This window comes from Gopherus evgoodei, chromosome 10, assembly GCF_007399415.2.
Source record: "Gopherus evgoodei ecotype Sinaloan lineage chromosome 10, rGopEvg1_v1.p, whole genome shotgun sequence".
Taxonomy (NCBI): domain Eukaryota; kingdom Metazoa; phylum Chordata; order Testudines; family Testudinidae; genus Gopherus; species Gopherus evgoodei.
In genome coordinates this window covers 15,099,751-15,241,823 of record NC_044331.1, presented here as the reverse complement: position 1 = coordinate 15,241,823, position 142,073 = coordinate 15,099,751, and the positions used below count along the sequence as shown (strand labels likewise).

Genomic DNA, 142,073 nt, shown 5'->3' with positions numbered 1-142,073 from the left:
AGAAGCTGTAGAGGAAAGAGAGGAAGGCAGCTGGGAGGTCAGCATGGGAAGAAACTGGAGAAGAACCAGTGCAGCCGGAAGGGGGAGAACCAGCCCCCATGTGAAGACAGTGAGGAGCCCATCAACACTAGGAACTGACACAGGATATCCCAGCTTAGAAAGATGGGGAAACACTTGCACCTTCACAGTGTGATTCCCTTCCTGGCTTTCCCTGCTGCCTTAGGCTCCTTCGGTTCCCCAGCATAAAATCTGATTTACTTTAAACCTTGAATAAATGCAAAGAATTGGAAGAGAACAGGTTGGTGGTTTTAACTGGGTAGCAATCAAGTTTCACGCTCTGTGTTGGGACACCCCTTTTGCTCTGGCTTCTGGGAAAGCCAATGTAAAAACTAAACTATGTCCCTCAGGAATAAACCAGAATGCGCTGCTAGTTTGCATAGTGGGATGGCTAAGTCTGTACCTCAAAGCCAACCTCCCTCCCCAACCATTGCTCCTGCATTTGTGCTTTGTGCCTCCCTTTGCAAATTATCCCCTGGGAATGAACAGTCCCTTGCCAGGTGAGTATTTGTCCCCCTCCTGGTTGCATCTCATGCTAAGCTAGGCATAATATTGCTGCTTCAGCATCTTCCAGCTGCAATCACAGCACTGTTATTACTTCCGCTTTAGTATTATCATTGTTTTTAAACAAAGTGCTTGTGGCCAACATGGACGGAGTAGTTTGATGAGCCCAGTTGTAGGCACAAAAAGCATGGGGTTTTTAGCCGGGCTGGGGTGTGGCTTGGTGGGTGGGTCATGCACCCAAATTGCACTGGGCCCAGTTGAATGGTGCCAGCCTTGGACTAGGCTAAGAATGACCAAGTCTCATTTTCTTTGTGACCCAAGTCATGTGCAAATCTGGGTCTTTATAAAAGTGAAAGGCTGGTACCTTAACCCACTTCCCCACCCCACCCCTCGGTGAGCCACTGCAGCTCACTTAGTTTCTCTCTCTGCTCAGACACATTTGAACCATCCTAAAACGTTCCCCGGCAAACTCTAAATGGCTGCCTGCCAGAGGTGCATATGATATACCCATCTGTTAGCTGGTAGGTATGATGTAGACAAAAATAAGCAGCCTAAGGGCACCACCTAGTGAACAACTCTACAAACATGACCCTAAATCCCTAAACTGGTAGAAATAAAACAGAAGGCTGGGTATTCAGCAATGCAAGTGGTGTAATCCTCACCTATTGCTCCTGCTTTTATCCATCATTATTAGTTATTTGTATTGCTGCAATGTTTAGAGGCCCCACCAGAAATCAAAGGTGCCTGGTGCTAGGCACCATACAACCAGATGCTAAGAGACAGTCCCTGTCCCCATGAATTTACAATCTAAATATAGAAAAGACAGACAAAAGGTGGGAGTAAGAAAGTAGTAATTTATGGGTCAGACCCTCCCCTGGTGAAACTGTCATAGTTCCACGGACTACAATGGAATTATGATCATTTGCACCTTTGGAGGATCTGTCCCTATCCATATGAACGATATACCAGGCAGAATCTATCAGTCTGGATTCTTATACTGGGCCTATCAGCATTGTGTCTGCACTCCCCTGCATCAATAAGGTCAAGAGGAGGACCAGTCAAAGGAGCAGAGAGGTTAATATTTTGATTGTCACAGCATCTTTTATTTTTATTCAAAACATTGTGTTGCAATGCAAGGACCACGAGCTTCATTTATAACAATAATCAGACTTCTATAGCACTTTGTGTCCAGAGACCCGAAAGCACTTCACGAAGCTGGGCAAGCGGCACGATCACTCCCTACCTCCCCTTTTCCAGATGGAGAAGCTTACGCAGGTATTATTTGGGCCAACGTGGAACAGTGTTTCGGTGGCAGAGCTGGGGATGAGAACTCAGTCATCTGACTCCCAGCCTCAGTCCACAGCTGCCCGGTTCTCACGAGACATGTTTCTACTTCTTTCAAAACACGCGCAAGCCTCTTTAGCACTACATACTAATCCCTATACCAGCCACTAAGGATCTCTAGCTTTTATGGAGCCTAAGCTATGCATAGAGCCATATCAGCAGCTCTAGGGACCCATGGGATGGTTGCCTCAAGATTAATGCGATGGGTTTATTATCCATACTGGGCTTGTATTTCTAAACATATATCCAAGATGAGAGGCCACAACAGGTCACCGGGGGGGGGGGTGATCAAAACCCCTCTGATTCTTGAGCATTATTGTAGTTTTATATTGCAGAAAAAGGGTCATATCCCCGCAAAAGGGCAGCCCTCCCACTGTCGCCCCTATTCCCAGCTGACCCAAACCAGGCTTTCATAGCCTCTGCTATGGGCCTGGAGGCAGTGCTGCCAATTGTGCAATGGTTTCTAATTTTTTAAAATCATTTAGTAAATTAAATGCTGGTCCTTTTTATTAGTGCCACGCAGCCTATTTTAAAGTGACCCCATGTGCAGAGTGACCATATGTTCTGTACTGGCCAGGACAATCTTTTTTAAGCCATCCTGACTTTTTGGTTAAAGTGGGCATATCTCCCATTTGCTCTTGCCAATTTGATCAGTTGGGGAGGGGAGCAGGCAGGGCTCAAGTGAGCAGTGACAGCCTCATGTGACAGGCAGGACTCTAATGAGTAGCAGGCAGACAGAGCTCCAATGAGCAGCAACCCCAGCCTTGAAGGTGGGGGACAGGGGCTCAGGCGATCACCTAGGGCCAGCCCCGTAGGGGAGGGAGGCATTCGGACCAGCCCCTCATGGTGTCCCCTTGGGAAATATGGTCACCCTACCCACGTGGGACATTCGCTCGGCCCATAACAAGATCATCACTGGACACATTACTAGGAGCCCATCCCATAACCTTCAGTGCGGCTGCACATGTGAACTGATGAGACAGAGAGAAGCAAGAAGTCCCTTAAATAGATCCATGCCCTTTTGACCTGGCAAACTTGAAGAGCTCCATGGCCGACCTGGCGTCTTCCACAGAGGAGTGGCCCTCTCTGCCCGTCTGTAAAACAAAAGAAGGGACCCCAAGAGTGACGTAGTGCAAGCAAAACCAGCCTGGAAAGATCAAGGTCTCCAGACGGACATTCCAGGCTTTACTGAAACAATGTTGTTGACAATGAGGTGCCCCTCAGCTGTGTATGTCATCTCTGGTTGAGGGATCACTATGGCATCCAGTAACATACACAACCAAAGGGCAGTATTATATGGAGTGGGAGGGGTCCTCCTAGCCTCTCTTCCCTTTGCACCAGGTACCTGCCCCCTGAATGGGAATTACACACATGTATCAAGGGGAGAGTAGAACTCATGGTGTCAAGTCGTTCCCCAAAGAGTGGAAAAATCCTGATACTCAGGACTGGGAGGGCGCTCGTTCTGATCACGAGATGGGATAAAGGAGAGGAGCCTTAGGTGCTGCAACACTCCCTGCAGGAACCCTGCACCCCCCTGAAACACCAACAGACCAGAGTGATTTTACTAAAGGAAAATACGAGGCGGGTGGAGGTGATAGCCAGAAAGTCTCCCAGTAAGAGTCTGTGTGCCCTTTAGTATGCAGAGTGTGGTCTTCTCGCCTGCTGGTCCCAGAGCCTCCCATCTGCTCGCCTTGGAGCCATCAGCTCCACACTTCTATTTTCCATGCTGGTTTCCAGGGAGGTTAATGCTGAGTGCACTGTATCATTTCTATAATGATACAATTCCAGGCAGAACCGTTTCCAGGTAGAGATGCCTGAAGAGAAGGTGCCCAGGCAGGGATTGCAAAATGGGACTGGCTCTCAGCAAGCTCACGCCGGAGCTCAGCACTCCAGCGTCTCCACCACAATCTGTAGCGAGCACAGAAATGAGCTCCGTGATTAGCACGGCAGCCCCATAATAATTCCTCTGCGGTCCCTAGAATGCATCACTCATTTGACAGCCAGGCCGAGTGACACTGTGATTATTTTATTACTGTGTTTATAAAGGTGCCAGTCAGTGCCGAGTTGCTGTTGTTTCTGCCAAGAGCAGACATCCCGATGAGGCAGGGCAGGATTCCCTCCAGCTGTCCCCACACAAGCTTGATGCCACCCATGGCACAGCAGACACTTGTCTAGGGCATTGTGACTCCTGGGCCTAGTTCCAGGGTCCAGCCTGACGGTTCTCCTAGATGTCTATAAACTCCATTGAGCTCCTCCCCAATATTTAATGCTCTTCTTCAGAGCGGTGGTGCCAAAACATGAACAGGGGGTTCTTTCCATAGCATTCCTCCGCCCTCAGTGAGATGTGAGCAAAACATTCCCCTCCTTCCCAGCACCATCAGTCCCTGCACTACGTTCTCCAGCCCTGCACCTCTTCCACTGCCATGCTTACCCTCCCTGCTACATCTAGGTGCTGCCATACTCAACATCCGTTTTCACAGTGACAGCAGCGGCGGGTGCATTGTCCTGCAGTCTCTGGCAGCGGGGCAGCTGGTGGGGAGTCAGGGGACTGAGTCTCCCCACTCTGTACAGCAGCAGCTTGGCCCCTCTCCTCTCCTACTCCTGAGTTGCATCCATGGTGCAGGGACTACATGGGTCTCTCAGGACACGGGAGGGGAGTTCCCCTTGAAGCACTCAGGGGGCTGAACATTGTAATGAACAGAGCTGGCTGAGGCATTTTGAGGCGGGTCAGAAACAATTTGTGGTTGGCTGCCTCCAAACAGAACCAGTTTCTGCCTGTGACAATCACTGGCCGGTGCCCAGAGGTTGGCTGAGGATTGGGGGAGTGTTTTGCAAGCAAAGGGATTGTTAGATCCTTCTTCTCTAGCTTAATGCTGCAGCGTGGAGCCTGCCTATCTATTCCTTTCATTTGTAGTCATTGGTTTGCATCAGTTTAACATCAGTTGCATTTTCAAACCCCTGCACAAGGAAAAGGACTAGAAATTGTCTGTTTTAAGTTAAAACAGAGATTCTCCTGCACAGGGCCCAAAGGCAGCTCTATTAGCGCAAGGATCGCCTGCCCCAGGTCATCCGTGCTATTACTTCTCACGAAGAGTGTCCCATAAGATCACTTCCAGGGCTTGGGACAGGAATGCCAAGCAATGATTTGCTTATCCAAAAGGTGGCCATGACCTCCAGTGCAACCCTCAGACTGTTGCTGGGTGTTCTAATATTTGGTCCAATTCCCACTTACCCCCAGCTTGTCTTGGACATGCCCTGAGCTCTTACAGGCCTGTGGGACTCTCTCTTTCTCTGGGCATTTTCTGCCAGCACAGCGGCATCTGGGCCTGGGCCTCATCCACCAAGCTGCACGTGTTCTGATTGAGAGTGGGCCTTTGGCTCAGAGAGATGCGCTTCTCCCACAGTGCCGTGCAAGCTTCAGCGTTGTACCAAGACAGCTGCCAACCAGCTTTCACTTCTTTTCTGCACTACCAACACTCAGCTCTGGGTACACGGAGGCTGAAAGGTGCAACTGGAGTGACCATGCAGGATGCACCCATGGTTCTGTCTCCATTATCCCGCATCTGTGAAGTCCCAAGTGCTCCCAGCTCTCATCGACTTCAGTTCCTGACATCCAAGGGAGCGGAGGGAACTCACTGCCTCCCAGGACTGGGCACTTTCTGAGAGGATCTTGCCATTTTCTCTTATCTGCAGACAGTCACGATGTTTAAGTGGCTTGTTTTCATTAGGGAAAGGCTGTTGCTAGGCCACACCAATCCCTCTCATTGGTGAAAATGGTTCCTTGCAACCAATCAGTGGGTCTTTGCTGGAGTTCACACACACTGAAGCGCTAAGCGACTGGCAGATGTGCCTATTCATTTTTAGCTCACACCTATTGCTCCTGCTGGCCAAGCAGGTTATTAAGGCTCCTGTGATTTTAATTTTTAAACTGACTGTAGGTTTTCTGCCTTCAATTTATAATCCCAAGAGAAACAAGAAGGCAGCCATTCATGTGGCAAAGGCACAAGGATGAGATGCAGGATGCCTGGGTTCTAGCTCCGACTCTGCCACAGACTCCCTTTGTGGCCTTGGCCAAGCCACTTAATCTGTGCCCCTGTTCCCCATCTAGAAAGTGGGATTACAATCCTTTCTTCCTCGGTCTTGTCTAAATAGACAGTAACCTCTTCAGGGAAGGAGCTGTCCTTCCCTATGTGTTTGTACCTAACAATGGAACTCTTGAGCAGGGGTGGGCAAACCACAGCCCCCAGGCTGGATCCGGCCCACACAACCTCGAGCTCCTGCTGGGTGAGGTCTGGGGCTCTGACCGGGGAGCAGAGTTGGGGGACTCTTCACGTGGCTCCCAAAAGCAGTGGCATGGCCCTACTCCGTCTCCTATATATAGGGGCAGCCAGACGGCTCTGCTTTGCTTGCTGCCTCTGCCCCAAGCACCACCTCCACAGCTCCCATTGGCCAGGCCGCAGCTCTGTGTAGGAGCTGGAGTGGGGACATGGCTGCTGCTTCCAGGAGCTGCTTGAAGTAAGCGCTGCCTGGAGCCTACAACCCTGAGCCTCTCCCTGTGGCCCAACCTCCTGCCCCAGCCCTGATACCCTCCTGCCCTCTGAACCCCTTGATCCCAGGCCACCCTTCTGCACCCCAAACCCCTCGATCCCAGCCCAGAGCACCTTCCTGCACCCCAAACCCCTCATCCCCAGCCCCACCCTAGAGCCCACACCCCCAACCAGAGCCCTCACCCCCTCCTGCACTCCAGCCATACAATTTCTATTTCCAGATGTGGCCCCCAGGCCAAAAAGTTTGCCAATCCCTGCTTTAGGAGACTACTGTAATACAAATATCTCCCATTTTAGTCTTGGGAATCTGGGGTTACCACAAGGAAAGGTTTTCTTTGTCCAGCCTTTTAAAGCTAGAACTGTGATAAAAAGAAAATCACACTGAGCATTGTGAAATACTCCAGATCCTCTCCTCACCATCCCCTACTGAAGGCCCCATACAAATAAAACTTAAACAGCTCCACAAGAGCTAGAGTTTACTGGGGTACATCAGAAAATCCATAGCCCAGAACTTCCATCAGAGGACCAGGAGAGCCGGGGAATCAGAGGCAACAGGTCAGTAGTGACAAATCCTGTGAGATGAGTTTCCCAGCTCAGAGTCAGCACTTGTCTCCCTCAGCTGCTGCTGTTTCAGGCCCCCCACCCCACTCAAATGATCTAGACACCTCGCAAAACAAGCAGAGACCTTATCCCTGCCCCAGAGAGGGTACAGTTAGACATGCACAATGAGCAAAGGATGCAAACAGACAGAGGCGGTACAAGGGAAAGGAAGCACAGGGAACAATAAAATCATCCAGTTACTCAGCAAGGCTCTGATCCTGTAGCAAGCTCTTCACAGACAGACCCTTGCACCAACTTGCAGCCCCACTGACTAACAATGGGCAAGTCCATAGACAAGTGTGCAGGTGTAATAATGGGGCACCGCATAGAAGCGGAGCGCATTGCAGGACGGGGACAGAGGCACATGCATATCTTGATGGTTCCATTAACTTCCCCCACATCCAAGTGCCTGTGGGAGAGGAAAGGCTGCCAGGAATGTACATAAGGTCAGGGAGACGATCCATTATAGGATTCAAATTGCAGGGTGCCCCTCTACGAAAAAAGGCTTTTAACAAAATTAAAGGGAAAAAAGCTTAATAAGAAAGATGTGAAAGCAGAGCTCAGCTGGAATTGTCACATGTTGCTCCAGGAATGGCTGTTGCTAGACAGAAGTAAATGTCTTTGTGTCACCTCACTTTCTCTCATTGGTTAAAATTCACTCCAATGACAGGCTCGTCAGTTACCTGCTATTGCAGCTGACTGAAAAGCTAATTTGACAAAAAAAATTTATAAGAGCCTTGAGTTCACATTGCTAGGATTCCTGGGCTTCCATTAGTCATTATTCAGGAGTATTTGGATGAAAGCCACTTATTTGCAAACCTTAAAAGTGACACGAAATTTAGTATAATGGGTATTCGTCCAGACATTCACTACCTGTCACCCTCTTGCTTAAAAGTGTTCAGTCATCCAATCGGGGAGCAGAAACACCATCATGTGACTTAGGTGCTAGAACAATGCAGATAATAGCTATTTGACGCAAACAGTGATTCACTGAAACTTAGGTGAATATTCACGAACATTCTGAGAAACGCCACGCTAGCTCTTGAATGATTTGCTAAGCAGCAAAAGGGCTACATTTGTAATGCTGTTCATAGCAAATACTCCAGCCTGCCATTCTCCTCCATCAGCCAGACTGGGTTCTCGGGAAACCACACCCCTTTCAGCAGCTACAGCAGGGTCATCAGTAACAGCCCTCTCGACCCACTAGTCCTGGCGTGATTTTCCTCCTTACCTGGATGCTTTTCTTGAGCAGCTTTTCACAAAGGACCTTAAGGGACACCCGCCTGGAGTTTCCCAGCCCGCTTTCCTTTCTTAGCAGCCAGTCATTGCACGTGTCATAGACTCGGTAGCGCCACATGTTTTCTTTCAGTGCTTCAAAGTCATGACGTAAATCGTGGCCAACCACCAGCTTGTGTCTCAGGATCTGTAAAATCTGGAAAAGGTGGCAGAGAAGCACCACTCACACCATGAAAAAGCCCCAAAGGCCAAGCGAAGCATTGAAGCAGAGCCTTAGCTCTGTCATTATAGTCAAAACTTTCCCAAAGGCCAGGGGACTGTTCAGAACTGGGGCTTTGGGCTTGTTAGAGACGAGGATAGGTGCAGCATGCACCTGTCTCAAAGACTCATGCTTGCCATTGCTTCTAACATTTTCTGTTTGCCTCATACAGAAACACATACATTTAAGTGATATTTTCAGAAGCACTCATCACCCACAGTTGGGCCCAGATTACCAAAAAGGGCTCAGCACTCAACAGCACTGAATGAGGGAAAACCCGGGCCCAATTGTGGGTGCTGGGCCCTTTTGAAAATCTGTCCCTTTTAGTAGATCTGATACTCAAGACAAATCACAATTGTAAATCTGAACATCACCTACACCGAGGCATTTTAATGTGCAGCACTTTAGAAATGTTCTTTCAATTCCATTTCTTTAGCGTGTGGTATTTTATCATTATTTCTGCATTACTTATTTTGCTTAATGTTTTCCCTTTCTTGTCGGTATCTTATTTAAATGCAGCATCAGTCACAGGGCCTGTAAGTGCTTATATCCATAAGACTCTGTTTGTAGCTTCCTCTGTTCTCAACTTTGGCCTCCACACTACTGGGTGAAAACAATTTTCATGACCAGTGTGGGTCTAGAGCAGTGTTTTTCAACATGGGATCTGCAGAGTATGTTTAAGATTTTCAAAGGGCTTTGCAACTCCATTCAAAAAATTTTTAGAGATCCACAATGAAAAAAGGTTGACAATCACTGGTCTAGAGTTTTACTTCAAATGTCAACCAGCATTAGGAATGGTCTTTTTGTTCTCTGTTTGTACAGAGCCTAGCACACTGGGGTCTTCATCTATGACTAGGGCTCCTAGGTACTACTAGAATACAAATTTATAATCATCATCAACACATAGGATAATCAATCGGATCACAGGTTTGCTCTGTGAGGGAGGATCTCTACTGCTGATAAAAATACCTTGTATGCATTAAACACTGAAAATCAAAATCTTTCCATGAAAAATATCAATGCCTTAGTGATGGAAAGTCATTACCGGCTGATGGCAGTCTGGTAACCCATATGCAATGAGTCTGCTGGTGTATGACTTGCGGTCTCTGTTCCAGGGTGAGCCAAGACTGGAATGTAGGGAGAGGATTGGCAATTGAGGAAGGATTCTTGCCTAGCCTGGAGTTCTACAGAGTGTTATCAGTCCTTCACCCGCAAAGACAGCACATTCACAGACCTTCATTTACTGGGAGCATTTTCTTTCACGTGCTCCCTGTTCCTTTGCTCCATTTATCTATTTTTAATCTCTTTTGGATCAGGATCCCATTTTAACTGAACTAATGGAAACACGAGTCACCTTGCTGGCAGCTTCAGTAGTGACCCTAGGCAAGTAAATAACCCACAAGTCACTGCCACCAGGATTATTCTCTCATTAGCTTTTCTACAGCAGCGACAAGAGAGTATGTGGCAGCCAGCACCAAATCCTGTTGACTTAGTCACTGTATGAACTGGATAAACATGTCCTCACACTGGTTGGTCAGCCTCACCACCCTACTAGCTGGGCCCAACCTTTTATAGGTTTCAGTTAGAAAACTCTCTCTAGGGGGGTGCTCAGTGACACATTGACACATGCAACGGATGATGAATCTAGAGCCGTGCCGTGGTGCCAGTTCAGGGGCAGAACTCAGAGAGGAATGCCACTCTTTGCCCAACAAAAGGCCAAGTGTTTCATTTGGACAAGGCTGGTTTGTGATTCCTCTTACCTGTTCCCGGGCAACCCTGAATGGCATGGCTCCTTCAATGTCCACTGGGCGAACTCCACTCACAGAGGTCCTGAAAGCTGTTATAACACCCTCTGGTCGGATGAACTGATCATAGACCACGTTGCCATAGTAATCTACAATGCTGCAACGGGCCAATCCATTTTCAGTTCCGAATGGTCCCATGCCCACCATCTCACAGTCCAGGGCCACGATGTCAGAAGTCTCCACCATCTTCAGCCTGGTTTAAAGATTACACAAAAAGGCACATGCAATAAATGTAAGCAGACTGGGTGTGGATGTGTGTGTGTTACAGTAAGCGTGAGAAAGTGTGAATGTGCTTCAATCCCTTAGACAACACACAAGGCATTGCAGGACCTCTTTGTAAAACCAGAGTGATGGTTTCACACCTCTCTAGAATCACATGCAGCAAAAATCATCATTTCATTCTGCCAGAAAGATCCCGTCTCTCCCCCAGGTCGGAAACACCGGCAGTTTTCAGACAAGACACCCCCCCACTATATAACCCTTTTTCAGCAGCAAGGTAACTGTCTGAGGGAGAATCTTTTTCTATTGCGTCACCCCAAATGAACACTGTCCCCACCACTCACACCGTTGCAGCACATTCCTGGAACCCCATGCAGCCCACAGCCACAGCTCCCCTCTGCCCAAATCCCACCTCCGACCCCTGCTTTGCTCCCAGCCCTGCCTTCATTCCCTCTCAAAGCAGAGCTGGCCTGAGCATGTAGTCCCAGTTCCTCCCCCATCCCCAGTTCAGCCCCTCTCTCACCACCAGCAGTTGGTCTAATAACAGACATTACCTCACCCATCTCGTCTCTACGTCCTGGGACCGACACAGCTACACCACCACTGCCAAAGCACTAATACCAGTGTAACCCTGCATCAGCCCATCCCAGCCTGTGGAGGGTGCCGCAGCTTTCCAGGGGAGCAGAGGAGGGTGGAGGTTGAGTGAGGGAAAGAATGGCACGCCAGAGGCAGCCTGCTGCCATCAGGAGTGAGGGGATTTGGCACAATGAGAATGCTGCGGGATTTCAGAGGCAGGCCTTGTACCCCTAACAGGTTGCTCACACTGCCCACTCCCCCACTATAACGCACTGTGATATCCCTCCACCGCTTTCTCTTATGGACAGACCTTATGCAGCCTCCTTCCCTCCTAAATTAGTTGTATTATAGTAGCACCAAGAAGCCCTAGTCATGAGGGCCCCATTGCACTAGGCTCTGTACACAGAACAAAAAGACAGTCCCTAATGCTGGTTGCCCTTGAAATCCCATCCACATGAAAAAAAAGCCCTGCTGTCCTGGAGTTGAGCAGTTTCCCATGGCCTCTCGGAGCAGCTGGGAGTCTGGGCACAGCTTAGTTCTAACCAATGCATGTTTAGTATTTTTACAGTAAGCAAAGTTTCTGCTCAAAAAGAGTTAAATATATGCAATCTGAATAGGAACAAATGCGAAACAGCCCCCACCTGTGAGAGTCAATGCAGCCAGTCTCCCAGGAAACAAAGGTTTCAATCAGCTAAATTGTCAGACATACTTGTTTCTGGTTTACTCCTTCCCACTCCACTACTCTGCTGCACTGCAGACACTGTCTGCTTGGGGATTTTTACAAGAGCAAAGATCGTACAGGTTAGAAATGGGAACACCCTGTTAGCTGATCTTATCTATACCCAAGCAGGGGTCAGGGCAGAATTATTTGCCACAGGCAGTTCCCCAGTGTGTTGTTCAGTTCAGACAACAACCTTGTGAGTAAAACATTCAGGAGACCAGCAGATTGTTTATTGACCCTTGTACAAACAGAAGGAGACACACTGCCTGCCCCAAGGAGTTTATAACCTAGCATAAGGCCAGCCTTATCTATGCTACTTTAAGCATTGTTGACAGCTCTCTCAATTATTGATACTTAAAGTTCCAGCTCCTGGAAGCAAGTGAGTATGTGAAAATCTCAGCTTTCACTACAAAAAGTTACTAGCCTTCTTGTCATGGAGAAGGGTCTCATTTTTAAGCCTGAGCACTCCCTGAAGGCTCAAAACCACAAGGCAAACAAAAATACCCCCAATTTTTACAAAAAATTGTAACAATTTTTAAACCAATTCCATGATCTGGGGGTCCTGATTCCTGGTTTTTGAATTTTGGAGGCTGGCAGTGCCACCGATGAGTTAATACGCTCTAGCTCCGGCCAACACAGAGGCTCGTTATTTCAAAGTGAAGCACATCACGCTGGCACCTTTTATCTGTGTGCTGGGCCTCTTTATTGAAAGAGGGAAGCACAGCTGCAAGCCTCACTGTGGAGCTCCATGGGGTGCTGGCCATGACTCTTAAATCTCCCCCAATTGAAACTCTGCTACCTGCTGCCAGATGAATTAGAAACCCTGTAGTTTCCCAGAGAATCTCTCTCTTCCAGCCCTGGTCTAATTATGCCCAGGTGGAGCCAAAAGCAAGTTGCTAGGGAGACCATGTGCTCACCAAGTTGTTACCTGGCTACCTGCCTGCACTCTCCCCTGCAGCAGCTATTCTCTGTCTGCAATCTCTCTCTCACGCACACAGTGACCTTGTGAGCCGCATAAGCAAACAGTTTGGGTGAGATCCTGGCCCTAGTGAAGTTCATAGCAGGACTTCACTGGTAGTCACTTTCTTCAGAAGATTGGACTTTTTTCTGCTTTACTCACAAGATAACACAATTTCCAATCAGTCTATATTCCCCACTGCATCTGTTGTACCCCTGATTCTGCCTCCTCTCCAACCTCATTTATGTGCATTTGCACTTTCCATCCTTGTAGCAAATAGGTTGTAATTAGCACTGGGGAGGTGAAATCAGAACAGGTTTCAAGATAAATCCTCTCCAATGTCCCTCATGGAAAAGAGCCCAAATATAAGTGATGAGAAAATCACTGAGTTTCAAACTAGCTGCATCTCTCCTGCATGCACCTGGGTGATAACGTGACCCCTTTTAGTGCATCAGCAGGACAGCCTGTTGGTTGAGGCTCCTAACACCCTTGAAGTCCTGTGGTTAATGATCATTGATTTAACTGACACACTAAACTTCCACATCAAACCAAAGCCAGACACCTACTCAGCGTATTAACGTTGGCAACAGTGGTTACCTTAGCATGCCAAAAACACTGAAACTGAAGTTTGAGTTAACAGTTTTCCTTTAAAAACTGTAATGACGCATAAAATATTTTCCATCCCCATGATACAATGTAAAACATAGTTAAATCACTAGGATGTCTTTAAAACATGCTAGCTGCTTATTAAAAAGCAAAATAATGGAGATAGCAGCACCAGCTCAAGGCTGGTGACCTGTACTGAGAAAGGAGCACAAGAACCACAGCCAGAGCTAGAAAGGACTGCAGATCTTCACAGCTCTTTAGACAAATTCTGTAACATTTTCAAGGGTTTTCTGAGTCTCCAGGCTCCCTCTGAATCTTCTGTAGCCAGAGAAGAAAAGGTGGAGGTCAGGGCAGGGTGCATGGCACTGCAGCTCAGATCTTTCTGTTTTGAGAGATCTGTGTTGTAGGAATTTTTAAGGCATCTAACACCACATGCCAGACAAAGTACTCCAAAAAAATGTCTGAAAGTAGCCTTCTTTTTCATGATACTGAGTTGTCTGCAAACAGTTTGGTAAAAGTATTCATTCTAGTCTGTCCTGTTACAGATGATTTCAGTTTGTGAATAACTTGCTGTAGGCTATTTCTTTCAACTCTCTCTGATTAGTCACAATTAGTGATGGGTAACTGGTCACCTTAATGATATAGCAGTGTTTGCACTCCCTGATTGGAGCAAGCACTTCTGGCTTGAAGAGTGAATTCTTGTATTGACACACACACCCCTTTGTTGATGTGCAAATACCTGTGTTTGCACAAAGAGGAGCCTTGTTTCCATGAACAAATCTATTTGCACAAGTGTTTGTGGCAAAGTGAACAAGACCCCCATAACCTGTCACTCCACACCACTGTTCAGAAAGTCACAAACCCTGTTTTGCAACATTACTGCCCCCCCTCTCATTATTGTTTTTCATTGTGGAATTATCATTTTGATAGCATCCCCCAGGACTCATAATGGTTCCCAATTCATATAAATAGAGACCTTGAAATATTTGCAGGTATTTATAGCTGAAGCACTGAGCCTGCCTGGTTCACCTTCCATATTCTGATTTAAGTTCAGTTTTCTGCACTAATCTAATGCTGTCATCAAAATGACTTCAGTTTTCCTTTAAGCAAAGCATTTTTCTGGTAGATGGGAAGGGCAGGCAAAGATGCAGCTTCGTTCAGAACACCATAGTGTATTTTAAATAAAATTATCCTACCAAATATGTATGACTCACATAATGATTAGCTTTGGGAAAATAAGGCTGAGCAAGCCTCCTTCCCCTTGCAAAACTCACCTCATTCTTACAACATGTGATCAAGGCAGTTTGGTTTGTTTTATGAGCATCAGTGGCTGTGATTCTGGCAAGATGCTCCTTTTCTTTAAAGCACAGGTGTGATTTCTGAAAGCCAGCTTCAGTCGGCAAGGTGAAGGCAGCCAGGCTAGGGTTTGAGAAGCACTTCCTTCCAGAATAGGTGTGGAGTCTCTTTAAACATCTTTTATTGGTTTGTCCTGTCCTTGAGGTAGAACAGCTGAAAATACTTAGCACTCCTTGGGCCCTTCTCATCTTCAGAATATGCAATAGCTCGGAAACAGGAGACCACCAGACATCACAAAGGTTGGGATATTTCTACTACAGATGCTTCCCGGGTTACGCACACCCCACTTAAAGGAAAACTGCACTTACAGAAAAAGGGTTTGGGGTTTTTTTTTCCCCGTCAGTTGTCAGAGATACGTTCCCAACTTTTGCAAAATTCAACTCACGCAAGGTGTTCTGGAATGGAACGCTTGCATAAGTCAGGGAGCGTCTGTTAGTCTATAAGGTGCCACAGGATTCTTTGCTGCTTTTACAGATCCAGACTAACACGGCTACCCCTCTGATACTGTATACACTCACACTCCTGTAGCTCGGGGGTGAAGCTGTCACACCGCACCAGGGAGTGGAAAGCCATAGTAAACAGAGGAAAGTGCAATTGTAAAACCAGGTACTGGCAGGTGTAGGATCTGAACCTAAATTGATTCATTTGTTCTGACCAGACTCAATTTCAGGGTGCCAGTGTTCCTTTAACAATCAGAAGCACCAAGTTTTAGACAATCACCATCTTTAACTAAGAGGAGTCACTACTGCTGCTTCTCAGTAATTGAGAAGTACCAGATATAGGTCAACCTTCCCTATTGTGGCCCAGTCAGAAGATCCTTCAATGGCTGATACTACTGCTCATGGTCTCTCTCTCCCTCCTCCTTATAATGTCTGAGTCAGAGGAACATACCAGGAACTAATTGTGTTGCATCTTTTATGGCTGTGGCCAAGAAACTGATGGGCAATGGGATCCTCTCCCAAGAAAGCTTTAGAAAATATATTTATTTAGTGTATTCTTACCTTCTAAAGGGGGAGATCCATTGTAAAGTTGTCTTGAGGATAGGATGAGGTCCGAGGTGTTTGGAATGGGGCATACACCAAGCAGCGCTCAGAGGCAGGGAACTCCCTCCCCAGAGGCCCACCTTTGAATAGCATTTTAAATTAAGGTTTCTATTACTTTGGTCCCTACATAGAAAGTGACTTGTTTTAACAGAACTGTTTGCAGTCAGTTTTTACATCTATGCACATCAGGCAGTGCCTGGATTGGTGACTGTCAAATGCTCTGAAATCCCACTCCTTACCCCAGCCTGGCCCAATCAAGACAAACACAGGTTTTCACCAGTAAGTTTCAGTTTGACAAATATATTACATAAATATTTCATTTTAAACCTCTAGCAAACTACTTTACACTCTTTCTAGAGAGAGATACAGAGCTGAGACTCTGGGTTTTGTTTGTTCACCACAACCCTGGTGCCTGGGACAGGGAGCTCCTCCCTTAAGAGGCTATGGAGTTGATTCTGAATTTCCCACTGTTTTATTGTTTCAGTGGGACCACTTCAAACCATCAGGGTGTGAACTGAATAAGGGAAAACTCACACTGTCTCTCAGCCTGAGAGACTGCACATCAGGAAGACCATATTGCAGCACTTTCATTGGGAGCATTCTCAAAACCAAGGCTAGAATCTTTTTTTCCTACGGGTCAGCGTAGACTGTGGGGACAAGCATTAAACTGGCAGGAAGACCTCACAGCTAGACCATCTGCCTTCTCCTTGGCCTGTTACTACAGAACATATATACAGGCACGCTTCTCTTCAAAAACACAGCATCGCTGAGCAGAAAGGAGCGTGATCCGAGGCAAGGTGGCTGGCTCCCATCCTATATATTCACACTGCCCCAGGAGACAAAATCAGTGACAGAAGAACAAAGGAAGCCATCAGCCACAGAGCAATATACCAGAGCTGAATGGTTAAAAGGTACATAAGACCTTTGGTCATCCTGGTACCCCTTCCTCCTCCCACAAATTCTATCTCCCCCAAAACAATAAAACATTTGGGGGGAGGAGAACAAAAGTCAAGTTCTCTTAGCATAGAGCAGTCTCAACACCATGGTTGTCACCGGCTCCCACAAGCTATGGTATGAACCGGCCTTAGGACATTGCATATAGACAAGAGCTTTCTGACTGGCAATGCCTCAATAAAAGCCAGTTAAATACACAACTCTGGCTTATTTCTATGGGCGAGTGTCATTTGTAACAGCGATCAGGCATCAGGCAGAGCAGTTCCACAATCATTGCACTTGGAGATAGTTAACATTACTCAGCCTTGCGCATAACACAACCACCTGAGGCAGGTTAGAATGGAGGTAAATGCACTACCTGGGATTTCCTAATTCAGAGTCCCCACCAGGGAGACTAGCCCACCAGGGAGACTAGTTCTAGCTCTGCCAGAGAAACATTTAGCCTTTTAAACTGTACCACTGATTGCGGTCACAGAAAATCAGATTTGAAGCATTTCCCACTTCTTTGATCCTTTCACTCAACCCATGAAGAGGCAGCAATGCAGGCTCAAAGCTCAGTGGTATGCATACAAAGGTCATATAAAACTTAAAAACATAGGCACATGAAGGCAGGTTGGGGCAGAGGGGAGTGCATGTCACATTTCTATACAGCAGCATGGCGTTAACCTTTGTTAGAACCTGCTGGGTGGATATTCCACTACATCATTTCAAAGTGCAGTTGCCCATTAACTAAGAACCAAAATTGATTAGCAAGCAGCGTCAGCCCTGCCCTGCATGGTCCCAGCTCTGCATGATGTACATATACTGCAAGGAGTGGAACATTTCCCCCTGGAAAGGGGAGTCTGCAGCTTCCCCCATCAGTGGGAGGACATAAGGAAAGCTTCCCCTCTCCCAGCTCCAAATCTATGAGATGCCCACTAGCCAAGGAAGATCCCAAATACAGACCCCAGGGGCAGCACACACAGACTGTGGTGGAGCCCCATAATCTCTCTGAATTTAAAGTTCCAGAGTTTCAAACAGAGCAGAAGGATGATCTGAGCACACCAGGTGGGATAAGACAACATTGCAATCACACATCCATCCTGTTAAAGTGCAGTGGGACATAAGGCGCAGCCTAGAAAAATAACCCTTGTATCTGCCCGGGTGGTTTACATCTGATATAACCAGCACAGGAGCATGGGTGGCGAGTACTGAAAGGAGCCAGGCATGTCACAGATTTTAATCCAGGAGCCACAAGCTGTGCAAAGAGGGGGCTAAGGCTGCTTTCCGTCAAGTCAAACCCACTGCAGAGCTGCCTAAAAGGCAGGACATTGTATTTCACCCTGACCTGGATCTCAGGGCCCCATTAGTTGTTGCTTTACAGCCCCAGGTAAGCGACAGCAGCCCTGTGCGCTAATGGGGAGTCAGGCACCCCATGCCACTGCTGGCCCCGGAGTCCGGGGAGCACAAAAAATGGTTCAGTGCCACCTTCATCTCCTTCCAGTCTGGCACTTGGGACTGAAATGGAACAACTGAGAATTAGGGCCTAAGGGCCCCATGGGCCTGAGCCCAAACATCTGCACAGCCGTTTTCTAGCCCCCTGGGCCTGAGCAGGCTGACATGGGCCAGCCACTCGGTTTTAATTGCAAAGTCGAAACAGTGTGTGTCATCTCTGGTCGCAGAACTGGGAGCTCCCACAGCTCAGCAACATCAGCCACGTTTTGACCCTGACATTGAGAAACAAGTGTAATCACATTTCCTTTGCCTTAGGTCTAAGGGCCTTTTGGAAGGGCTCTGAAGAGATAAACAGCTGCCTGCAACCTAGCAGGCAAACTAATCTCTGGTGGGAATTAGGGAGCAAAGTCCCAGAACTTCTCTTTAGTCAACAGCACTCCATGCCATTGGAGGGTCTGCACCTGCTGCCCTCCTACCCCTCCCTCTTGCTGTATCTATTACCTAACCAGATTCCCCATGTTATGCTTTGCAGTGGAATTGATGGCCGCCAGGGCACCAATGCGGGCTCCATAGCAGCCAAAGAAAGGCAAAGGTGTGCTTCACATTTCATCTTAGTTCTCTCTAGGGTTCAAACAGAGGAAGGGCATTATAGGGCACTGGCAGGTGAGAAGGGGGGAGGGGTTAGTTTCCCTCTCTTACTACACTCAAGTTAATGAAACTGAAAGTCTTATTTTCTCATCCTACATTTGCTTTGTGTCCAGCTTGGGCCACGCAATTGGATTGATCAGTGTTGTTTTCAGGCTCTCATGTATCACCACCAAGCTGCAATGTTGGGGGAGCAAACCTTGAGGGGGAAAAAGATTAAACAGGAGTGAACAGCTGTTCTCAGTTTTAAAGCTAAAGGCGTGAAAATGTCTCTATTGGGAGGAGAAACCCTCAAGGAGAAGATGGAGACCGAGCCTTTCATTTGCAGTCTATATTCAGGTCCTTAGGCCAGTACTGGTCCTCCATGTAGTGGTCACTGTCTGTGCAGCTGTCCGTAGGAGTGTGAGGGGGACTGGAGGGGTAGCTGCTGGCAAGCTCCTGCTCCCACGGCATCTCCACCAGTCTGTAAAGCTCCATGGAAGTCCGAGCATCCTCCACCGACGAGTGTCCCTTCTGGCCAACCTGAGGGCAAAGAGAAAAGACCATGGTAGAGCGGACGGCTAGTTAAGGCTCCACAGCCAAACTCCCAACAAAACTTGCTGTTGCTCCAGGGGATAAAAGGTGTTTGAGTCAGTTTCTATTGGGCTTCGAACACACCAAGGCCTCCATCTTGAAATCAGATCTGCACATCAGTCTGTTGAAAGTAATTTCTTCCCCCCCTCCCCATCACCGCAGTATCTGTGGCCCAGAGGTATTGAAGTCAAGGGCAGCTAGATGCCTAAATACCTCAGAGCATTTGGGCCTGAACACCTCAAAATCTTTAATGGATTTACCCTCCCACCTCACTGCAAGGCAGTGCTATCAGCCCCTTTGTACAGATGGGAAACAGGTTCACAAAGACCAAATTACTTGCCCAGGGTTACATAAGAAGTCTGTGATGAAGCAGTGACTTGAACCCAAGTCTCTCACATCCCAGCTTGTACCCTAACCACTAGACCATCCTGCCTCTCACATGCAGACTCTTATGCCCACATGGTCTCCCAGTGGGTCTGCCCACACAGATCCAATTGCAGCCTTAGCCATCTCAGCAGTGAAGGGGTTAAGAACTTCCCAGATCCTGCTTTCCATTCCCAGAAGGCCCCTTACCTGAATCTTTTTGTGGAGCAGCTGCCTTGCCAGGCTCTTGAGAGAGGCACTAACTTTCACAGGGAGTCCTGCCTTCCGGTTCAGCAAAGGGATTCGACTGGTGTCTCGAGTCCGGCTTCTGGGGTGAAAATATTTCAGGGCTCGGAAGTCATTGTGGATGGCGTGTCCCACCACAATCTTGTCTTTCAAGATCTTCAGGATCTGGAAGTGTTAGAGGTGGTTAGCTGGGCATCACAGCGGGAGTAAGAGGGATTTAGAAGTCCTTCCTTGCACTGATTTTGGTTTCTTCCGCTCTATCTAACCCCACAACTAGTCATATCTTTCTCTGATGTCACAGAACACAACTGCCCAGTGATAGCTATCCAATCACAATCAAGGAAGAAGCAGGGCTACATTTCCCAGAGAAGATGAGTTCCAAAGCATCCTCCGGTTTCAAGGCAGGCTGGAAATTTGGGGAAGGGGGAGAAAAGTTGGGGGAAAAGACACACAGAGATACAGAATCTCTCACCTCAAAGCTGACACATAGCAAGCCAGCTTCAGAGCAAGTATCAGAAACTAGGAGTTTCTGGCTCCTAGTCCGACATTCATGTCTCTAGACCAGGTGTTGGCAACTTTGGCACGTGGCTCGCCAGGGTAAGCACCCTGGCAGGCCGGGCCAGTTCGTTTACATGCCACCTCCGCAGGTTTGGCCAATTGCAGCTCCCATTGGCCGTGGTTCACCACTCCAGGCCAATGGGGGCATTGGGAAGCAGTGCGGGCCAAGGGATGTGCTGGCCACCGCTTCCTGCAGCCCCCATTGGCCTGGGATGGTGAACTGCGGCCAGTGGGAGCCACGATCGGCAGAACCTGCAGATGCGGCAGGTAAACAAACCAGCCTGGCCCGCCAGGGTGCTTACCCTGGTGAGCCATGTGCCAAAGGTTGCCAACCCCTGCTCTTAGATCATGCTGCTTTTCTAATAACTCCTGGGATAGCCTGGAAGGAGAGGTGGGGCAGGGGACAGACTCTGGCTGTTTTAAGGCCCGCTGGCTGTTCTAAAAGCCACAGCAAAGTAGTGCATAGACAGCTGCCCAAAGAGAGGATAAATTCTAGCCCTTGTTCAGACTGTACAATTACGCACACCACACCTCTTGTTTACCTCTCTCTGTGCAGCACTGAACGGGGTAGCCTTCTGCATGTGTTGCTTGGTGATCCCACTCCAGCGAGTCCTGTAGTCCACGATGGGAAGCTCTGGCCGGATATATTTGTCATAAATTACATCTCCATTGTAGTTCACCACCGTGCATCGCGCTAGCTCACTCAGCTTCCCGCCAGGGCCTGTGCCCACCATCTCACAGTCAATGGCCACGCACTTCCTAGGTCTCTTCAGCGAGTGGGACAAGGAAGCTCGGCCTGAGTTGGAACTGCCAGGCAAAGGTAACCTACTCTCTGAGTCCTGGGAAAGTGAAAGGGAGCATTGCCCAGCTGTGTCCTTCGGAGGGACTGGAAGAGACTGCAACAGAGCCCGCTTGAGCTTTGGGAGCTTTACATGGACTTTCCCCACAGACTGATTATTCACGAGAGATACATCCTCACTGGCTAGCTGGCCACATCTGCTGGCTTCTCTGTTTAACAAGCCCTCTTTGGATGGTGTGAATGCCATTGGCTCAGTCTGGTGTCCCAATTTGGGTCTCAACAGCCCCCTCTGCTCCAGCAGAGTCCTGCGCTCCATAAACCGCTGGTGCTTCCGGCTTTTCTTTTTATTCTGGCTCTGCAGCAAGCCACGATCTTCCACATCTGCTCTGCGAGCCAGGTGGGCTTTGGGGCGAGGACAGCACTGATCCCATCTGGAGTTGGAGCACCCGAGAAACTGGCCATTGGCCCCCTTCTGCCTCACCTCACAGGCCTTCACTGTGCTCACAACACCTGGCGTTAAACCCTGGCCAGAAGACATCCTGCCAAAGATACCCACAATGCAGAGTTAGTCAGTGCCTGGGAAGTAGAGATGTTCCTCGCCTGGATTTGAGAGGGATTATCCCATTTCCACAGGTGAGTGGAGATAGCACATGACATGCCCGCCTGGGGTTTATCACATGCAGTCCTGTTGTAGCCATGTCAGTCCCAGGATATTAGCAAGACAAGGTAGGTGAGGTAATATCTTTTAATGGACCAACTTCTGCGAGTGACAGAGATAAGCTTACAGCTACGCAGAGCTCTCCTCCAGGTCACAGAGTTTACCAGAGCTGGTCACTCAGTCAGGCCTTGTTAGGACAGGACAGGGCGGGGCGGGGCCCGTGGTTCAGAGCGCAGACAGGGTCTGCAGCAGCCATAACGCGGGCTAGGGGGGCGCCGGCATCACCCCAGGCATAGTGGAGCGATACGGCCACAAGCGAGGTGCGGGGGGTGGGGGAGAAGTTAGCACGACCATGGCTGGCGCTTATCCCAATCCTACTAGTTTGGCTCTGCGGTGCCAGTTCTACCCTGGGCAGGGGTCTGGGACGGAAGGACTAAAATAGGGATAGCAGGAGAGATCATGTGCTTACAAGCCCCTCTGCCCCCGACCTGGGTCCCCCGCCTTCTGCCTAGCCCTCTCGCCTGGGAGCCCCCCGCTGGACCCCTGCATCTCTTACCCAGCGAGCCGGCTCCCCACACGTGGCTTTCCCGGAAGCGGCTGCTGTAATGGCTCCCACATGCCCGGGCAAGTCCTGCCGCCACGCTCCGCCCCCCCTCCGCCTATTAGCTCAGCGGGCAGGGGCGGGATGCGATTTGCATGAAGGGGCGGGGCCGTCCTATTTGCTCCTGCTTAAGTTGTTTCCCCGCGCGTGGGGCGGGTTCCCCGAGTGTCTTTCCCCGGTGCGTCCGGGCGTCTGTCTCGGGGAAGGGCTCCAGTTGGATCGGAGCGATCGGGGCCAGGCAGGGGCGCAGCCCCTTGGGCCTGGGGTCTCTGCCCACCAGCGGGAAAGGTCCTGGCCGGGAAAGGCGTGGGTGGCCGGGTTATATTGCCCCACACACTCTGCTGCACCTCTACAGGGAATATGAGAGACCCCGATTCCCCGGGGATCTGATGCGAATTCTCCCACGCGCAGCAGCCTGGGCCCGTTGCCCCTTGGGGAGCACTGATTTGGGGGCTCTCATTTATCCTTGTGGCACAGTGAAGCTGTGGGGAGAGCAGAAAGCGGATGTTTTATCCCAGCAGAGGCATGATGCTCAAGGTGAATTATATTACTGTACTATTTCCAAGTGTTGCAGTAACACCCAGAAACGTGGCTGTTATATTCTAGGTAGGGTGCTGCACCACCTCTGAGGTACCAAAAACTGGGCTCCTTGGGGTTAATCGTGAGCCCATAAAACTAGACAATTGGCAGCACGTACTGAGCACCCTCACAGAATTCCCAGGACAGCCACCTCAAAAAATGGATGATCCCAGGAAAACCTGGGCAGGTGGTAATCCTAGTGCTTGCTGCACAAACACAGAATAAAATGTGGGACGAGCTTGCACTTTTGTCTACATGAGATAAGATTAATGTGGATTTAAACTGATACTGTTCTACTGGGGTAACACACACACATGCAAACTCTTAGTCCAGTAGTCCAGCACATTTTTCAATCTGGTTTATGTCACTTGGGCAGGAGTTTAAGTTGAACTAAAAAAGCCACTCATACTGAAATAAGAGTATAACATATAAGGATATAATCATAATAGGTACGTTATATTGGTATAACTATATTGTTTTAACTATACCAGTATAATTATACCAATGTAACTGGTCAAACTCCCTTGTGTAGACAAGCCCATTCTGCTCTATTTTGTTTTTATTCTGTGCCCATCACAGTGGGATTTTGGTTCCTGGTGGCATCTCCTTCAGAAAGAGACCTGGAGATCACCTAAAATGAATGCAGACCTTAGTCTCCCCTGTGTGGACTGGACCAAACCTTGTTCTAGCAGCTGCCCCAAGGTAGTCACATTCCTAGAGTATATGAGGCCTTAGTCCTTTCATCCTGCCCTGCATACTGAGCGTTGCTCAGGACTATCGGATGTTCACTGTCCACGTGGTACACTGGGGCCAGTTCCTTTGAAGCAAGCAGGTTTCGTGTTTCAGGAGAATGCTGGCCTGCTCCGAAAGCTCTGTGCTCCAAACAACCTGGGATCACATTACAAGCCGGGCTCAACTTTGCTCAGGTCTGCTTTGGACTAATCCAGGGGTCGTCAAGCTTTGGCATGCGGCTCACCAGGTTAAGCCCCTGGCAAGCCAGGCCAGTTTGTTTACCTGCCACGTCTGCAGGTTCAGCCAATCGCGGCTCCCACTGGCCACAGTTCGCCACTCCAGACCAAAGGGGGCAGCGGGAAATGGTATGGGCCATGGGATGTGCTGGCCACTGCTTCCTGATGCCCCCATTGGCCTGGGACTGCAAACCACAGCCAGTAGGAGCGGTGATCGGCGGAACCTGCGGATGTGGCAGGTAAACAAACCTACCCGGCCCACCAGGATGCTTACCCTGGTGAGCCGCTTGCCAGAGGTTGCCGACCCCTGGATTAGTCCAAAGCAGACCTAGGCGAAGTTGAGTCCGGCTCATAGTCTGATCCCAGGTTGTTTGGAGCACAGAACTTTTGGAGCAGGCCAGCATTCTCCTGAAATAGGAAACCTGCTTGCTCCAAAGGAACAGGCCCCAGTGTACCACGTGGACAGTGAACGTCACTCTCATATTTGTCAATAGGGCTGGTATCTGTTCTAACACGTGGGCCAGTGGGAGTCACAGGCAGGTCCAAGCCAGTAGCTTGCATCATTTATTTTGTAATACAATTCAAGACAATGACCTTTTACTGGTAGGACAAGCTATAACAAGTGTCACCAACTGTTTACAGGGACAGAAACTTCTATGGGTCACTGAGACTGTGAGTGCCTTCTCCACCTTGTCACCATGTGGGTGGATTTCATGGGTACCCTAGGTTTCATTCTCATCCAGCTTTTCTGATTGTTGTATCATTTCTCCCCTCGTTCATTTGGCCTTTTATGTACTTATGCAGTGATCTTTCATGCCCAGGAGAGGGCGCTTCATCAAACACCTCTCCATCGGTTTTTTCCTCCGCTGTCTCATTTCTGTCCCCAGGAAAGGTCGGCTCAGAGTCACAAGCAGGTTCTTGTCTTTGCAGGGATTCTGCTTTTCTACTCCCACTTTATGGTGGCTGAGCTGAATGAGATGAATTTACCCCAGTGGTAACAAAGAATGAACTTTCACCACAGGGAAGGACTTTAGGCATCAAAGAACTATAATGAAACCACCCACCAAGCACAGAGAATGGGTCACGTTAATCGCATTAGCCTTTGGCTGCTAGCCATGAGGGTGGGGAGGTCAGATGCTCATTGGTATGCACCTCAACAGGCCACCCAAATCCCACTGTTGCATTAAACATGGTACCCAGGTAATTTAGAACTCCTTCAACTAGGCATAAATGTTTTCTCCTGCACTCACCTAACTGACTGTCTCAGGCCATGTGAGGGGATTCGACAGGCTGTTGAATTGGGCCCACAATATTGCTGCATTGGTTTGTCAGGACTGAAATAGTGGGGAAACTGTGGGTTGGGGTTGAGGGGTGGTGGTGGAGGAGAGAGTCCGTGTATGTGTGGTGGTGATGGGAGTAGCAGGGGGTGCTGGAGGTCAGGACTGGGCTGCATCAGCAGAGCTGTGTGGCATCTTTCCCTGTGGACTGGCAGTGATTCAGGTAAGAAATAATAAAATCCCTCACAGCCCCAAAGGCCTTTAGCCAACACTTCTTTAGACATAGTCAGACCTTTGCCATCTGCTTGTTCTTTGCTACCTGATGGCTTGAAAGCAGAGCCATCTTAGTCAATTAACAGACCGCCACAGTGCTGAATGCAGGCTCACTTGATGTAAATCAGAGGCCAGCCCTGGGGATAGCATCTGAAGATAGCAGGTCTACCAGCTGAAAAAGAACCCTGGGTAGGAGCTGTCACAGCCACAAGTCCTCTTTGCAGCACCCCAAAATCTTAGCCACGCCCAAAAGGGCAGGAGTGACCCTTTAACAGGAAGTGTGTGGATTTAGAAAAGGACTCAGTGCTTCACTCAGACCTCAAAGACCAAGGTCTGGGCCAGTTGTACTCTCAACATGCTGTCAGGCCACCAGGAGGATTTTCATTAACAGCTCTGCCTGTTCCTGATTAATTGGAAATTGGCTTGTATTGTGTGTAAATCCCCTTCCTCACTCCCTGTCGTCCATTCACAAGGCAGAGGGCAGCTCTGTGCCCTGGCCATGTATGGTGAGTTCACATTAGTGTCTACACACTTCTTGTGTAGCAAGTGTGAGGGAGATGAAGAGAGACAGCATAGGTGCTTGCAAAGGTCAGATAGGAAATCCTGAGTGGGAATTGCTGGTAACCCTTCAACTGAAGAACCCTGAACAGCTCCTCCACACACTTTCAGCTAACCACCCTGAACCCACTGAGGCTGCGTCTTTCTCTGCTGCAGTATCTGTTTCTTCTAGCCGCACTGCAGTATCTGTCCATCTACAGTATCTGTCAAACAGCAGCATCTCCCACTCGATCGCTGCCTTATGAATCTAGACAAAAGGGAGAGAGCCCAGCATCATGCGACAGCCTGTTGCATTGCTTATCTTGTTCTTGCACTGTTGGGGCTCTCAGACGCTGCTTTGGAGAGCTCTAAAGGCCACAGTTCCTGCCTTAGCTACATCAGACAGTTACTGTATTCCGTTACTTGCCACCCAGGGCTCCCTACCTCCCTGCCCGCTCACCCCTTATTAACAATGGCAGCTTCTGCTCTCAGCCTCTCCCCGCATTGCAATCCATGTCTAAGAGAGAGACCGTAATTTGCACTCTCCTCCGGTGCAAATAAGATTTCTAATAGGGACAGATGCCTGCTGGGGGCTCTCAGAAAGGAACAGCTATTGAAATGGAATTGTTTGCTGTGGGATGCCAGGTCTTGGTGTGAGGCAGACAGGCCCAGGGCCCGGAGGGGGGTGGGTGGGAAGGTCTGTGTACACATACTGGTGAATTTGGGGCTATTTTTGGTGGGGGTTGGGGTTGCCAGTTATTCAACTATAGAATCTGGAGGAGCCGGCAGGGCTGGTAGAACAAGGACTCCAAATAGCCACCTCTTCCCACCAGGGTAAGGAACAAGGGTGACAGCCAGGAAAGCAGGCAAGGAAAGGGACCTGAATTCAGTGCAGCTGGTTGGAAATCGCTCCGTTCTTGCCGTGAAACATTCTGAACCAAACGAGAAAACAGGGTGTTTTGTTCTGAAATACTTTGTGGACTTTTTCTGACTAAATGAAAACAAAACTCAACCAGACCCCGCCACACGCCTGTTTCTTTTCTTTTTCCCCCCCGCTGGAGAAGGTGTGGCGGAAGGGACGAAAAATAATTGGGGGTTTTCATTGAAAAACCAAAACATTTTGACTACAAAAAGTTTTCCGTGAAAATGTCCATTGCAGGCAAACAAACACCACGGCCATTCTTTGGTTGAGAAAAAGGTTTAGCCAGAAGACGCCAATCAGCTCCGCCATGGACACCAGAGTGTTTGTGTGTTTCTTTGATCCCACCAGGCCTCCTGCCACTTCTTTATTCCCTATACTCCTTCCATCCCCTGTCTGGTCTCTCCCTCCCAGCTAACGCTCCCTTTATGTCTCCTCTCCATTCTTCTCTGGAAAGCAACATCTCTTTTCCTCTCCTTCCTCCGTGCCTCCTCGTCTGTCCATTCCCTTCCACCCCCGCTGGCCTAGCTCTGGTTTCCTTGCTCCCCTCTGTTTTCACTGCTCTCTGTTAACTCTCCCCCAACTCCTCCCATATTCTCCCTCTCACCTTGGTCTTTCCCTCCATTTTTCCCAAAGAAACAAAAGGACAGTCCCATCCTATTACAGTAAAAGGCAGCATTTTGCCTGTGATTCAGACTGTTGGGGCAAGGATCATGCTTCTGTATTGAGATAGTGTAGGGTACATTGGGGGTGCGACCAGTAATAACCAGAGTAGCAATACCCTCACGCGCGCACGCACGCACGCACGCACACACACACTGTGATCAGCTCAGCACTGAGCTGTGGCCGGGGAAGCATCTGTTTCATGTTTAGCCTAACAAAACAAAAGCTGCGGCGGGATATGGATTGTTCTCTATAAATACACCAGAGGGATAAATACCAGGGAGTGAGCAGAATGAAGGCCAATGTTGGCATAAGAACAAATGGCTATCAACTGGCCATAATAAGTTTAGACCTGAAATTAGGTGAAGGTTTCTAACCGTCAGAGGAGTGAGGTTCTGGAACAACCTTCCTGGGACAGTAGCGGGAGCCAAAAACCTAACCTGTTCAGAGGTGCTGGATGGAGGCTTCATGTGGTTTCCATTCTATACAGGGTTTACAGTTTGGTTCAGTGGCTGTCAGCACCCCTAGTATAAAAAGTAATCCAGCACCCCTGAACCTGTTTTAAGATCGAGCGTGATACTTTTATGTAGGAGATGGTACAATGAGATTGCTGACAATGGCATATGGCCTATCCATGACTGCTATTAGAAAAATTCTCCAACCGCTGGAGACAGGACAGTAGATGGGGAGGGCTCTGAGTTACTACAGAGAATTCTTTCCCAAGCGTCTGCCCGGTGGGTCTTACCCACATGCTCAGGGTCTAATTCAGGGGTTCTCAAACTGGGGGTCAGGACCCCTCAGGGGGTCACGAGGTTATTATATGGGGGGTTGTGCACTATCAGCCACCACCCCGAACCCCGATTCACCTCCAGCATTTAGAATGATGTTAATATATTAAAAAGTGTCTTTAATTTATAAGGGGGTCACACTCAGAGGCTTGCTATGTGAAAGGGGTCACCAGTACAAAAGTCTGAGAACCATTGGTCTAACTGATTTGCCATATTTGGATTCAGGAAGGAATTTTTATCCCAGTCAGATTGGCAGAGACCCTGGGTGATTTTCACCTTCCTGTTTGAACAAGAGTAAATGGTGGAACCCTGTAACTTGAAGTCTTCGGATCAAGATTCGAGGACTTCAGTAACTCAGCCAGAGGTTACGGGCCTATTACAGGAGTTGGTGGGTGAGGTTCTGTAGCCTGCAATGTGCCGGAGGTCAGACTAGATGCTCATGATTGTCCCTTCTGGTCTTAGAGTCTACATGACAAAATTAGGTCGATTTAATATGTCAATTTTTTAGAAATTGATTTGATAGTTGATTGTGTGTCCCCACTTAAGACCATTAAGACAATTAAGTCGGTGGAGTACAGAGGCTAGCGTCGACTTTCAGAGCATTGCACTGTGAGTATCTATGCCACAGTTCCTGCAGCCTCTGCCGCCCATTGGAATTCTGGGTTGAGCTCCCAATGCCTGATGGGGCAAAAACATTGTCACGGGTGGTTCTGGATACATGTTGTCAGGACCTCCCTCCTCCCATGAAAGCAATGGCAAAAAAATCATTTCTCACCTTTTTTCCTGGGTTACCTGTGCAAATCACATACCACGGCAAGCATGGAGCCGGCTCAGCTCACTGTCACTGTACGTCTCCTGGGTGCTGCTGGCAGACGCGGTACTGCAGTGCTACACAGCAGCAGCTCCTTGCCTTTGCAAGTTAGCAAAGACAGCAGCCGTATTGTACCGTCTGCTGCTGTCTCCTGGTTCCTCCTGGTCAGCCTTGGTGAGGTTGGTCAGGGGTGCCTGGGCAGACATGGGTGCCCCTGGCCAGCCTTGGTGTGGTCGGTCGGGGGCGCCTGGACATAAATGGGGGTGACTCCAGGTCATTCCCTTCTTTAAGTTTCATCTAATGGAGATTCAGTCCTGCCTGGAACATTAGGCAAACCTACCAAAGAACCAGAGAGGCAAACAGTCACTCGGGGTCAGAGCCCCAGACATCCCGCTTCTATGATGAGCTGCATGCCATTCTAGGGGGTGCCCTACAACTACCCCACCCTCGTGATTCCCTCCTCCCCCACCCCTCCCGGGCTACTTTGGCAGTTATCCCTCCATTTGTGTGATGAATTAATAAAGAATGCATGAATTTGAAACAACAATGACTTTATTGCCTCTGCAAGCGGAGATCAAAGGGGGGGAGGGGGAGGGTGGTTGGCTTACAGGGAAGTAGAGTGAACCCAGGGGTCAGGTTTCCATCAAGGAGAAACAAACAGAACTTTCATACTATAGCCGCCTGGCCAGTCATGAAACTGATTTTCAAAGCTTCTCTGATGCGCAGCGCGCCCTGCCCCTGTTGTGCTCTTCTAACCGCCTTGGCATCTGGCTGCACATAATCATTTTGTCTTTTAGAATGGAGTTCTAATAGCTCAGATTTGTCTCCCCATACAGTGTGAGATCCAGTACCTCTTGTACGGTCCGTGCTGGAGCTCTTTTGCGATTCTGGGACTCCATGGTCATCTGGGCTGATGCGCTCTGCATGGTCACCTGTGCTGATCAGCTCGCAACGGTGGCCAAATCGGAAATGAAATTCAAAAGTTTCAGAGGCTTTTCCTGTCTACCTGGCCAGTGCATCTGAGTTGAGAGTACTGTCCAGAGCAGTCACAATGGAGCACTCTGGGATAGCTCCCGGAGGCCAATACCGTCGAATTGCATCCACATTACCCCAAATTTGACTCAGCCGTGTCAATTTCAGCACTAATTCCCTTGTCGGGGAGGAGTACAGAAATTGATTTTAAGAGCCCTTTAAGTCGCTTCATCGTATGGATGGGTGCAGGGTTAAATTGATTTAACGCTGCTAAATTCGACCTAAACTTGCAGTGTAGACCAGGGCTAAGAGTCTATGTTCATACACAGAAGTGATGCAATTCAGTGAGCTGGGTCAGAAGCCACCTGGCCACACAGATCTTTCAGCAGTGCCAATTTGCCATTGGTTTGCATGTTGGCAGAAGAACCTGTCTGCCTCTCTTGTCCTGGGAGCAGAGTGGTGGAGGGAGTGGGGGCCCTTTCTTACCCCTATTTCCAAGTCATAAAGGCTTTGTCTCATCTAGAGGAGGATGGTAGATTCTCCATTGCGTAAAGTCGTTAAAGACTGGATGTCTCTCAAAAAGCTCAGCCAGAAGTGATGGGCTTGATGCTGGTGAGGAGTTATGGCCTGTATGGTGCAGGAGATCAGACCAGATGATCTAAAGGGCCATGGTGGCTTTAAAATCTACTAAAACAACCCTCTCTGTAGGCACGTGGATCACTGTAGCCAGTTCCAAGGTAGTGGTGCCTATTCAGGAGGCAGTGGCATGCTTATGTCCTGGGCAATACCTGACCCCGGGGCCCTGACACATGCCTTTGAAAATGGAAAAAGAGACAAAAAATGGACGTTTAAAATGAAAACAATGTACAAGGGTGTAGAACCAGGCACCTGGAAAGCCAAGAGACGCTGAGTCCTCCAATAGCTAGTGAGCAGAGGGTATCAACTCAGCACATACCTGCTTTACGGACCAGTGACAGAGCACTGACAAACTTGGGTTGCTTTTCTGCTTCCTTCTGCATGTCATTGCAGCCGTGGTTATTCACGCCATTACTGCAATGTCTGTGATTCAACTACCCTGCCTACCTATAGCAAATGTACATGATCCATTTATGTCACCATACAGTACCTTGTATCTCTGATGCACATGGAAGTCCAGAAGCATTTGTGTGTGTGTGTGTGTGTGTGTGTGTGTGAGAGAGAGAGAGAGAGAGAGAGAGAGCTGCCCTTAAAATGACTGCCAAGGAGTATTTTATTGCTGTGATTCCACAAACTATGGTAACTGCAAAACTGCAGGTTCTGCCTTTGATAAAAGTAGGAGCGAAGTGAATAGTGTGTATGGCTCATTAGAGGCTCTGTGTGGGGTTGGAGAAGTGGATTGGTTACGTTCATTTTCTTCTCGGTGGAGACACTTGAAGTGTATCACAGGGGATTCTGAAGCCACTCGAACATTGTGAGTCTGAGCGTTGATAGAAGAACTCCACTAAACTTTTTCATGGTTTGAGGTCTGAAGCAGAACAGCTTCTTTAAGGCTTGCTGCAGGGCGAAAGTGTGAATGGCATTTCCTTCAACCCCCTGCACTTAACCAATCAAATCACATGGGGGAATAAAGCAGAAGGTGAATGAAAAGCAGAGTGTCAGTGAAAGGCAGGAGTGGAGTGAGAGTAGGAGGGGGACCAGCAGACAGGACAGCAGGTGAGTGAGCACGTGCACGGAGCTCCACATGCAAACCTGGGGAGATGCAGACAGACTGTGCAGATACACAGAGCTGGAGATGTGCACAATCCCGGGAAGCAGCCTGATCTCTCTCTGACACACAATGCTGGGAAGCTCTCTCTCACACATACACGCGCAAAGCCTCAAGAACGCACATACACAGACCCCACTATGAGACACTGTCTGAAGGTTTGCTCAGAATCACTGAAGCCCAACGTGCCAGGTTTTCTCCCTCTGGTCTGTGCTGATGCCCAGGTACTAACTAAACTTTATCAGACTCCTGGAAGGAGTACAGGTTCCCTGGGATGACTGTGCTGGGTTGCTGGATGCAGCTTGCTCTGGCAGATGTAAATATGGCTTTCAGACCCACCCTCTCATTGCTTTCCCTTGAGATGCTCACAAAAGCAACAACCGAGGTGATCAGAAATGGAGAGGTGGCATCTGACTGCCCCAGGGTGTCCATGAATCGCACCCGTAATGCACTCTATTTACCTTGCCGTACCCCAGAGAGGGCACAACAGTGGGGAGCTGGAGGGAACGCAGGCAGTGTTCAACAGCTTCAGCAAGTGCGGGACACGGTGTCGATGAGGAGGCCATGCACCATAAGGCAGACTGTGACTTGTTGTCGTGAGATGAGCTACAGAACAACAAAATCACTAGTCTTCCATAAGGGCCAGGGCCAGTGAGCACAGCAGCCAATCCACGCCTCGCCCACTCAATGTCCATCCCCTAGGGGCTGGGCGAGTGAGCCCAGGCAGGCCCAGAGCACCCATTCCACATCTCGCCCACCCATAACAGTCCCTGAGGGGCTGGGGAGTGCCCCCTTTGCAAACTGCAACAGAGACGGCAATTTTCTGTAAAGTCCTGGACAAACCTTATTGAATTAAATGTATGTAGCATTGTGAGCCAGGGATTGTATGTTATTCCATGGGGTAATCACGGCTCCTCCAGCTACTAAAACCAGTGGGGGTTATTAGGCAAATTCACTGTTAGGGCCTTGCGACCACAGAAGAACCCCTCTGTGGGACTTGCAGAAGTGTTCACCAGCCAGAGCCTGGCTGGAGTTGGGGTGATCTCTGGTAAACTTATTAGCACATGTGAGGGTTCTTTTGTTGCTTTAATCTGTTTTCTTTGTACGGCTTTCACCTTGAGAATAAACGTGCTTGCTTAGAAAGAGCTGTGCAGCAGCTTAATTGTGGCAATCACACTCAGTGCCGTCTTTGAGGTGTTGTGGGGATATCTTAGGATAGCTGGGGAACTGTGCAGCCTGGAAATACCCCGGTGAGGAGGGAGAGGGCAGCACGTCTCCACCCAAGAGAGGTGTTGGCTGAGGAGCCTGAAGCCTAGAGTGGATGCCCTTGCTGGTCCATGAGAAGGAAATACAGGTGCAGTTGCCCTGACCTGTGACATGTCATGTACAGTGAAGTCTGTCCCTCATGCCCACCTCCAGTGGATGAAGTGTGTATCTGGTATGCCTATTGCATGTGATGGAGGCCCGGCAATCAGCAGGCAGGCTCTCATGCCCAGGTTGTCAAGAGGGCCAGAGAGATCACTGGAGTTAGGACTCCTTTGATCCATTTCTGTCTCCGGGTGGGAGCATGCTGGTCAGACTCCTGGGTTCTCTGGCCAGCTGCACCATCAATTGACCACATGATCTTGGATAAGTCACTCCCCACTCTGTGCTTGAGTTTCCCCATCTGCCCTCTGGGACTGGTGCCCTTTCTCTGCCCAACTAGGAGGCTGTGAGAGTGACTGAGTCAATGCAGTAAAGCTCTCTGAAGATGGGAGCAGATGTGAGTGTCTAATGTTGTTATTGAATATGACATTCCAGTGGGCTTATATTGATAACAGCCCAGCCATAAACTGGGAAAGTTATTGCCTGTGGCAGTGCTCAGAGCAGTTACTGTCCATGGAGATCCCAGCTGAGACCTTTGTCATAGCAGTAAAATTATCCATAGATCATGGTGCCTTCAAGTGCATGTCCCCTGATCGTCTCTAGTGCTGGCTGGGCACTGTCAGACATCCTGCTCATTTCAGCTTTAGTTCTCTGTAGAGAGTGAACCTGGAAAGCTGACCCAGGCCCAAGGAGAACCAGCTCTGTTGTGAGACAATTCACCTCCTCTGACTGGCCATCGTGGCCTTGCATGCACTCACTTACCATGGGAAACTCAAAAGCCTTCTTATTAACCCATCCCCCCTCCTAGCAGAGAGGGAACAGAAACCAGTAAAGCATATGAGCTGGAATTCCACTCCCCTCGCTCCTTCATAATTCAGTGTCCTGTACCCCCAGTGTGGAAGCTGGGAGCAGAAATCCAGACCTTTCTCCTTTCTTTGTTTAAAGGTGGCTTGCATTGTCTGGGCCTGATTCTCCTCTCTCTTACCCCAGGGGCATGCCACTGACGTCAGTGGCGAGACTCCAGAGGTACCCCAGCGTCACAGGGGGAGAATGAGAACCAATATCTTTTGAGAGATGATGCTGTGGCTCAGTAGCACGTCGCCCTTTGCAGTCTCATTGCTACAGCCATTTGTTTCCCCCTCTTTGCCGTAAGCTTGTCAGCTGAGCAATTCTAAGTCTCGTTGCTTTCCCCCTTTCACCACCCGAGGGCTTGTTCTGTCTTTTCAGAAATTAAAAGGTTTAAATTGACTTCAAACTGTAATTTAATTTTTATGTTCCTCTCCCCTTATGTATTTCTCCTAGTTATTAAACCTCTTCCCTAAATCTGCAGCCGTTTATTTTAAACATTCCCCCCAATCCCTGCTGCTAAGCTAATTAATTCCCCTCTAATGACAGTCACACAATAACTTCCATGGGGGCCCTGGAAGGTCATTTGGTTTTGTAGCCATTTCTAATCTTGTTTATTATATTCTGTGAGACCATGGGATACTGCTGTAGGTAATTCTTACTTTTCTTTTCTTTGGGAATCGCTGGCCCTGCTTTATCCTGCCAAGTAATTGTTAGCGGGGAGCGATCAGACCATACCACGATGCCTGTATCCGCTGAAACAAAAGTAAACTTGCACACAGAGAAACAAAAAACATAATCAGTGCAGGTATACACACGCCAAGAGCTTGAGTAGGAGTTGTTAGCACAGGCTAATGGAGACAGCCTTCTCCGTGCGTCACAGAGGATTAGTTCTGTAAGGTTTTTTTTTTTATTGCCTGAACTGCAGTTGCTATTTTGCTTAGCTTCACTAGCTTTTTCCATAGTCAATTGTGAAATTAAAATCCCCTCTTGTTATTTCCTTTCCTACTGAAAAAGTCCTCAGAACCTAAAACACGCTGGGGAGCTGGCTGCGGACCCCACTATGGTGGTATTTAGATAATCTGGGATAAGTGAGACTCTCTACTTGTTTTTCAGTGGAGTTACTCATGGTTTGCACAATTGTAAATCAGAGCAGAATTCTGTCCTTGATTTTCAAATCAAGCTCCCCTTGTGGTCACTTTCCGGTCACTTTCAATGACCATGACCATTAATGCAGCTGACTTCATGGAAAGCATGCACAGACCTTTGCAGAAACTGATTTCTTAATTTACCACTTGTGGAATTGAAAAGGAAGTGCTTTCCGGCTCACCAAATCAGAGAAGAAACACAAGCCCAAGATCATGTGACTTACCCGGCCAATCATAGCTAGCCCTCACCACCTGAATAGTGCATACTGAACCCTCACAGGGGACTGTTCCCCAATCTGTATGGGGAAATACATTTGAAAACAGTCAATTTATTTAGAATAATGACTACGCTTGGGAACCCTCATCAGGGCACGGATGTTATGTGAGCAGAAGAACAGACCACATTTATTCCATAAATAATTTTGGTGGAAATACAGGCTCAGCTTAGTTTTTCCATGGCAGAGCTATATACGGGGCTGAGATCGTGTGAGAGCTATTGCTCTGTGTGTCTCTCTCCACCACCTCCTTTTGTTCCAGCTCAAAAGCAGCCAGGAGGTTGGTAGCATTTTGTGACCTTTACATAATGCTGCCATGTCTTCTTCAGTGACCTGGAAAGTGCAGTTAATGTACCTGAGAGGATTCTTTCCGCAGGAGACAACAGTCTCGTCCTTCAACACTCCGCCTGCAGAAATACCAGGTGTACCAAGACAGTTGAGAAAAATTGCACGGAGTTACCAGCAGCTGCCATTGGTTCCCGGACACAGCTGGGAGGTTTGTAAATGGGAGGTGCAGAGCGATATACATATCCTGGCTTCTCCAGCCAGCAAAGCTGTGCAAACTCTTGGAAATGTTCAAGGCTAGACAGCCAGCTTACCTGCACCATAATCACACCTTAATTTGTGGTGTAGACATCCCTTAATTTAATGATCCCCTGAATCCGTCCATGATAGGTAACCGCTGGTAACTTGGTGCAAACTCTTGTTAAGATCAAGTTGATGTTAATGAGCACATTGGCATTCTCTGTGCACATTCAGTGTTGCCTGACTAAATCAGTAGTTCACACAGGGTGAAATCCTGGCCCTAGTGAAGTCAATGGTAAACCCATAGACTCTGAGACTCCCCCTTTCTATGGGGTGGCCAACCTGAGCCTGAGAAGGAGCCAGAATCTACCAGTGTACATTGCCAAAGAGTCACAATAATACATCAGCAGCCCCTCATCAGCTCCCCACTCCTCCCCTAGCGTCTCCCACCCACCGGCAGCCCCACTGATCAGCACCTCCTCCTCCTTCCCCATACCTCCTGATCAGCTGTTTCATGGCATGCAGGAGGCTCTGGGGGGGACGGTGAAGGAGCGAGGGCACGGCAGGCTCAGGGGAGGGTCCAGGAAGGGGTGGAGGGGGGGAAGGGCCTTGTCAGAGCCAGGGGTTGAGCTGTGAGCATCCCCGAGCACACTGGAAAATTGGCACCTGTAGCTCCAGCCTCGAAGTTGGTGCCTATACAAGGAGCCACATATTAACTTCTGAAGAGCTGCATGTGGCTCCAGAGCCACAGGATGGCCACCCCTGCTCTAGTGAGTGTCTCTCTCCTCTGTAAGAGGTCGCCTCTTCATTCAGGGGAAGGAGCGAGGGCCGAGGGATATGCTGGCCACCCCTTCCCGTAGTCCCCATTGGCTTGGTATGGTGAACCGCGGCCAGTGGGAGCTGCAATCAGCCGAACCTGCAAATGCGGCAAGTAAACAAACCGGCTCAGCCCATCAGTGACTCTCCCTGGCAGGCCACAGGCCAAAGGTTGCCGATCCCTGGTTTAGAGGCTGCTATAATCTTTGACTGAGTTGAGGACAGTGTAGAACTAACCCCAGGATAAGGCAGCCATAACCAACTTTCTCAGCTGCATCCAGTTGTAGAGGTTTTCCTAAAATGTAACCCAAAGTTTCCCTACTGCAGTTTAAGTCCATCACTGTTGTTCTGTTCTGATCGACTAACAAGACTAATGGATTCTTCTCCTCTAACACATCCCTTTCTGGATTTATAAGATCTTATCAATCAGCGTTTGCAGGACCAAACACATCCATTTCTCTTAATCTTAGCTCAGAGGTCTTATTTTGCAAACCCTATATATTAAAAGGGCATGCAATTTTCCCAAGTTCATGCGAAGTTATAACACTTCCTTTTAATTGCAAAGAACCCCATGCACAAGCAGTTGTGAAAACAGCCTTTTGCAGTTTTACAAGCCTGTTATCTATTGCTTAGATTGCGAGGGAACACTGAGGTCATAGGCCCCCAAAAAAGCTGCATCCCAGCTGTCCACTTGCTCACAGGTGTGGAACCAGAAAAGTCAAAATTGCTTTCCATTCGAAAACAGTGGATTCAGCTTATTTGACTAACCACAATTTTTATTCTGCATTTCCTGTATTATGTCATTATTAACAAGAGCTCAGAGCTAATTTGAAGCTGCTGTCGCTCACTGAACAGATCTTACCTGGTTTTATGTTTCAGAAAGGATACAGGAAAGCAGTTGCACAGCTGTCACTTTGCATCCAACAGCAAGACTAGAGCTGGGTGAACTATGAAAAAATCATTGGTTCAGATTATGGCCCTGATCCCGCAATTAGACCAATGCATGTGGCCCCCAATGCCTATTGATTTCATTGTCCTCGGTGTGAGCGCAGCAGTCTACCTGCACTTATCTGACTGCACGTTAACTTTGACATTTGTGTCCCCCATTTTGTTTTCAGCACGCGTTCAGACCAGTGAGCTTCCTTTGTTCCCAAGCATGTTTGTGGAAAGTGAAAGTTCATGATTCCTCATGTCACTGTGAAAGTTGCTGTCGGATAGATACGTTCACCTCACCCTCTTGAAATTTTTCATTTCTCTTCCTCTTGTCTGGGGAAGTTTCTGTGGTCCAATCAGAAATCAAAGCCCAAGCCATGTGAATTACATGAGCAATCAGCTAGCACAAAGAAGCAAAGGTGAATCGTTTACATAGAACCCAGAGGCCGAGATATATTTGCCTAAAGCATTTGAACGATCTTGAATAATGAACAAAACTGGAAAACTAAGCAGATCGTGGATAGAATAAAAAGCTAAATTTGTAGAATGAATAATTCACTACAAAGAATTGGCCTGGCTCAGAGTGCGAAACAAGCAAGTGTGATCTTAGAAGGCTAGATGAGCTTGGCTGTTGATTGCTAGCCATTTCCCGTCCAGCAATATTTTAATTGTTACACAATAACCCTTGCTGTTTAGACAGAAGCTATTCACACCGTGCACGTTACTCACCACAGCTGGATCCTATAGAATATTGGTCTGTGAAGCTCTTGGGCTTGAGGCAAAGGAAAGTTCATCAGTGGTTATTAGACCAATATTCTCGACATGCTCTGTCACTGGGCCAAATTCAGGCCTGGTGTAAGCAGGTGCAACTCAGCTGAAGTCAATGGAGATGCACTGGCTTATACCAGGTCACAGTTTAGTCCATTGTCATTGTCTGTTTCTGCTGTCCCTGCATTTCTCTCTCTCTGTCTCACTATCTCTAGCCTCCTCCTGTCCCCTTTAATCAAAGTGGGCTGTGGAATAAAGACATCTTGACATTTGGATTGGGAAAGGAAATGAGTACATGCAATGTCCCAGCACAGGGAGGAGGCAGCGACGGGCGAGAGCGGCTGCTGTGGCAGACAATTAGCATGATCATGTTTATGAATGTGGATCAGTAATTCCAGGTAACGTCCCTGAGAGTGCTAATGCCAGATAACAATGCCTCCTCTCTGCCCAGGGAGCCATGCAACGGGCAGAGGGTCCAACAACAGCAGCACGTTCCTGCTGTGACTCCAAAATGCTTCATTTCTCAGTCCCAGTCTGGACGAGTCTCATTTTGTCTCCTAAAGAAACTATTATCGAGAAGCTGGAGTGCTGCCTATGGAGTCCAAGCAGAGCTGCAGCAGATTGTTCTATTACATATTCATCTCTCACTGGCCTTCTCTGTGTTAAGCAGTCACAGATTCGTGTATATGCATGACCTGGCTTTGCCATTTCCAGGAATCCACCATCCCAGGGGTCATTCTGGAGGGGTCTGCAGTGCCAGGAGTGCAGGGGGAAGTGTACTTCATGGGGACAGACAGGTGTTCTTAAAGTGAAATGCCAATAACAATGTTTTGTCCTTTTTGACCAACATTCACGGAAGGATCTCAGCTATTTTACAAGCATTGGCTAATCAATTTTCACGCAACCCCCCCCCTCCTTTGGGGCTGCGTTCACTGGGAAAAGAGGTGATTTTTTTAACCAAATCTTAGCTAACAGGTGATAACATTCCAGTGTGTAGTTTTAACACATTAGCAGGTTGACCGGGAGCATGGTGTAGCTCTGCCTGTTTCCCAGCTTGCAAAGGCAAGGCCAGGCAATCGGGACTAGCCAGCAGGGAGGGAAGGTGGTTAGGATGAGGGTGAGAAAGCTTAGCAAAGATGCCCTGGTCCCTGCTTCCTGTTAGCTTATTGTCTGAGAAAAAAAAGGGGCCCAGTTCACAGCTTGGAGGTGAAGGCAGCACAAAGGAGGGGGAAGTCCTGGGCCTTGGTGAAGGCCCTGTGCTCCAGACCTACACAAATTTCTTGGACCTACTGGACGAGGGCTTCTGTAGGGACCCAGAATGTCCCTGGGGTCTGTAGGGCACCAAGACATCTTCCAGTCACCTGTGGCTCAGCAAAGTTACAGACCCCAAGAGCGGGGCCCGTGCAGTTACCCATCACATTGGCAGGCAGGTATAGTTAAGGAGACCATTCTGTGTCCCACAGGGGCTACAAATGAAAACAGAGGGAGAGAGAGGATGTGGAGGAGTTTCAGTGATTTGAAGGGGGCAGTATGGAGCAGGGGGACAGTAGCAGAGGAACATAAGGGAAAGTTGAGATGAAGCTGAGTAATGAGCCTGGAGGCAGGTGTGAGCAGCAGGAGGACTCCATCAGAGCGAGTTTTTTTCAGAAAGGCCAGTCCAGACAAATAAAAGCCCCAAGAAGTGATACAAGGATTCCTAGTTTAGAGGTAACAGACTGTTAAGCATTAAGTGGCAACTACAAAGGGTGGTGAGTCCTGCCCTCCTGCTACCCCTAGCGTCTCTGCCACTCGCTGACTACTTGACTCTTTTCAAACACCACCTGTCCTCTCCCACCCAGGCCCACACCACCAGCTCTTTCCTAATTAAATGCTCCAGTCTCATTCCCTGAGCCTCCATCTTCCCTACACTGACTCTCCTTCAACGCAGCTGTCACCTGCCCTCCTTGTGCCCTGCCATATCTGCTGGGTGCACTCAGGGCCGGCTTTAGGAACTGCGGGGCCTGATTTGAATATCTGGTGGTGGTCCAGGTCTTCAGCAGCACTTCAGGGGCAGGGGTGAGTGAAGGACCCCCCACCGCCGAAGACCCGGACCGCTGCCGCGTATGTAAAAAAAAATAATTTAAAATTAAAAAGGCACCTAAGGCACAGGGCCCTCTTAGGCACAGGCGCAGGGCCCGATTCCAGGGAATGGGGGAAATTGTCCTAAAGCCGGCCCTGGGTGCACTGAATACACACTGATTGCCCTGGGATGTAGAGCTAACCAGCTGGGACACACCTCTGTGGGAGGGAGGCAAGATTATTGAGCAAGCAGTGATCCAAAGAACAGGGCTGGGCAATTTAAAGAGATAAGCATTCCCCTTTCAGCCTCCCACTGTGATAAATGGACTAGCTGGCGCTCAGGGAGCTGCCTTGGAAGCTGGGTCATCAGTCAGTTGCTCATGGGTGAAAAGAAGAGTTCCCCACTTGTACCCCATCATTGTTATTACTACCATCACTGTCAGCGCTGGATTGACAGCAATACCAATCACAGATGGACGAAGATGGGATGTCTTTCTAGAAGATCTGCTCTAGCTCAACCATACATTGTGGGCTCGATGTGGCAATTACTGTGGGGGCTCCATTGCCTGTGTTATGCAGGAGGCCAGACTAACAGTCCTTTCTGCTCCTAAAAACCTAAGAATCTATGATCAGCGCTGGAGACTGAATTCTCCTGTTATTCCATAGGAGAGGTTCAGCACAGGAGGTGATACTGGGAGCTCTCCTCCCTACATTGCCCCTCGGCCATCTGCCTCCATCCCTGATCTGGAGGAGCCACTTCTGCAGATGGCGGGAGAGTTCAGTCTCCATAGCCCCTCTGCTGAGATGGCCAGCAAAGGTGCCAGTGGTGTGTGGTGAGGTGGATGCATGCCTGCGAGGAGCTGGACTCAGGCTGACAGCTTGTCTCACATTGTCAGTCAATCACAAGCTCAAGAGCAGGAAGGCAAGAAGTACGGCCAAGAGGTCACTGCTGTATATGGACAGCTAATGGCAGGTGCAGGAAGAAGCCATAAATATTAACTGAATAGAGACATCAACCATGGAAGTCAACAGTTTATGCCTAGTAAGCCTCTCTAGCTGATGATGACCTCAGCAAGGAGCAGGGGTATGCTGATGGGTCAGTAGTTGCCAGGGCCTAGAACTCTTCCCACCTCTTTTTCCCATCTCCGAGCAACTGCCTCACATCTTTGATAATCCCCTGCGGCTGCAGCCTGAATCTTTTCACTGAAGTTGCCACGTGCAGAGGAAGAGCCAAGTGCAAGGGAGATTGCGTTCCTCCTGATGGAGGCAGAGGAAACCCTATTGGGCAGCACATGAAGATGGCTGATGCTGGTCAGCTGCAGATTCTTTGCACAGGGCAATGCCTTACAGAGAGAGATCCTGCTGCTTCCTTTCACTCACCTACAGCAATAACCACCTCTCTCTCCGTGGCACCATCCCTCCTTGCCCTTAGATATCCAGACACTGAGTGCAGCCTTCCTGGTGTGCTGAATGCAGCGGAGGAGGCCACATAGCCAGGAGCAAGCACAGGCCACCTCCTCTGACCAGGTCTGAGGGAGGAGATGACACCTTGCAGGGTGCTTGACATTGCAATGCTGGGCGAGAGATTGCCAAGAGATATTAGATTTCAGATGGAGCAGAGTGCTGGGCGGGGGTGGGGGGTAAGGGGGAGGGAGACAATACCACAAGCACCACAGAGAAGGAGGAGGAACAATCCTGCCTTTGCCCCCAAGGGACAGGGTGACTGGATTAACATTGTTTTAGGAATTAGGGGTGGAAGTGCCCTACTGCTGCTGGGGCAGCCCATGTGGGGCGGAAAGCAAGTGATCCTCCCAATCGCCCCACTTTGCTGGCTTAGCCCTGGGAGAACAGTGCGCAATTATGGGTCTTGCGGAAGCTTCATTAACACACTGTCTCAGCCTCGTTTGACAAGACGCTTTATTGCCAAAGTTATTAAAAGTGAAACGTGCAGCTCTGCGCTGTAATTTCCTGTCTGCAGCGATAAGCCAGGCTGCGCCTGCTGTGTAATAAACAGTTATTTTTATGTACGGCTCTGGCTGGGGTGGGTAGGGGGACAGGGCCCAGCTCTCATTAATTGCCTTTGTTAATGAGATTTATTCTGGGACTTCTGAATGAGGCCATGTGCACTGTCCCCCCTGCCCCACTGTTGTTGCTTTGCAACAGAGGTGGCTAATGGATAACTGTGTTGCTGAGCCGTAGACGATAGGAAGCAAGTAGGCGTCTGTGTGTGTGTGTTCGCATGTGTGAGTGTGTGCGCATGCAGCAGCCACAGCCAAGCTCTGCTTTGGTTAAATTAAAAACAAAAAACAAACTCATCCCCCTCCCATATTACAAACCCATGTTGACTTCACAGGAGCCTGAGGGAATTCTGGGAACCAGCCCAAAGGATCATACTGTCCAAAACTTGCAGCAATTTCCAGGGCATATTTTGCAAAGTGTAAATTGTTTGTTTCCTAGTCTCTCCAGCTCACCCCTGCCCCCAAAATCTGATCCCCATTCAAACAGTGCTTCGGCTTCCAGCTCACAAAACTCACTGGGTTCAGAAAATCCGGGGATGCAGGCCAGTTATTTCTTGCTGACTGTAGGTGGATCCCTTCATTATCCTGTCATGATTATTCTAGGGCTGCCTTCCCAGACACACCCCTGCTATCCCCCACAGTGGCAGCTTAGCTAGGGAGCGCTGATAGCTTGAGGTCCCATGAAAGACCAATCGAGTCCTGTACTCCACACAAGGGGAAGGGCACTAAAGTTCCCCCTTCAACCTCACCCTATGCAGCCTGTACCTGCCAGTCATGTCACTGCCCAGGTCCCAAGAGGCCAGCAGCTCACTCCCTTCCTGTACTGCATCCCTTGTGGAAGAGAGAGCAGCAATACAGCTCAGCAGGGCCACATGACTGAGCTGGTCTCATCTGGAATGCTGGAAGGGGGTAATCGGGGAGAGAGGGTTCGGCATGCAGAGGGAGGGAAGTGCATTGGGATAATTGCACTATTGCAGCAAAGGCCCCAGTTCAGCTGCGAATTCATTCGAGGAATGAGTCATGCATCCTAGCGGGGACGAAAATGCCAGGCTCTGATTGCGATGGGATTTTTCCATCCCCCAGTGGATGTTTGTGCCGAATTGTTCTAGACACATGCTACACGGCAGGCACCAAAAGAAGTCATTTGATCACAGACCCCATCTATCCCTACCACTTTAGATCCCAGATGGACAGACCAACAGATCACTTGAACGGCTAGGGAGGGTGTCATGGGGAGTTAGCAATAGGTGGGGAGGTTGCTGGGGGTCTGGTCTCATCTTGGAAAGGGAAGCAAGCTCAGGTCAAAGATCTAGGCAGGGATGGGAAGAGAAAACACAAGGGAACAGCCAGTTGGGTAGGGGAATCAAGCGAGGCCCTTTGTCTTGCAAGGGTGAGAGAGAGGAGGGGCAGTAACCAGCAGCTGCAGACAGAAGGTAGGTTTGGGGCACTCAGAGATCGTGGGACACATGCTTGTCAGAATGGAAGAAGCTCAGCAATCGGGAAAGTGTGCACTATAGGTTAAGTCCTTTTACCGGGTGGCACTCACCAGACCTTCCATTCCACCCCATCCCAACAGAATGCATAGTCGTGCCTCACTCTCTTCCAGGCCTCTGCATATGGCCCAAGCAGAACATCCCAAGCCACAACAGAACGGAGCCGTGATTGCTGCGGGACAAATACCTTCCAAGGCCCTTCCAGCCTCCTCCTCTCCTCCACCCTTCTCCTGCTGCCTTGATGGGGTTTCTTTGCAGAGCTGAACAGCAGCTGAATAACATGTCCTCAGAGGCAGCAACTTCTTTTATTCAGAGGACTGATCAGAGCAGAGAATCCTTTTCCTTTGTCAGATGCCAGACGCTTGCAGGCCTGATGGATGCTCTGCTAGCTGTTTGCAAATCTCATTTGCTGGAGCTCAGCTGGAGTGGAGGGTTACATATATTTTGTATTATTGTTGAATTAAATGAAATATGTCCTTAGCCTCTTAGCTAGAGGCTCAGTGAAACAGCAGCAGAAAGAGCCTGTCTGCTTAACCTGCCTTTGAAACCCTCTGAGTTTAGTTCAGTCTGGGTGCAATTCTGGTTGTGGACAGGGCCTGCAATCCACTCTCCCAAATGGGTCTCCAGCACTATGGTGCCAGAACCATGACTCAAGGCAGCTTTCCAGCGTAGCTATTGCTGGCAGGGCTGGATCATGAGTTTTCTGCCCATTGCGGACAGACAGATTGGCACTGTACACAGATAAATGCTAAATAACAACACTGCCAAAAATCAGGCAGCTGGCTTCCTCCAAGTAACCAGTCACATGGTTTCCGAATACTGCAGTCTTATTGGGCATGGACCCAAAACCTGCCATACTTCAATGGTGTGAAATCATTTTTCCAATATGGGTAAAAGCAGTATGGACGGGCTGTGTGCAATGCTCATTCCACTGTTATATCCCAGGTACTGAGACCAGGTAACGAGGTACATAGCTCTGAGCTGTATTGGATTGTCTGTTCTGTTCAAGTAACCACATGGCATGAGCAGAACTCCCAGGCTGGATTCTCCTCTCCCTTATGCTGGTATAACTACAACACCTCCAATGGAATTACTCCACAGCCACACTTACGTGGGAGAGGAATCAAAGCCCCACATGCCTGTCCCAACCTGAAATTCTGTCACAGGAAAACTTGGGATGGATTTTCTGGAGGCTGATTTTTGCTTTTACATTCTGCTGGTAAGGGCCATTAAATATTGTCCTTCCTCTCTCAGCTGAAGAGCTTCATGTTCACGTCAACCTTCTCCAGATTTTCACCAGAATCAAGATCTCAACCTAACCCCCCAGACTCCCTGACCAAGAAGATCTGACTCCTTTCCTGGAAGTACTGCCTCCAGCAGGTGGCACTTCCTTTAAAACAGTGTTTCCCAAACTTGGGATGCTGCTTATGCAGGGAAAGCCCCTGGCAGGCCGGGCTGGTTTGTTTACCTGCCCTGTCCGCAGGTTTGGCCGATCACGGCTCCCACTGGCCACGGTTTGCTGCTCCAGGCCAATGGGAGCTGCAGGAAGCGGCAGCCAGTACGTCCCTCAGCCACCACCGCTTCCTGCAGCTCCCAATAAAGAGGTCACTGAGGGTGAAAGCTACCTATTTCTTCCACAAGTAGCAGCACCCAGGCAAGAGCACCATCAGTATGGGAACACCAACTTTACAGTGTACAACTTCACAGTGTCCAGCAGGCACAGCCCTCCCTGAACATCGCAAGTGGGATTTAAAAATCATAGAATCATAGACTATAAGGTCAGAAGGGACCATTATGATTGTCCAGTCTGACCTCCTGCACAACACAGGTCACAGAACCTCACCCACCCACTCCTGTATCAAACCCCTAACCTATGTCTGAGCTACTGAAGTCCTCAAATCATGGTTTAAAGACTTCATGGTGCAGAGAATCCTCTGGCAAGTGACTTGTGCCCTATGCTGCAGAGGAAGATGAAAAAAACCCCAAGGCCTCTGCCAATCTGTCCGACCCCAAATATGGCTATCAGCTAAACCCTGAGCATGTGGGCAAGACTCACCAGCCAGACACCCAGGAAAGAATTCTCTGTAGTAACTCAGATCCCACCCCATCTAACATCCCATCACAGACCATTGGGTATATTTACCGCTAATAGTCAAAGATCAATTAATTGCCAAAATTAGGCTATCCCATCATACTGTCCCCATCCATAAACTTATCAAGCATAGTCTTGAAGCCAGATATGTCTTTTGCCCCCACTGCTCCTCTTGGAAGGCTGTTCCAGAACTTCACTCCTCTGATGGTTAGAAACCTTCCTCTAATTTCAAGTCTAAACTTCCTGATAGCCAGTTTATATCCATTTGTTCTTGTGTTCACATTGGTACTGAGCTTAAATAATTCCTCTCTCTCCCTGGTATTTATCCCTCTGATATATGTATAGAGAGCAATCATATCTCTCCTCAGCCTTCTTTTGGTTAGGCTAAACAAGCCCAGCGCTTTGAGTCTCCTTTCATATGACAGGTTTTCCATTCCTTGGATCATCCTAGAAGCCTTTCTCTGTACCTGTTCCAGTTTGAATTCATCCTTTTTAAACATGGGAGACCAGAACTGCACAGCATTCCAGATGAGGCCTCACCAGTGCCTTGTATAATGGTACTAACACCTCCTTACACCACCTTCTAACACCACTGGAAATACCTCGCCTGATGCATCCCAAGACCATTAGCTTTTTTCACAGCCATATCACATTGGCTGCTCATAGTCATCCTGTGATCAACCAATACTCCAAGGTCCTTCTCCTCCTCTGTTACTTCCAACTGATGTGTCCCCAGTTTAAAACAAAAATTATTGTTATTAGTCCCTAAATGAATGACCTTGCACTTTTCACTATTAAATTTCATCCTATTACTATTTAAAATATAAAACGTGCTTTACAAATACCTTGTAAGAAAAATGACCCCATCCTGCAGCCAAGGACAGCTGTATATTTCAGTCACTAGAGTGGTTTGGTCCATAGTTTCACTCCACCATACACAAGTCGCTAAAGACCCTTCCAGACACAAGGAATCATTCTCATATCCCACTGGCCATCAACATGTATTCTACACAAGTGCTGTATATATCCAGCGAATAGGAGAGACATAGCATTTAGCCCCATCTTATTTATTCCTCTGACTCACCCTAATATCATGGATTAGTAATTTTGGCTTTGAAAATCCAAACCCACAAATACTGTGGGGGTGGGGGGAATCACAACAATGAGGCTGAAAATGCTCTGATGAAATCCTGCTCTAAGCTCAGCCTCTAACAGAGCCCAGGTATTCTCCCTGCCTCGGCTGTGGGTCAGAGTCTGCGTCAGTTGTTGTGCAGCTCTATGCCCCTTCCCTGACTACCACAGCTTGTTGGCTGGCAGTAATCACTTGCTAGGTAAGCTCCCTTTAATGCCAGCCAGGGCCCTTTGTTAATTTGTATTGCAGCGTGTGTCGCAGACTGATGTGTAATTAGAATTCCTGAAGCCTGTCTCGTGCTATAATTGCCCTGACAGGGGCCACAGCATATCCGCTTGTTAATTAGTAAACCACAATATCCCGGGGGCTCGCGGAGAGCTGCCTTAATTGTATTTCAGATGGAACAGAGGGATAATTACCCTTCACTAGCACTACCACTTTTTAATTCCTTTAAAAAAAATATCAGCTCTTTCTCTTTGGCTTCTCTTTCTCTTCCTTTCCCCCGCTTCCCACTAGCAATGCAACAAGCTGATTTTCCTAAATTAAAAAACAAAACTACCAAAAACAAACAAAAAATCAGGCTCAGAAGCCACAGAATACATAGCTCAGGGAGTGTGGAGGGGAACTTGGCGGAGTCTAATGCAACCACGACTTTACAGGTAGAGACCCAGGGTTTGCCAAAGGAGGCAGCACAGTTCCCTCTGTGAACTAAAGGGTGTCTAGATTTCTCTTTATATATGACAGAGAGATGAGTTTGCTAACAGCCAGTTGGCTTTTAGCTCATGGTGTAGAGGCTCATGCGCTAAGCTCCAAAAGTCCCAGATTCAATCCCGCCACCGCCGTCCATTACAAGTGCTATAATTTGCTGTAGAAATGCAGCTGAAGTATGAGGTACAAGTTGTATCCAAAAAAGAGAAGATATTCTTTTGAAAATAAATGTCCCCCTGTATCTAGATGTGTATATGACTATCCAAATTATGGCTGTTTGTATACTGCTCCTTTAAATTTTTAATAAGTACATTCCTTGTGTGCAGTACCATGCAGCCATTTTGTTCCCAGAACTCAATACAGACTGTTATAGCAGAGTCTCTCTCACACACGCTGTGCTCTCACACTCTCTCTCATGAAGACTTTACTTCTTTCTTGTTTTGTTGTTCTCTTGGTCTGAAAGAAAGGTCATTCTGGCTGAAAGTATCTGTCTGGAGATACAACAGGTTCTTTTACAGCCTTGGATGACACAAGTTCAATTTCCAAAAATCCAAAAGACATTTGATAAATGCATGGTTATTATTTATTATTTGTATTATCATAGCCCCAGTCGTGGACAAGGAACCCACTGAGCTGGGGCACTGTACAAGTACAGCACAAAAAGACAGTCCCTGCCCCAAAGAGCTGACTACAATAGCAAGAAACTGTTGGGGTTGTTCCAAGATTTCTTCCACTTGGTTCCCTGAGAACTTAGTTTGACTCCAGTGTTGTCACTCAGATATTTTTTACTTGGCATACAGCAAAACTATGCAGAGTTGATCATGGGGCGGAGGAGGGGCGGTATATAATACATCCAAAGTTATTCAGCAAAAAACTTTTCATTGTATACATTTTTACACACAGCAATAAACACATGCATGCTAACCATATATTGCATTACATCAATGTTTCTCAAACTGGGGCTGCTGCTTGTGTAGGGAAAGCCATGGCATACCAAGCCGGTTTGTTTACCTGCTCTGTCTGCTGTTCCAGCTGATCACAGCTCCCACTGGCCATGGTTCACTGCTCCAGGCCAATAGGGGCTGCTGGAAGTGGCACGGGCCGAGGGACATACTGGCCGCCACTTCCAGCAGCTCCCATTGGCCTGGAGCAGCGAACCACGGCCAGTGGAAGCTGCGATCAGCCGGACCTGCGGACGGGGCAGGTAAACAAACTGGCCTGGCCCACCAGGGGCTTTCCCTACACAAGCGGAGGCCCCAATTTGAGAAACACTGCATTACATGCTTCGGGATTGGCTTGGCTACTTTGCAGGAACCAATTTCTGTGCAGCATACTCTGTCCATGCATGTCATATGCTTTAACTCATCTTACATTCCAGGATTATTTTGTCTATTGTAAATGGCAGCAGGGTATTCCCACTTATCTCAGCTAGTACAGACACTCTGTCTCTAGCCTACTGATCCATTTACTTTCCCAATCATGCCCACTGAGAAATGAGGCAAGTCACCTATGGCAATTTACTTATGCCCAGGCTTACAGAAATGTAGGAAGCAAGACTCCTGGTTTCTGTCTCAGTTCTGCCACTGGCTTGCTATGCACTTTTGAGGTAAGTCACTTCATTTCAGGTTTCCCTTTCTGCAGATCTACCTGTTGGAGGGAGGGGGCGACAGTGGTCTTGTGAGACTTCTTAATCTTAACAAAGTGCTTTGAGATCCTTGGATGCAAAAGGCTATAGAAATGCAAAGCAGGATTAGGGCAGGTGTAAGTGTGATGGCTGCCATCTTGGCATCCACCAGGGATTGAGCCTGAGCCTAAGCTAAAGAACCATTTCCTCTACCTGGAAGCTGTAGAAGACTCTCATCCTCAGATGATCAGGGCAACATGCAAAGAGCAGTGGCTTACAAATGCAGCAGCCAGCACCATGTGAATCAAGGCTATTGTTCCATCAAGAACTAGGAGGGATGAACCCACGCTCACTACCTTGAAATGATTGTGGTGCAGAACAAAACTGCCACACCTATGGCACAATGCATCATCCAAAATCATAGTCTGAGAATGTCATGCCCATGACATGTCAGGAGGCTTGTTATATCCTGTACCTACCCTAGTTTGCAGAAGGGTGGAAACATCCTACTGAAAAAAGGAGCCTGTATTAACCCTGGATTTCCCTTGAGACTCAGTGCAGTGCAGTTCACCTTGGCAACTCCTCCGCTGTGGCATTACTTGTAAAGAAGGGTCTGGGTGATGTACAACACAGGAATGGTAGGGCTACTGCAGCCAGAGAAGAAGTCTAGCTTTGCAGCTGTCACTCTGAAGTAGAAGTTGGTTGGAAAATTTTGTTGAAAACATTTCAATTAAAAACAAAATGTTTCAATTGTTGTTAGGTTTCTTTATAGCATTTCCAACCAGATCTTCTCCAGAATATCCACCAAGATTGACTGGAATGGGAAAAGGAGGTTGTTGAGATTGGGGGTTCAAGACCAACTGATTAGCCCAAAGACATCATTCCCTCTCCAGAGAGAGGAACTCAGCACTCCAGAACACAACTGACAGGGGAAGGGCCTTGTGTTACATAATTGCAGTGTTGCCAATTGGTCCAGGACCTGGAAAAGAGGTTTTAGCTGGGAACACTGTACAGGTCTCTCTTTCACATTTAAAAGTAGTCCACCCTGCACTCATTCTGCATCACTCCAATAAGACCATGCAACTATCTTCCCATCCATCAACACTGCTTACTCCTGAAGTTCAGAAGCCACTATATATGACACCTGGTTAACAAAAGAACAGTTATATTAGGTCAGACCAATGTTCCATCTAGCTCAGTATTCTGTCTTCCAACAGTGGCTGGTGCCAAATGCTTCAGAGGAAATTAACAGAACAGGACAATTTTGAGAAATACATCCCATCATCCAGTCCCAGCTTCTGGCAGTTAGCGGTTTAGGGACACCCAGATCATGGGTTGTGGCCCTAACCATCTTAGCTAATAACCTATCCTCCAGGAATGTAGGCAATTCTTTTTGAATGCAGTCATACTTTTGGCCCTCTCAACATCCCCTGGCAATGAATTCCATAGATTGACTATGTGTTGAGCGAAGAAGTGCTTCCTTTTGTTTGTTTTAAACTTGCCACCTATTAATTTCATTGACTGACCCCAGCTTCTTGTGTTATGTGAAGGGGTAAATAACACTTTCTTATTCACTTTCTCCACAATTTGTGATTTTATAGACCTATATCATATCCCCCCTTAATCATCTCTTTTCTAAGATAAACAGTTCCAGTCTTTTTAATCTCTCCTAATATGGAAGCTGTTCCATAACCTTAATGATTTTTGTTTCCCTTCTCTGTACTTTTTCCAATTCTAATATATCTTTTTCGAGGTGGGATGACCAGAACTGCATGCAGTATCCAAGGTGTGGGATTATTCTGGATTTATAGATTGGCATTATGATATTTTCTGTTTTATTATCTATCCCTTTCTTAAGGTTCCCAACATCCTGTTAGCTTTTTTTGACTACTAATTTACAGCTAAGTTAGACACCATCTTTTTTGTGTAGAGTTGGGATTATGTTTTCCAGTGTGTATTATTTTGCATTTATTGGATTTCATCTGCCATTTTGTTGCCCAGTCACCCAGTTTTGTGAGATCTCTTTAACTCTTCACAGTCAGCTTTGTATTTAACTATCTTGAGTAATTTTGTATCTTCTGCAAACTTTGCCACTGTAACTATTTGTGAATATGTTGAACAGCACTGGTCCCAGTACAGATCCTTGGGAGACCCTCCTATTTAGCTCTCTCCACTGTGAAAACGGACCATTAATTCTCATCCTTTGTTTCCTATCTTTTAAACACTTCCTGAGCCATGAGACAATCTTCTCACTTATCTTATGGCTGCTTATTTTGCTGAAGAGTCTTTGATGAGGATGTTGTCAAAGGCTTTCTGAAAGTCCAAGTACACTATATCCACTGGATCACCCTTGTCTAATTGTTTGTTGACCCCCCCCTCAAAGAATTCTAATAGATTGGTGAGGCATGATTTCCTTTTACAAAAGCCATGTTGACTCTTCACCAACATATCATGTTAATCTATGTGTCTGAAAATTCTGTTCTTTACTATAGTTTCAATCAATTTGCCTGGTACTGAAGTTAAGCTCATCAACCTGCAATTGTAAAAATCACATCTGGAGCCATATTTTTTTTAATTAGTTTTACATTAGCTATCCTCCAGTTATCTGGTAGACAAGCTGATTTAAACAATAGGTTACATGCCACAGTTAGTAATTCTATTTCATATTTGAGTTCCTTCGGAACTCTTGGGTGATTTATTGCTGTTTAAATTATCAATTTGTTCCAAAACCTCCTCTACTGACACTTCTCTCTCAGACAGTTCCTCAAATTTGCCACCTAAAAAGAATGGGTCAAGTGTGGCACTCTCCCTCACATCCTCTGCAGTGAAGACTCACGTAGAAAATGTACTTAGCTTCTCCACAACTGCTTTGTCTTCATTGACTGCTGCTTCAGCACCTTGATCATCCAGTGGTCCCACTGATTGTTTGGCAGGCTTTCTGCTTCTGACTCTCTTTTAAAAAATTGCTGTTAGTTTTTGTCTTTTGCTAGTTGCTCTTCAAATTCTTTTGTGGCCTGCCTAATTACACTTTTACACTTGACTCGTCAGAGTTGTGCTCCTTTCTAGTTTGCTCAGTAGGAGTTCACTTACAATTTTTAAAGGCTCTTGGGGGACCAATGGGTCTCATGAGGATAGTTCTTGAAAATTTTTAAATAATGAGCCTTGCTTTCAACTGGGATGGGTTATGGGATGTCACAGGGAGGCCACTCCGGGGAACAGCCTGAATGAAACAGTTCCAAGTGTGAGCAAGAGCAAAGAAATTAACAAAAAGCTTTCAACATGAAATAGGGCCCAACACCTCTGATGGAAATTTAAAAAGCTCAGAGGTGCCTCCCACTAGTTATTGCATGAATAAGCAACAAATTGACATTGCAGGTCCTGGACCATATGAGAACTGGTTTTAATCATAGAATCACAGACTTTAAGGTCAGAAGGGACCATTATGATAATCTAGCCTGACCTCCTGCACAATGCAGGCCACAGAATCTCACCCACCCACCCCTGTATCAAACCTTCATCTGAGCCACTGAAGTCCTCAAATCATGGTTTAAAGACTTCAAGGTGCAAAGAATCTTCCACCAAGTGACCTGTACCCCACATTGCAGAGGAAGGCGAAAACCCCCAGGGCTTCTGTCAGTCTGCCCTGGATGAAAACTCCTTTCCGACCCCAAATATGGTGACCAGCTAAATCATGAGCATGTGGGCAAGACTTACCAGCCAGACACCCAGGAAAGAATTCCTTGTAGTAACTCAGATCCCACCCCATCTAACATCCCATCACAGGCCCATTGGCCATATTTACCGCTAATAGTCAAAGACAAATTAATTGCCAAAATTAGGCTATTCCATTATACCATCCCCTCCATAAACTTATCAAGCTTAGTCTTGAAGCCAGATATGTCTTTTGCCCCCACTGCTCCTCTTGGAAGGCTGTTCCAGAACTTCACTCCTCCGATGGTTAGAAACCTTCATCTAATTTCAAGTCTAAACTTCATGATAGCCAGTTTATATCCATTTGTTCTTGTGTTCACATTGGTACTGAGCGTAAATAATTCCTTTCCCTCCCTGGTATTTATCCCTCTGATATATATGTATAGTGCAATCATATCCTCCCCTCTGCCTTCTTCTGGTTAGGCTAAACAAGCCCAGCACTTTGAGTTTCCTTTCATAAGACAGGTTTTCCATTCCTTGGATCATCCTAGTAGCCCTTCTCTGTACCTGTTTCATTTTGAATTCATCCTTCTTAAACATGGGAGACCAGAACTGCACACAGTATTCCAGATGAGGCCTCACCAGTGCCTTGTATAATGGTACTAACACCTCCTTATCTCTACTGGAAATACCTCGCCTGATGAATCCCAACACCAAATTAGCTTTTTTCACAGCCATATTACATTGTCGGTTTATAGTCATCCTGTGATCAGCCAATACTCCGAGGTCCTTCTCCTCCTCTGTTACTTCCAACTGATGCCTCCCCATCTTATAACAATAGTTCTTGTTATTAATCCCTAAATGCATGACCTTGCAATTTTCACTATTAAATTTCATCCTATGACTATTATTCCAGTTTACAAGGTCATCCAGATCTTCCTGTCTTTCTCTGTATTGGCAATACCTTGCAGCTTTGTGTCATCCACAAACTTTATTAGCACATTCCCACTTTTTGTGCCAAGGTCAGTAATAAAAAGATTAAATAAGATCGGTGCCAAAACCGATCCCTGAGGAACTCCACTAGTAACCTCTCTCCAGGCTGACAATTCACCTTTCAGTATGACCCATTGTAGTCTCCCCTTTAACTAGTACCTTATCCACCTTTCAATTTTCATATTGATCCCCATCTTTTCCAATTTAGCTAATAATTCCCCATGTGGAACCGTATCAAATACCTTACTGAAATTGAGGTAAATTAGATTCACTGCATTTCCTTTGTCTAAAAAATCTGTTACCTTCTCAAAAAAGGAGATCAGGTTGGTTTGGCACGATCTACCTTTTGTAAAACTATGTTGTATTTTGTCCCAATTACCATTGACCTCAATGTCTTTGACAACTTTTTCCTTCAAAATTTTTTTATGTCAGAGTAGACATGGACTCAGAGGATGTAACTATATTCCAAAGCTTGAAGCTAGCGTAGCATCTCAACAGCCATGAAAGCACCAGATGGAGGTAGTCACTGAAACCGTCCGTGTGAAATTGAGGGCACCTGGGAAGTGAGGAAAAGGTGGTTGGACACAACCAGGATGCTAACAATTAATGCCACAGTGCCACTCACTGTAATGAGAATCCAGGATGGAGTTTATAGCTGAATAACCACAACAACTTTGCACAAATTAGACATTATACTGCAGGTTAATTAGATTTGTTACTGCTGACTTGATTAGCCCAGCTCTGTGATCTGCTGTGAAAAGTGGACGGGGGCCCCTTGAAGCTAACAGGCTCTATCACTTGTAGATTTGGATTGTTAAACATCTGACTGGGAAAATGCTGCAGTGCATCTGTACGTGAGGAAAATGGCCGCATGAACATCCTGGGAAGTGCCCACACTTCGTTGCTCGGAGGTGGGCAATGCAGGCTTTCCTCTTACAGCCCAGAGTGTCAGCCTGGATTCACACTGTGGATAGTTCACGTGATCGCCTCTTAATGATGTTTTTTAAAGGGAAATGTAACATTTAATTAACCTGTGTGGAGCTGGGTGAACACAGAAGGAAAAAAAATCTGAAAATGTCTGTTCATATTTTTAAACCAATTTACTTTGACTGTGTCAGGGCCTGTTTTGTGTTTGCTAGACAATTATGCGGCTAATGAGAACATTCTCAGTTACATTAGACAGGATTAGAAAAGTTGAGATACAGACCCTCATGCTTCAAAGCATAAGCCAGGCACTATCTAATGAGGCTAGGAAGCCATGTTATTCCCATACTTGTCCATTGTGGGGTTTCTTGCATCTTCCTCTGAAGCAGCTGGGCTGGCAACTGTTAGACCAGCTGCTAGGCTAGATGGAGCCTGGGTGTGGCAGTTCCTGTGCTCATGGTAAATGAATGAGGCTACTGGCAAGAAGAGCCAATTTTAAGCTATCTTAGAGAATAGTTGCGGGAAGTGAGTTTTGAATTTGTGATCACAAACATTCTCACAGGAAACCTGGCTCCATGAATCTCATTCATCCAATCAAGGAATAGAAACAAACCATATGACCAAGCATGTCCTGTTGGAACCACGGAACACAGCTCAGATTCTGAACACTCACTATGAACAGAAGCTACAGACTTAGAACTTCACATCCCAGTTGTTCAGCAGATCATGTGAAATAACTAATATATTTGAGAAAACTAGGTTGCTCACAGACCTTTCGCAAACAAAAGAAGAGGTGGTGAAATCTGAATCAGCTACTCACAGAGAATTATCAACTAAACTCTCGTCTCATGCTACACTAGTTTATATGTAAGAAACTAAACTTGGGATGGTCTGTTCCTATGGATGGCGTTGTACTTAAGCAGCTAACCCCTCTCCCTGCTTGCGCTGGCCTGCCTATACTACGAGGACATGTACATCTACCCAAGCTGGAAATTTTGCCTCCAGCTGCAATGTAGATGTACCCAAAGACAGAGGGGTTTAGTGCAATATAAGCAAACAAGTGCTGGCCATAGCCAAAATGGATGCATTGTGCTGCAGGGAGAGCTTGTTTCCCAGGTCATCCAGGCAGAGACAGACACCAGCAGTTAAAATTGTCTTATGATATCTTCTCCCAGCCGTCTTTCCATCTGTCCATCAGGTCTCCAGTCGGCCGTTCAGCCCTGCATCAGCTCTCAAATCAGTCAGGCATCCAGTCTCTTCCTTTAGCAATGGGACTCTGTTTCCAGTGCTCTCTGCGGGTGTCATAAGTCATGTTCAATGAATTTGTACAACCTGCTTGCAAGAATCCCTCTCTCTCTGTGTGTCTTGAGAGCAGCTAGCATTCTCAGTTAGTAACTGGAGATCTTTCACATGCCCTCCTCAAACCCACTTCTTCCCTCATTTGCCCCAGCCATGATTCCCCTTCTAAGCATCTGCATTCTAAGCTAAGAACAACATAAGAGAGTTGGAACCAACATAGCATTTACTGCAGGGGTAGACAACCTGTGGCATGCATGCCTAAGGCGGCACTCAAGCTGATTTTCAGTGGCACTTACACTGCCCGGGTCCTGGCCACAGATCTGGGAAGCTCTGCATTTTAATTTAATTTTAAATAAAGCTTCTTAAACATATTAAAAACCTTATTTACTTTACATACAACAATAGTTTAGTTATATATTATAGACTTCTAGAAAGAGACCTTCTAAAAACGTTAATGTATTACTGGCTCTTGAAACCTTAAATTAGAGTGAATAAATGAAGACTCGGCACAGCACTTCTGAAAGGTTGCTGACCCCTTATCTACTGTATAGGAACAGGCAACTTCGTAACGGCGCTGGGCACATAACGGATTTTTTGGTTTGCTGGCAGTTCAGACAATTGTGATGGGGACAGAACTATTTTGGATCAAACTGAAAACAAATTGTTTTGAAATTTTCAGTGAATCCAAAAGTAAAAAAACCAAAAAACTAAATCTCACACATTTTGGGTTGAAAGAAACATTTTGTTTTGAGTTTGACCATTTAAAAACATTCTTAATTTTTTAAAAATAAGAAGGCATTTCAAACCAAACACCTTGAACGTTAAATTTCTGAAAAAAATCAAACATGTTCAGTTTTGGCATTTTTGAAAAGAGAGTTTTTTGGGGGGTGGGGAAGATTCAGCCAAAACAATTTAGCAAAATTGACATGAAATTTACAAAACATTTGGTGTCACCAAATTTGCATTTTTTTGCACCAATAACCCCAACCCCCCAAAATGTGCCCAGTTCTACTACAGAGGCTGGCTTTTCTGAGTATCCTCCTTTTCCTTTTGTCATCTCTCCCTGCATCATGTCATCTCGAACCTAGGCTGTCGGCTCCCCAGGGCAGGAGCCATCTTTGCTCTCTCCCTACAGCACCATGCACACTTATAGGGAGTGGCAGGCAGGAACAGTCCTATATCCTGGCTTCAGAAGAAACACACAGGGCTACTGCGAATTGTATTGTAAACGGTGACTACATCATGCAAGGGACAGTGAGCTGAAAGTGGCAGACATGACAACAAAGCTATTTTCAAAAGGGGCTCCTGACTTTAAGGATCTCACTTTTTGAATGCTCAATTTGAAGCAACTTGGGCCTAATTTTCAGAGATGCTCAGCACCCACTGTGCCTCTTGATATCAGTAGCTCTGAGAGTCAAGCCCCAGTGCCTCATATTGGGCACCCAAAGTCAATGGCCACATGGGAAATTTGGCTGTCAGTGACTATACGCTATACACAGGAAATCTACACACAGAGCAAGAGTGGGTTTTTTACCTGCCTAAAGAAAAGCAGCTCTAGGGCCTTTTCTGTGCAAGGCTTTTCTCCCTAAAACTTCCTTCCCTTCTTACCCCCAGTATAACTTCACTGGTGGTAGCAGTGGTGGAAATCTTATAAATATAGACAAGGTGCCACCAACCACTGCCATTTTAACCACTGTATCATCTGGAGCTGCTCTGAGCAGGCTTAGGTGACTCAGTGTTTAAAACATTAGTGGCTGGCTGGCCAAGCACTCCCTCTACAGTTACTGGCAGTGGAGCTGTATTGCAGATAGCAACAGGAAAGTGTGAAGCAAAAGTGGTTGTTCAGTGGGTTACACATCCTCTTTCCTCTGCGACGGATCCACACAGGGCAAATATATTCTGGCCCCCAACTACAGAGCCCAGCTCTTTAGCTTTAGAGACTCATGCTTTTAGCCCTGGAGGGGACAATTCCCAGTATCAGCTATGATACAGTCATAGCACAGACACAGCTCCAGTTCACACTTAGTGTCATCAGCTCCAAAACTCTCTATATAGGTTCACAGCCCCCTACTAACTAGCACATCTGCATCTAGCAGAACTGCCCCCCTGTGCAGGGTTTCTGAAGCTGGATTCTCTTCTGGCCAAGCCAGCCTGGTTCAGAGCACAGTCCGAAGTGGACTGTGAAACAAAAAAGAGAAGGGGAAGCAGAGAAAGGAGGATGCAGCTGCTAGGGAAGAGTGTGCGCCTCTGTCACACCTGCCCTCGGCTTATGAAAGGGAGGAAGGTCAAACCTTTGCCCGCCATAGCTGAGGACAGGAGGCATTTCAGGCTTGCCCCCTTTAAGAGGCAGAGGGTTTTCAGCTGGGTTTCAGGCTGAGTGTTAGTGCTAATGATACGTTTGATGAGACCTGGCATTGTCCTTGAGGAGAGATTTGATAGCTGCTTTCAATTACCTGAACTGTGGTTCCAAAGAAGGATGGATCTAGACTGTTCTCAGTGGTACCAGATGACAGAACAAGGAGTAATGGTCTCAAGTTGCAGTGGAGGAGGTCTAGGTTGGATATTAGGAAAAGCTTTTTCCCTAGGAGGGTGATGAAGCACTAGAATGGGTTCCCTAGAGAGGTGGTGGAATCTTCTTCCTTAGAAGTTTTTAAGGTCAGGCTTGACAAAGCCCTGGCTGGGATGATTTATTTGGGGATTGGTTCTACTTTGAGCAGGAGGTTGGACTAGATGACCTCCTGAGGTCCCTTCCAACCCTGATATTCTATGAGACCTTTTCCCTGAGCCACGTTGCTTTATGTATGTTTTAAGGTGAGGTGAATTGAAGGAATTTGTACCCCATTGGTCTCAGCTTCTAACACTAATGTGAGTGCAATCTAAATCAGTTCCAGTGCATCAGCTTTGGAAGGTACTCATGTGTTCTCAGACATTGCTATGCTCCTGAGTGACAAACGCTGGCTTCTTGAGAACCAAGTTAGCCACAGTGACAAAAACAGAGGGCTGATGTTAAAAAATGAAATGTGCTTCAGGCTGGACTCCTGGCAGCAAAGAGTCCTGAGTCATATATCTCACTTTTCTCTCCTGAAAGTCACTAGGGAGCAGGTGTGGAATTACAGCTCAGCGTTATTGGGGTGGGGGGAGAGATGCTAAATGATATATAACAAAAATACAATTACCAAAGAGAGACTGTGGTCCTGTAAATTAAAATTACAAATGGGTGTGACTTCCTCCAACAGGGGAGGCCTATCACATGGACAAACTCTTAGAGCCCTGGACTGGGAGGCAGGAGGTTTCTGCATTCTAGTCTAACTAGGGTGACCAGATGTCCCGATTTTATAGGGACAGTCCTGATTTTTGAGTCTTTATCTTATATAGACTCCTATTACCTCCCACTCCTGTCCCCATTTTTCACATTTGCTGTCTGGTCACCCTAAGTCTAACTCCGTGTATGAGATCCTCAGGTAAGTAGCTTCACCTTGGCCACCAGATCAGTGGAGATACTGGGTAATAACCAGAAACTCCACATAAGATGCAGCAATACCTGAGCTGAAGATTTCCCCTGGAGTGAAATAACACAGGTGGAGCATGGTACAAGAGTAGGGATCAGCAGTACCTGAAGGTTTAACTGATAGCTATACGGAACTGGAAGGATGTGCCTCTCTTAGGATTAGAACCTGCAACACTTGGATTTTAAAATAGCATCAACATTAGCTATCAACAACTGGGATCCTCCCTCTGGTTACTACTAGGCATATAAACAGCTTCTATTATTGGTGTATCAGGGTGTTTCTCATAGCCTTTAATGTATGAGGAAGCCATTTATGGAACTAAAATAACATGCATGAGATGGGGAAAACACCATACCTCATGTTACTTTGGTCCCATAAGTGGATCCCTGTGGCAAAAGTAAACCAGTAGAAAAGAGAAGTAAAGAACAACTCAGGAAGTTTGTATTTGCTCAGAATCTTGCTACTAACAGCAAGGAGGACGACAGCAGGTCACTGTCCCATCTTGGGCAGAGCTGTTGTTCTGTGAGAAGTCAGAGGTCAGTTTCCTGACATCTCTTCTAGAAACACAACCCCAAGCATGGCTCTGTCCACCCCAGGAGTGGTATTTGGATTCTGTTGTCATTGTGACTTCACGCCTCTGATCCTGACCCCAGCTCCTGTGTGGAAGAGCTGCTCGCCACCAATAGGCCCTTCTCCATAAGTCCCTGCAACAATTGGTGCTCTGCCTGAAGTACATGGCTAAGGGCGAGGAGAGGGGAAAGGGGGCTGAGCACAGGAGAAACCATATGCACTAAATAGAGATCTCCCCTCATCAGCCTGTGGCTCTGTGCTCTAGCCTTGGGCTTCAAGGTACAAAGTGAGGAGCACTGACTATTAGTTATCCTGGGTGGGGTTTGTGTGGCCTAATTTGAATGAATTCCAAATACAGTCCTAGTTTCTGTGAGAAGATGGCACTTGTGCAGAAGAACCTCTCTTGAGAGCAGGCAACCTAAGCCCATCTCCAGATGACTAATTCAGGCAGTAACTGAAGGGGAAATGAACAGCAGAATGCTCTGGAACACTGAGAAGTCAGGCTCTCCATTTTGGCTTCCTTCAGGGAAATGTCTTAATTAAGAGTCTGTCTTGCAAGGAGAGATCATTTTAATCTTAGAATTGAACATTTCTTCTTGAAATAGCAGCAAGGGAGAAGTTTTCCCCGTGCCTTCTCCTCCTCTCTGATCAATTTGGCCCATTGCAGAAAGGAAGAACAGACAGAGACTGGACAAGATTCCACCCCTCCTATCCCCACATGAGTTCTGCTAGTGCACCTGAGTCCTGGGTCCCTAAAGAACTCTGCAGTCCTGACCTGAAGCCCCCCATCATTCCAGTCCTGGGCTCCCATGCAGTTCTGCTGATGGTCCTCAAGCCTGACCCACAATGCACCCTACTGTTCCAGTCCTGTTCTTGCTCCCTGCACTTCAGTCCTGACATGTGGTACCCCCTGCAAGGACTCAGTGCATTAGTCACAGCAAATAATTTATTCAGCACATATTGCCCCTTTCTCTGTTCAGGCTTTGATTCGGATGACTGTGTTCTCCACATGTATTTGCATAATGGTTTGAGATAACTTAGGTCAGCCTGTTTGCTCTTAACTGTATCTTCCATTGGTGCCTTAGGTATTTGCAGTATGTCACTTCCCTGCTCCCTGAGTGGGGGCTGACCCACCCACAATCTTCACAAAGGCTGCACAAACGCTTCTGGTGCAAATACACAGTTGAATAAGTGTTCACTTCCCTTTCTGCAGAAGGTTTTGTCGACAAGCATTTGCTAATCAGAACTTTCCTGGAGAGTGAACATATGGAGTTGGGAATCCCAAAGCCAACTCAGTCTTTTCTACGACAGATCGTTTGTCTGTCACTTGCTATAGCCTTCACCCAGCTGTGTCCCCTGCAGTTGCAGGCCTGCACTTTCCCGAGCTGACGCTGGCCACTGTGGATGAAAGGCCAATGCCCTGCTACTTGCCACTGCCTCCATTGGCACTGTTCCTGCGGGAGCCAGAGTTGGCAGTGAGGGCTCCTTTTTGTATGGGCTGAATGCTGAGCTTCCGCACTGTTTCCAGCCAATCTCAGCACTAGGAATTAGGGGTCTAAAATCATCCCTCCTCCCTGCCCCCATGACTAGATCTGCTATGTCAGCCCCTTGCACTGTCTTGCAGTGGGCTGGTTTTCTGTTACCGGAGGCCGGTTGTTGCTGCAGAGTCAGGGCTGGCCTCTGCCTCCCACAGCTCCACTAGGCCCAAGTTGTGCTAGAGCCCACAGTGCCAGTCTGTCCCATAACAGACTCACTGCGCTAAGTGCCACAACTGTTTCTCATGCATATTCTTACGTCAGGAAGAAGAGGCTGGCATGAGGCAGTGTGCGCTGCAGAGGATGGGTACAGTGAAGGACCATTGTACCTGTTTCTTTTGTTTTGAAAGCATCTATAGCATTGAAAAACCCAGTCCCTTCCCCACGGCCTTGACACGCGCAGCTGTTCCCTTAGAAATAGCAGTTGCCATGGTTTTTCCAAAGAAAACACATTCCCCCCCACCCCACCCCACCGCCTTAACCTTGTGACAGCAGCGATGACGTGGCTTCTTTGGAAAGGCCACTTCATGTAACTATGGTAACAATTAGCTCTCTGTTTTACCTCAGGGGTTGTGTTAACCAGACAGACACTGATTTGTTCTCCCAGGGGCCAGGTGCTTCCCTTCCTGACCGTGTGTCCAGAGCATTGCTGCTGCCACATAGGGAGGAGGTCGCCTCTAGCACCCTCTAGGGCCTTGCCTGGGGGAGGGGAGAAACTTTACTTGCAGGACAGAGGTTGAGGGTGGGGGAGCAAAGTTAACCCTCAGGGCTTCCCCCAAAACAGTAATTGTTCCCCCCCCCACATGTCCGTGATGCCTCCCTTCACATCAAGTTGCAAGGAGAAGTGAGACCAAAAGGGGACTGGGCAAATGGTAGGCAAGGGGTCCACCCACACCCAAACGGCTCCTGAGCCAATCTCCCAGCCCTGGCAGTTGTCTCAAGGATAGTCTGAGATTTCTTGGGTCCTCTAGGCTGCAGGAATTAATCCCTGCTGTACTGACATGGTTTTGATGGGACTTATGGCACAATCTAGGCCATTCTCCTCTAAATCTACTGAAGCCTTAAAAATGGGACACTGGGCTAGAGAAGGGACCTGAGGGTAAAACGCAGCAATGCAAGGAATGTTGCTCTCACTCATTAATTGTCCAGCAGTGAAGGAGAAGAGCAGCTGGCTTAAAATGTGGCTCTAGTCTGAAAAGAGACTGTAAAAATGGCACCTTCTTACTCAACAAATCTGCTGCTTGGGTGTAACGGAGTCACAGCTGCTCACTGCAGTGACTAAAATAAGCAGTGAACGGCTTTTTATTCCTCTTAGCCTTGCAAAGCCCACTCATCTCCGGGAGAGGGAGCTGGATTTGGTCCGACCTCGTGCATCATTAATACAACTGTTCACTTAGTTCCAGTTCTGCTCTCAGTTACACCCTGTGCAATCCACCAGGCTCTTTATTACTGGGGAGGATGATGCAAGAGCCAGACAGAGCCCAGTTTGTCTATCAGTATCCAGGCTGGGCTTGTGCGCTGGCAGTTAGAAAAATCATTCTTTTACTTTTCAGGTGAGCCAAAGTGATGTGGGATCAGTGAGAAACCAGACATGAAAGAAGCCCACGTTGCCATTCTTACAGAGTCACTGTAATATTCAGCAGGGATCTTTTTTTTATTGCATGAGCAAGTCAGCCATGTTCTTTCAAGACTCCATTCACAACTGTCAAGGACCATCTCCAGATTTCCCTCCTCTGAGCATTAATGTTGTAAAGGATCATCAATTAACTCTAGAATGCAACTTATCACTGTAGGACTAGGAGCAGGCAGCAATGCAGGCCACTTTGAGATGGATCAGACCCCTGGGGGAGGATATCACTAACTCCCGCCAAGAGAAGGTGGGGAGCACCCTCCCTGGTTAAGCCTCAGAAAGCCCTGCTTTGTGGAGGGGGGGGGAGTGTCATGTCGCAATGGCCAAGACACCCGACCTTTGTATCCTTTTGGGTGGGGTATGGGGAAGAGAGAGAGGCCTAATTCTATGTATGAAATTTCTCATCCTTTCAGTTTGGTGCATCTACTTTCAGATGTCAGTTTACATCAATGTGAGAACCTCAGCAGGAGATCTGACTCTGGAACAGCGGAATCATTGAGATGACCAAACTAGTGATCAGTTGCAGGGCTGAGGGAAAACCTCCTCCCCAGAAGAATGGGGCATGTAAATTTTTGAGGGTGAACACAGGAGATATTCCGGTATAGGTGTGCAATGTGCATAGGGTTAATGCAAGGTGTACACTAGACATGATCATAGTTAAGGCTTCACGAGGCAGATTCTGGCCTCTGATCCCTGCCCATAGCTTCCTTGACTTCAGTGGCACTCATGTGTGTCACAACATGGACTGGTTCATGATGATTTAATATGGGAGGGCAGGCTACCCACTCCCCAGTCAAAGGTTCAATCCCCGCTCTAATGTCCTCTCCTCCTTCCTATGGAAGAGAGGATCTTCCCAATAGTAGCTGTCAAGGCACTGCAGCAAGCAAGCCTCACAGCGGGTGGGTGGAGAAGAGTGATAGAGTCTGAGAGGGCAGGCGGGGGCGTGTGCGGTGGTGTGTGCGCGCAAGCGACAGAACATGCTACAGCTGACAACATGAGTCAGCTACAGAGCCAAGAAGCAGAAAGGCCCAAGGAAGGCAGAGGCTGGAGCTAGCCTTGAGTTCTCAAGTCTGAGAGAAGGAGCCTTCGCACACTCTTGCGAAGGGGAGGGGAATCCAGGACATCAAAGACATTCTGAGCAGCTGGAGGGTCCAGCTCTGACAATCTCTTAAATGGGAAGTGGGGTGGGGGGAAACAAGCCCGATCTCATTCCCAGGCCCCACTGGCTGGTGGGATGGATGAGGAGGATGCAGATTATTTCCCAATCAAGCACAATCCCATTGGAGTTCTGAATGGAGTTGGAATGGGTAATTGTTTATATTTATGGGTGGCCTAGCAGCTGTACACAACCCAGGCTGGGATTTTTTCATTGTTTAACTAAGGCCTGATCTACCCTAGAAAGTTAGGTCAGCAAAACTACATTGATCAGGAGTGTGAAAAGTCCACACCCCTGTGCAGCATAGTTACAATGACCTAAATCCCCAAGTAGACAGCACTAGGTCGACAGAAGAATTTATCTGTTGACCTAACTACCACCTCTCAAAGAGGTAGATTACCTAGGCTGACAGGAAAACCCCTCCTGTCCATGTAGGTAGTGTCTACACGGAAGCACACACTGGCACAGCTCTGCGACTGTAGTATTTTAAGTGTAGACAAGCCCTAAGGCAAGGAATGCAGTCTTGGTGGGGAAGGGAAGAAAGGGGGTTTATGCTCAACACAGCTAAATCTTAACAGCACCCTCAGCAGGCAACAGGCAAAAAGGCCCAAGTCTTTATTGTGAGTTCAGGGACCTAGGCTCAGTTCCCTTCCAACCATGGGGAAGCAGGATTTATGCAGAGCACTGCCCCCTCTCATAGACATAGCCCCAATCACTGAGGAGGGGTTCATCCTGTGGCCTAGGAGGAGGGTGATGTTGCATTAGAGTTGGTGACTGTCTTGACTCCCGCACAATGTTTCATTCTTTGCAGAACTGCCTGCACCCTTTCTTGCAGCTCCTCTCAGAGGGAGTCTTGGACAGTCTAGCCAGAGAAGGAGGGTGATGGTGCGGTTTAGGCAACAGACTGAGACTCGGGAGAGCTGGGTTTAAGTCCTGGCTCAGCCACAAAGTTCCTATGTGACCTGGGAAATTCACAGTCTCTCTGCATCGCAGGTCCCCTGCTGTACAGTGGAGATCACAACAGTTCCCTGCCTCCCAGAGGTGTTTGAAGAGTAAATCCATTGATGTGTGTGTGAGGTGCTCAGATGCAACAGTGATGGGGGCTATAGAAACAGCAGGACAGAGTGAACTGCTCTAGCCTTCCCAGTTCTTCACTCTGCTCCCCTACTGTCTATCCAAAACAGAGCTACTGTAAGGATCAGCCACACTCAGAATGAAAAAAGGGAGAGTAAGACAGCCAGAGAGAAGAGGGTGAGCACCCCCCAGCAACAATCAGAAATCCAGCCTGGTGCGAAGAGGTAATTATGCCTGGAGCCAGTGACAGGAAGAGGGAGAGGGAGCCAAGTTCTCCATAGCAACAGGTGTTTGCCACGTAATGGAGCCCTTTCCGTTTGGCCTCAGCAGCAGTCACCCTTATTCACATGGTCATAAATAATTCAATTTTATCATTCACACACATGAATGCTGCAGGCCTGGGCTCCGTGCACATCCAGCCTCCATCTGTCTGGAGGGGGAAAGGCAAAGCACACACTGATAACAGAGGCAAACATTTGTTTAACATGTATGAGTGTGGCCAGATGGTACATTTGGAGCAGGTAGGATATGGAAAGGAGCAGTAGAGAGGGGGAAAGGAGAGGAATGAAGTGAGCTAGAGGACAACCCCCTTTAGCTCCAATTTCCAGACGGACCCTTAAAAAAATTCCATCCCATTTCATGTTTTATCCCGTATTTGTGGTCTTGGTAGTTGGTATTGGAGACATCCTTAGATTGCCGGTTTAGCAGCTCGACCGTGCTTCTTCCTGGGGAGCGAGCACAGTCAGAGGAAGCTCTAGCACCTATGACCATCTCCATCAGCTAATGCAAGAGGTCCTTGCTAATCAAAGGGATGCTGCTACATCTCCTAAAATATGCGGGACAATCCTGATTCCAGTAAACTAAGCTTACAGGACAAGGAAAGAACCCAAATAGATCAGGGGGGCTAAGACATCACACATGATCATGATCATGGAATTGGGCTATGGCACAAAGACACCAATCAACATGGATAGGTGTGGACTGGGTTTGGGGCACTCTCTGTCTGAAATTGAGTGGTACCACTCCCCTCTCCTTCCTGTCCTGTGAAGGAGGGTGGTTAGCAGATGGGCAGGCCTTCTAGTGTGTACAAAATGCCAGAGGGGATTTAGGGAGCATTAGTTTGCAGAAGGACCAAACTGGTCATCTGTTTTAGGCTTGGGAAAAGCCTCCTAACCAGATGACTGGGGGCATGTAGATTTTTGGTGTCAAACCAGGAAATCTTCAGTTCAGATCTGAGCTAAATATCCCTGCTAAAGCCTGTGCCAATATTAGTGAGGGGGAGTGAGCAGAAAGCTTTCCTCTCCAGCTGCTTCCTAGATCCAGAGGATTCCTGGTGTTTACCGCTGTATCCCACGCTGCCTGAGAAGGGAGAACAGCCCCCCTGAAACTGTTGGCTTTGTCAGAAAATAATGAAACTGACAAACAGAAAGACACATTGCAGAACGCCCATTGTTAGTGTAATTAGTGGGCTCTGTGCTGCTCTCTCTTGCGGGTGAAGGGGGGCTGATGAGAGAAAACAATAGAATTAACAGAGTTAATAGAGTGGATTTTAAAGAGACTGCATATTATTCCAGAAGAGACTGTGCACGCTGCGCACACATAGGCCGATCTGCATACTGGAGACACTAAGATGGGTCATTAGCTCCCGGTGGAATCAATTTCTAAAATCCCCTTGCAAATTCTACACAATCCAGACCAAATCACAGCAAGGGCACAAAACCTGAGATCATTTTGTCCCTATCCATTAGATCCACATTCGGACAGAATGAGGTTTTTCATTCTTATATATGAATCATGCAGACCATGTAGGGGCAGATATCAGATACTGTATGCAAGAATTATATGAAGTGTTATGATCAAGCAATCAGAAGTCTAGAATTACTCACATAACCTTAACTGTGTCCCCTTGTGCATTAGCTTTTCAATACATTATTATAATTCCATGACTGCATACTATTGTTTCCACAAGATCCCTACCTTATTCAGAAGGTGCAAAATTAAGTCCCAATTACTCTTTAGGACAGCACCTAAGTACATGCTTAATTTTGAGATTAAGTATTATCCTGAACTGAGGCCCACCGAATGAGGAAGGGGTGTTAAATTATTTTAGGTCACTTCAGTTCTATTGTTAAGAGGAAGGATGCACAATGTGCAATTGCTATCTGTCAGCCAACTTTTACAATTTTTTCCTCTCTAGAAAAGAGAATATTTATTTTAAATAAAAGAAATGTGTGGGAACAGAGTTACAGGATGCACAAGCAACCATAGCTCTGGCATTTCCTGAACTATGTATACCAACTGCAGCTGTAATGCTCTTAATGTGGGGTTTTTGTATGGAACTTCCTAGGATTTTTTTTAAAGTGATAAAAATATAAATATTTAGATATCTACTATTTAAGAAATACAAACAAAAACCCTTTGGATGATCAAGACATGGACAATCACCACTTCAGCTATCTTGCTTGTATGTTGTATCCCTCCCACTTTGTCTTTTCTGAATGTAAGCTCAAAGCCAATAACTGTGCCTTTCCATGTCAGTACAGACCTAGCACATTATGGGCATGACTGTACTAATATTTGGCCCACAACTGTAGATATCTAGTACTAACCACAGGCAGTTAATTACACTTCCCAAAAAGCTTCTACTACACTAATAGTGCCAACAAAAGAATTAGGTCAGGTTCTAGCAATCCTCCAGTCAAGTGGTTTTTGCATTCATAGATCTCCACAATCCAATCTAGCACCTGCTATAATTATCAAATAGAATCTGATGGGGGCATTATCTTGCCATGGTTTCAGAGCTCTTTTCTCTGCTGTTTTGTGCAGCAGAGATAGCAAACACAGTTAAGATCTTCCCCAGGTCACCCTGCTAATCTTCCATCAGGCGAGTTACCCAGAAAGGCACCATCTCAAGAACATCCTCAACAAGCTGGACTAACAAATCCTCTGGCAGCTGTGGATACACTCCATCTTTTACTAGTTCAGTCTGAGATCATGTAACGGCCTTTAGGGTGCACTAACAACAACATGTACACTAATAAGATGAATCAACATGTTAGCTAATAAGTTATGGTTAGTCTCACTTCCATCATTCCTTGAAGAGCAAAGCCAGCAAGAACTGCCTGCCCTGAACAAGCCCAGGAAGGAAGATCTCATAGGTGATTAGTCCAGTCCTCATCGGGACTCCACAGAGGGCTTACCATTTGACAAGCAACTGATTCAGGCTGGATGACAGTAGTAACAGGATATTATCTAGTATTCCTGAATCTTGCCATACAGGCATTTTGTTATAATTGTAGCTAACAGCAACATACAGTCACTCTCCTAGAATTTGTACTTCCTCCAAAGGGTTCAGCCCTTGAATTTCCCCAGAGAGGGTGGCCTTGGTCTTTCAGTGTGTTCCTAAACACTCCCTCCTGTCTATTGACCTATACTCCTGCACATCTTTCTGCTGCACCTGCAGGTACTGCTCAGATAGCCTCTTGGATTTCCTTTGTGCTCATCTGTCACTACTGCAAACCTCAGCTCTCCCTGAGTGGCACGACAGTTAGGCTATTGCACAGCTGATAAGTGTCTTCCAAAGTACCAGTTGGTAAGGATGGCTCAGTGGACTTCAACACTGGATTCAAAGGTTTCATCCATCACTGTATAGGCTTCCAATAGCAAGCACCCTTGATATGTTCGAGGAAAAGCTAGCAGGCTTTCGGGGGCTTCCTTATTACTGCTTGCAATGGGGATTATTTTTAGCCCCTTTGTGACCTATGCGGATGCTCAAGTATCTAATCTTTATATAGAAGAGTGTGCAGTTGTTGGTGCTTCTTGGATTGACCTCATTGCCCTTCTCAGCTCTAAATTCAAGCTGGAGTAATGCAGCTGCAGAGGCCATTTGAACCTTCTAATCAGTAAGGTGCTGCTGCATCACTGGCTGGAGTCACCCCATCACTTCTCTCCTTACCCTAACCCCCAAACAAGCAAACAAAAAATCCACCCAGGGACAAGATCCCTGGGGTTGACTGCTGGGAGATTTTAACCCAATGTGTGCCAAAGCACTTCAGCTCCCTGTGCTGCTGCGGCAAGTGGGAGAAACAGATGTGCAAACCCAGGAAAGCAGCAGCCTCAGATTCCCACCCACTGGAAGATATCCATTTTATTACGTTATTTGCTTTTCTGCTACCTTAAACAAAGGAAGGACCAGTCCAAGCTGTCAGCACCCTGGACAATCTCAGCTATCATCACCCCAACATCAGTGTAAGTAAATTCCACCAACAGACTTGTCTGCAGATGAATACTGAGGTGAGGCAGGGGAGGAAGTGGAGATGTTTACTTTCTCTGACAAGAGACACACCAGGGAGCTGAGATATTTGTTCTGTTGCTGTAGGGGAAAAAATCTGTCTACTGGGGATGGGATATTTGACAGAGTACCTAGTAGCTCATCTGTGAATAGCACCCACCCTTTGTGATATGGGTGGGAAAGGAATTCTGTTCAGAGGCAAACTGAGCTAGTCCCAGGGGCTGACCCAAGGCCCTTCATAAGCCCTGACGGACACCAAGGGCCAGATGCTCAACTTGGGTACGCCAGTGCAGCTTCTTTGAGTTGGAGGGAGCTACACTCATTTAAACCAGTCGAAGAGCTGGTTCGCTGATGTGCAAACCTGAGCACAAGGTAGCCTGGGGGAAGTGGATTGAAAGAGTTTTTAAAACAGTCACATTTATACATTCAGGAAGGCAGTTCCATATGGCGGGGAAACACACAACCCACTCTTCCTTCCTCATCTTCTCTAGCCAGTCACAAGACTCAGATCCCATCCCCCCAACCAGGCCCATACTAGTGATATTTCAATCCTTGGCAAGAAATAATGCAAGGCACTGACCTGCACTGGAGCCTGGCTGCTTCCTTTCTCCCAGAGATGGAAGAATCATGGATAGTAGGAGCACTGCAAATCCGGAGAAAGCTGCATCTGACACCTCTCCCCCTCAAACCCCTTGGCTCTGCTGCAGCCTTCTGCCCTTCCTGAGGTGATTGTCATGTTCCCTGCCACATGTACTCCAGGCATCTCATGAGTAGAGGATACCTGGAGAAGGACACACACGCACACCCCATTTCTGCCCTGCACTCAGCGCCTGGTAGCTTTGTTTCCAGCGGGCAGCAGCAGCGTCTTGCCCGTTTGCACTGAAGCTGCTAGAGACTTTCCAGGCCATCTGGCAACACGCCAGGGCCATGCCCCAGGCCCTGCTCACTGCCTAGTGCCAAGCGCAGGTGACAAGGCCAAAGCGCACGGCTGCATTGTGGGCACCTCCGAACTTGGGAACCCGAGTCTGACTCAATTTAAAAACAGTGCCTGTTCCACACGCCAGTTTATACCCACCACAGGAACGTCTACTGCCTCGACACGCACCTGAGCCTAGACCTGCCCCCAGCTTGTGCTGGGGCTGGAAAGGCAGCAGAATAAAGGATATTTTCAAAGATCGAAATAGAAATGCAAGAGAGAGCGAGGCAGAAGTGGCCCTGGAGCCCCACTCCAGAGTCCTGCAGCCTGCAAGGACAAGGACACTGTCTGAAGGCTTCAGCCAGAGAGCTCGGCAGGGAGCTGTCCGCGGTGGCGGTGCTGCTAGGACGCGGACTAGGTACGGCCTGGGGAAATGCTGTCCACATTGCTGGTGCTGAAATGGTACTGCAGCCTGCCCCTGGGGCCACGCGTCAGGTGTTACCGGATCCTCACACCCTGCCCGCCGGAGGTACTGAAACCGGGGCCATTCACTTCTCAGGGCTCTGCTGACAGCGCCCACCTGACAAATCTCTGGTTACCATTCACCGCGCCGCACAGAGGCAGCCCAATCCAGCCTTTCAGTTATTAACCCCCAGGATATTACAGGACACACGACCCGGCACATCAAAAGTTCATCAACTTGGACATCCCGCCCTGCCCCCAGCAAGAGAGGCTGAGGGAGACTGGAGGAAAACGGTGGCTAAACTGGGTCACTGAAGAGAGAAGAATTGGGAAGAACCAGAACCTCAGCCAGGGAAGTGCCTCTAACCTCCTACCCACCATCCAAACGGCAGCCAGCGCTCCACCCTGAACTGTCCCTCGCCTGTCCCCCCACCTTCCCCAATCGACCTCTTCGATGGGGGACCCTGGGGAAAAAGAGGTGCTTTTTGCTGGGTGATGTTCAGCAGAGAAGTAAAGGAGAAGGACTGGACGCACCGATAATGGAGAAGTGCAGACATCGAGCCATTGAGCACGAGTTCCCCTGGCTGCTACCGTTTAATAAACAGCCGCGGAGTAAGTGAGGGTGGCAGTGACACGCAATGAAGCCCCTTTGTTTAATCACGTCCCGCAATTGTTCTCCAATTCGATTTGCACTAAAGAGAAGTCAAAGCAAAGCGTTTTCTCCTCTTGCAAGGGCGGGGGGAGATCTAAGGGAGAGAGAGATCCTCTGAGATCTCAGATTAAAGCCCAATAACGCAATCGAGAGTTTGCTGACTTAAATTATTAGCATTCAACAAGTCCCGCAAAAGGGCGATTGCCATTTTCCAGGAGAGGATGCTAGGATGGTATTCACTGCTCCGCTCCCCGGGACCAGACGGGAAGCCGGGACTGGAAGGCGAAATGAAAGGCGGGCAGAACCGCTAGTCGCAGGGAATGGGGAGCGATTTAGGCTCCTGGTGAACCAGGGGGAAGCTGGCAGGAGCAGAGTCCCGGGGCAGTTTCACGGTGCGGGGGGGTTGTATGTGGGGGCGGAGCGGGGGAATGGAAGTGAGAGAGGGGGGGGGAACACACTAGCCAGAGGGGAAGGAGAGGCAGGCGGAGGGAGGAGAGCAGGTGAAGAAGCAGATGCAGCTAGCAGCGTCCCCGGCTGCCAAGCTCTGATCTGGGGCAGGGAAGCCCGAGGTCGGGGGGAGGGCCGCTAGGAACCCGCCAGAGGTCCCTCGCCCCTGGCGTTCCCGAGCCGGGCTTGCCCCGGGGCCCCATGGCAGCCGCGGGGACGGGCACCGCTCTCGGGAGAACTAGTGCCAGGTTCTCCCTCTCCGGTCTCCCCCTACTTCGCCGAGCACCTTCGCTCCGGCTGCGGCCAGGCGCACACGCGTGTTTGCCGCCCCCCCTAAAGCCGGGGCCGAGGCCCCGCGGGACGCGACCGGGGCAGGCTGCGAAAAGCCCCGCTGCCTCGGAGCTGGGAGGGCGGTCAGCCCTGCCGGCTGCAAGCCTGGACACGCGCACTCACTCCGCCAGCCTCCCGGGCGCTGGGGCCCCAGGGACTCCCCGGCAAACTTCCCCCAGCCCCGGGAGGAGGAGCGGGCTCAGCCTGAAACGAAGCCTCACCTCTGGCCATCTCCCCGGGGGGGCCCGGCCGGCCGGCGGCTTCTTCCCGCGCCTCGCTCTCCACCAGCGCCAGGGAGGCTTTCAGCCAACGCCGCTGCTTGTAGGAGTTGTGCTGGCTGGGGGCTGGCCAGGCTGCGCCGTGTCCTGCCACCTGGTCCACCTGCCTCCTCCGCCCTGACAGCGGCAGCCTGGGGCAGGGGCTGCTGCTGCTGCTGCGCCCCATCTTGTTATCAGGTGCAGAGACAATAGCCGGGGCTCCCGTGGCAGGACTGTCTCTTTAAACCCTTGGTCAACCCACAGGTGGCCTGTCACCACCGTGGACATCCATGACGTCACCCGAAAGGAGGTAGGGAGAAAAATCCGACTTCAAAACAAGAGTCCCCCGGCGACCATGGCAACAGATTGCAAATGTCAGTGCACACATCATCCATCCTGGTGCTGCTAAACTGCCTTCCTAGTGCCTCCCACATGGGGGTGGGGGGTGGAATCAGTGTAAATCCACAGCAACTAGCACAGGGGCCAGCCTTGCTAAGGAAGAAGCATTGCAGGGCTGCCCAAAGGTGCTACCGGATTTGCAAAATCCTCTGTGCCTCTGCACATCTCCTTCACCATAGCGTCTTCATTTATTCTCTCTCTCTCTGCTGAGAGCTAGCAGTAGCTCCTAGAATGGAAAAAGCTTAGCTGCTCCCTTGCTTAGAGCAAATCCTAAACAAGTGATGTTTTGCATCTGGCTATGAATAGGAAGAAGGTCTTTGAAGGAGAGAAGAGGCTGGGTTCCATTCAGAGTTAAGGAGTACACCAATTAGCCTTAGTTCCTAAAACAGGGATTAAAATGCAGTTGCATATCCTTTTTATAACCTTCTTACACACACCTGCTCCTATTTTTCCTCCTTGCAGGAGAATTACTTGCCCCAGCTATAGACATATTCAAATCAACTTGCTGCCCTCCTTCCCTACTCTATCCTTTGAAAGTCAGCAAATGGGCCTAGTATCCGGAAAGGTTTGCTGTTTACTTGAAAGGGTTAGAACAGATTGGGTAGGTAGAAGAGTGTGATAGGAGGAAGGGGGTGAAAGCTGTATCTCTGAAACACTTGCAGATTCCCCCCTGGCAACTCAGGGCAGAGATGTGACCCCACAGGGCTCAGTATACAAGATGTTCAGACACTACCTGGGTCTGGTATAAATACCTAACTAGATATTGATTATGATGATTTAAGCGCCCATCTCAAGCTCTGGGCCCTTTACAACAATTTCATGCAAGAGTTAAAACATTGTCATCCTCTCGGCATAGTTAATAGGTGGCCTGGAAATCATCTTAACAAACTAACCCCTTTAACGACGATGTCCCCACTTCCCCAAATGAAAGCTATGAGGGGATGCCTGCAAGATTAACCATCTGTGCTCTGGCAGACAAGGTGGGGGAACCAATTCCAAAGTCAAGAACACCTCCCAGAAAATGCTTTACTGAGAGCCCTGTATTCACAGAATATATTATTCTCTTATACACAGAAAGGGCTCCAGTTGTGGGAGCATTGTATGAGAGAGTTTGATGGCCTCTCAGTTAGGCAGCTCCCAGTCCATTTCATATTTTATAGGTCAATAGCTCTGCTATTAAGTAGCCAGTGTGGTTACCAGCGAATGGGTATAAATTGCTCTCAAAGCAATGCACTGATTAACAAGTGGGTGGCTACCTGCTGCATTAGCCTCAGTTTCCAAATGGTCTCAGTGTGCAGCCACATGTTGAGCTCACTAATGTCATCTTGATGGATGGAACATACGCTGATGGAAAGTCCTATTGCCTTGCTCCTTTGGCTTTGTCAACACGGGTCACTGCAAGAGTCAAGATCATTTTGAAAGATCTCATGCAACTTTTTTTAAAACTATCTACAGCTCTCAGTAAGCGTTTGCACAGCATCTAGCACAATAGGGCCCTGATCCCTTTGGGATGACCTTAGCCACCAGTGCAGTACAGGTAACAATACAATTTTGCCATTTTCAGCTGTGAAAAGAGCCTTGGGCACCAGTTAAAATGCGATTTTGTGCTGTTTCATTATGATGAAAAGGAAAGCATATTGCCACATTAAATGGTGCTATAAAGGTACGTAGTGTTTTACAAATCACAAATCAAAACAAGGTCCTGGCCCCAAAAGGACATAACCTGACTCAGACACACAAAGGACTACATAGAAAAAAGTGAGAATTTTAAAGCAAATGGACAACGGGCCAGTATCTGCTTTGATTATACCATTGCTACCCTGCTAAAGTCAATGGGGTTGCAGAAGTGTCATTGTGAGCAAAATGCGGCCCCTAACGTTTTGCGAATTTAGGGACAACACAAGTCATCCCAGTGGCCTACACCGAGAACATTTTCACCCACAGCTGAAGTGAAGTTCATACTTCTGAATAATACTTTATTAAAGATCATACATTTCACCTTCCACCTAAAGAGCTCAAAATACTTTACAAACATCAATTAAATCTCCCTGCAGACTTGGGAGGTAAGTAAATACTGAATTAAGGTTGTTTGGGGGATTTGTTTTTTTTGGCATGGTAAAAAATCTCAGACATTAGAGATAGTTAAGACTTTTGAAATCACCCCAAAACCTAAGTGCCTGCCCACCCCAAAACCTAGGGCTTACATTCCTTGTCCAGTTACTTAAGGAATGGAGCTTCCACTGCCTCTCCAGGCTGAAGTTCAAGGTACTTAAATGTAAGGCAGGATGCTTTGCATTAGATACACTGAGCTGGTAGATCCTTTCTAAAGAAAAAAAATGCAGGACTTAGATTTCTCATTGCAGAACTGACTAGCTACATCCTACATAGGAATCTTTAAAGGCTAGATTTTAGAGTGCTTAACCTCACTGCATTAATAGTGCCTTTTATACTTAAGTGGCATAAAATACCATTCTGAAGGAAGCTTTCATAAGGCAAGTTGTAGGTTGTATGGACAACAAATGGTTTGACAGCTGAGAATGGCAGAGTTCATTGAAGCTGCTGGATAACCCAATGACCTAGCAGCCTAAGCATTCATGAGGCTGTTGTATGCACACTGAGTTAAGAACATAAGAACACAAGAATGGCCATACTGGGTCAGACCAAAGGTCCATCTAGCCCAGTATCCTGTCTACCGACTGTGGCCAGTGCCAGGTGCCTCAGAGGGAGTGAACCTAACAGGTAATGATCAAGTGATCTCTCTCCTGCCATCCATCTCCACCCTCTGACAAACAGAGGCTAGGGATACCATTCCTTACCCATCCTGGCTAATACCCATTAATGGACTTAACCTCCATGAATTTATCTAGTTCTCTTTTAAACTGTTATAGTCCTAGCCTTTACAATCTCCTCAGGTAAAGCATTCCACAAGTTGACTGTGTGCTGTGTGAAGAACTTCCTTTTATTTGTTTTAAACCTACTGCCTATTAATTTCATTTGGTGACCCCTAGTTCTTATATTATGGGAATAAGTAAATAACTTTTCCTTATCTACTTTCTCTACATCGCTCATGATTTTATATACCTCTGTCATATCCCCCCTTAGTCTCGTCTTTTCCAAGCTGAAAAGTCCTAGCCTCTTTAATCTCTCCTCATATGGAGTTGAAATTTAATTAACAAGCCAAGCGTGTTCTGAGAATTCAGTCCTTGAGAGGGAATGGGTCTGACGATTGATAAAAAATACGATTCAAGGCTGAAGTGATCTTAACTACTTAACAGTATCTGTACTAACAATTTTCTGAGCAAATCCCCAGAAAGCTGTATTTTCTTTGACACAATGTGTAAGTCATGCTTAATGTTCAGCAACACTCTGTAGACCTTGTGGCTTTTGCTATTTCTGAAGCCTACTGCTAGCCTTGGAGGGAAGGTTAGTTTAAGGTTCAGAAACTGAAGCATTTTCTTCTCTACAAGTGTGGCCCTTACAAAGAGAGAGGCTGACATTTCTCTGTAGCAGCATGGCACTCAAGGGTGTGCCTAGTGACTTGAAATCCACAATACAGTAGGTAATCCATTGCCCCTCGCTCATAGCATCTCCATAATCTGCCACAATAGGCCACTCATTGCACACAAGAAGGCACAGAGATCTAGATCCAGCAGGCTGTTAGTAAAAGGCATAAGGAAGAATACAAAAAACGTCCTAGTCATCAGGAGAAAAGTTGCTCCTATACCAAAGAAATGAAAAGTTATACATGGGGAATAGTGCCTGCTCTCTGCACACAAGCGAGATGGTGAAACAGACCTGAAACAGAAACTTTCCAATGCAAAGCAGGTGTGGGATTGTGTTACTAGTCTGGATTTGGAAAACACTTGTCCTTTCTGTTCCATTCAGGCCTCACAAACAGCATGGCTGAGAAGTCTGGACTGGACTCTGAGGTTAGGGGTCATACCTACCTGCTTGCACAATGGAGCCCAAATCCTGCCTCTGGCCTTTAGGTGGAGCCAAAATACAAATAATAGTTAAGGGATGCCACACTGGGAGGACAAACCTGTGTCCCAGAGGAGAGGAATGGGACCAGGTTAAGTGGAGAGAGAACTTTACAAAGAAGGAACAAGGTGAAAGGTGTCACACATCAACAGATTGGTCGGTCTCAAACTAAGAGGGTTTAGGATCACTATGGGCTTTGAAGATTACTAAAAGGACTGAAGTAAAGATTCTTAGATGAGAAATCCTAGTCCTAAAAAAGACCCTGTCTGTCTCCCACATCATGATGTCCTTCACCAGAATCTTAATTCATTCCAGTCCCCAATCAGATCCCAAACTCAGACCTTGAGGACTCCTACAAAACCTGACCTTTAATCAAAACTGGAAACCATTACATATAGCACCCAAAATCACTCTGCTTTTCAAATACCTGCCACTGTTTTCATATATAAATAACAATATGAGGGAAACTCTCACCTTCAGAAGGGAGTGAAACATTCAGCCTCATTTGAGATTGAACAGGATGATTTATGTGGTGGGACCAACTGACGTTTCATGGCATGATGATTTTGCCACTAATAAAACAATATCTGTAAATACTGCATCACAGATACACACTGGCTATGGTTCAAATCCATTCCTTCCTGAAGTTTGCCTTTATTCTTCACATACAAAGCCCCAAGATAGGATTTCACTTACAAAGATAGGCTTTGACCTGCACTAACTGCTTCTAGGTTTCCCCCCCTTGCTAGATCTCCTGACCCTCCTCGAAACAGAGAGACTCTCAGCTGCTTATACTCCTGAGCTGGTGTTAATAAGCCCCATCTGAACTAATTGCCAGCATGCATTGGCAGCATAGAGCCCTGAAGTCTGACACCTGGTCACAACCTGTTAATAGCGCTATGGCATCTGAAACAACAATATGAGAGAATATTTATTAGTCCTATGCATTGGGACAAGTAGAAATCATTTCTTGCTAGTACTACACTTATGGGAGGAACACAAGGGGGGCATGCAACCTCCCAACATGACCCTCCATGTGACTCCCCCCCACCACGCCCCAGCCTGGGGCCACCACTCTCTCCCCACCCCCTCTGATGCCCCCCTTTGTATATACAAACATCAACATGCTTAACTACTCACTTTCCCTCCAAATATGGAGTATTCAGTCTGTTTATATGGAATATGGGAGTTGAGTGAGGAGCCATTTCAGCATATGTATGACTTATTAAAAGACAAATTTTAAGTAGAACTGTATCCTAAATTGCTTTATGGTACTGTATCCAAACATTGCGTTCAATGGAGGATTCAATTTCTTTTATAGGAACAGACTCCTGAAACTCTTACCAGTCCACAAAAGTGGTCTATAGTCATACAAATAGCCCCATTGTCTTCAATGGGATCGATCACATGATAAAGGGTTTATAGGATTAGGTTCCAAGTTTGTAAATTATTCTGGTTGAAGTTGACAATGCCTGAGCTGTCAGATCAGAAGGAGCTTCATTCAAATACAGGTGGGCAGATGTGTGATAAGTCTTAGCTCCACAGCTAAGATAAAGAACATATTTTCAGCAAAGTTCTTGGCAGATTCCTTAGGGAGCAGGTTTAAGGCCATCAGTGTCTGGCATTATAATCTTCACTTATACTTCTCTCACCCACAAAGCTGGAAAATGAGGCATTTGTTTTCTTTGTTTTGCTGCTCCAGATCCAGTTAACAAAATGTACGTTAGACTAGTTTAGCAGCAAAGAAGAATTCTGTGTTTACATTGGGGACGGACAGCACTGATTCCCGTCAGGCTGCAGAACTGGGCTGACATCAGAATCCAAACATCCTCTGGCCAGTGCAAGCAGAGGCATTCCTCTAATGATTTGGACACAATGTGATGCAGCATAAATGTCATGGATAATTCAGACCAATGGGTAGAAACAGAATAAAACTCTGTTTTATTTAAACACCTCTTGAGGACTCCTGACCAACATAAAACAGCACAATACATATGTTAACAAACTTAAACAAAGCCTTTGTTTAAGTTTGTTAGCATATGTGTTGTGCTGTTAAAGTCATAAAGAATGAATTACCTCCCTAGCCCTGTTCTGCTCCTTTAAGGAGGAGAGCGCAGCCCTCTCCCCTACTCGGCTCCCCGCCATGAGTTCCAATGGGGATGCTGGGCTCTGTCTTTCCAATACCCTGTACTGGCTAGAAATTTCTTGCAGGTATGGGGTACCGGAGAGTATCACCCTGCTTGTACTCCTGGTCCCATGACTTGAAGGTAGGTCTGTATTGTAGATCTCTGCATCAACTCAAAGACTTTCAGTGAAAAAATGCATTACTGGGGCTATGAATTTAAAGAGATTTCTCTGCAAACTGGAAAAGGAGCTGTTTCTTTTGCTTCTGTGCACTTCACCAGCTACTGCTGAGAACTTAAGTTGTGCTGTTCCATTAACATCCCATTACTACCAGCCTTTCTTTCCCAGTAAGTGCTTCTGAGCAGCCACCGCAGAGACCCCAGAAAGATTAGCCAGATCAAAAGATTGGAGTCTATTAATAGCTTATTTTTGTGCAAGATGATATAGGGTTCAGTGAACTGGACGTCAGGGAATGCATCAGCATCTCCCAAAAGAATTTGAGGGGACTTGGAATGCACTTCTCTCACAGTTGCTGGTCACAAGTAGCAATGGGACATTGTTTGAACACTTCTTGGAACTCCTGGGGCCTTTGGTGGAATAGTCACAGAAAGTGCTCATCAGCTTGGATGCATCTTTGTGACTCATGTAGCCTTCAGCAGAGGGGTGGATGGTTATTTCCTTAGTAACATCAAAAAAAAGGAAACAGAGAGACACAAAGATAAATGGCCTTGCAAACTGCTCATTAATTCCGTGATTGCAATCAGGAACTGTTACCTCTCCATTAGATTCAAAGGAGATAGGGTGGGCAATGAGGAGGCCTTGGTGTTGAACTGACCCTGGCAGCCAACCTGGTTATTTCCTCTGTTGGAAACAATGTAACAAGAACCCATATCCTAACAGCAGCATGTCCTGAAGGATATAAACAGCTCTGCAAACTCCACCTGACAAATATGCCAGGAAATGGACTGTGGCATCTCACTCCCCACCTGACACTTTTATGGCATTCAATTTAAATTTATGAGTTATTTGAAGAAATGGCTTGTCAGCGAGCGCAGACTGTGCAGCCCTAGCCTCTATTGCTAACTAGCATGGAAAGACAGTAAATCACCATTTCCCAGTAGATGCAGAATCCCGGATCTAATGCAGAGCTGCCCAAGCTTTCCAGGTACTGTCTGCCAGTCCCCTAGAAAAGTCTGTACAGAGCAGGTATGGGGAATTTCCTACTGAAGAAATGACAAAATATTTAGAGTAATGACCCAAGAAATGGCTAAGTTGCCACTGATGCTATTCAAATTTGTGTTTCTAGGGAGCCTCGGTATTTCAAACCTTAACAGAGATGCCATCTCCCCCAGGACACCAAAACGTCCTAGAAAGAAAGTTATTTCAAACCGCCTTGGCACAGCTGCGACAATATACCCCTTCTCCTTGCACTCTGCTACGTAGTTAGGTATTATATATTCTTCTGGGCATGTTCTATACAAAACATCAGTTAACAAACACTAAAAGCATCCTCCAGCAAAGGCTGAAATAAAGTCTGTTAGCATGCCCTGAAGGTCAAAAAACCTGATCTAAGCTCTCTCTCTCCTTCACCCCCATTTCTCTATGTGCCCCAACCTCTCCCTGCCCCCTCCTATTGGCTGCCTATCTCAGGCATATCTGCATGTTTGTTTGTCTCTTGTAATACTGCAGTTCAGAGGCTCATTCCTGTCCATATTTTCCATTAAATCCTTTTGTCTGAAGGTTTTTAAAATTCCAAGTCCAGTGGAGACAGAGCTTTGCTGCCTGGTTTGTCTCAGGCTGGCTGTGAATGCTAAAGATTCCCAAAGGCACATTTCATTTAGAATCAATAAGATTTATTGTGTATCATGTAAATCCCAGCTGATTAGTTAAAACACATAAGAGGATCGCCCCTCCTGGCACACACTAGGCTCATCACAGCCATGTTGACATTGTGATAATGATGTTATTAGCTTAGGAACCTCTAATAAACACTCTTAAATGGGTCTTTTGTTCATTTAGCTGCCTTTCTCCCTTTCTATGTCTGGCTGTTGTTTTCCTGCCAGCCACTGTGCATTTGGATGCTATTCAGTATTTAGTTTTATCCTATTAAGGTGGATCTCAATTAATTACGCAGGAGGAAGAGAGACAAAGAGGGAATTTGGGATCCACTCGTTTAAGTCCTGGCATCATGCTTTTGCAGTGTGGACGTAGCTATAAGACTGAGGATAACCAAGTCGCCCATCTAGCTCAGGGAGTTAATACACTAGCCTTTCACCTCTGAACGCTTGAATTTAGCTTCTGATTAAATCACAAATAGAATGTGTTTGATGGGCTCAATCTGATCCCCACGTCAACTGGGTAAATGAGCACCCTATGAAACCCGTCACTCATTCCCACATGACTTCACCCTGGAGTGGCTGATGGGCAGGAACAGTTAGATGCACCAGAGGTTGGAATTCAGATGCAGCAGCAGAATTGGGTGGGAAAGCCCAGTCCTGAAAGAGCAAAGGTGCTGCAGGTCAGGTTGAGGAGCACTGTCAGAGCTGCAGAAGGAAGTTGCTCAGAGCCTGCGGGCACGTCACTTGCCTCTGGCCAACCTTCTCAACCTATCAGATTCATAGACACCACCATTCACCCAAAAAGAAAAGAGAAAGAAAAGCGAGTGGTGCATTCCATCTCACTGCCAGGGGAGCAGAGAATATTGTAGTTGTGTAGTCCAATTTCCATTCAGTCCCTGTAAACATCTGCATAGCCAGCGATTCCACGCTCACTGCCTTTGGCAACAGCATGTCCAGGCACGAGGATGCAGAGAACACATTGATATGAGCCACAGCACAGGCCCCAGAACACCCATCATCCACCTCAGTTCTTTCCTGAATCCCCCCTGCATCGCAACTTTGGAGCAGAGCGGAGATGCAATGCCTGTCACACTCCAGTTCCCTTTCACCTCTCTGCCCATCAGACAGGTAGCGGCTGCTGAGTTTATTTAAAGCACCATGCCTCATTAAACCAGAACCAAAGTGAAAGAAGCCTGGCCTCTCACTCTGAAGTTCAAAGGTGGGAGTAACAGATGTCCCTATCAGCTTTACAGCACCTGAGGCAGGCCTGGCACTGTTTGTTTAACAGCACCATCAGTAACTGATTATTGGCACCAGCAGGGAACATCTGTTCAATTTACAGAAATGGCTGTGCAGCCCCTCTCTCACCTGACATCCTCCCTGGGTTTTATTGAATCTTTGGTCCTCACAATTACCTCTAATTTCATTGCCAGCCTTGTGAAGACAAGCGCTTCCCCTGCAGCTACTTCAAGACACTTTTATGTCCCCTTCCCTCTGTCTCCATATTCTCCCTTTATCGTACACGTGAGCAGCACTTAAAAACTGCATTGAAGGAATCAGAAAAGCCTGGCTGGTGTTTATCACTAGGATGGCCAGCTCAGGTGCCTTGGGCAACCTTCATTCGAATAGGAAATCTCCGATCCCGCCCGGCCTCCAGACCGATTGCGTTTGGGCTACACATGCCTAACGCGCAAAGAACACTTAATAAAATCAAGGTTAAAATAAATACATGGAAACCAAGGTAAGATGTGCAGAGCGAGATGTGGATTATTGATGGCTGCTTGTTGCAAGGTCTGTTGTGCAGAAGGCAGCCACAGGGCTTACACTCCTTGGGGTCATTTTACTGTTCTGTGTCGGAATCAAGATCTGTGCAACTCAGGGTCCGCATCTCAGCAGTGTTTTCATGCAGCTTTGTTGGTGTATATCAGGGATGGCCAAACTTACTGACCCTCTGATATGGTAACTGTCAAAAGTTCGGGAGCTGGGATGTGCCTGCTGGGGCTCGGGGCTTCAGCACCACTCTTGCTGAAGTCCCGAGTCCCGGCACATGTGCCCTGCGGGACTGAAGCCCTGAGCCCTGGCAGGTGCACTCCACAGGGCTGAAGCCCTGAGGCTCTCCTTTCTGCTGGGTAGAAGCCAGAGGCGATGCATGAAGGGGACATATGGGGTTGCATGCCTCCCTAGATTTTTGCAGGGTTTTCTGGCCTGCTCAGTAATATGGTGCACTGGGCTTCCTCCTTGCACAGTCGCCGCTGGAGCCAGCAAGGCAGGAGCTGCGCCTTGGGTAGAGGCCACGGCAAACAGCTGGGAGTTGCAGGAAGAGCTGCTGCTTTTGCTACTGTCGTCTCTCTAAAGCTGGTTACTGCTACCTCTCCACGTGGAGCTAACACCTGGGAGCTGCAGGAAGGGGCAGCTGAGGGTAAGAGAGGAGTGCATGCCTGGGGGGTGGTGATTCAAGCTGTTGTGGGGCAAACCTTTAAATTGTGCCCCCCTAGTCATCTCTGCTCCTAGCCGCACCAGCCGCTGCAGGGCAGAAGCACCAAGCTCTCTCCCCCAAGTCTGGTAGGTCGAGAATGGGGGGTGGAGCTGGAAGCTCCGTGAGCCACACTTTAACTGTAAAAGAGCCATATGTGGCTCATGAGCCATGGTTTGGCCACCCCTCGTGTATATGTTGAATGTTCTTCCAGTCTTGATTTGGTCTCGGTGCAGTAACTGGCATCTATTTCCCAAGGTCCTGGCCCACGGTGTCCTGTTCTCCACAGTCCACACAGCTCAGCTATCGCTCCTCTATCCTGACCCACCTTGCCTCATGCTGTTTCATTCCAGGTCTCCCCACACAACTCTGCCAATGAGCCTCAGTCCTGAACTGCAGTAGTTCCCAGAGCCGGAGCCCAGTTTTCCAGAGGTGAAAGGCCTTCTGCACTAACCCCTCTAGTGCCATCCGGCTCTTCAACAATTTTTAGTATCCTACACACTCAGAGGTGGGCTTTTGTAGTCCTTTCTTGGGGAGGATCAGATAATTAGGCTAGATGAAGCTCATCCTGCTGTAATAATAATAATAATAATAATAATAATAATAATAAACTATGATTATAGGTGGAGCCAGCAGTGCTGCCTATAGTTCAGGTTGCCAGACACTTTCCATCATAAAATCCTGTTTTCAGTCGCCTACAACTTTGCCAAACTTTAACTATTGGACTGAAATTTCCCATGCACAGTGTCTTTTCTCTGGCTGAATTCATTTTGGAAAATTTCAGCATCAATGGTTCAGATAATTCAGAGAATGAGAATCGGAAAAAATACATTGTTTTGCCCATGTCACAAAAAAATTCTTCCAACTGTAGAATCTCTAGCACGTCCATTCCTTGGAGCAAGGACTTGCAGTTTGGCAGGGTGTGGGCACGGGGCAGGAGGAGGAGTGTCCTGATGTCAGGGGTGTGCCTTTTTCCTGTTCCATGAAAAAATACTCAAATTGGGCCACGTTATAAGCCTTTGAAAAATCTCTGTTTCCACATGCTCAGCAGGGACTTGTTAGAGTTTGGCAGGTAAATTCTCCAAAGATTCCATCTGCACGGAACAAACTCCAATGTCTCACAGCTCTGACATGGACTGTGCACAGGCACCCGCTCTGTGGGTGCTTTGGGGCTGGAGCACCCATGGAAAAAAAATAGTGGGTGCTCAGCACCCACCAGCTACCCACTAAACAGACTGTTCAGTGGGCCCCGCTGATCAGCTCCTCCCCTCCCTCCCAGCACCTCCTGCCCACCACCAATCAGCTGTTCAGTGGTGGGCGGGAGGCACTGGGAGAGAGGGGGAAGAGCAGGGGTGAGAAGAGGTGGCATGAGGGTGGGACACACTTTGGGGAGGGGGCAGAGTGGGGCAGAAGAAGCAGTGCAGGGGCACTGGGGGAAGGGGTGGAGTGGGGTTGAGACCTCAGGGTGGAGCAGGGGTGGAGCATCTCCAAAAAAAGCTGAAAGTTGGTGCCTGTGGGACAGTGCATGCACCATCCCCACACAGTGACTGGGCATGCTCCATCCCATGGCTTCATGGCTGAACAGGACTTTCTCTGCAAGTGCTGCCCTGGGCTGTTGTCAATTGCTGTGGCTCTGGACACTGGAACTGAAAGCCGGGAGACTGTCTCTACTGTGCTCTCAATGCTCCCTCTGCTGGTGCACAAGCAGCTTGGAGGAAACTGAGGCAGGGTAATGCTTACAGGTGTTTAGTTTTTTGTCTAGCTCTGTATATTTCTTGGGCTATCTAAAGTAAAGAGTAATTGTGTTAGAAACCTTAGCAAACACACTGGGGGTTATGTGCTTCCACTATCGTATGTCCCTGGGGGGGAGATACAGTAAACCAGAGTGCCCGGGGGTTGGTGCTTTGGGAAAAGGTGCACTTAAGGAGCTGGGGAGCTGACGCAGGATCAACACAGGTCCTAGGGACCTAGGGCAGCTGGATTGTGAGGTCTCAGTTCTAAGCAAAGGTAACAGGCAAAGATCCTGTGCCCATGAAGTGTTCCAGAGAGCCCAAGGAAAAAGACAGCACTGGAGCACACTCACACTCAGGAAGCTTAAAGCACAGGGGTCCAGTGTGTGAAGATGAAACACAGCAGTGGGGTGAGGGTCTCATGACTGAGGCAGCTGAATGCTGCCCTGGAGAACTGGATTCTATCCCTGCCTCAGCCACAGCCACAGAATTCCTACATGATGCGGGCAAGTCAGTTAACCCAGGCTTTGTGCAGGTACTCACTAATTATCCGTTCCTCATTTGCTGGGTGCCCGAGACCCTGGGGCCTGATTTGCAGAAGTGCTGAGCACTTGTAGATACAACTGAAGTCAATGAGAGCTGTGCTTTGAACAGAGAAAATGCTACATAATGCTAAGTACTGTGAAAAATTAGACCACTGGCATCTCAAATTGGGCTCTCAAAATTAGTGGATACATTTGACCTAAATCCCTTTGTACTTCAATTTTCTGTCTGTAAAACAGGTATCCCCCTAGATCTTACAAAGGGGTTGTGAAGATAAATCAATTCATGTTTGTGAAGCACTCAGATGCTACAGCGATGAGTGCCAAAGAAAAGCCAATGAGGAAATTAATACTTCTGTATTCAGAGCAGAGTTTGAATAGTGTGCAGTAAGGAAGGCCTGGGGCCACACACTGAATGTGGAGGATAAAAGAAACATTGAAGAGTTACCTATTCACTGAATGTGGCTGGGATGCTGTGGGAAAATAGCATGTGATCATGTAATTAAAGACTGTATCATAGTGCATATGCACAGACAACCTAGAGTCTGGCATTGCCTAACTTTTGAGTGCTTGACTCTGCAATCTTAACATTCGTTTAACATAGTTTTTAAAATGTCATTTAAAATTTCTATTGTATCAAATCCTTTGTCGGGATCAGAGTCCCGCTGTCATAGGTGCCAAGTCCATGGGTTCTTTGAGGCTGGAGCACCCATGAGGAAGAAATGGTGGGTGGTGAGGAGTCCTCCTATCACTTCCCCCTTACCCCCCAGCCTGTCCTGCCCACCAGCAGGCACCATGAATCCCTCTCCCTCCCCATGCCTCCTGCTTGGCATGATCAGCTGTTTCGTGGCATGCAGGAGACTTGAGGCGGGGAGAAGGAGCGAGGATTCAGCACACTTGGGGAGGGAGTGGAAGAGCCGGGGCAGCGGTGGAGCAGGGGCAGGAAGAGACGGGGGGTGGGACCTTGGGGGAAGGGATGGAGTGAAGGCGAGGCCTGGGGCAGAGCCAGGAGTCCAGAACCCCCGGCACACGGGAAAGTTGGCATCTGTACCCGCTGTACTGAGCCATGTACAGATACATGGATGATATGGTGCCTAGCCCAAGGATCAACCTTGTTTTGTATTTATAGAGTAAATTCTAATACAGGATATTGCCCAGAGGAACCAGATGTTCCTCTCTGCCTCCACCAAATATAAGATTGGTGGTGAATACCCTCCCCTCGCTGCATTTTGTAAACAAAATATATATAGTAGCATTTTCAGATCATCCACTGGATGAGAAATAATAACTCTCTCTCACCTTGGTACCTGGGAGATAGGCTCTGTGCCAGCCAATACAGAGCCTTTGGGACCCTCATGCACCCCAGTCCCAGTTTTACTAGCAAGGGAGGAGGCACCAGCCTAGCTATTGGGACAGGAGGGCTTCAGGAGACACTGGAGCCAAGGACAGATATTCACAAGGCTCAGGGAGTTGAGAGAGAGTATGAGCCCTCTGAGCCTGATTCACTCACACAGCTGTGCTGCCATCCTCACAAAGGGGCTTACAGAGAGACTGCCAGAGGGAATTTCTCTCCATTTCCTCAAGATGCCCAAGCAGTGAGCTTGAGAAGAGCTGGGAATTGAGCCTGGCATTGTTATTAGTTTGAACCACTTTGGTTCTTTTGCGTAGCCTGCCCAGGGCTGCTGGGCTGGGCACTGTACTCAGGTCTCCTTAGATGAGATGGTCTCTGCAGCACATAAATGAGGCCTCCGAGCAGGACGTTATTTTGTTTACTGCAGCGAAGCCTTTGGTGGTGAGTGGATCTGTACATGGGGCCCGGTTCCAGGCTCTCTACAGACCATAGATAGGTTAGCTCCAACCTACAGCAAGCAGGGGCCCAAGTCTGCTGGCCATGTGATAAAGAATTCTAGCATTTTCGACATCACCCTGTTCACCCCCTCCCGCAATCCCATATCTCTTTTATATCTACTGCACTTATATCCCTGCTTTATGAAGTAGCTCAAAGTGCCTGCGCTGCCTGTGCCAGGAATGCTTATTAAACCACTCAGCCTCAGAGAGAGAGGACAGGCCAGCAGCCAGCAAATGGAACTCGAGGGACCCCTGACATTGTTCCTTTCAAAGAAAAAAGGAAAGGGGGGAAAAAAGGGCAAGTGTACCTCTAGTGCATCTTCCCCACTCCCGCTTCCTTGCCGCCGCTGCGTGTGTCACTAATGCAAAGGGCATGAGAGGAAGAGCTGCTAAAAGCCTTGCAGACGCAAGCCTCAGTTTGCAGCACAAAGCTGAGGAGAAACAAAAAGCTTTCAGGGCCTTTAAAAACAACCGAGTGCTGCCCCTCTTCAGCAGCCCATCGTCCACTGGTCATTACTCAGGTAAAGAAGACACCCACCAGCCAGGCTAATCGGCCAGTTATAGTCCCCACATCATGCACAGATGGGAAGAAATGAGTTGAGAAGGGGAAAAACAAGGAATGGATTTGATTGAAAACCTTTATTAATGTAGTGCGGGTGAAAGTGAGGGACTAAAAAGCTACTGGCTAAAGGTAGGTGTGGTACAGAGGGGGGATGGGCAGCCTTCCCACACTCAGGTCTGGCGATGCTCTTCACTCTTGACCAGCAGCATCCCCTGCTATTGTAGCCCTGGGCTTCTCCAGCCTCCACACTGCAATGCCATGGCAACTCAATCCTGACCTCCAGCCACCTGCTAGTCCAGAACAGGTTCCCCACACAACACTACCAATACATCCAACTAGTGACCTACAACATTCCCTGCTGTTCTGGATCTGGGTTCCCCATACGCAGCTCTGCTATTGCCCCCTAATCCTAAACCACAATATTTCCCGAGTCTAGCCCAGGGACCCCCTTGCGCACACACAGTTCTGCCAACACACCTAAATGCTGGTTTGTAATGCCCAATCCTTTTCCTGACCCAGAACTCTCTTGAGAATACACCATTATGAAAAATTGTGTGTGAGTTTATGAGCCCTAGGTGAGTTGGATGTGGTTTGAAAGAAACATGAGATGAGGAAGGTGGATTGGTACTGAGTTAAATGAAAAGATGGTTTATAGAGGAAGAGGTAAGGGACTGTGTCACTAGAGAGATCAGTGTTCAAGGCTACAGACAGGCAGAGGAGGAGTTTAGGTAGAATACATTTTGTAGCTTGTTTATTTGGATGAAAGGTTTTGCAGAAAGTCAGTGCTCTGAGAAACTACTTCAGTGAATCAGCTAGGACTGCATCTCACAGCATGTGCAACCCTGAGATCTGGGGGAAGACTGACCAGACCTCCAAAGAGTAAGGCAGTGGATAAAACTTTTTGGAGGGACTGTGGGACCAGCCCTGAAATCCTCACTCAGGCAAAGCTCCTCCTGTGTTTGGGGTGAGTGTGTTACACGTATGAAAGCACACAGTGTGCTGTAGCCATGTTGGTCCCAGGATATCAGAGAGACAAGGTGAGTGAGGTCATATCTTTTATTGGATCAGCTTCCATTGGTGACAGAGACAAGCTTTTGAGTCACACAGAGCTCTTCTTTCTGTATGGCTCAAAAGCTTGTCTCTTTAACCAGTAGAAGTTGGTCCAATAAAAGAGATTGCCTCACACATGTACCAAAGGAAAGAATTCAGCCCTTAGAATCCAGTGTCCCCTTAGAATCATGTGCATGTAAGGGCAGAAGGGGATGGAGAGAAATCAGTGATTCCTATTTAACAAACACAAGGCAATGGAGGTCAGACAGCTGCAGTTTCTGACCATGCTGCAGATCGCTTTCCAGCACCCTGCAATACCAGCAGCAACTCCTGGAATTAGAACAATCTCTCTGGAAAGATGAGGTGTTTACTGTGCAGGGCAGACGAGCCTTTGCTGTATATTAAAGTACGTCTCACAAAATTGCATTTGCCTTAGCCTGGGTAGAGAAATACCACCCACCATTAAATACCCGCAGATTTTAACTCATCACGAGCTGTGAAGCCTAGGCATGATCTGCACTGACTGGAGATCTTGAGCCCCCAGTGCAGCAGAGGCAGCCAGGGGACAGCTATTTACTTGTGCAAGAAAAAAGGCCACACACAGCTGTCCAGACTGTGGAGCAAGGTAAACAGTGTGAAGTGATACAGTTTGCAATTGACAATGCAAGCCACAGAAACACACAGAAAAAGGGCAGACAAATTCATTCCCTGGCTAGGAAATTGCTAAGCATACAGAGGTAAGGGGAGATGCAGGGGAATTCTTGGCTTATCCCCTATAAATAATCTTTGCTGGTACAGTACAGGTGAGAGGTAGAAGGGGTGGAGGTGGGATGGGACCAACCCAGAAATGTTACTGAAATATGGGAACAGCTGAGGTTCAATCAGAAACCATCTGAGAGAGAAATTATTCCCCACGGTCAGAATGGATAGAAATGTATTGTAATCTGGGTGCAGTACAACCAGGGATTTAAATACACTAGTACTGAATTTGGCTTAACATGACTCCATGGCTCATTGTTTCTTGAACCTGTTCTACCAACAAACATGATCTGCTTGGATGCTGAGCTCCCACTGAAGTCACTGACTCACAGGAGCAGGGCCAACAGAAGCAACTTTGAAACTGCAGCTAAACTGGAATGGCCTTATTTGGGCGTAACAGTCCCAAACCGTACTGGCCAGATTGTGTTGTATCAGCATGGCTCTGCCAGTGCCTTCTAATGGACAGTTACATTCAATCCTGTATGTTTAAATTACAGTCCCAGCGGCTGAAAGTTGGCTGAGGGGGCAGAGTTAGCTCTATAGTTCCCATCTTGCCTTGCAGATGTTAGTGCTGAGCACCCCTCTTGCTTGACTTGATTGGTGCGGCTGGCCCCCAATGACTACAAGAAAAGGCAGATGATTCTTTGTTGAAAGAATCCGACTCCAAATTCCTGCTTTGTTTGTTTCCCTCTCTCTGCCTCTCAGCTGTTTTGGGAGGAAGGTGTTTGCATAAGAGGCACTTTACAATAATGGTTTCATTCCTGCAGATCCATGCAGCACCAGGATATGTTTTGCAGCTCACAATGTCTTTTGTGCCGATATGTACTGAGACAGAGGCTACAGCTCAGCTCAGGGCCAGCCTTGCAGTTTATGGGTGAAGTGTTGGGAGTGGGGACATAAATGGGGCTGAGAGTTGTCTCTCCCTTTGGCCCCACTGTGGAGGTCAGTGGAGATCAGAGGGGGCCATGACCTTTTCTATTTGTTTGTCACCCGCAACACACCATACTCTGAGCTGTGAATGGCATCACTTCTTTTCTAGCTTACTGCCCTGGGGAATAATTTATTTGGAAGCTGAATCCCATAAAAATACACCATAAAATAGACTGATCACAAAATCATGTCCTCCTGCAAACAAGCTGCTCTGAAAACCTGGAGGCCATAAACACCTCATGGACCATACACTAATGGAGGCCCTGGGTCAGTTTTCAGCTCAATGCTTTCCCTATTTCTTTCTCATTTTTGGGTGTCTCTCCCTACTGGCCATCTGGACACAAAGGCCAAAGTTACCACAGTTACAACCCTGCAGTCTGCAGAATGGTGAAGACGCCACATTTCTTGTGCCGATGTAAATGTAACTGCAATTAGTCCTTGGAGAAGGCCTGCATTGGAAACAGTCCGAGCTCTAGAATGAGATGTCCCTATTTAACAACTCAGGGCTCTGTGTGTGTGAGTCATGCAGATCTCTTGTGGATGGGAGAGGATGGGGAAAAAGGAAGGGGAAATTCTGCCCTCCAACCCATTTTGCTGAATCTGACCTCAGGAAAGACCCTATCTCAATCTGCAGGCTCCTCTAATTGCTGCTTTCCTACCACAATATAATATTTATTAAGGACAAGGGGAAGGGACTGTCAGAAGTGAATGGTAACAGGAAGTAAATCCTATCCCTACACCACTCAATGACCACAGCCTACAACCACAGGGGCTGTTGTTGAATTAAATGCAAAATACACAATAGGAACATTGGTGAACCTCTCACTGAGAGGAGAGAGATATTCCAACCACCATAGGACAATAGCACAGCTAGGGGGAGAACAGGGGGAGAGGCCGCTCCCTTGAGCACTCACTTGGGGCTTCCCAGCATGTCCGGGTCTTTGGCGGCACTCACTTTGGGCTCCGCTGCGTGCATCTTGTGACGGCGGCTCCTGCGGCCAGTGCTTCTCCTGCTCCCCCCGCCCTCGCTTTGTGGCGGCCTGGTGATGTTGCTCCCTGTGCCCGCTGAGGAGTGCCTGCTACTTTGCTTGGCTGAGGACTAATCCAGCGTGAATTCCCACAGGCAGCTCCGGGTTGGCGGCAATTCAGCGGTGGGTGCTTCAGTCGCTCTGGGTCTTCGACAGCAATTCGGTAGGGGGTAATTCGGTGTGGTGGGTTCTTCAGTCTTCGGCGGCAAGACTTGGTTGTTTTTTTTTTTCTTTGCTGCTTCACAGCGAGTGGTGTCTTTTTTTATATGTTCGCTCTCCATGCTCTTAGAACCTGGGTATGACACTGCCATAGGAAGGGGTCAAACAGGAATAAGGTTTTCAAATCTGTGATGATTTTCACCTCCTCACTGAAGGACCAAGTGGCAATGCGACAGCACACACTTGAGTCTCTTCTCTGGAGGTGACCAGGTTTCCCAGTTTGCTTGGATCACAAATGTGATGAATTTGCTGGTCACAAGGGGCATTAGAAAGGGACATTTTGAGTCAGCAAAACTGTTGCTCTCATTGACTGCTAATCTATTCCCAAGTGGCAAATAGGAATGTGATAACTTTACTGGGAGTGAGCAAAGCCAGCGATCCTCGGGGAGGAGGATGGGGTGGGACTCTTCTCTGAGAACTGATGTGAAGAGAGCATTAGAGTCTTGGAGGAGCATGATTCTCTTTGACTAAAAGGGCAGTGAAATGGGGCATAGTGTGCTCTCCCCACATTGCGTATCAGCCTTTTCTGCATTCAGGCTGTACAAAACTCTTCTGGGGCGATGGTGCTTTCCCAGGAGGGGAGGAAATACTGGAAAGTGAAGGGTCAGGAAGGCTCTATGGCGGATGGCCAATGAGAGCTGGACTGAAGAAAGCAGGCAATGGGGCAGTACAGGAGGGGGATGGTGCATCAGTCCCAGTCCTGAGGGGGGAACGCCCACAACACATTTTGGAAAGACATGTTTGTGACAAAGTGTAATGGAATGCACTCGTGTAGTCACCTTATGAAATATTTGAAAACTAATATCTCACTGGTCAATAATATCATGGTGGAATGTATGTAGCAACATGGTGTGTAAAGTTATGAAATTCCCCCCTGTATAATGTTAAAGGCCCATGTTTAAAGTCACATAGCCATCAGGTAAAGCTGATCAAGCAGGTCTTAAACAAAGGGAGGTGTTTTTACCTCAATTTGCATATGAGCTGTAAACAGAGTCCTCAGACAGAGGGGAGAGAAGGAACAGCATGAAATCTCTCTCCCCCACCGCCAACATGTCTCCTTGCCCTCCACTGGAAAGAACTTTAAGGGTCATTCTCTGGAAAATGCATTTCAAAGGGTGATTGAACTACACAAGTAAGAGGCAAAACCACTCCAAGTTTTCGCTCCCTATCCATCTCTCTTGAACAGTGGTTCTCAAACTGGGGCCGCCGCTTGTGTAAGGAAAGCCCCAGGCGGGCCGGGCCAGTTTGTTTACCTGCTGGGTCCATAGGTTTGGCTGATCAGGCTCCCAGTGGCTGCGGTTCATTGCTCCAGGACAATGGGGGCTGCGGGAAGCAGCAGTCAGTATGTCCATTGGCCCACACTGCTTCCAGCAGCTCCCATTGGCCTGAAGCAGCGAACTGTGGCCACTGGGAGCCGCGATTGGCTGGACCTGCGGATGCGGCAGGTAAACAAACTGGCCCGACCCGCCAGGGACTTTCCCTACACAAGCGGTGTCCCAGGTTTGGGAAACACTGCTTTACAGGGACAACGGACCTTTGTTATCTGATCTATCCAGGAGAGGGTAGTACATTTTTTGGGGGGAAATCCAGGACTGGGAGTGTGTTGGGGTTACTCTGCATGTGGTAATCAAAGTTGCTGGAAGCCAGAGTGTGGCTGGTGTTTGCTGACAGGCTGCTGGGGTCAGAATTGCTGGCCCAGGACTGTGGCTACACGCAGACACTCAGGGTGTGAGCTGCATGCTGTTTGGCAGGAGCCCAGGTTAGGAGCCACAACAGCAAAGCATTGTGTGGCACCCACGGTTGAAGGGCAGGGGTGACACAGCCCCTCGCTGCTCTGGGTTGCACCCCAAAATGTCATACAAGGGAAGTAGGGTAGTGCCCAGCTATTACTGCAGAAACCCCGGCCCCAGTAGGCAACCCAGAGAGGCCGACTAAATGCCCCCACCGATGGGCAGTGGGAGTGTGCCCCTGGGAGAGAGTTCCCAGATCGCACGGGGTTTACCCTACACCCGCCATGCCCCTCAGAGCCAGGCTCTCCCGGAGTCTGCCAGCAATGGCTGTAAGGCGAGGGAGCAGGGTGGGCACTGCACCCTGCCTGGCATGCCTGAGGGGGCACAGCTGGCTCTGGAGGGGTGCAGTGAGTACAGCTCCCTACTGGGGGATGCCTGGCCGGTGCCCTGGGGGGGGGAGGTCAGGGGTGCCCCGCACTGCTGGGGATGTGGGACCCGTCTCCCATGATGCCCGGCTGCCGCGGTTGCCATGGTCCCTGGCGGTTCTGAAGGACCCTTGGTTCCCCCAGCCCCCCGGTGACTCCTCCGGCCGCCAGGGGTCACTGTCTGCCGGCTGCGGCTGACACGCGGCGCCTGCCTGAGGCCCCGCCCCGTGGCCTCCGGAAGCACTTCCGGGCTGGCTCTCGTCACCAAGGCCGAGGAGGAGTCGTTAACAGCGGCGCCTTGGCGGAAAGATGGCGGCGGCCATAGAGTGACCGGACAGCGGAGGCTCCGGGATCCCGCTGCGGCCCGGAGAGGTGAGGAGACGCGCGACGCTCCCCGCTCTCGCCCCCGCACGCCCATCCCGGGGGACCGCGGCCCTGCAGCGCCCCGGCGTCTGGAAACCGCAACTTCCGTCTGCTGGGGCGGCCAGGCCCCCCAACTCTGTGAGCCTCCCACTCCCGGCCCCTGACACCGGGGCCGCCTCCGGGGGAGCCTCCCGCGCTCCCTCTTCTCAGCAGAGCACCCCGCCTCTAGGGTCCGAGCTGTGTTACCCTCGCGGTGCCCCTGCACCCCCAGGAGACGCTCTCCCATCTCCCCCCGCTCCCCACACGCGGTCTGGTATAGGGTCGTGCTGCTCCCTGTCCAGTACAGCGGCCTCTGTGTTTCCTTCCCAGGGAACGATGAAGTGATGGATCATGATGCTCCGACCATCAGGCCCCGCAGAATCCAGAACCAGAACGTCATCCACCGCCTCGAGCGCCGAAGGATCAGCTCTGGTAAGGCCGGCACCCATTGGCACCAAGTCCGGGTCTTCCACCAGAATGTCTTCCCCAACTTTACTGTGGTCAACGTTGAGAAGCCGCCTTGCTTCCTGCGCAAGTTCTCCCCCGATGGGCGCTACTTTATCGCTTTCTCCTCGGACCAGACCTCCCTGGAGATCTATGAGTATCAGGGCTGCCAAGCAGCAGAGGATCTTCTGCAGGGTTATGAGGGAGAGATCTTGGCCAATGGCAACGACCAAAGATCTGTCAACATCCGTGGGCGGCTCTTTGAACGTTTCTTCGTCTTGCTTCATATCACCAACGTGGCCTCCAATGGTGAGCACTTGAACCGCGAGTGCAGTTTGTTCACAGATGACTGTCGCTATGTAATTGTTGGCTCTGCTGCCTACCTGCCTGAGGAACCTCACCCCCCATTTTTTGAGGTTTATCGCAACAGTGAGTCAGTGACCCCTAATCCCAGGTCCCCCTTGGAAGACTATTCTCTGCATATCATAGATCTTCACACAGGTAGACTGTGTGACACAAGGACATTCAAATGTGACAAAGTCATCTTGTCTCACAACCAGGGCCTATACCTGTATAAGAATATCTTGGCTATTCTCTCTGTGCAGCAGCAGACTATTCATGTCTTTCAAGTGACACCTGAGGGCACATTCATTGATGTACGGACTATAGGTCGCTTCTGCTATGAGGATGATCTCCTGACCCTGTCCGCTGTCTATCCAGAAGTGCAGCGAGACACTCAGACAGGGATGGCAAACCCGTACAAAGAGCCCTTCATAAATTCTCTGAAACACAGACTGTTGGTGTACCTGTGGAGGAGGGCAGAGCAGGATGGGAGTGCAATGGCAAAAAGGAGGTTCTTCCAGTACTTTGACCAGTTGAGGCAGCTGCGCATGTGGAAAATGCAGCTGTTGGATGAGAGCCATCTGTTTATTAAATACACCAGTGAAGATGTGGTCACATTGCGGGTGACAGACCCTTCGCAGGTAGGCCCTGTCCTCTCTGGGCAGCTTATTGCTTTGTTGAGGTTATTCCCATGCAGATAAATACTATAAGCTACATTTCTGGTCTAAGTGCTGATTTGGGTCTTTGAGTGTTGGGTAGAAATGTTCTGTTCTCCACAGTATATAATTTGGATGCTGTTGTGAGGGGCCGTGGTGGTATCTTTGATTGCATTTAGTAAAATTCCCCCTCTTTCAATGTAAAAACATCATTGAAATTAGAGAGAGAAGACCAGTGTGGTTATCCAATTTCATCTTCCTGCAAATGAAGGATTGTTTCCTATACTACACTTATTGGTGCTTTGCCCAGTTTGTTTGTATTTTAGTAATCAGGATCAGGGACCTGTTATGCCTGGCATTGTACAAATACAGGCCTAAAAAATAGTCTCTGTCCTGATGAGTGTACAATCTGATTATAATAGTAGATGTCCCAAGTGACAGTATTTCTACTTCCCTTGGGACACTGCCCCACACGTTAATTGGAACTAATTATTGGGATTTGCTCCATAAAACTCATTTTAAATTTTTCTTAATTTCTTCCAATTATTCTGAATTATATCCTAGTGCTAGCCTACATATTGTAACCTTTTCCCATCTTTGGTATATATACCCTTCTGTTACCTGTAGATAATCATCCAGTCATTCCCCATCAGATGCCTTACACAAACTATACAATTAGTTCTTTAATTTAGCTTCTTATTCCAGCCCCTCCAGCCTGCTGATCATTTTGTTCCTTTTCTCCACTCTCACCAGTTTCTTTCTGTTGAAAGGTGCCCAGAACTAAACAGTGCTTCAGAAGCAGTCAGGCCAGAGTAATATAAAGAAAAGACTGTTAACTTCCCTACTCTGTGGTCTAGACACTCTGCATGTGCCACCCCAAACTGGCCTTTTTTTCTTTTCATATTGTATTGCATAGTTGGATCTCTAAGCCATTATTGCTTTCCAGATGCTTTTCTCCTATTAGGTGCGTGTGTTTGAGTATTTTTCAGATGAATTAGCTGGCATTTTTCCAAGCTGAATCTCACCTTTTCTGCTTACAATTCTAATCTCTCAAAACCTCTTACTATCTTTCTGTCCTGGATGGTATTCACAACTCCCAATTATGCCTGGAAGAATTCTGCACCAAAAAAATTAAGAATTCTGCACACAGTATTTTAAAATTCTGTAAAATTCTGCATATTTTATTTGTCAAAATAACAATATAATCACACCAGTTTCAATTATATTGGTAGTTTGTTTCAAAATACCTGTCAGCACGTATGTCTGTAACAATACAGACAACAAAAAAGATTCAGGAAATGGTTTTTGACAAATAGATTCCTTACTAGGCATATTAATACAGAACTTTGAGTAATAATTCATTTAAACTACAATACAGAAACATATTTCCCGCACCCCTCCAAAGCACTGCAAAGGCTTTGGGAAGTTGAGGGTAATGGAGGAGCGGAGGGAGAGGAAGTAATTGCTGAGAAGGAGCCTGGGAGAGAATCTAGAGGATTGTTGGGTGTGGGTATGGAACAAGGTGGTTTTGGGGTTTTTTTGGAGGGGGGGCAATTGTTAGGGAGTTGGGGAGCATCCCCCATGCAGACCTTGGCTGACCTCTAGCCTCTCCCATTCAGTCAGACACATCCGAACCTGTCCTTGTGTTTCCCTAGACCCCCACATCCCATTCAGCCAGGCATATCTGCAAATATGCCCATGTGGCCCTACACCCCCACTCCCCTCTTTCCCCATGTGGCCCAACATCCTCACTCAGCTATGCATAGCTGCCCCATCTCCATGTGTCTCTGCACCCCTACTTCACATTTAGCCAGGCATAACTGCCCGTATCCCCCTGTGGCCTTGGACCCCCATTCCCATTCAGCGTCTGGCTCATTGTTGTCACCCACTAGTTTCTGTGTTCCCGCGCCCGTCTCCCCTTACTAGCTATTATAACCCCAGTCTGCGTGACCCCTCCAGCAGCCCCATATGCCCCACTCTCTGTCCCCCCCCACAATTCCATGCCTCCTTACCTGGCCCTGCAGGCAGGGTGCTGTAAGGAAGACAGCATCTGCCCCCTCCCTCTCTACAGTTGGCTTCTCCTGCTCATGAGCCAGTTGCCCTCTCTTCTGACACCACATCAGCCCCTGGTGGGCAAAGGATATAATTGTAGCGTGACCCCTCACATGACTTCCCTTTGCCTTCCTATGAGAATCAATTATTTTGCTTGAGAAAAAAAATTTGCTGGGAACATTAATTCTGCGCTTGTGCAGTAGTGCAGAATCCCCAGTTTAGTATCATCTGCTATCTCTAACCAATATGTTGTTTACTCCCATTTCCAGGTCGGTACTAAGTTAAATCAGACCAGCTGTGATGCCAATCTCCGTGGTAGACATCCCTTACCCCTCTGCCCCCACCATAACACAACATGGTTATCATTGCCTCTTTTCCTAGAGATCTTCAGTTTTCAATCCACATGAGATTGGTCTGAGACTACTTTAAATTTTTTAATCTACTTAATTCCTTTCATCTGCTTTTTTTATAATTCTATTAAAGATGTCTGGCAAGAACTCTTGCTATACTTGCAGTGCTGCTTATTGCTCACAGTTCTGTTTTCTCTGGAAGTTTAGTGACCCCTCCCTGCCCCCCCTCAATATTTGCCCCATTGTTTTTCAAGGGCTAGAAGTTGGAATGAATGAATGTTAGCTGTTCGCTTTGAAACTTTCTTTGTGTGTTCCTTCTTCCATTGTGCACATATATTAGTCTGCTGTAAAGTCACAAAGAATGTTAGATCAGTGGTTCTCAAAGCCAGTCTGCCACTTGTTCAGGGAAAGCCCCTGGTGGTCCGGGCCAGTTTGTTTACCTGCCCTGTCTGCAGGTTCAGCCAATCGTGGCTCCCACTGGCTGCGGTTCGCCACTCCAGGCCAATGGCTACGGGAAGGGTGGCCAGCACATCCCTCGGCCCATGCCCCTTCCTGCATCCCCCATTGTCCTGGAGCGGTAAATTGCGGCCAGTGGGAGCCACAATTGGCTGAACCTATGGACGCGGCAGGTAAACAAACAGGCCCAACCCGCCAGGGACTTTCCCTGAACAAGCGGCAGACTGGCTTTGAGAACCACTGTGTTAGATTGTGTGTACTGTTTATTACTGTAAAATAGTTGAGGACTGAGCGTCTTCTGTAAAAGCAGCATTGAAATGTTTGTCTAACAAATACACATAAACAACATGGATATTGCAAAGATATTAAACCTTTGTCCAAGTGGGTTGCAACTTGGGATGTTTTAGGGCCCCCTTTACTGCTCCTGGAGTCTTGAGCTCCGTCAGTGGCCAAAAATATCATAAGCCTTCCTGATTAGGTGAATGCAACCAATTCTCTTGGATCTGGACTTTGACAGACATTTGTGTCTGGTCACTTCAATGCTCTCTAGACTGCTTCCATTTGAAGATCTTAGACTTCACAGCTGATGCAGATCGTGGCTGGCTTGAAGCCTCAGAGGCAGGCAGCAGACTACAGTAGTTACTCAGGAGATGAACTTAGCTTCCCATTAGTTTCTGGGTCCACTTCCAGATATTTACTTTGATCTGTGAAGCTCTATGTAAATTCTGGCTATCTGATCAGCTGAGGCATTCAAGATAACTGGTTAATAGGTTCTAGATTTAAGCATCTGTGGCAAGCAGTTCTGTGTGTAGGGCTCTCAGTTGTGGAAAGTCTTTCATTTACTTCTGATTTGAGGGAGCCAGAGCTTATTGACAGCTAGGCCCATCTCATCTCCTAGATTTTGCATGAGGAGGGGTTGGGTGGGTTGATATTTAGGATATTGGGTTTTTTGGTGTGTTAAGAGGGAAAAGTTAAGGTTTTAATTTTTGTTAAAACTCACAGGTTGTTTTTCAAATGCTGTACATGAAGCCTGAGTTTTGATAAACACATTTATGCATCTAATTAAACAACAAGTAATACAAAGTAAAGCAAAAATGGTCACGTTTTAGATGTGCCAACCTGGCCACAAGGTCCCTTCTTCATGCTCTGCCATTTCCACTGCTCTTGGATGGTTTCTATGGCAGCTGTAGCAGGGTTCTATATTTAGTGAAAATTCTGTTCTTTCCTCTGCACTTGAGTCTAACCTTTCCTTTGTTTGTTTTGATTATGCAGTGAGGCTTAAAATTATGATACAGTTGAAGATCTACATCTGGTTTCTCCTCCCATCTCCCCTTCTTGGGATCTGAGCTTTACATTGGCAGTGACATGGACTAGATGATTTAGTAGGTTTTTTCCATTTCATTTGTCTGATTAACACAAGCACAAGTAGTGGGAACCTATACTGAAAGTATGGAAGATGAATTCTCAGTTATTCAAATGGATCTAGACATGACACGTTCTCTGGAAACACTGTGTTTTTCTAAATAGCTATGTGGTTACCTAACTTATACCAAGTGTATAGCATAATGTCCCACCTAGGAACTACAAGTGGCTTTAAAATATAACTTGAGAAAAGTTTAGCACATTTCATTGACATATAATTACAGTAAATACAGAGATTCCCATAAAAGAAATATCTTACAAGTGTAATTTTGCTGGGTGGATTTGATTTAAATCAAATTGATTTAAATCACTAGTCAGGAAGACCTCAATTTAATCATGGATTTCTACATAAAAGTGCATTTTTGTTGGTTGTCATAACCTTAATACATACTCTTCACAGCTCAGAGATAGATGTAGGTGTCATTTTTAGAAGGTACACACTATGCATTTTTAAAGTGATTTATTTTGAAAACTTTTCAGATTAGTTTTACACCTAGTATCAGAAAACGAATGATTGTTTGGTTATTTCATTTGCCAAAGGTAATTGAAGCAGATATTTATGAAGTCATTGGGAGGTGAAGTATCTCCAGTTCAACAGGTTAATCATTAAATTTGGAGGATTTTCTTGCCATGCTGTATTAGGAAGCGCACGTCACCAGACACATTTAAATTGTTTTATTTAAAACAACATTATGTATTCTGGATTTTTTTCTTCAACAGCAAACATATAATATTTTAACAAAACAAGCATATGAATTTTTGAATTTAGTTAAACATTCAAGTTTTTTAAAATCAGGTTTGTTTTTGTTAAAATTGATTTTAACAAAAATAGTTAAGTGAAATATTAAAAAAAAAAAATTAAATCGACTTTGTCAGCCAGGTCAACATGAGAAACTTAAAATATTGGCTTCTGCAGCTAACTCAGTCTTCATCTTCATTTTCCTGTTTGTTCATAATCTGGAAAAGAAAAACAAGCTTTCCTGCTTTTTCAGGTCCCAAATGATTTCTCAGTTTGGAATGAATCAGTCCAAAGGAAGAAATATTCTTTTTACACCAGCAGAAGAAGCTACTACTTTAAAAAGTGAGATTATCACTTCAACAGTCTCTGAATCAAAGTGCTTAAGTGACTTCCACCAGTTCACTGGTGTGACGTTCTTTAAAACATCATCCGCAAACATATTGCTTGAAAGGTTCTTATTCCCAAACTGGATCTCTCTTTTACGGCCTGCTGCCATTATAGGTTTTCCCTTCTAGCGAGACAATGGAATGGTAGATCTCAAATCAATCAAGGCTGCACTCAGAAAGATCTCAAGATTTCTGGAATATGCTGCTCAACTAGTTTCACTTTTGTTTATACTGCCTGTCCCTCCCTTCTCACATTTATCTCCAGACTTTTTCTCCTTGTCCAGATCTATTCCACCCCCAACAATCTTCTATTCATTGAACTTTTTGAAACTTTGCACTTTTAGAGAGAGCGGTAAGGAAGTGACTCTGTGTACAAAAATTCGCAGAGGGACAATAGGGTTGAGGTCTGTTATTTCTCACCTTTATATATTATTTATTTAAAAACACTTTTGCTGTTAACAAGCATGTTATCTCTGGAGGCACAAATCCACAGTTTGAGAACTGCAAAACTAAGCATCTCTGATGGTATCTTCTAGACTGAACACTGAGTCTGACTGGGTAGATAGAAAGATTAACCTAAATAATCTATACAGAAGTCCCTGGAACTCCATAAGATTCGGAGCCTAATCCATGAACTGTTAGAACTCATTTACAAAACTTTTCTTAAACATTACATGAATATATTGTCTCATACTGTAGAGTTAGAATTTATAATCCCTATTCCATGATGAGGTATCTTTGAGCTATAATGTATCTTAATTAAAACTATCTTCATATGAGTTTTTTCCTCAAAAAGCATTTTATCAAAAAAATGTGATTTTTTTTTAAATCATTGATTTTTATCCACCGTGTAATTTTGCAGTTTTTAAAGTGGTAAATATTTGTACAGGAATGAGTCAAGGGTGGTCAAGCCCTTCCCTCTGCATTTCAGTCCTCAGGAGGTGGTGATTTAGCTAACGGTTCAGGTGATTGGGAGTAATATGTGGGTGTTTGGCAACTATCCGTTTCCCCCATTTTCTGAATAGTTTACTTACAATGTGTCAGTAACAGCTCCCTTGAGAGAGAAAACTGGATAGGGCGGACCAACTTCTCCAAAACCAACACAACTCTGTAACAAGCCATAGTCTAAAATCCGCCCCATTTTGAGAGACCCATCCGAGTTCTTCCCTCATTCTTCTTTTCCCCAGCCCACAAATTATTATTATAGGGTGAAGTCTTGAGGTGTGTCTACAGCTGGTTTTTTTTTTTTTTTTTTTGTAAAACGAGGCCAGTCTTGCATTGTGCGTATATCAGGGTGGAGTTTGTAGGTTGGAAACATGTTCAAACCTTCCCCAAGCATCTAATATAAATGGAAATCCTAAGGTCTGAGTTGCCTCCCCATTCTTCACCTACCAGACTGGGGGAGGAGAGGAAGCTCGGGACCTCTGCCTTGCAGTGGATGGTGCGGGAAGGGCTTCTGTCCAGCAAGGAGATGGGTCTTGGGGCTTCAGGGCACACCTGCCAGGGCTCGGGGATTCTTCAGGAGCAGGGCTGAAGCCCCAACCCCTGGCTCCCGGCAGGTGTGCCCCGGCTCTCGAACTTCTGAAGATTGAAGATTGTTGTATGTGGCTCGGAAGGCCAGTAAGTTTGGACACCACCGGTTTGGGAGTTAGTGTTTGTAGTAATTGAGTAACCTTACCTAGGGAAAAATTTACTGCAGAAGTACCTGAGTCATGTTTTGGATTTACAATTGCGATGGCACCTGGAAATTCTTGGCTAAGAGTGTCACTATTAAAAATAAATAGTTATTGTCTTTCAGGCTTTCATTTCTATACCAGCATGATACCTGGAGGGCAAAACTTTTGCAGGCAATGTTGGAACACAGTGCACTAAAAATATCTCATCTCTGCATGCTGGAAATATTAAGAGGGGAGGAAAACAATAAATGCCAAAAAAAAAAAAAAAGCTCTCAGCTCTTCACATACAGGAAAAATAATTTGTTGCCAGCCAGCATCTGGTTTAAAATCACTTCCCTAGCAGGAAAGAAAATTAAATCTGCCACTTTAAAAAGCATTTTATATTTGGTGGGGAGTGAGGAAGAGAAAACAGATATATTGACGTCCAATTTGAAATGAAAAATTGAAAGTGCATTTAGTTCCCTTCATAAATAATTACACTGTAGTGAATAGGCTGGATAATCTGGTACCGTCTGAGGTATTTGAATAGCATAATGAATTTGTATAGTGAATGTGAAATTCTCCTACATTGCAGAATAATCATGGGTAATCTTTTGTGTGTGTGTGTGGTGTGTGTATTGGGGGGGAGGGATTCCCAGCTAATATAGACCCTGTATTGTCTGTCTGCACTCTGTTGGAAAACCACTAACTCTGCTACTCTCTGCAGCCTTCGTTCTTTGTTGTGTACAACATGGTGACCACAGAGGTTATTGCTGTGTTCGAGAACACTTCAGATGAGCTACTGGAGCTCTTTGAGAACTTCTGTGACCTCTTCAGGAATGCCACCCTGCACAGCGAGGCTGTCCAATTTCCCTGCTCAGCTTCCAGTAACAACTTTGCCAGACAGATCCAGCGCCGGTGAGCCATTCGGAGCATGCCTTATACCATATAGGTACATGCTCAACACTGCCAGCCAAAGGCCAGTATCAAATAGCTGTGGCAATCTTGAGAAACAGCTCTTTAGTGACTGACTTGTGTATGAGTCCATTCTGAACATGGCGCATCTCACCACAGCCTTATGGGTTCTGAAATCCTGAACACTCAAGGCTGAGGCAGGGTACACCTAGTTCTGTATTCCACATTCACTGTCTTGAAAATGGTAGACTAAGGCTAGAAAGTATACAGCAGTGGTCCCCAACGTGGTGCCCGCGGGTGCTGTGGCGCCCGCTGGGGCATTTATGTGCACCCGCCTAGTGCCCAGCAGGGGAGAGATGCCACAGCCCTGCGCCTGCCGGGGACAGAGAACTCCGGAGGCTGCAGGCGCCGGTGTTCTCTGTCCCCAGCAGGCTTGGGGCTATCGCTTCTCTCTGGCTTCGAAGCCGGAGAGAAGCTGCGGCCCCACACCTGTCGGAGACAGAGAACTCCAGGGCTACAGGCTGCGGGCACCAGTGTTCTCTGTCCCTGGCAGGCACGTGGCCCGCCTAGTGCCCAGCATGGGAGAGAAGCCAGAGCCCCGTGCCTGCTGGGGACAGAGAACTCTAGGGCTGCAGGCTGTGGGTGCTGGTGTTCTCGGTCCCTGGTAGGCGCGGAGCTGTGGCTTAAGCTGGAGAGAAGCCGCAGCCCCGCGCCTGCCGGGGACAGAGAACTCCGGGGTCACAGGCACCGGTGTTCTCTGTCCCCAGCAGCGCGGAGCCTGCCTAGTGCCCAGCATGAGAGAGAAATGGGGGCCCCGCACCTGCTGAGGACAGAGTACTCCAGGGCTGCAGGCGCCGGCATTCTCTGTCCCTGGCAGGCACGGGGCTGTTGCCTCTCTCCAGCTTCTCTGGGGCTACAGGCTGTGGGCACCAGTGTTCTCTGTCCCCGGGCCGCAGCTTCTCTCCGGCTTCGAAGCTGCAACCCTGGCCCTGCCAGGGGCAGAGAACTCCGGGGCTGCAGGCTTCATTCTATGTTACAGTAAGAATAATAAATATATTTGGACCACCAGTTCAACAGTGTTTTACTTTTTTAAAATAATGTAAGATAAAAACAGTTTGATATTTATTTTGTAAAAACTCCTTAATTTTTCTTACAGGTAGATAAAAAAGAGCAAATTCACATGGTAAGGTGAAAAAGTAATTGCCGAATAATTAAATTAATACCTTTTTATATGTAAAATTACCCTTTTTATCTTATGGATTCATATATTATGTAATATTAAATATGATGTTTTTCGTATTATTTAATGTACAAATACAAAATAAGCCTTGAAAAATTGTTGGCACCCGCCACACTCTTCTGAAAACATGAATGTGCTGCTGACCACAAAAAGGTTGGGGACCACTGGTATACAGTGACAACCTAAAAACCGAACCCAACCCTAGGGGGAGAGATTTCTGAGGGAAGAATGCTGCCAGCACACTTTGTGCTGTGTCTTCCTCTGCAGCGGTTTAAGCGATGCTGTCTGAATAGTTAGGGCCCAAAGCTAGGATTTGTTAAACCAAAAATGTCACCATATTAGGGATTTATTTTGCAAGACAGGTTTCCCCAAATGTAATATGAATAAAACTCTGTGTTTGTGGCATTTTCTACAATTTCAGCAAAAAGTATGCTGTTCCTTTTTTCAACTGAAACTTCCTTTCCAGTGTGAAAGTAAAACTGACCAATCTAATGTCACAGTGAAAGTGTGGAGTGAGATATAAAAGTAAATAAGGCTTCTAAAATTCTTTTAAATACACGAAAGTCATGTTAGTAATGCAGGTGGTGATGTTTCTAAAATGTGGTCCTAGGAATATGTGGTGATATACCCAAGTGTGCCAGAGTCTCTTGTACTTCCCACAATTAATTTAACTTCAGCATAACTATGTAGTGACCATTTCTGCCATTGCTTATAGGGGAGACTTCTGTTGATTCAAGCTGTTGAATCCATGCAAGTGAAGGAGACTTATTCGTCTTGTATATATCCATAACTCCCACTGGGGATTCCTTACTGCTTGTGAGAGACAGAACTTAATGCAAACATGTGAAGTGCTGCTCTTGTTTTGTAGCTGAAACCAGAGGCAAGAACCTCTTTAGCCTTCTGGTCCGCAACCTTTTTGTGGGCAGTAGCACATTCAGGAATTCAGCTGTTGGTGGTCAGAGCCTATAATGGGGCTAGTGATGGGGTGCTAGGGTGCTTATTAAATAAGTAAAAGCAGCAAAGAATGTTGGATATTTCCATTACATGCATCTGAGGAAGTGGGTATTCACCCACGAAAGCTCATGCTCCAAAACGTCTGTTAGTCTATAAGGTGCCACAGGATTCTTTGCTGCTTTTACAGATCCAGACTAACACGGCTACCCTCTGATACTTGATATTAAATAAGTAAACACAATAGGCCCTTGCCCTGAGAGTTTACAGCAATATAAACTGTTCCTGATAAGTGGCTTTTATACCGCTGGTCTCATAAAAGTTGGATCTCAGCAACAGAAAGCTCAGATTCTGCTTACTAACTTCTAAAGAAGAAAAGCTCCAATCCAGATAAATCATTTCACAGGAAAGAACGTTTCAGACTGTGCTGAGCTAAACAGCTGCAGGCTTCTCTTCAAGGTTCTTCTTCTTCTACAGTTTCTTCCCTTTATGCAATGAAAACATAATGGCTGGAGAGAGATGGATTCCCAAGTCCTTCTTCAACCTCAGGAATTCAGCTGTTCTAGCACAACTTTCAGGCTTCACTGACAATGTTTACAATCTTTGCAGTAAAACCTGGACTGACTAAGCTACTACTCCATCTTTCCCCATTTCTGATCCTTATTTTTCCAGTACTGCAAGGCAGCTGTAGCTAGATCTTATGGAATGACAAGTTCCTATCCACTTATCAGTCCACATAGTTCCAAAACAGAATAGGAACACTGATTGTAGAGCAGGTGAAAGGTCACCAAAATTGAGACTGATGGTGTTTTAGATGAATTACAACTTCTGAACTTAGTAGTACTGTTCTTCTAAACTGCTGCTGTTTTGATTTTTGTTATTTCTGTCCTTTTTGAACACTAATGTATCTACATTGTGCCATTTACCTGTGTGCTTTGCAAATAAAATGTGTCCCTTTGTGTGTTTCAGGTTTAAGGACACTATTGTGAATGCAAAGTATGGAGGGCACACAGAGGCTGTGCGAAGGCTGCTAGGTCAGCTCCCAATCAGCGCTCAGTCTTACAGCGGCAGCCCTTACCTTGACCTCTCCCTCTTCAGTTATGATGACAAGTGGGTGTCAGTCATGGAACGGCCAAAGACGTGTGGAGATCACCCCATCAGGTATGAAGAAGAGTCAGAAATTGCACATGGCTAGGACTGAATGTGTGTTTCTCAGAAATGTACACGTGTCTCGACTGTGTCTCAGACTGAAGTGTACATATAGGGATGTTTGCCTTTTCTCCTCCTCTGTCCCATTCCAGCAAAGTCCTTGTTTAGATTATTCTGGAGAGACCAGTAAATTAGGAAGCTCTGCCTTTCCTCTCCTATGGACTGTGCCTATTTTACATATGCACATTTACATTTGGCTCTTTCAAAAGTGGAGTTGAAGTGCATTGGTCATGCTGAGAGGCAGAAATGGGTAGTGAAACTTTAACATCTTTTTATAGGAACATTAAATTCCTCTTCTTCTCAGACTCCAGCCTTTTGCTATGACAGCCAGCATGCTGTGGTTGCAATGTATGAGTCTGCTTTGCCACGTCAAGAAAATGCTCATTTTGGGAGGTGGGGCTGGCCAGCACTTATACAAGTCTGATTTGTTTAAATGTCTTTGTATGTTATATGTTACCCATAACATTCACAACACTGGTTTGACTGTCTTCATACTCCGGTGTCTGTAACGCACACTGAGAAACTTAGAAACCAAAGTCATCTTTCACTACGAACTTTATTCCTCTTCATTTAACAAACATTGGAGTCCATGGTCCCCTTTTCCCTATCGGCTCTTGTGTTTCTCATGAATTGGAAACCTATAATACATAAGAAACTTGCTTGAACAGCAGAACCTTTGGTCAGACCTAAGGGCCGTTCTGCTTATTTCTGTCTGTGCCTTAACAGGAATATGCCTAACCTTGAAAGTAGGGAGGTTTGCAATGCTCCTTGCAGACTAACGGGAGCGTGCACATTTCTATCTTGGGCATGCACAAATTGTTTCTGTTTATTGGCCACAGCAATGGATTTCAAGAACAGCTGTTTGGATTCTGGCACTTCCCCCACCATATTCAAAACGTCTTAAGGGAGATCATACTTTGGGCCTAAATGTGCTCAGTGTCCGAAGGCAGAAAACTGCACAGCTCTTAGTGCTTGCAGAGCGAAATAAATCCTACATTTTGTGAACAAAGAGAGACAGATCAAAGAGTTAATACTGCGATCTGTGACTGCCCTGATGTCAGTGTTTTGATCTGCCCAGAGAGATGGGGAAACAGGTCGCAACCACCAACTTAATTGCTGTCTACAGTATTCCCTCCTGCACCATGCACACTATACCTGCTTAAGATTTGGGAACTTCTGACCATTCATACACACACAATCCCCAAATCTTAGCTATTTAATTGATTTCCCATGTACGGTTTGGTTTGAGCTCAAACTTTGTACAGTCTGCAGAGAAATATCTGCTGCTTTTTCTGTCGCTGTACTTGATGTTCAGAGATCTCACTGGGTGGTGTTTGTCTGCATCTGCCAACATTTGTGCAGCTTCTACAGACAAAAGGGAGTGGGACTGCAGACATTTGCTGTGGTCACGTCTTCTGTAGTAAACAAAGCAAACTACCACCTTCCCACTCTCCCCTGAGTAGACGTGTAGCTTTGCGCTTTAGAAGATCAGGTTATAAAATGCCAGCGTCAATCAGGACTTGAATAGGGCTTTGGAGCTGTGGGGGTGCTCCTGCTTCCCAGCTGCCTGCTTATAGTATGCAGGGTAATTCAACAGCAGAAGTAACCCTTAACCCTTCAACAGCTGGAAAAGTGCTGCTGTGTTCCTCTCTCACAAGACAGTGATTAATAAGATACAACAGTGGCCCATCATGTAGAAAACGGTTTTGAAATAAAGACGCGTTAGCTTTATTTTCTCATTACTGGTAATGTAGGATTTATAGTGACAGTTCCATGCACCTGGCATTGGCACAGAGCCCATCAGCAGCCCAAGGTACACTCAATCTGTATTTTCTTTTCTTTTTGGAGGTCTCATAGTTGTGTCCTGCACCAACTCAGCACCCACTCCTGCTGCCTTTAGTTTAACTCCTCCCCACTCTTAGTTTTATTTTCTCTTCCCCTGGAAGGCTGCAGCAGTCCTCTCTCTCAGCTGCTGGAGTGGTTAACATCCTGCTTCCTGGCCTCTTTGCTGATGGAATGGCTTCAGGGCCTTTCCCCCAATATCTGTTTACAAGAGGCTTGGCAGCAAACTCACAGCAGGGAACTGCAAAACTTGTGGGGGAGATGCATGGGCTGCCAAATCCTTAACACAGCAACTCCTGTGTTAGGGGTTAAAGCTTTTAAATCTAAAGGGTTAACAAGGAGCCTACTTAAAGAAGTGGACTGCAGATAGATTCACCATTTTTGTACAAATTGAAAAGGCTGGTCTTGTTGTTTTTTATTAACACAAGGTCTTATATTTCAATGCCTAGTTTATCCACAGAGTGAGAGTCCATGGAAATGGCCTCTGATTGCAGAGCACTTTTTAAAAATACCACCCGAGCACATCTTTGAGATTACCTGAGATTACAGGGAGCTCATCCTGAGTGTGTTTAAATTACATTGAATTGTGGCGAGCGGAGCAGCCTATAGGCCATGTTTTAGTTAGAAAGCAATCCCCCACATGCCTAGTTCTGTGTAGGAGGGAGCTTTTTGGAAAGCCAGCTACCAAGATTGTAGCTCTTTTGCTTCATTCATGTGTAATTGGCAGGCCAGTTGGTTGGCACTCTTATTCAGGTGAGGAGTTAGATTGGAGAGGAGAATGGCATGCTAGAAAAATGCAAGGAATTTAGCAAGCTGTATTATCAAAACCTGGAGGGTGTCTGATATTGAAAGAATCTGTCTGGAGCCATTGCTGCCAGCCTAAGAGCTGTGAGTGTATCAGGCTAGCAGTGGTGTTGGGAAGAATGTGCTCTGATACAAAAGCAATTTTGAGCTAAAACCAGAGGCAAATGCAAACAACCAAAAGCTGCAAGGCAGGAAGGAAATGGAGACAGATAGAGAGAGAATGACCACCACAAGTCTGTGCTCGGAAAAAGGTCCTAATCGTGGAACCAACTTCAGGGCCAGTGCTGATGGATTTGTGTAATAACAGGAGGCTATTTGGATTTCAAATTATCTGAAGAACCTACCGAAGTATTGAGCGGAAGGTGAAGTTGCAGAGATCCTTGTGTTCTCCTAGAGATGTAGGGGGAGCAGCTTGAAACAGCATAACTCTTGGACATGGAGAGGAGTTCCTCCGCACTGGAAAGATCAAATAAACAAAGGAGTGCTAGGCAGAACTCCCTTTAGAGGCAGCCAACGCTGCTCTGCTTATGGCCTGGAAAGTCAGTGAAGAGCACTGTCCACTTCTTACCTGAGCCACATTGCAGAGCACTCCAGGTTTGGGGAGCAAGGGTCCAATCTGAGTCTTGAAGGTGGATCTCTGCATGGTAGTACATTAGGTGATCTCTTTCCCTTTCCAGATCACCCAGATTTGCTGTGATTCCTGCATTTGGCCATTAAGCGACTTTCTCCTAGACTCTTGCATTGAGAGTTTTCACTGGAAATCAGCAAGTGACTGTGAAGTCTGGCTGTAAAGTAGTGTAAGGCACCTTAGAGCAAAGCCAAGTCCAGTAGCTCTCTTGCATCTTCTGAATGGGGACACAGCAAGGGGACATGATGTGTGAGAAAGCAAGTCACATAGCAGCAATGTGGTGTTGTGAAGTCTTTTTGATAGAACAGGAGAGGGACAATGCATTCTCACAGGTGGAGAGTGAAGGCTGTTGTTTAAAAGTTACTAAAAGGAATGGCTCTGTATTCTCATTTGCTCATGTGTAACTCCCATTATGACTATGGGATATGTTTGCATCAGTAGGATGGGAGGGAGCCAGTATGTATTTTATTAGAGATAAAGCCTTTCATTTCTAACCGTGGATCCAGAAATCAGAGCACGCAAGAGTGAAATACAGCCCTTTGCAAGAGGCTTCTCTCATTTATGGCACTAAAATGAGATAAAATGTTAGAGATTAAAAACTTCTACCCAGGAAGGGACTTTCCCTGTGTGACCTTCCATCATTTGTATTGCTCAGTGCAGGCTGAGTCTGTCGTACCATATTGCCAGCATGTTTTGGTAAGGGAATAAGGAGCAGTCATCAGTGGCACCAGTCCCTTTTCATGCAGAGTTCAAGATGGCAAAACCAGTGAGCAGGAATAGACGTAATCAGCATTCTCTGCTTCTCTTCCTTACAGATTTTATGCCCGAGATTCTGGCCTTCTGAAGTTTGAAATCCAAGCAGGACTCTTGGGCCGACCCATCAATCACACAGTACGACGCCTGGTTGCATTCACCTTTCACCCCTTTGAGCCCTTTGCCATCTCGGTGCAGCGGACTAATGCAGAATATGTTGTTAATTTCCACATGAGGCACAGCTGCACATAGTACAATACTGGGCTGGGGCAGCTGTTGCCATTGTGAACACACCAAAGCCGGACACTCATGCCTTCTAGGAAACCAAACCATTGGTCACCGAAGGAACTTGACCTGGAAGCCCTACCAACCAGCATTGTTCCCCAGCATCTGCAGCTGGCACTCGTAAGCCATTGGAAGAGAATCCCGTTATGCTTCTGAAGAAGCCATCTTAATTGGAGATTAGTCTTGTGACCTTTTCTTTCTATAGATACCATCCAGTTCATATTGCCAAAGCCCCTTGTTGCATTAAACCCTGTCTTTTCCCACACCTGTTGGTGAACAAAATGTAGCCGAGAAACCTTGCCTGTTTCCCCAAGGAGTGTCGTCTTTTCTCTTGCTTTATCTGTTTTTGTGATAGGAAAGACAGAGTTCTCAAACACTCCTCCTATACCGGCGCCCTTCTACTTAGTCAAGACAAGTAGCCCATCTTACAGAGTGAGAATTGAAGCCACGGTGGTGGGGTTTTTTTATTTGTACCTTCACTGTTATGAGGAAACTAAACTAGCTCTTGTGATTCACACAGTGCACTCAAGGCATTAGGGGAGAAAGGTCTCTGTTAGTGGGGTGGTCTAGTAGTTAGAGCAGGTCACTGGAATCAGGGGAGATTTCTGTTCCTGACTCTCATGCAAGTCACTTAATCTTTGTGCCTTAATTTCCAACCGTAGAATGAGGATGTGACCTTCTGAAAAGCACTTTGAGCCCCTCAGATGAAAGGTGGCAGGTACCAAGGAAGGGAAGCCAGAACAGCTGACTGCATGCCTAATGAGTGAGCTAGTGTGTAGGGTGGGAAGATGGGTAGCTAGCAGCAGGAATGCATGAGAGAGGCTTAGGGAAAAGAGCTGCATGGACCGAGAATGTGTCCCCAGGAGTAGGTGTCGTCCTCTTCCCTCACCCTGCTTCCACTGACAACGGTGAGAGGGAGCCAGCCCCAGTCTCTGGTGCATGCCAGGTACATGAATGTGGAGAATGTCTGTCTGACTTGTGGAATCCTTGTCTTTCCCATGGCTACTATGTGATTGCTCAGACTGTAAGGTTATAGTCACCAGGAGATAACGGGGTTGACCTGAGAGAGCTGATTTCAGAGTGTCTGCGTCTGTTTGGCACTGGAATGTCACATGCTTGCCTTTCCCCTGAAGTTAGAGGACAGCTAGGCTGGATTTTGCACTGGGAGAAGGGGAGACTTGTGTATTACTGGGAGCTTGTAGCTGAAGGTCTGACTTTGCTGACTTACTGCTGCCTGTCCTCTCCTGCTTCACACCCTATTCTTTATGAGAACTGGGGATGAGGTGGCAAGGGGTGCCAATGGGTGACTGCCTGGGATTGAAGCACAGCTTGCTGGTATATCGCTGTACACTTGAAGCAAGATTGACTTCTACGTTGTCTGAGATGTCTGCAAAATGAGCTGCTAGACTTGAATCCAGAAGATGTGCACCTAAATGCCTCTGGGTCTGAGCTTGTGCAGGCTTATATAAATGCTGGCCCTACTTTGATCTGAAGATCACTTAATTGTTGGCTGCATTTGTACTACAAGGTAGCACATGGGCTTTCTCAAAACCTGTGCATACCAAAATGTGCATGTTGCTAGAGAGTGTTGTCATCTTAGGCAAACAAGGCTGGTTAAAGGTGCTGTATTGACACTGGAAACTGCTGTTTTTTGATGCACATGATGGGCCATGACAGGGCACTGTCCTTGAGGGCACCCCCCCTCGAAGGAAAGCCCTTCAGACTAAAAGCCCATTCGTATCTGCTGAAGGTATTAAAAAGGGGGCCAATTGTGAGTAATATGTTGTGGCCACTTGTCTGCTCAGAAAATCCTGAGTCACAAGCTCATCTCAGACATCACTGAATAGCTATCAGATAATCTTATTTTTGTCACTATTGACCTGGGCAGGGTTTGGATACCTCACCTAGATGTGACAAGCTCCACATCCCATCCTGGATTCCTTGAGCCATCTTGTCCTTTGGATGTTTACAGCCCTCAATGTAGTTCTTTTGCTCTATCTTCCTTTCTTCTGTCCTCCCAAACACAGCCCCATCACAACGCTATACAGCAGTTTTTGTATAAGGATCTCAAAGCACTCTTACAAAAGTATTGCTGCCATTTTGCAGATGATGAAATTGAGAGTCAAATGATATAATTCATATGACCTTGTGTAAACTGAGTGTAGAATTGACTTCCAGTTCTAACCAGTAGCCCATCTGCATCTGTGCAGGATTGCTCAGGGCTTTCAAAGCCTGGCTGTGGAAAATGTAGTCCTAGGACAAGAATACATATTTCTTTGTCTTCTTTCCCAGGGTATTTGTGCTGATGGGAAGTTTCTCAGGGCTGTAACAAATGATTTCAGGTTGGGAGGCCACTTGCTGGGGGAGGTGTCAGGACATGCATGCAGTAGTGCCTCATTCCTCTCCAGCTCAGAACACTATTTTCTTTCACCTACAACCTGTTTCTCAAACTCTTTCTATTAAAGCTCCGAGCAGGGAGTCTTCGCACATTGTCTCCTTGATAAAATGCACTGCAGTTGATAGATAACTGAGCTATCTGCTTTCTCTCTCACCAAAAGTTCACTCTTCATTACCCTTTTCCATTGTTAATGTATCTTTCTGTCTTTCCCAGAAGTTCTCAGCAGTTCCCATTAACTCCTTGATGCCACAAGCTAGTGGTCCCTCTCCCTGGATCTCCAGATGGGGTGGAGCAGTGCCTCAAAATAGCTCCGCTTTCTGTTGATATCATTTCCTTTAAGTGGTATAAGTCAGTGGTTCTCAAACTTGGGCTGCCGCTTGTTCAGGGAAAGCCCCTGGCAGGCCCGGCCGGTTTGTTTACCTGCCGTGTCCCTTGGCCTGCACCGTTTCCTGTAGCCCTCATTGGCCTTTAGCAGCAAACTGTGGCCAGTGGGAGCCACGATCAGCCGAACGAAACAGCCCGGCCCGGCCCACCAGGGGCTGTCCCTGAATGAGCGGCAGTCCTAATTTGAGAACCACTGGTATAAGTAACAACCATATTAACAGCTCTGCCACTAAATTGTGTAATCTTAGGCAAGTCACTTCCTCTTCCCCTGCCTCAGTTTCCTTATCTGTAAAAGGAGGTGATGTGGACTCACGTTTGTAAAGCACTTTCAGTTCTGTGAGTGAAAAGTACCAGATAAGTGCTAAATATTGTTTTAATGTTTTTTCTGGAGGCACAGATGTATGGTTGTGAGGGGTATGAACTGCATTAGTGCAGCACTGTAGTGCTGCTACATTTTGTATCTACAGTGAAGGATTCATGTTACCACAGGAGTGTGTTGAAAGAAAAGCCTGTCTCATTCTCATGCTTGACATTTTGATTTTTTTATTTAAGAAACAAGAAGTGTGGGAGTAGGGGCAGGACATATATTTTCTACCTAATATTTTTACTAGGTTAGGATGAGAACTGTTAAGCAACGCAAGATAAATACCAGAATAAACAAGAACTTGTTTCATGAGTCTGACTTGTATCCTCTTTCCAAGATCTCCTATCAGATATCAGTGGTAACTCAAATCCTTTCATTAATAAAAAACAGGGTGCATTTGTCTTGAGGAGTCATGACCTATATGTGTAGGAGGGTCTGCATAAAGTCTAGGGTATTAATTCATTGTGCTGAAGTTTCACCTTAAAGCAGTTAAGATGCTCCTATGGACTCATATGTATGGACAATAGTGTGAGTTAATGGCAAAGGTGGGACGCACTCCTCTCTCCCACTTCGGTGTTCAAGTTGCCAGCCACACTTGTGAACATAGACTTTTTCCTTCTGCCTGTCCCTAGGGCCTCATCCTATGGCTATTTTATCTACTGTCCCTGAGACATTAACATGAAAGTTAAGCCAAACTGGGTGGCTTTGCAGGGCTGTCACCAACACTTTTTAGTGTGGGTCAAAAATACTGGTGGGTTTTGTTTTGATTTATGCATTTTTTTTACTGCATGGTCCTCCCAGGTGGAATGTGCCTCCGCTAGCTTGAACAGTGGCTGCCAGTGCCCAAATGGGCCCGATCTGAGGCTCCACACCTTTGGATTTCTCACTGCTCTGCTGCACTGGGTACTCAACAGCAACAGTGTGGTGTGCACCTCCATACTCAATCTCAAGCAGGAGAGCACCGGAGAGGCCAATATCTTCACTTCCTGAGCCCTCTCCCTCTACTGTGTGTAGGGTTCTTTATTCTATGGCTTCTCTTGAGCTTTGTGTCAGAATGACCCCACAGAAGCCCTTTAGCACTGAGCACTCCTCAGTTCAGTTCTGAACTAACTGGCAGGGAAACTCATGCCTTGAAAAGACAGTGTGTTGGTTAACAATGGATCTACTTTATGCTTTCTGTGACTTCAGCCATCTTTGATCTGGCAGACAATCAAAATAAGACTGGGTCAGTTGTGTGAGGATTATATATAGCCGTATTAAGTGACAAGCTACAGAAATCATTGTGGGCTCAAAAATGCAACCTTCTGTACATCTGTGTATTCATCTAAAGGTAGATCCCTTCTCAAGTCTCCTTTCAGTTAACCTTCAAGCAGTGACTTCCTTTGCACCATTTCTGCCCTCTTCCTTGGCTTTGTTCCCTTGCAGTCCCAGTGTAATTATGGGAGCGGCCCTTTATTCACATGCGCCAGAGTATCTGGTAGGCTTGTTTAGGACTTTTCTGACACGGGGAGAAAAAACAGGTTTGTGACTTTCTGCAACTTTTTTACGGTCTTTCCTGTCTCTCTTCTCCCACCACACTCCCTTCTATGGGAACCATTTCATCCGTGGGGAAAAGGGGATGAAGTCACTGAGGTCTAGTGAAACCTGGTTTGCTTCTGCTATGTTTTTTTATTTAGAAGAGTGACTGTAGAAGACATTTTGTAATCAATAAATCATGTCCCAGGTGTGATGGTCCTTTGTTCATGCTACTCATGCAATGACAGGGGCCAGGTTGTTAGTGTGTCCTTGTGCCTTTCTGCCTCCCTGGCATCATGTCAAAAGTTGTTCTCTTGTCAGAGTAATTGTGAGAGATGGTTGGCTAAAAGGAAATGGAGCGAGGGAGACAGCTCCAAACTCGTTACTGCAGACACGTGCTCTGGTGAGTTGTACAAAGTAAACTCTTCTAGAGGTAAGAAATCTGCATAACCCTGCCAGCTGCTCTGTGAAGTGACTGACTTCAAAACCACAGCTGCTTTTTGGCTGGGAGTCTGTCTGCTCCAGTGCAGAATTTTAGTAGGCATGCTGGAAAATGAGTTCTGGTTTTATTCAGAGAAACAGTGATGTGAAAATGCTGAGTTGTATAAGGTTTTTCTTATGAAATGGGATAAAAATACAGGCTTTAAGATTGTAACAACCAGAAAACTATAGTAATGTGTGGGTAACCAGCAACGTACCAGTGGGTTTGTAAGGGGATATACTTACGAAGAAGGGCTAGTGAGTTCTGACAGAGTTGTGCTGCATCTAGTTATGTTCCATTGGAGGCTGTAATGTTAATCCATATATCCAGACTTCAGTTGGTCCTAGTGTCATAGTTTGGAGCTCTGCTATAATGCTACATTAGCGTGTTGGCTCTGTTGCTATCTCCTAGGATCAAAGCAGGCTTGGAAGCTTTACTGTGTCTTGTGGGTGGGTACAGGCATGCCCTAAAGAGCTGGCTTTCAGACAGACAGCTGCAGCTGGTAGACTTCTCTTGCATCTCTGCATGGTTTGGCTGTTCTTCCAGTGTCTTCCCCTTTGTTTTCTCACTCTGGCAGCTGGCGAAATCCTCTCTTAAAACATCTTCCGCTTCCTGCGGTTCATCTGCCTGACAGAATTGCCATCTGCTTTGCAGTGACTGGAATGCCAAGTGCACTGAGGAATTCAGGGAAAAATTTATTCATGCACTGTGGGTGGGGAGACAGACTATCGCCAGCTGCTCAGTGAGCTAGCAGAACCTACTTAAGCTTACAGAGGAGACCAGTGAGAGAATCCACTGGTGGTTTAGGAGACCCATAGGGCTTAGATGACAGTCACTAGGGCTGGGGAATGTCTTGTGGAAACTGAAATGAGGCAGCGTGAAGCTAGAGGAAACCTTAACACCCCCAGCCTCTAACCTAGCGGGGCAGTCTGACTTGTCAGATGGAGGTTGATGCTTGATGTCACTGGCCTTAGAAGTGGACACACTTTGTTGGGTTGCTAATTTGCAAGGATCAACTGAGTTTAACAGATGCTGTTTATTTTTAACTGGTAATTGTACTTAGTAGCAACTATCCCTGTTCCTCAGTTGGGAGCTCTCCAAATGCCTTCATTGTGTGCCAGCTGCCGGTTGGTGCAATGAGAGAGGAATCTCAAGGAAGTGGAGCCCTTCACAGGCGCACACTGTTTAGCTTTCACCTGAAGGACACATCAGGCTTCCCTACTTGGGACTACCCTGAAGACTCTTTTCCCCCCTCACCTGCCATATCTTTCTCCTCCAGCCTTGCTGGGGCAGCTATAGGCCTTGGCTATAAGGCAAAGTAGCAATAGGAGACAATAAACCCTAACTCACTCTTAGCCCCGTTCTCCATTCTTTATGACACAAAACTCCCTGGCTTCAGTGTGGATGTGTGAGGAAGGAACGATCAGGCCCTTCAATGCAATGGGTCTGGCTGCTTGCATTTTTCTAGCCTGTGCCTGGGAGGAGTGGTATGGAGGTGAGCCTGCAGCCAAGCAGCATCTAAGTGTGAGTGCATGGCATGTGATGTTTGGTGGTATGCTTGGTGAACAGCTGCACTCAGGCCAGAAGGTGGCCAAGGGATGTGCGGGCATACTGCTGTACCCCTGCTGGCCTGCAGGTAGCTCATCCCCAGTGGCTTTCTCACCAGTAAGAAAGCAGGAATGACAGGCGAGGGGAAAGGGAGAACCCCATCTGGAACTGAACAAATATAACAAAGTGAAAAGTGGGAGGAGGTGACCTGGCCATCTCCAGAGACGCCTGTCTGCCAGCCCTGGTCAGATTTGATTTAGAGTGTTAATAGGAGTAGTTGGCTGAGTACTGCATCCCCTCCGAGCAACTATTGCAGTCTTGGAGCTGGTCATTTGATAGCTCCTTGGTGCTTGGCAAAGGCATAAGCGGGAGCAATGCTGGGATTAGATGTACCTGCTGCCTTGGGAGAGCACACAGGGAGATGCAGTTTTTACCCCTCCCCCATCTCGGGATTGAGCTCTTGCTAATCACTGTAACCATGACAACCAGGAGAGACAGGCCGCAAAAGCAGCTATCAACCTGGCAACGTCCTTGGCACAGCGCAACAAAACCCAGTTAAAACAGCCGCTTGGAGAGGAAAGCGGCCAGCGAACAGCCTGGCCTCTCCTGCTCGGGGAGGGGAGGAGAGGTAGCGGTGCACATGGCTGCTCTGCATGTGGCTGAGGTCATTTCCCACCCTTTGGCCCAGTATCTGGGCAAGGCCCCTGTCCTTGTTAAGCCTCCCCAGGGTGGGATGCAGCAGCCTGAGCTAGAAGACAGGAGGCTCAAACGAACCAACTACTCTGAGCAACCTGCACAAGGACATCTCCTGAGAATGGTGCTAGTCAGCCCTAGACACAACCCTCTCCCAACCCCGGAGCAGGCTCTTATGACAGCTCCGTTACCAGTGGCCAAAGAACCGCTGCTGGAACTATGCTTATGCCACTACTTTCTATGAGGGGATTAGTAGCTAGTGTCACCTGCAGGGTAGGCCTTATGCTCTTGGTCCCTCTTTCTCATTTTCTTTCTTTCCTACCCTGAAGGAAGATTTTTCAGTGCTGTTTATTGCATTTTCTAGCTGGATGCTGAGTCCAGAGTCCACCCAGGTTAGACCTGCTGATACTGGTAGAGAACTAGCTGTGCACTGTCTCCCTCCCAGCCAGTGCGTGCAGAGCACTGATAAAAGCAAGGGACAGACATGGGAATTAATTTCATTTTTTGGCTAAAATGTGTGCGTATTGGGAGGGAAAAGGAAAGTAGCGCTTGGCAGCCAAACAGTTTGGCTTTCCAACCCCTCATCTAGTTCATTATCTCTCTCGGTTCATCATGTGCTGATTAAGGGGAAGGTGGGACTGACCTGAAGGGCTGAAAGTACTTTTAAAGCTAGCTATAGCCTAGAGCCATGAGACTATTTTCTTTTAAAGCTGCAATTCTATGTACCCATACTGACTGCTGTGAATTTCGTCTAGCCCTCTCTGCTCTTCCCACCTTGAATGACCATCATTTTGGAGAATAAAATCCCTATTCTGCCTGCACCTGCTTCTTCCAAAAGAGGTTTTAAGTTAAAGAGGAGTTTATAGGAGGGCCTGGCTGGCTCAGAAGCAGGGTGTTGGAAGCGTTTCTCTTCTACAGGGCCCGTTTAAACCCAGCTGTGTTTATCCCTACCCTCCAGTGGTCATTCATTTGACATCTGAGGAATGAGCTGGGTGTGACAATGTTCACTTCCAGCTGCAGAGGCACCCATATCACACCAAGCACCAGCACACAGGGTGGCAATATCAGCAGAGGGCAAAAATGGACTGGCTGTTGCTGGTCAGGCCCGCTGGGAAGGGAGCTTTCTTTGCCGCTGGCCAGCCAGCTACGGTTCTGTGGGTAAATCGAGAATGTCAGTGTGACTCTCGTTGGCATTAAACAGACTGTTTACCAACATGCACAATAAAGAAGCATTTTGGTGCATGTTGGGTGCAACACCGCTTGTTGGAGAGAGTGGTAGGGAGAGAAGCTGCACCTGTTATTCTCCCTCTCCCTAGAATAAGGAGACATGCATTGAGGGGCTGGCACTGGAGGTTAGTCTGACTGTTTGTTTTCTAGACTTTCTTGGGCAGAGTGGTTCTGACTGCTCAGTAAATCAGTCATCTGCTTCTGTTATGGCCCTGCAGGACCAAATGAAGGCCAGATTCCAGGTCTGTGCAATGAGTGGCATGAGGGCTATTCCTGACAATTACTGGAAAAAGTTGCTTGCCTCAAGGCAGGAATAGGAAGAGATTAGAATCATCTTTCAACACTTCAGCCTAGGACCTGCCAGAGGGACCGATAAGGCAAGTGTGGCTCTTGCTAAGCTCTGTTTTTCTTATGCAACACTCAGTCCAGCCTGCTGTGGGAAATCCAGCCTGTTCTCAGACATGGTAGTTAGGGGAGGAAACAAGGATGTGTGATTAAAATGAACCAGCAGCGATGCTGTTATCCAAATGGTTTTGGACAAATGTAGGACATGAACCCAGGCCATTCCTGTTTTTCACTTTGGCTTTGCCAATCAGAATCCTAACTGGTGAGATAGCGCAAGTCCTGCACTTGCTCTGATTTGGCCTCACTCTAAAGCAGGGAGCTGCGCATAGCAGCTCTACCCAGCAGCATCTTTGGGAGAACTCACTTGTGGACTGCTGCTCCTGTAGTCTCTCATGCTGACAAAGAATCCATCTCCATAAAGACAAGCAAAGGCAGACAGAGCCTCATGGACATACCCCTGGAGCATTTCAGAACCAGAGTAGGAGGGAAGGGAAAGTTTTTTGAGGGGTGTCATTTTCACATAGAGAAATTAAAGTTTACTAAAGAGGAGCAAGTTGGGAGTCAATTTCCAATGGAACTGTCAGGCCCGTATTAAAGGTGGCTAAGTGAATACTCCCCCTGGACTCTTCATGCTAGCAGCAAGGGTGCATGGAAACTCCCAGCTGCTTTTTTGGGTATTGGGAGGGAGGAGAGATGGGTTCTTCCCTGCTAGGGAAGGGGAGTGAGTTGTCTGAACAGCTGTAAGTCCTTAGAGTACAGTTACTGCTGCAGTGGTCCCTGCTTGTACAGCAGACACTTTTGGTAATGCTTAAGGCTCAGCATAGGAGAAGATTTGGATAGTTACAGCAGAATATAACCATGCACTTCCTGTACTTTGATCCCAAACTTCTCTTTTCTTGAGTGGCTCCTGTTTCATTCCCTTCATCTTTGCTTAGCATTCAGTCCCCTGCCCCATGTTTGCTCTGCCTACTTCCTCTAGAACAGTAGCTCTAAACTGACTACATTAGCTACTTCCAGGAACAGCCTCACTTGGCCTGGGCCTAGGGGAAGAGTTATTGGGGCTTTCCAGCTGGTGCAAGATTTCAGTTCAGACAGCAGGAGCACCTGCAGACTCTCCAGCACTCTGCAGATATTGGGCCCAGTGAGGGAAGAATAATGAGCACCTGACAAACAAAAGGTAAAGGGGGTGGAGTCAGAGGGACAGGAGAGCTAAGAACACAATGCTTCCTCCTACACTGGTGCTCAGTTTTCTCACCAGCTGTTTAGCTGCCCAGTGGGATCTTGAGTGATCATCGGCAAAAGGAAAATAGCCGTTGTCTGCCCACTTCTGTTGGTACCCCCTCCTCAAGAGAAATGTGCTGCCAACCCCCACCATTATCTCAGGAACTTGGATGCTGTTAGCTAGCTGGAAAGCAAAACCTCAATCTCCAAGCACTCACTACTGTTGGTGCCAATTAATGCCTGAGCCTCTTCCTGGAGAGTGGAGAGCATTATGAAAGTAAGAAAACAATCTGAAGATCCTTGACCTAATTTGGTCTAAGAGGTTGCACGCTAAGAACCTGGAGAGGTAACTAGGAAAGGAAAGATGGCCAAGGTAAAGAGGCTTGAGCCGGATTGGTATCAATGATTTGTTTGTAGACTGGAGAATACTGATGCCAGAGTCTCAGTGCACAGGAAGGGCAGAATCATGACCTCATTTGGATCCCCTCCACGCTTCAGAGGAGTTCATAAGGATTCTTAGGAATGTCCAGTCATGGAGTTCATTTGATTTACCACCTATAACTGAGCATGATTTTGGCCCACTACCACTTTGCCACTGTAAAGGAGTGTAATTCCACTGCAGCGCTCCTGAGGATTTCTGGTTACAGACATTCCCCCTGGGGGCAGTGAGGGAAAACTGAGCAGAAGCCCTATCCCATGCAGACATTGTGTGAAGTAAACCACCCCAGCTACTGCAGATTATTGGCACTGGAAGCTCTGTCCTCTTCTCTTCCTCACTCGGTGTCAGCTATTAAAGGACATCAGCATCATTTGATTAATGGTTCAATTGAAACATGCAAAGGAATTGGAATTGGGTACCTGACTTGTCACCAACAACCCTTTACAGTTAAACTACAAAGGAAATAGTGAATCACTGGTTCAGCAAACAAGGATAACCACAGCTCCAGCGGGGAACTGCTTGGTGCAGGGGCTAGGAAGGGGGTTCCCTCATGTACAGCAGTGCACTGTGAGGGATGAGTTTTTGTGGCTTTTTGTTCAAAGCACCAACCATAGATGCACAAGGGAGACTTCGGCACCTAGATCCAACCTAAATTCCCGCTAGTGAGCATGCAGAAAGCGGTTTTGTACTTGAAGCAGCTCAGCAATGTCATGCCTACCTCACACCTGAGCCCAAGTGGGATTGACAAACTAACCACTTCCCTGTTCCTGTCTTGCCTGGTGCACTAAGTGTGCTCTCTACACCAAAAAGGTGATGGTGCCCCTTTTTGTTCTATAGCCCACGGGGTTAGGGCACTCACCGCTTACGTGGGAGTCCCACGTTTCCCCAATCTGCCTGATTCAGAAGCAGGGCCTGGAACTCATGTGTCTCACCTCCAAGCTGAATGGCTTAGCCACTGGGCTATAGCTAGGGGGTAGGAGCAGGAGTGCTGCAATCATCACTTTTCTTGCAAGAAAAAAGACTGACCGGTATTAGGCACCAACTCCAGTAAAATGAGCTGAGAATCTGGAGTGGAGGAAGGGGTATGTCTCTGGCCCAGAAAGATAGGTACCTAACTCCCTTTGAGGATAGGATTTAGGCACCTAGCTCAGGCTTATGAATTCCACTAGAGAGCAGAGCAGCTACAAGTTGGGCATGGCCAGTGCACTGCTTAAGTTCCGCTTGTTACTCTAGTCCCAGGTATTGGCCCCTACTAGACGCAGGATAACAGGTTAGCAGGACTAACTGCCTGAGGCAGTATGGCAAATTCTACATTCAATAAGGTAAACTCATATTAGCAGAGTATCCATAAATGAGTAACCTATTTTGCATTTTGATCCCTCACTATAGGAAATTTGGATACGTTCTAGTTTAAAAGAAAGGGTAAAAAGTAGCCTATGTTTGTACCATGACAGCAAAGAAAAAGAGCGGCGCTTTGCCCTCAGTAACAGACTAAACAACTTGTGTTCAGAAAGGCCTGTCTGAGCAGCCTTGAGTCATGAAGTGGAAGCTACAATGGTAGGCAGAAAGTTATCAAAGCAAGGAAGCGAGAAGCCTACCTGTGCCAAGTGAGCACCGGGGCAAACAGAGAACTCTTGAGAGGAGAGGAGTCAAACAGGGACTAGAGTCTGACCAGTACAAAAGTACTAGGACCAAATGGTGCTGCACACAGAGGAGGAGCAGCTAAGCAAGCCAGCACGGAACTATACCTCACCCAAGCACTAGGGCAAGCAATTAAAACTTGTAAATCCTGGTAGCTGACTCAAACTGGGTTTTAATTAACGGTTGAAATGGAATTGTAAAGAAATCCTGTAATTAAGTGCTGTTGGGGTCCATTCGTACCCAACAAAGAGCACAACTGAGCACACCACACTAAAAGATCCACAGCAGACTTTCATCTGCAGCAGTGTTTGAAGGTAACTGTCCCACACAAGGGGAGTAAGAGTCCAATTTGGATGCAATTATGTTCTTCTCCAAGGCTAAAAGCTGCAGCATGGGCCTAAGCTTTGCAGAACAAAGAGTTAAAACTGCAGCAGAGTCAAGGCTCCCTTGCTCTTCCACTCATGCTTTATGAGCATGGCCTGGGCTCAGATGGTCTCTTTTTCAGCAGTGAAGTCAGGGAGAGAAAGAAGGTGGATGTGGTGGATTTGAATTCACAGATAAGCACTGTAGTTGATGCATTGTGTTTGCAAACCGATGAAGATTATGCTTGAGCTGGGGGATTGGAAGAGAAGCAAACATGTCAAGATGTTCTATATGGCCAGCTAATGAACAGATGGAAAGGTATTGCCAGCTACTTCTGGCCAGGTACACAAGGATTCTAAGAAAGAGCTAGGCGAACATCAATATTGGATAGGAAGGGAGAGAGACAGGCAACGGGGGTGAGGCAGAACAGCAGAGAAGAGATGAGAAATTTCTTTACTGCACATACAGTGAAGAGAGTTTGTTGGATTCGTGTGTCTTTCACAAATGCTGAGGAATCAACAGTGTTAAAAGCCCCGGTCTTCATAATTGCTAGAGAGTGGGAAAGGCCAAGATTTACTGTAGATTTGGCCTGGACCTACAGAGAGTATATGTGATGAGCGCATGACTCAAAAATAACAGACCTCCCCATAGCACTTGTTATTTTTCACTCCCTTCTACCATTTACACTTTGAAGCACTTCTTGCTGCCCCAGTGGTGCTCAAGGTAGCATTGGATTGAGCAGCACATAAGCTACTTGTATTCAAGAGTGACTATTTAGTTTGCTCCAGAATATATTATCTTCATCTATTCAGCAATGCTCAGACATGCACCTCTTTAGAGCCATGCCATTTTTTTTGCTGGCTAGTGAATGTACATGTTCTGGGACGCTGCTAAGTTCCCACAACTACTTGCTGAAGGCAGCACTAAAAATGATCAAGCTTTACCCACATCTCCATGTATGCTCTCCCTGGCCATTAATGAAGCGTGTGGTTAATATTTTTCTATAGGGTCTATAACTGACCCAAACACTGTCCAGGAGAAGATGCTGGGAAGTCAGCAGAAGCCCAGAAACCCCTTTCCTGGGCTTGGGGGGAAAGCTCTCCTGCCTTTTTGAGTGATTAAATCAAATCAATGGGGAGCCTACAGGAAAAAGCTTCTCTCCTCCATCTTGCAGTCTTGTGAAGAGACTTTCCCCTACTTTAAAACAACTTCCCTTCTGCCCAAATTCACATACACAGAGCTGGGATGAGGTAGGAGGAGTCATTCAAAGCCTTGTTTTATTGCCATTGGTTAAATGTAGCCCAGCTGGCTCCTCTGAACAGCCTGATTTCATGAGCTTGCTGCACATCTCACAAAGCCATGAAGGTGTTAAACATTGCCTTGTTGCTATGGCACCCTCTCTTTAAAGGGGAAGAGAATAGCTAATTACACTGTTTGAGAAACTAAAGAGGAAGCAAAAGAAAAGAGAAATAATGGAGCAGAGAAGCCTGGATTTGTGCTAAACCTGGCAGATGGACCAAAGGAGAATCTGTGCTCATTCACATCCCTGATAGAGGTGAAGTACTTGCCAGGGGTCTGGGACATGTAACCAATGCTTCTTTCTGTTCCTCTTGGTCTCCTCCTTGAGCTGGAGATGACTAATCAGCCAGGAAGAGACCCCTTCCTCAGTTGCTAGAGTTACCACCCCTTTCACACTCCAGAGAGCCCTTAGCCTATGAGACTCTCTCCTTGAGTGGAGCTGAAATAGGTGGCAGCAAATAGCAGGTACGTTCCAACACATAGGTCCTGGCTTATGCCAGCCTCTAGCCAATGACAGCATTGGCCTGGCCTGGCATTTTAAATCTCTTGGGCAGCATTTGGTTGTTCCTCAGGCCTTCTAATCCCCTACTTACCTTCTCCCTTCAAGCCCTGGCACAGCAGGTGCAGTTAGCAAGAGAGAGACAGGACTGAATGTACTGCATGCAGTAATAGTTGGAAAAAATGTACCAGCTACTGTATGTGCATTTCGCAGTGCTAGCTATGCATGGAGTTGGCACAGTCACAGCAATGATGCTGTAGATCAAAGCTGGCAAGATTCCTCCTTCAGTAGAACTGGGGCTTTCTATTAGTAAATACCACCAATTAGACATTGTAGCTAAGGCAAAATGAAGCAACAAAACCAACCTATAGCCGCAATGACTTCAGACTCCTCCACTCCGTGCAGCTGGAGGAGCTGGCTATTCTGCACTCCTCTTGCATAGCAGCGCTGGGCTCAGGCCTCTGGTGGGAACACCACATTTTGTTACCTAGATGGGGAGAAGGGGTTCTCCACTTCCAGCTTCCAAATCTGTGTTTGGATAAAAGGGAGATGAGAAAAATCTGCCATTCATTGCAAAAGGGACCCTTCCTAATGACAAGAGTAACAGTACCTGGATTTGTCAAAAGCCACATACAGTAGCAGTGACAGGAGGAAAGCAGCAGTTGACAGAAGAATAATCCAAAATGCTTCCAGGAAGCCAGTACACATGGCCATCACAAAGACTAAAACATTTTAATTTATTAACTTTACAGACGAGGCTTCCTACTCAGAAAGTAAATACAGGCTTGCTTCAATCACTCAGCTAAAGACCAGGGTTGTGTCCATTCTCTAAGTTTCTCCTAGGAAAGGCTTCCAAGGAACACATCCTGCCAAGATCCATCAAAGGCAAAATTCAAAACCAGTTCACAGTGCACCAAACTGATACTGTACACAGTGTCTTCCTTCCACTCCCCTCTCAGAGTCTTCGTGCCTTCCGAGGACGGCAGCCATTGTGTGGAATTGGGGTATTGTCTGTGATGGAGATGACCTCCAAACCCCCCATGGTCAACCCCTTGATGGCAGACTGAAAGAGCAAGAGAGTGGACATTAGACTGCATGCTGCACCATTGCACAATCAGCACAGACTGGCAGAAAAGTGAAGGAGATCTTTGAGAAGGCAGCTGGAACAGGGCAATCAACATCTCTTTGCAATAGACTTAATCAGGAAGCCCTATTTGGTCCATTCCTCCTGGCTAGGGCAGGATTGTTTCTTACAATGTATTCTCCATTGATTTGCTACTCTAGCTTGAAGTGATGTAAGCAATTTGGCTTTCACTCAGTCCCTTACACAAAATTATTCTCGGATTTCACCAGGAGCACATTTTTTTTTCTTTTTGCAATTAAGGTTTTGGGGTGACAAAACAGTAAATTCCCTGCTGCCCCTCTTGTCCTTCATGTCAATTTCAGAAAAGCAAGTTAACAGGCATCATAATGCCATAGGCCTAAATAAAAAACCCTGCAGCCCTCGGAGAAAGGAACAAATAGATGAGGGCTCATGATGCCAGTGAAGAGGAATCTTAGGCACTTACCATACGCCCAGGGCCCAGACCTTTCACCACCACTCGCACATGGGACACACCTTTCCCGCAGGCTTTCTGTGGGGAGAAAAGTGCTTTCAGTGATGAGGGGCAGGCAGGTCAAAAGGTATCTATCGCTGCTAGTACCAATCTCTCTGGATTAATCCCTTTCATCCACTATCACAAGCATCTTCAGACAGAAAGGAAGAGAGAATCAAGGATGGTTCCAGGGAGATAAACATGGAGATCATATGGACAAAGCCAGGGATTTGGGGAAGGATAGGAAATGCACAGCCAGGGACACATTCAACATAACATTATGTACGAAGAAGAAAGGGGAGCTGAGAAGGGAAGCTGTCTTGGGTCATGAGTTGAGGCAGCAGACGATGTGTCCTTTTAAGGCTGGTAGGTGACCAAATTAGGGAGGGCCTAAAAAAATTTCAAATCAACAAATCTTACCAGTTTCTCCTAATGTGGCACAGCACTGCCATCTAGTGGAGATCTCTAATCCTCCCTGAGGGTGCAGGTTAAAAATTGCCGGGAGGTATGTTTATACTTAAAATGATACAGCCCCAGAACTTCAGGGCTTGTCTACACTTAAAACACTGCAGTTGCACTGAAGCACTTCAGTGAAGACACTATCTACACCAACAGGAGGGCTCCACCTCCTCAGGATGTTAGGTTAATTTAACTGCATTGTTCAGGGGTGTGGATTTTTCACACTCCTCAGTGATGTAGTTTTACTGACTTAATTTCCTAGTGTAGACCAGGCCTGACAGGAGGGGTTCTTCCACTGGTGTAGGTAACCTACCTCCCCGAGAGGCAGAAACTGGATTGACGGAAGAATTCTTCTGACAACTAGCACCCATTTACATCGGGGGTTCAAACGGCATACCTACATCTCTTGGGTGGGGATTTTTCACACTTGAGAACTATGCCAATGTAAATTCCCAGTATAGACCAGGCCTCAGGATACAGGGATAGAGGCTAATTTCTGACACTGGCTATTTGTGAGTGGTAACAATGCATCACTGCACCTATATTTTAAGAATCCGTCCTTGATGCATGAGATTAGTGCTGGAAATGGTTCTTAATCATCTAAACCAATCACAACACATTGTTCTTCCCACAATGGGAAAGAAAACTCCAGAGGCTAAAGGGTTAACTAGAGTGAGTTCTATCCAGTTCACAATGGGGACACTCTAGGTCAGTGTTTCCAAAACTTGCAACACCGCTTGTGTAGGGAAAGCCCCTGGCAGGCAGGGCCGGTTTGTTTACCTGCTGCGTCCGCAGGTTCGGCCGATCGTGGCTCCCACTGGACGTGGTTCACTGCTCCAGGCCAACGGGAGCTGCTGGAAGCGGTGCTGGTGGAGGGACGTACTGGTCACCGCTTCCTGCAGCTCCCATTGGCCTGGAGCAGCGAACCACAGCCAGTGGGAGCCACGATCGGCCAAAACAAACCGGCCCGGCCCGCCAAGGGCTTTCCCTACACAAGCGGCATCCCAAGTTTGGGAAACTGCTCTAGGTTTTCATTCTCACTGTGCCTCATTCTGCAGTGCTGGAGTCCAAGACATAGGTAGTCTCATCTTCCCCCACACATCATGCACAAACTTAGGTTCTTTTAGAAACACTTACACTAGACCCACAGGGCCAGATTTTAAACTCTGTGTGCAACTGGTAACTGCATGTGCTCATATTCTCAAAGTCTGACCATGCTCTTTTAGGAATGAAGAGTTGCCAGAATGGCTCAGGTCATTGGTGTGGTATTCTGCCTCCAACAGCAGCTTATACTGAGACTTCACCAGGCCAACTGTGCAGTGCTGCTCATGGGATATAGCTAAACACAGCAGTTCCTTCCTGCCTCTCACACCTGCTCGGTTTGTTCCTAGATTTCATTTCCCCTTATTTGGCTTTTGAAAATAAATGGTCCATGTTCCAACTGAGACTATCTGAGCAAAAGCTGCTCTCAAGTCAGGGCCACAACTCTGAACAAGGTAACAAGAATTTCTTACCCTTATAAGCTATAACTGAAATGGAAGCTCTGTCTCTCCCAAAGCAGCTGCCATTTTACCAATGAGCGACACTGCTTATAACAGCATCGATATGTGGAAGCGGAGTCACAGCTGAATAAACTGTTTCCATCTGGGCTTAACAGTCAAATGAAATGTGCTGCTTAACACTTAGACCCATAGTTTAAACTACGATGCTGTCCAAACTGGAGCCAAAAAAGGATAGGAAGCAACTTTCATCTCTTCATTATAGGCCACTAAAGCCACCACATGTATATTTAAAGCTCCCATTTCACATACAGTTTATCCAGGCTGAGAAGCTCACCATGCCCCCTCTCAGAGGAAACAATGTGGAAACAGAGTGTACTGCTCAGACACACAAGAACTGGCAGACTTTACTTCTCTCCTCCACCAGAAGATAGAAATGGAAGAAGGAAGCAGAACTTCAGAGCCCATCTGTTGGCAATCACTCCATTGCTAGCACTCCTCCTCTGACCTCAGCCAGATTAGCCTCAACAAGCAGATTGATCAGACCAGACTCACTGCTGCTGCTGCGATGCCTGCAGTCTGTGCTGCAATGGCAGTGGCCTTCTTGGCATTTCTGAATCCTTCTGTGCCACAGGACGTACGGGCAAATGGCAAGTTCTCAGGACTGATGACCTGGATGTGGGTGCTGGGGATGAGAAAAAGGAGGGTAAGAAGCCATAAGAAAGTAATTCTCCCATCTTTTCTTGCTCTGATTATCTTCCAGGCCGTCCAGAGGGCGCCCCCGCCGCCCCATACCTCAACACTACTGCACTTTAGGCCAGTGGTTCTCAACCAAGGGTATGCAGAGGTCTTCCAGGGGGTATATCAACTCATCTAGATATTTGCCTAGTTTTACAACAGGCTATATAAAAAGCAGTAGCGAAGTCAGTACAAACTAAAATTTTATACAGACAATGACTTGTTTATACTGGTCTATAGACTATACGCTGAAATGTAAGTACAATATTTATATTCTAATTAATTTATTTTATAATTATATGGTGAAAATGAGAAAGTCAGCAATTTTTCAGTAATAGTGTTTTGTGATGCTTTTGTATTTTTATGCCTAAGTGTGAGAGCAAGTAGTTTTTAAGTGAGATGAAACTTGGGGGTACACAAGACAAATCAGACTCCTGAAAAGGGTAAGTTGTCTGTAAAGGTTGAGAGCCACTGCTCTAGGCAATGGTAGAAAGCTCCGCAGCAGCCCTGGTTTGTCTTAAGGGTCATGCTAGAGTGGCAGAAAAGAGTACTGGGAGAGTACTGTCTTTTGAGGTAATATACTCCTGCTAGAAATTGTTCAGATGGGGTTTCACCTTTCCAGACCCACTTTCCCACTACATGAGTAGGATTCACCACCTCTGCTTATTTTAAAAACATATAGAACACCTTTTTTAAGCTTCAGAGCGCTTTACAGAATTATAAATTATGTCTCATTAGGGGTCACCACTGAAATGCAGCCACCTCTGGTGAACAACATGGCAGCTGTTCAACAGCTATACATAGTGAAGAGCTGCCAAAATCTTAACAACCGGTTCCCTCCCTCCTCCTGCTCGGCTGGAGCTGGGCCATGCCGCCACCGTGCAGCGCCTGAAGCACAGGTCAGACTGAGCTCGCAGCCCCTCCTGCTTCCCGCGAATCAGCTGTTCATTCGGGAAGCCTGGGAAGGCTGAGAAGCAAGCGGCAGCTTCATGCTCAGGCCCAGGGAGGCAGAGCGGAGGTGAGCTGGGGCAGGAAGTGGTTTCTCCCCTGCGCTGCCTCCCCCCCTCCAGTTACCTGCTGCAGCACGGGCGGCCCCCCTGCCTCAGCTCACCTCCACTCCGTCTCCACCTCCCTGGGCCTGAGCACCACACCGCTTCTCCGCCCTCCCAGGCTTCCCATGCAAACAACTGATTCACAGGAAGCAAGGGGGAGGGGGAGAAGTGAGGCGGAGCGTTCAGGGGAGGCAACGGAGGTAAAGGTGAGCTGGGGCTGAAGGGTGGGGAGCTGCAGCACCCACAGGGGTTGGCACCACTTTTGGATAATGTGCTCAGGGGGAGCGGCTTTTCCCCCTGCTTCCCGCCCCCGCCCCCAACTACGCTCCTGGGTCACTTCAACTTACTGGCTGTTAAATGTAGAAGCCCTTTTAGAACCAGTTGTTCCACACAGGACAACCAGTTCTAAAAGGGCTTCTAAATTTAACAGCCGTTTCCCGCGAACCAGTGCAAACCGGCTCCAGCTCACCTCTGGCTGTACAGCAATATTGCAACAATGTAAGACAGGAAATGAAAAGATTCCTGTACCCTCTTAAAACTGCCTGTGGAATTTAGGGGGGACAAGATGTAATTACCCATACTGGAGTTTGGTCAAAATATGCACTCAACAGCCTTGCTCTTGTGAAAGGCGCTATGGTCTTGCATTTCCCATTACAGATGGCACCTCCAGCACGGCACTGATGTACTGCTTCAGTACTGACTCATAAGAAAGACTGCAGCCTCCTGAGTAGCCAACACTACTTCCCTGACTTTTCCATAGAGGCCTCCCATCTACCCAAGATCAGGGCCCAGTTGCTTAGCTTGTGTGTTCTCAGCATAAAGCAGTACTGCTGCAGGCCCTTTTACATGGGACCTGTACACCAAGAAGTCTGTGTCTTACTTGTTGTACGTAGCTTTGATGTGAGCTATTGGGATATCTTCATATTTTTTTCCACCCCAAGTTAAGGAACTTCCTTGTCCTGGTACAGGGGGAAAAAGGCTGAAAAGTAAAATAAGAGGAATCAAATACTTGCAATATCACTAACACGCAATGGTAATTTTTAATACAGTTTTGGAATTTGGGAAAAAAGTGGATCAAATGCTGCCAAACTAAGCTCAGAACTTCTTATATGAACTGTGCTTGTGATTGTTTCAAGTCACTTGTTTTTCTTACTTTCCTGAAAGATGCTTGAGGTGATTTACCCCCTGATGAGAGACAAATGAAGAGACTTTACACCACAGCTTGGTTTGGAGCCATACAGGATGCCTCACCTGAAGTCACTCTTGCTTTGGTTTGTTGTCACCTCAGATGCAACACTTTCTGTATTCTCCATTTGTTCCTGCAACCTTTGGGAACCTGTGTGTATGCCACGACGCAAGACAACATTGTAACCACTAGGTAAAAGAAGTGGGAGAAATAGATTAGGATTTCACAGCTACACAATGGTCTTTTACATTATCTTTTGCCACCCTCACATAAGACCTCATATAGTATATTTTCGCACAGGAAACAACTAAAGCTATTTGCTGACTGCAGGACTAACTCAAGCAGTCATCATCACCCTCAGGGTTCCACAGTCACGTTGAGGAATCAAATAGTAACCACCCCAGGAACATCACTTTTTCAAAGGGATGTTGTCAGGCCTGCACATTCCAGTTTTTTATCAAAACAAACAGTTGGGCAAAATTGAGGAGTGTTTTCACAATAAAAATAAACTCAGACAGCATGCCAGCAGCACACAAGAAACAGAAATGGAAAGGGACTTGGCTAAGTTCACTGGCCAGGATCTAGGGAGGCGCAAAAGCAAATACTGAAATAAGTACTGAAGTATTTTGTATAATCCTTTTAGTAGCACAGAAGAGGGGATTTTAGGTGGCTGTCTAATTTCATTTGTATCTTGACAACATCCATTGTGAAGAGACACTTAACTGGGAGCAAGTTTGAAAATAAGACTGTTCATCAATAAAACAGTAGCCTTACCCAATCATTTCCTGCCAAGCCTATGTGATACCCTAACAGCCTGTACCTCAAGCCCTGGATTTCTCTATTGTGCCTAGATCCTGCACGAGGTCATCGGCTGACATGGAAACAGCAGCAACAACATCACAGTATGACCTTGTTACAGGTAGAGCTGGGAAGGAGGGCGCCTGTTAAACACATGTAGCTTTAATAATTTGTGTAGGGTAGAACTAGCTAATCTCTTTCTACCCAGCAGAGCCCTTCCTGTGTGTATCAACCAGAGCTGCTGACTTCAGTAGCTACATAGGTTTCATTAGTTGAAGAGTAAGCAGGTTTCTATTGCACCTCATGCTCTGTCAATACAAGAGTGAACTGAGCTGTAATGACAGGACCAAAAGGCTGTATATAGGAGCAGAACATGAAGACTGTGTGATTGCACAGGTATCCCTGGGGAAGAGAATCTTTATTACTGAGCACCATACCCAACAAGAGGGAGACTAGCCTGAGTTTGCAGGGCTGATAGCAAAACAAATGTTTTTATTTGCGCTCTGAGCAATCCGGCTCTGGAACCAAGAAAGATGAGAACAGCAAACGAGCCCCACAGCACACGTTTAGCAGAGTCACTGCTTGGAGCAGAGACATTTTGAATCCAAAATATAACCCAACGCGAAGTGCAGCTGCTGTTGTGGTTAGCTCAGAACTGGAACCCCAGCACCCTGGCCACCTACGTCCCGCAGCTGCCAACACCTGGCCACCCGGCTCCCCCCTTCCCACCGTAATACCCAATGCCCGGGCCGCTCACTCCCCACTTCCCCTCTGCAACTCCCAGGCTGCCCACTCGCCATCCCCACCAGCGCAATTCCCAAGGCCCTGGCCGCCCGCTGCTACTCCTCCTCCCGCCCCAATCCCAAGGCCCTGGCCGCCCGTTCCTTCTCCCCCCGCCCCCAATCCCAAGGCCCTGGCCGCCCGTTCCTCCTCCTCCCGCCCCAATCCCAAGGCCCTGGCCGCCCGTTCCTCCTCCCCCCCCCCGCCCCCAATCCCAAGGCCCTGGCCGCCCGTTCCTCCTCCCCCCCCGCCCCCAATCCCAAGGCCCTGGCCGCCCGTTCCTCCTCCCCCCCCCGCCCCCAATCCCAAGGCCCTGGCCGCCCGTTCCTCCTCCCCCCCCGCCCCCAATCCCAAGGCCCTGGCCGCCCGTTCCTCCTCCCCCCCCCGCCCCCAATCCCAAGGCCCTGGCCGCCCGTTCCTCCTCCCCCCCCCGCCCCCAATCCCAAGGCCCTGGCCGCCCGTTCCTCCTCCCCCCCCCCGCCCCCAATCCCAAGGCCCTGGCCGCCCGTTCCTCCTCCCCCCCCCCGCCCCCAATCCCAAGGTCCTGGCCGCCCGTTCCTCCTCCCCCCCCCGCCCCCAATCCCAAGGTCCTGGCCGCCCGTTCCTCCTCCCCCCCCCGCCCCCAATCCCAAGGTCCTGGCCGCCCGTTCCTCCTCCCCCCCCCGCCCCCAATCCCAAGGTCCTGGCCGCCCGTTCCTCCTCCCCCCCCCGCCCCCAATCCCAAGGCCCTGGCCGCCCGTTCCTCCTCCTCCCCCCGCCCTCAATCCCAAGGCCCTGGCCGCCCGTTCCTCCTCCCCCCCGCCCCCAATCCCAAGGCCCTGGCCGCCCGTTCCTTCTCCCCCCGCCCCCAATCCCAAGGCCCTGGCAGCCCGTTCCGCCTCCCACCCTCCCCAAGGCCCTGGCCGCCCGCTCCGCCTCCCCAAGGCCCTGGCCGCCCGTCCCTCCCCAACATGCTCCCCCACGTCGCTCACAGAGCCGCGCCCTGGCCGCTCCCCCTATCTCCTCCAGTTACCCCAATCCGGCTCCTAAGAACCGCTGCCAGGCAACCACCAGCACCCGGGTCATGGCCCTTCCCCGCTGCCGTCCGACCCGCCCCAGAGCTAGGAGCCACTGGCCCAGCCCGCCAGGAGAGGGGAAAGGTCAGCGTGGTGCACTGTGGCCTATGGGAGGAAAGATGGCGGCGCCCAGATGGCTCGGCGGCGCGGTGCATTGTGGTCTCGGGGACAGAAGATGGCGGCCCCCATGCAGCGGACATTGTGCGGTGGCGCGGTGCGATGGAGGTGGGCGCTTGGCCCTCGTTGGATGTCTGCCTCGGCCGCGCCCCGGTGGCGGCTCATGGGTGCGCTGTGTCTGCAGAGGCTGCCTAGCATCACGCAGGCCCTGAGCCCGGAGCAGGAGGAGATGGCGCAGCTGGTGCAGCAGGTAGCGGGGTTGGGGGGAGGTGACCCTCCCGGGGCAGGGAGCAGGAAAACACTGGGGGTACTTGGGGCTGGGGTACGCAGGGAGCACGTGCTGGATCCTGCAGTGCCTATCGGAGCCGCTCCCACCCCCGGGCAGCCCCCCGCACTGAAGCTGGTCCAGAGCCGCGTTGGCCACATGCTGTGTTTCCCCCAGAGGGGGTTGCTGCCTCCCCTTTTGTCAAGCTGAAGAGTATCAGAGCTGAGGAAAAGCAGCTTGTTGTGCCTCTGCGCTGTGACCCACCTGGAGAGGTCCCCCATCTAAAATGCAAATAGCTTGTAAAGCACAAAGTTAAAACCCAGGTGAAAATGACCCTTTGATAACTGTACCGGGGCAGGACACAGGCTGTGCCCCAGGAGCTTATGCACTTCGATGCAGAGTGACTGGGTGGCGTTCCATGGGCTGTGATGTGCACCCTAGATGATCAATCAGGTGTCCCCTTCTTGCTTTAAGCACTAGCCCTATGACTCTGCTTCCATGAGGAGTGTTCTAGTGTATGGATGTTGTGGGGAGTGGCACACTAGGGGTGTCCTTTCAGTCATGCGCTCCATGCCCCCGCATGTGCTAGTGGGCAATGGAATTCCACAAGTGGTGGAGTGACTTGTTGGAAAGAGGCCACTCCCTTCTGAGACAGTAATGACTCCAATGCCTGGCTGTAGTTCTGAAAGATGATCTCTGCTGGATGTCACATGGAGGCCATGTTACTGTGAAACCCTCAATTTTTGCATTTCCCGATTTATGTGCATTTAGATTCCAGACTATAATGTGCTAACATATTTTTTGTAGTGAGCATATAGCTGTATTTACAGTGGGTTAGCATCTCCTTATGTCTTCAGTATTGGATGTGTTCTCTGCACAGTGTAACTTTAACCTCCTGGGGTAGAGCTTATGCTCTGGGCAGAGAAGTTATTCTCCAGCACAAAGAAATCAGCACAAGCCCTATTTGTGGCAAAAAAAATTGCTTTATTCTCTCTGTGCGACCTAGGATAACAGTGCTGGTAACTGTGACCCATAGTGAGGCTGCTGATACTTGACAATTCTCTATGATGTCCTTTCCAGATAGAGGTGGAGAAAAGCATCTTTTCAGACTATGAGCTCCGTCACTTGGCAGAAGAGGAGCAGCTAAAGAAGAGGAAAGACCATACACATGTTGAGGAAGCGGACTCTGGGCAAGCTATTGTGTTGGCCCAAGACCTGGAGGATGCCTGGGAACAGAAATTCCAGCGGTTCAAAGCTGGCCCACGAATAACAGGTTCTGAGCCAAGTTCTCTCAGCTGAGCAAGAGAGGGATGGGGCCTCTCTGGTCTATCTGAACATGATTGACTTTGGTACAGTGGAAGTGAGGCAGGGTGCTGAGCCCTCAGGAAGAGGGAGCTTCCATGGGACTCCCATGACCCCTTTCAGCTATTGTAGGATGAGTTATCCAGTCTGTGAAAATAGCCCTCTCAAAGGTTCTGTGAGAAAAGTATGGAGGCTGGTTATTCTGTCCTTATCAGAAAAATCATGACCAGACTGACTCCCAGTTGTAGTTCACAAGAGCACACGATACTAGTGTTGTAATTATGTAGGTCCTACATAAACGTTGACTCTTAGTTATTAGGCACTAAGTTGAACTAGAGACTTAAACTACTTGTTTTAAATGGTCTTTTTTAAAAGAAGAGCATTTCAAGTGCAATCCTGCTTTCGCTTTTATGAGACATGACTGAAAATCAATGGATTCCATCCAGATCCCTAGGTGACACCTATTCTGTTGTATATAGGTTCTTGTACTTTGCTCAACACCATAGTATCTGAGTGCCTTCCAGTAGTGTATTAAGTAACATGACTAATGTCTATCATATGCTGTTTGTTCTCTCATCATCTCCCCAGCGGGTGAAGCATGTGTGGTGGAGTGTTTTGAGAACATAAGAACAGCCATTCTGGGTCAAAACAACGGTTGTTCTAATCCAGTGTCCTGTCTTCTGACAATGACCAGTTCCAGATGCATCAGAGAGAATGAACAGAACAGTGCAATTTTGAGTGTGCTATACCCTTTTGGGTAGTCCCAGCCAATGGCAACTGGAGGTTTAGGGGTACCCGGAGCATTGCAGATAGCCATTGATGGACCTGTCCTTCGTGAATTTATCTAATTTTTTTTAACCCCATTATACTTTTGGCGTTCACAACATCTCATGGCAATGGGTTCCATAGGTTGACTGTGCATTGTGTGAAGAAGTGCTTCCTTTATTATTATTATTATTATTATTATTATTATTTTAAACCTGCTGCCTATTAATTTTTTCCAGTCACCTTCTAGTCCTTGTGTTATGTGAAGGGGTAAATAACACTTCCTTATTCACTTTCCCTACACCATTCGTGATTTTATAAACCTCTATCATATCCTCCCTTATCTATCTCTTTTCTAAGATGAACAGTCCAAATCTTTTTAATTTCTGCTTGTATGGAAGCTACCATACCCCTAATCATTTTTGTTGCTCTTCTGTATACCATTTTCATTACTAATATCTCTTTTTAGGTGACCAGAACTGAATGGAGTATTCAAGGTCTAGATATACCATGGGTTTATATAGTCGCATTATGATATTTTCTGTTTTAGCTATCTCTTTCTTAATGGTTCCTAACGCACTGCTAACTTTTTTAACTGCCACTGCATATTGAGCAGATGTCTTGTTTTGGTGGTAGTTTTTTTTTTTTTTTTTTTAAATAAATATACCTTTTACTATGGGCCTATGTTAGAAAAGGCAATGTCAAAGAAATGTGCCTTGCACTTGGAGTGGAAAGCAGCTAGGTTTGTGATGTTTCTTATTTCTTGAGGGAGTTTATTCCACTCTCCCAAGAAATAAGAAGCATTTGTATCTAGAAGCATCACTCGGAATTGTTCTGTGTGTCCTTGTTGTCAGGGTCTGAGCGAGAGGAAGGCTTGGGCTCTGAAGAGCTAGGTACTGGATGACGCCATCCCGCTTGGAGACTTTCTGTCTCTAGAATCTGTTCTCTCTTGGCAGATGCTGATAAGCGCAATGACCGGACATCTTTGAACAGGAAGCTGGATCGGAATCTGATGCTTCTGGTCAAAGAGAAAGTTGGCAACCAAGAGTTGTGGCTCCTGCCTCAAGCAGAGTGGCAGGCTGGAGAGACGTTGCGAAGCACTGCAGAGAGAGCCTTGGCTACTGTCTCAGGTAAGTCATCTGCTGTGCAGCTGCTGCCACCCCTTCCTGTCCCCATTTCTTTCTCTTGTGTATTATCTGCTCATACTAGCAGAGCCCCATTATACTCCATTAGGATTGGCTAGAGAAAGGACATGTAGCAGCAGAGGGGGTGAGTTGCACCCAATGGGGTCTCTGAGGAGAGTTGTGTCTGAGTAAAGTTGATGGGAAGCCCAAGGTATTGCCCATTTCAGGGGGAGTTGCTTTACGTTCCAACTCAACTGCTAGTGTACTGACTGTCTACAGGGGGCACTAGGTGCCCAATCCTATGTCTATTCTTATGGCGGCATGGAGAGTACAGGTACCACACATGCAGCTGCCGTGAAAAGTAGGCTGTGTCCACACTTATCGCTGCAATAAGTAGCTAGGCACCGCAGAGAGAGACTTTGGCAGCAGGGATGCAGAGGAACACTGCAGCTGTTAAAAAATAGCAGCGTAGACAGGGAGGTGCTGCCTATTATGTAGAGAGCCTATGTAGGGTGTGTACCTGAGGAGTTCAGGCATGTAGGGCACTCTACTCATCCAAGCCATGCCTCACCATCTACCCTGCCATTTATACCCTTGCAAGGAAGGTAGGGGTGTGTGTGTGTGTGCGCGCGCATACTCTGCACACCACCATAAGTGTAGACATACTCTAAGAGTAAGACTTTGTTGTTGTTGGTAACTGCAGCGAGCTGGCCCAATGATTTCTTCAATGTGGCTTTAGGGTCTGCAATGTTTCAACCCCAGGGACTGGCTCCTGACTGGTATCTAGTGCTGTTGTGGGGGAAAGGGCTTCTGTCTCCACCACACACAGCTCATTAGCAGCCTTTCTTGGCATGTAAAGCCTATCCTCAGCAAGGTCACTTGCTTCCCAGCAGGGGAGCACTGTGGAAACAACCCAGTTAGCCTGACAGAGGGTGGGGGGGGTGGCACTTTATGATCCCCAGGACCGCGCTACCTCTGGCCAGTCCTTGCGAGGGGTTATTGGGACTCTTTAAAAAAAAAAAAAAAAAAAAAAAAAAAAAAAAGCCCCTAAGAGGGAGGTGTGGCACAGTGTGAACCTGCGGGAGGAGGTGTTCTTGCTAGAAAGAGAGAACAGAACTGAACCAAAACTAAGCATGTATCCTGTGCTGTTCCACTGTTACCCCTTGGATGCGGCAGCTGCTATCGTGTGACCTGATCTCTTGCTTTGTTTTCTTTCCCCCTCGGGATCCCTGGGACCTCACAGGAAATTGCATCCAGGCCAAATTCCTAGGGAATGCACCATGCGGGCTTTATAAGTACAAGTTCCCCAGGGCCCTCAGGACAGAGGGCAGTGTTGGGGCCAAAATATTCTTCTTCAAAGCCCTCCTCCAGAGCGGTGATCTGCTCCAAGCAGAGAGGAGAGAAGACTATGTGTGGGTCAGCAAGGGGGAGCTGGGGGATTACTTGAAACCGGACTACCTAAAGCAAGTCAACAGATTTTTGATGGACCAGTGAAAGACAGGGCTGTACTCCAAGCAAATGGGGAGTACACAACAAAACAGGTTCAAACAGGTGCACAATGCTTAGCATTGCTTCTGTGTACAGAGAGTGATGTTTGAACCTGAAGAAGGATCCGACCTTCCCCCTTGTTTTCTGTTCCTCTTTTCTAGACCTGTATCAAATAAATATTAAAACCTCTGCTAAGTGAAGAATGTTGTGCTTATGTTGCATCCTCTAATGCCCCTAGGATTCTCCTTTTTCCCTTTCCAGCTATGCCATTCCCTAGGTCTGTGGTACCTCTCTTCACTGGATTCCTGTAGTAGCCTGAAGCTCAAATGGTCTCTCTGAAAAGCTGTACTTTTCCTTTAGCAGCTGTTCCTCAATAAGAGGAGCAGTGAGTGAGCTCCCTTTACTTGCTTAGGTGGGACGAGACACTGTTAGAGGAATAAGAAGGGGATTTACCAATTAGTTGTATTGGGAGACCTGGCAAAGGACCATGTTTAAAGTTCCCCATTTTTAAACTCTGTGTCCACGCCTCTAAGTCCTTCATCTCCTTCTGGGTTATTGTGGCCCCTCTCGGGAG

General features: G+C 47.4%; 5 protein-coding genes across 5 annotated transcripts; 2 read left to right on the top strand and 3 right to left on the bottom strand.

The window, feature by feature from the left end:
- Positions 1–1,671: 1,671 nt before the first annotated feature.
- Positions 1,672–11,865, bottom strand: ISG20 (interferon stimulated exonuclease gene 20). The gene is made up of 4 exons (XM_030578254.1): positions 11,789–11,865; positions 10,308–10,545; positions 8,284–8,484; positions 1,672–2,999 (listed from the first exon to the last, which is right to left on the bottom strand). Exons 2-4 carry the CDS (start codon positions 10,536–10,538, stop codon positions 2,907–2,909), a joined length of 525 nt encoding a protein of 174 aa, XP_030434114.1. The 5' UTR covers positions 10,539–10,545; positions 11,789–11,865; the 3' UTR covers positions 1,672–2,906.
- A 4,246-nt stretch (positions 11,866–16,111) lies between these two features.
- Positions 16,112–22,684, bottom strand: AEN (apoptosis enhancing nuclease). The gene is made up of 4 exons (XM_030578617.1): positions 22,618–22,684; positions 21,147–21,942; positions 20,011–20,211; positions 16,112–19,386 (listed from the first exon to the last, which is right to left on the bottom strand). The coding sequence occupies exons 1-4, from the start codon at positions 22,677–22,679 to the stop codon at positions 19,183–19,185; spliced, it is 1,263 nt and encodes a 420-aa protein (XP_030434477.1). The 5' UTR covers positions 22,680–22,684; the 3' UTR covers positions 16,112–19,182.
- A 72,903-nt stretch (positions 22,685–95,587) lies between these two features.
- DET1 (DET1 partner of COP1 E3 ubiquitin ligase) lies at positions 95,588–117,729 on the top strand. The gene is made up of 5 exons (XM_030576691.1): positions 95,588–95,700; positions 96,061–97,157; positions 104,960–105,150; positions 108,308–108,499; positions 112,637–117,729. Exons 2-5 carry the CDS (start codon positions 96,075–96,077, stop codon positions 112,824–112,826), a joined length of 1,656 nt encoding a protein of 551 aa, XP_030432551.1. The 5' UTR covers positions 95,588–95,700; positions 96,061–96,074; the 3' UTR covers positions 112,827–117,729.
- Positions 117,730–127,985: 10,256 nt separating this feature from the next.
- Positions 127,986–136,520, bottom strand: MRPS11 (mitochondrial ribosomal protein S11). The gene is made up of 6 exons (XM_030576693.1): positions 136,396–136,520; positions 133,871–133,993; positions 133,500–133,598; positions 131,385–131,514; positions 128,845–128,910; positions 127,986–128,339 (listed from the first exon to the last, which is right to left on the bottom strand). Exons 1-6 carry the CDS (start codon positions 136,446–136,448, stop codon positions 128,232–128,234), a joined length of 579 nt encoding a protein of 192 aa, XP_030432553.1. The 5' UTR covers positions 136,449–136,520; the 3' UTR covers positions 127,986–128,231.
- Positions 136,521–136,583: 63 nt separating this feature from the next.
- Positions 136,584–141,699, top strand: MRPL46 (mitochondrial ribosomal protein L46). Its single transcript, XM_030576692.1, has 4 exons — positions 136,584–136,805; positions 137,901–138,093; positions 139,844–140,017; positions 141,255–141,699. The coding sequence occupies exons 1-4, from the start codon at positions 136,614–136,616 to the stop codon at positions 141,503–141,505; spliced, it is 810 nt and encodes a 269-aa protein (XP_030432552.1). The 5' UTR covers positions 136,584–136,613; the 3' UTR covers positions 141,506–141,699.
- Positions 141,700–142,073: the final 374 nt, after the last annotated feature.

Excerpts from the sequence above, each read along its gene's own strand:
- ISG20 (XM_030578254.1), bottom strand. The coding sequence starts at position 10,538 with ATGGTGGAGACTTCTGACATCGTGGCCCTGGACTGTGAGATGGTGGGC. Across the intron at positions 8,485-10,307 it reads TCAGGGTTGCCCGGGAACAG|ATTTTACAGATCCTGAGACA; the intron begins GTAAGAGGAATC and ends CACCTTTTCCAG. Across the intron at positions 3,000-8,283 it reads TGCTCAAGAAAAGCATCCAG|ACGGGCAGAGAGGGCCACTC; the intron begins GTAAGGAGGAAA and ends TTTGTTTTACAG.
- AEN (XM_030578617.1), bottom strand. The coding sequence starts at position 22,679 with ATGTGGGAGCCATTACAGCAGCCGCTTCCGGGAAAGCCACGTGTGGGG. Across the intron at positions 21,943-22,617 it reads GTGGGGAGCCGGCTCGCTGG|GATGTCTTCTGGCCAGGGTT; the intron begins GTAAGAGATGCA and ends TATCTTTGGCAG. Across the intron at positions 20,212-21,146 it reads TCAGTGCTGCACAGAGAGAG|ATCCTGAAGATCTTGAAAGA; the intron begins GTAAACAAGAGG and ends TAACACTTCCAG.
- DET1 (XM_030576691.1), top strand. The coding sequence starts at position 96,075 with ATGGATCATGATGCTCCGACCATCAGGCCCCGCAGAATCCAGAACCAG. Across the intron at positions 97,158-104,959 it reads GGGTGACAGACCCTTCGCAG|CCTTCGTTCTTTGTTGTGTA; the intron begins GTAGGCCCTGTC and ends TACTCTCTGCAG. Across the intron at positions 105,151-108,307 it reads GCCAGACAGATCCAGCGCCG|GTTTAAGGACACTATTGTGA; the intron begins GTGAGCCATTCG and ends TGTGTGTTTCAG.
- MRPS11 (XM_030576693.1), bottom strand. The coding sequence starts at position 136,448 with ATGACCCGGGTGCTGGTGGTTGCCTGGCAGCGGTTCTTAGGAGCCGGA. Across the intron at positions 133,599-133,870 it reads CAAAGCAAGAGTGACTTCAG|CCTTTTTCCCCCTGTACCAG; the intron begins GTGAGGCATCCT and ends TTTACTTTTCAG. Across the intron at positions 128,911-131,384 it reads CAGGCATCGCAGCAGCAGCA|AAAGCCTGCGGGAAAGGTGT; the intron begins GTGAGTCTGGTC and ends TTCTCCCCACAG.
- MRPL46 (XM_030576692.1), top strand. The coding sequence starts at position 136,614 with ATGGCGGCCCCCATGCAGCGGACATTGTGCGGTGGCGCGGTGCGATGG. Across the intron at positions 136,806-137,900 it reads TGGCGCAGCTGGTGCAGCAG|ATAGAGGTGGAGAAAAGCAT; the intron begins GTAGCGGGGTTG and ends TGTCCTTTCCAG. Across the intron at positions 140,018-141,254 it reads AGCCTTGGCTACTGTCTCAG|GAAATTGCATCCAGGCCAAA; the intron begins GTAAGTCATCTG and ends GGGACCTCACAG.